Below are 144179 nucleotides of genomic sequence, written 5' to 3'. Positions count from 1 at the left end.
TTGTCTAGCCCTGAAGTCACATTGGAAATGGCATGAGTATGAGATATGGAATCTTCGACTTCTACATAAATCCTTTTTTCTTTCTTCAGAACTGATTCAAGATCATCTAAGTTGATTTGGATTTCAATCAACTTATCAAATGACACTCGAGAAAATTGATCATCTATCAACTGGTCAATCATAGTGAGGAATTCCTGTTTGACGGTCTCATTGGGTAAAACCTTATGTTCTGTATCAAATAACTGGCAAGATAATTCTGATATTACTGATGAAATATTTGTGATTGCATCAGTACATGATTTATTGTCATGATTCATATCCTTTACTAGCATTTTCATTAGCCCATCCTTGTGTGCCAATATTGATCAGGTTTGGATGTACTCTCCCCGAGTCAATACTATGTTGTTATCAACAAGAATGTCTACTCTATACTCTCTCATTTTATCCCAAATCCTAAATCTTTCTCAAGTTCTATTATTTCTTGGGAGAATAGAGAATATACATTCTGAACATGTCCTTGAACATTTTCAAACTCTGTAAAAAGATTGAATGCAGAATCAATGAGATGTGTCCCTTCTGATTTCAAGTGATCAATCCATTCTTCCATTACCTTACCCCTTGTACCCAATCGCTCCACCTTTTTGAATGCTTCTATGTCGATTGAATAAACTATGGGTTGAACCTCTTGCGATGATTACGTTATTTTATGAAGCCCATTTGTCAGTTGTTCACATTTATGCTTCAGTTTATTCTTCTAATCCCTTTCTTGATCAAATCTACGCATTAGACAATTGAAAGCAGTTTGAGAATCTTGCTTGATGCTCACATGTGTCTCTACACCAAGTTCTACAATCTGCATAGTATAATCTACGAGTTGAATATTCTCCTTGTCCTTATCTGAAGACGGCATCAAGACCTCGACGTATTTCCTTTTACTTACTGGGTCAACTAAGATTTTGGACACAATCTTGGGCTTCTTGGTGACTTTCTGCTTGATAGGATGCAGTTGATCAAAATCAAAATCATCTAGTGAGATTACCTTCTTCTTTCTTTTGGGCACCACAATATCCAACCATGGGGGAGAGCTAATGTTTTTGTTGGAGTTGTGGTATCAGTTTGTGCAGTTGCAGATACTTGTATTGTACCCTGACTTGAAGTTATAATAGTCTAGGACTAAAGTTGTATCAATAACAATAGGAACTTGAGAAGAAGATGTTGTTGTTATTGTGGTAGAAACCAATATAGGAGTCGTTGTAGTGATAATGGTAGAAACAAGTGGTGGAGCCTTTGCAGTAACAATTCCTGAAGGAAGCGTTACTGTCTGTTTCTCTTGAGACATTTGTGCCATTGCTTCTGAAAAGTCTAATATTGAAGATTCAATCATAGACATAGGTACATCATCAAAAATTGGAAGGCTAGATAAAGTTACAAATTCCTCATCATCTTCTTCAACATCTAAGCCCTCGTCATCTCATTCCTCATCCTCCTCAACTGAATCAGATTCAATAGAATGAATCGTTACCTGAGTTGAAGCAGGAAACTATGTTGTTGTAGAAACAGTGGTAACTAGCGGTGGAAGTGATTCTCCCGCATCTTGTATTTCTTCTTCCTATGGTATTTCACCTTCTTCTTGTCCTTTTCCTCATTCCTGCAATGTTGGTTCTTCAAAAACATCCTTTTGTGCAACTTGAGATGAGTATTCCCCCTTCTTTGGCCCCTTGATAGTGAATTTGTAGCTAGGTTTCTTTCCTTTGACCTAGGAGATGAAATTGGTGGTAGCTCTTGTGGATCAGGTATGTTTTTAGTCCTCATTTCTGATGTTTTTCCCACATAACCTTCATCATCCTGATCATCACCAGAGCTTGTGGGTAGCTGCTTCATCCTGATACCTTTCTTTTGTAGCAATGCCTTTGTGTTTTCCATGATAGGTGCAAACCTTGAAGAAATAGATTTACTTTCTTTCTTCGACCACTGGATAAGAGGGAGGGGAGTATTAGCAATATTATTATTAAAATAAATAGGATCCACAAGATCATCAGTTGTATCCTCCCAGGAGTCTGGAATTTTAGATAAATCAAAGTTCTCAATTTTCTCAAGTGTGAGGCGACTGAAATCAAGTCTCCTCACATCTTCATCATCTCTACAATCATCCCAAACATCTTCAAGCCTGTGTACATGCACATAATTTTGATGGATTTTATTTTTCATTCGACAAAAATCAAAATTGTTGTGAGCTTTGAATCTTCTCACTGTTACCCACTACATTTCCTCCTCCATGGTTTTGGCCTTTTGAGTAGTCATCATTTAATATTTTCCAACTAATCGAGAGGACTTGAGACCAATCTTGTGTGAAGAAGACTATCTCTCATGTACATACACTAATTGTCTACATAGCTCCATGACAACAATTTTGTCTAATGGATATCTTGGTAGCATAAAAGGTTCACCAGTAAAGCAACCCACCTAGATGTATGTAAATGTTGGAAACTGTAGGAAAACACACTTGTACTCACAAACTTTGTTATAAGCAGCATCAGAAAGCCTCTTTTTCTGCAAATCCTTGTCAAACAAACATTTCCATACTACAAAGAATGCATCATTAACTTTGTGGAAATGACTTCACCAATTGAAGATGGTCAATTGAGAATAGTAATCCCATATTGTAGTTAGTCTTCTATCACCTTTTGTAGACAGACTTGGAAATTGCCTCATAGAGGCAGCTGCATACATAAGATAAGAAGTCGTGTAGAATTTCAATGTGGTTTTGACTTCTTTCAACTGATCGCAAATCGCACCACTGATTTTCTCACACCAGTCAATCTTATCATTCCCTTTCCTAATTATGTTCATATACCAACACATCCATGGTTGAAAGAAGTGAGAATCCATAAGCCCTTTCACTCAAGACAACAAGGTGACCGTGTCATTATGTTCTTTGGTGAAATCACTTATGTGAAAAGATTTTGGCCACCGAGAAGTTTTAGATGTTCGAGAACTTGACAAGAAAACATTATTGATGGTTTTCTTACATTTATCTTCATTTTCCTCATACCATTTATGTGCCCTTGCCTGAGTAATATCCACCACTTCCTCTGTATAAGAAGCTTTGAAGACATTGTTAAAATACTCATTGTCAAGATGGATAACCACATTTCCATCTGCATCTTTAACATGTCTGGTTGCAGGATCAAATCGTTCTATTGCTGCTAATACAAAATTAGGGTCATGAGCAACTACTGGAAAGGGTGCATACTTATGCAATTCACTAGCTGGAAGGAGCCTCCCAAACCCTCTTAAGAAATTCCTCCATGTCCACATGTCCAATCTTTGTGTCCCAAATTTGGTCCACATTTAATTTGACTGAACTTTCAAGAAGCATATTCAAGTACTTGTCGTATTTGTACTTCTTTGCCAGAGGACTGGACTTCAACACCAAAAATCAGTGTTCATAGAGTTAGCATCATTAAAATCATGCCTTCATTGATCAAAATCAAAACTGGAAGGCAAAAATGCCTTAGGAACAAAAAAACTGAAAATGAGCAGTTTGGGTTTTAAAACCTGACCTGCACTTGAAAGAATAAAAGTTGCATATCGGGAAAAATAACCCGACATGTCAATGGTAAAAAATTCTCTGTAGGTCGGGTTTTAAAACCTGACCTGCACTTGGTGGAAGGTCCACCTGCATGTTGGGAAATAAATCCCGACATGCAACTCAAAAGAAGCAGACTTTTGGTAGATCAGGTTTTAAAACTCGACCTGTCCTATGGGGGTAGGTCAATTGAATACATCGGGGTTTAAACCCCAAATTTTTCAAAGGGATAAGTCTCTTGCATGTCGAGAAATAAAATGTGACATGCAAGTCACAATTAACACAAGACATGTCGGGTTTTAATTCCCAACATGCAAATTATGTCGATTAAATGGCAGGTCAAAAAATAAATCCCGACCTGCCACTGAGGTAGAACTCAATCAATTGGTAGGTTGTAATTTAGATCCCAACCTACCCAAAAGGGAAAATCAAAAGACAAGTCAAAGTTTAAATTTTGACTTGCCATTTGGGGAGAAAAAGGCTGCGCAGGGAAGACGAGTATTGGGGTTCAAATTCTGACCCCCTGCAAATAGAAAACTCTAAATGAAATGCAAGCAAATAAACCAAATGCAAAAACCAAAAGGAGAAAAACACGAAGAAAATAAAAACATACCTGAAGATTGATAAAAAAAAATGCACAAAAATCATCGATCAACAAGCTAAAAATGTGGAAAGTAACCAGGAACAGTGGCAAAAGGGTATGGAGGAAAAAGTGGAGAAGATGGAAGCTCAAATTAGAAATTTGGAGGAAGGAAAAAATGCAATGAAAAACCTTCTAGGTATGATTTCGGATATCCTTACCTCTGTGACTAAGAATTTAGAGGAAATTGCCAAGTTTATTGAAGGTTCCAGCACTTCCAAACCTGTTGTGGATCTAGACATCGATGAGGACACTACTGAGGTAGGAACCGTGGAAGGTGCTCCTGGTGGTGTGGCAAAAAGATCTAGGGCTAGCATGAAAAAGGTTGCTTTGGCCTCTTCTAAGGATATCCCTAAGCTAGGGGATAATATTAAAGACTTGCAAGCGATTAGCGGAAATTTGGCTAATGCCCTTAAAAACATTAAGTAATATGTCTTTTGTTTTCTTTATGTTTTAGCTGGATGTTGTTAGTGTTGCTGGTTTTGTTGGGATTTTTTGCTTGATATTGCCCAGAACTTTGCTGGTATTTTGCAGTATGTTTTTTCTTGCTTCTTAATGCTTTTATCTATTAAGTTTCTTTTGTAAAAGGGTTTCGGGATCCCTTCAAAACCTATTTTTTCCCATAATAAAAAACAAGCCAAAAATGAAAATCACGAGCCTCCTACACTTAACTGCTAAAACCCCACGTGTAAGAACTCAGAAAATATAAATCAACAACTAAAAATGAAAAATAAAAAACCTAAAACGCGTTTAATAAAGGACTAAAAGTAAAATTAATGCACATTGTGCGCCATGCAGGTCAGGAAAAATTTCTTGATTTGCAGGAAGAATGACTCGCAGGTTGGGGGAAAATCCCCGACCTACACTTAATACATGCAAAAACACATTTGCATGTCGAGGAAAAAACCTCAATATGCACACCAAAGACACCTATACATCAGAAAAAATAAAACCCGACGTGTAGGAACAAAAAGACGCACATCTTGGACTTTAAAGTCTGGCCTGCCTTATCAAATGACCCACCATGTAGGTTGGATTTAAAACGTGACCTGCCAATTGAAGGCAAAGGCCTATAGGTCGGGTTTTAAAATCAGACCTGCAAGGGAAAACTTAAAGAAAATAAATCTAACTCAAAAAACAAAAAGACAAAAGGCTAATAACACAAAAAAGAGGCACAACTTACGAGATAAATTGGCCATCCTTGGAGTACATGAGGTATGAAACATACAAGTTTCATAGGGTTGCCTCACGAATTCAGTTCAGCTGAAATCAGTGACAACAACTGGCTTCGACTGGGGAACAAACTTCACCACTTAAAGATTGTAGAATCCAGATTTCTAAGTACCTGTATCCATTGGGCTATAGAGTCAAGTGACAAAAGATGACACAAAAAGACATTATACAAAAATTTACATATGTACATGATCTTCATATAGCTCCTCATTGAGTAAAGAGCTTGAGATGTTCTCCACTATAAGGAAGTGAGAACGGAGTTCCATCAGCATATGCAAGAAAATAGCTATGCTCTCCACAAACTTGATGAATAATGAAGGGGCCTACCCATAAGGAATCAAATTTCCCGTGCATCCCTTTTGGTTCTCTCCTCTTGTCCCATAGAAAGACTTGATCACCTACAGTGAATTCACAAGATATTGACTTTTTGTCAAACAACACCTTCACTTGACTTTGATGTGCAGAAATATGATCCACCACCTCAGCCCTTACCTCTTCCAATTGAGAAAGAAACATAATCCTCTTATCAAGCAAACTTTGGTAGGTCTCATCTTCAATGGCCTTAGCAAGATTCAAAGCTGGAAGTTCCAATGTGATAGGAATTTCAACATTCATTCCATACAAAAGTTGGAAAGGGGATATGTCGATTTACCTCTTAGGCATGATACAATCCACCCAAAGGGCATCAAAAAGAGCTTTATGCCAAGTCCTTTGTTTTTCATCAGCAAGCTTCTTGATAATGGTAACCAAGTTCTTATTGCTTGATTCAGCTTGACCATTTCCTTGCAGATAATAGTCAGGTGAATGTGAAAGGGTAATACCATGATCAAAACAAAATTCAATGATCTCATAAGATGAAAAGAAAGAAGTATTATCAGTAATAATCTTACGAGGAACACCAAAACTTCAAACAATGTTCTCTTTCAAGAATTGACAAACCACTGTTGAAGTAGCTTGCTTTGTGGGAATTGCCTCTACCCATTTGGTGAAGTAATATGTTGCAATTAGTATATACATATGACCTGCACTTGAGGGATTCACTGGTCCAATAGAATCTAACCCCCATTGCTAAAAAGGCTCCTCAATTACTACAGGCTTGAGAGATAAAGCAGCCAGCTTGGGCTTACCGACAAATTGTTGACATTGTTCACATTTTTGAATCCAATTGTCTGCATCCTTAAACAAGGTTGGACAATAGTATCTTGCACACAAAATTTTATGTGTCATGGCAGAAGCTGAAAAATGTCCTCCACAAGCTAGATCATGAAATGCTTCAAGTAACCTAACTTGTTGTTGCTTATCAATGCAGCATAAGAAATTGCCATCTATGCCTTTCTTATATAAACCATTGTCCCAAAGGACAAATTTCACTGCTTTCAATTTCAAAGTACGCTTTTCATTGCATGACAAATGTGAAGGACACTCACCATATGTAAGGAAGTATGTTAAATCAGATTACCACTCATTAGTGGTGCTGACAAACAAAAATTTAGGAAGAGCTTCATTCATGCCTTCATTCTCGAGCACTACTTATTCGTCAAATTTATTATCAGCAATTAACAGACACAAACCCTTACCATGAACCAACTTAGTAGGCTTTATCTCCATGTCATATTCCTGAATTTTCGCAACCCAGTTGCCTCTTTTAGTTCCAAATTCATGTTGTGTTAGAATAGACTTGACAATAGTATTAGGAACAATAGCAATGACATGAGAGTTGAGAATATAGAACCTAAAATATTTTACCCCTTTTACTACAGCAAAGGCATGCTTCTCTATTGCAAAGAATTTCAGCTCATGATTTTTTCAGAGGATAACTCATAAAAGCGATAGGTGACCCAACACCTTCATTGTTCTTCTACATGAATATAGCTGAATAAGTATGATCTGATGTATAACTGTACATTATGAATTCTTTTGTATAATCCGAACATACCAAGATTGGAGCATGAGCAATAGCTTCCTTAATTTCATTAAAGGCTTTCTTACCCTCAGGACTCCATTTGAAAAGAGATTTTCCTTTCATCATGTCAACTATGTGATGAGTTTGTTTGACAAAGTCTGGAATGAACCTTTGCAAGAAGTTTACTTTACCAAAGAAGGAATGCACAACAGTTTTACTTGCAAACAAAGAAAGACTACAAATAGCTTTAACTCTTTCAACATCAATCTTGATACTTTTCTTAGACACAATGTGTCCAAGCAACTTTCCCTCTGTAAACCCAAAAACTGATTTCTTGGGATTGAGAGCTATCCCATGTTGTCGGTACTTCTCTATCACTTGTTGTAGATGATGAAAATGTTTTTAACCACAATGAACTTACCAAGGAAATCTCAGAAAGCCAAATCCATTGCACACTGAAAAGTTGCTCTTGCATTTATCAGCCTGAAAGGCATTATGCGGTACACAAAGGCGCCCCATGGGGTTGTAAAAGCAGTTTTATGTTAATCTTGCTCAGCAACCTCCACTTGGTTATATCTAGAGAAGTTGTCCAACATAGACAACATCTTGGACCCGGTAACAGTTTGAAGGACTTGATCCATGATAGGCAATAAATAGTTGTCCTTCAAAGAAGCTTGATTTAAATTTCGGAAATCAACACAAATCTGAATTTCTCCATTCTTCTTGTGCACTTGCACAATGTTAGCTATCCAAGTGAAATGATGAATAAGAAAAATGATTCTTACCTTTAACATGTTTTGAATTTTAGCAAAAATAGTGTGAGATATCTTTGGGTTATACTAGCTCTTTTTTTGTTTAAAGGGAGCAAAACCTAGCTTGAGGGGAATTTCATGACGAAGTTCTTCAAGATGAAAAAGACTTCAAATAATCATAGGAATATGCAAGAACATCAAACTATTGCTGCAATAAAGTGACAAACCTTTGCTTTTCTTCACTAGAACAACATTTCCCAATATTAATCACTTTTGGATTATCAGTTGTTCCTAACTTTACCTGCTCACATTCCATTATGTTGGTCATTGTCTTCTATTGCTTCTTGACATAACGATCATGTCTACCAATGAGCTTTTCAAGAGATACAAGACCCTTGGGAATCTTGTTTCCATTCAACTGCAAGAACTTTTCGTCAATTTGAGGATCAACTTCTTCTATCGCATCTCTTGAAGGAAATTGATTGCTTTCAAAGTAAAGATCATCAAAATTATCAACAGTTTGCAAAAAAATAACAACATGTTGATCATCATTAAACACTTGCCAATTTTCAGAATTATCAGGAACACTTGGCCAAAAAATCATCTCAATAGTATACTTGGGACTTGAAAAATCCTTATGTGGAATTAGAAAGGTAGCAAAAACTGCCAAGGAAACTGCTCTATTATTGAATTCTCTTGGAATAATAGATATATCAAAAGCATCAAAGGCTTCTATTGAATCCCACACAAGATTGTGATAGTGCTTCAACCTATCACTTCTTGTTTGGTAGATACTCCTAACTTGACACACTATCAACTCTGCATCCCCTTGAGCATTGCAATTTTTAATTCCTTTCTTTTGAGCAGCACTCATGCCCCAAAGGAGAGCTTCATACTCAAAAGTATTATTAGTGTTGTCAAACTGCAATTTGAAAGAAAATGGAAAAAAATTACCATCAAGAGACACCAACACAATACCTACCCCTGATCCGTTAGAAGAATAACTATTGTCAAATTCCAAGGTCCAAACATCATTAGGACCACTCACACTGATATTGTCAAAACTGAAAGGTTCCTCTTGTGGAGTTGAAGAACCTACAGACTCCGCAATGACACTTTCATTAGCATTTGAATTCTCTTCAAGTGAATCCACATCTTCTAGTTTAGATATAACTAGAAATTCATCATCAACATACAAGAAATAATTTCCCATACCAGATGACTCAAAAATAATTTGAGCTCATTGATCATCAGACTTCACAACTATGTATTGTGATTCTTTTCCAGGTAGTAACTTCTTAATTTCCCCTCTCATAGGAATACAATCCTCTGTCATATACATACTCAACTCACCTCCAACATCTCTACGAAAATTTCTTCCAAGAAGAATACCATATGAAGCTAGCACATCAGCTACCAACACTGTCATTTTGATTTTCTTCTTTGGGAATGCAGCAAATGCAAACTATGCATCCTTAATCTAGCCTATCACATTATCTGATGCACCAGAATCTATGACACAATTACTTAACTTGTGACCAATAATCAATAATGAAATATGGAATGGTTCAATTTTCTCCAAAGGGGCAGGAGAAGTCACTAAGTTATTTTGAGAAACTTTGGACTTTTGTGGAGGATTTGGGATATTATCTTTTTCTTTGACAAAATTAACTAATCGATCAAACTAATCTGGATTAGACCTCAAGTTCTAATTCAGACATTTGAACCTTTGTTTTCTTAGCATGATCTATTATGTCAAATTCTTGAAAAAATTTTATCAAAGATTGAGAAAGATTGTCACTTTGAGGATTTGAAATATTTGGTGCACTGGTCTTCGGTGCAACTGCTAAAAAATTTGCAGGAGTTAAGAAAGCACTTACATGTTTATCCTTCGCATTATCTTTTAAAGGATTTGAGGTGTCCTTCGGTGGATTTGGCAAAGGAGTTCCACACTTGGCAATGGTACCTGGCAAGCGTTGTGAATCCTTCACTCATATTGAATCATCACTCGTTGCATTCGCTTGCAATTGATTGTCTTGAGCTTGCGAAAGAGTGAATACTGCAAAGACATCTCCATCACGTCCTTCCTGCACCTGATCTTCTTCATACTGCATGTATCGAAATCTAGAGTTGCCAGCCAATTCTACCTCTTCATCTTGTGGCATATTGGCATCTTCTTCACCAAAAGGTGGGAGATCATTTTGTTCCACCTCATAATAACCAGTAGCCAAATTTTGAGGCAACGCTTCCAATGCAAGTCTCTCTGGAGTCGAAGGTAACTTATTTTGATTACGAGCAACATAATTTGAAGCATTGTTAGGGAATGTTCTCCTTGGAACATCTTAGTGTTATTTGTGAGGAATTGGTTATTACTGAGAGTGGGGGTGAATCAGTAATAACAGTAAACTTTAACAACCACCACAAACTTCTTTCAACTCATAAATAGTACTGGTAATAACTGAAATCATATTGTTGGTCAGATTTATCAAACTGCTCATTTAAGTGTTCATCAACATGCATGCAATAGAAAGTTATCAACTCAACACATAAGAAATCAATCAACACATGAACACCAGGATTTTCACGTGGAAACCCAAATGGGAAAAACCACGGTGGGAATTGGTACCAACAATATTTTTGCACTCTTTCAGAATGTACCTTGTTAGGAGCCTAGCCCGATTAGGAGCATACCCTATTAGGAGTCTCCCAATTAAGGGATTTACTCTGTTAGGAGTAACCTTGTGAAAGGATTTAGAACCCAAGCTAATGAGTCACTCGGTGAAGGGATTTATACAATCTGATCTGTCAAGACCTACTCGGTTAAGGGATTTTGATTCTGCTACAACTATTAGGGAACAATAGATGTATAATCTGAAAATAGAACTCTTTACTTGCTTGTATAGATCCTTTCCTGCTCCAATCTGCTTCTCTCTTATAGACACACACACACACACTGGTTTGGCCAAACACTCTTCTTTTGATCACCGACACATTAAATCATCACAAACTTACCCTGTAGACTTTACAACTTAGTTAGTTACAAAACCCTAAGATTTACATCATAGATCATCATAGACCTTTACAAGTCATTTCAAATCATCGTATGGATCATTAAAATCAATTATAGTCATTGAATGATTACCACACATCGATCTGATACACTTTCAAACCCTTAGCTCATTCTACTAAGCACTTCGCTCATTCCCACGAAATTCGCTCCTTGTACGTGCCAAAACAATATCTTATCACTTCACACAGATTCAACCACGTCATCACCATCTTACAAACATAATATAATACACCACCGAACTCAAAATCATTACCGGTTATAAGATTTGAATATCGGTTCTTAAACCCTACTAAAACCCTATATAAAATACATCAGTCAATCACAAACATGACTTCCGATAGCGAAAACATGATGTGGCTCCGGTCATAACCTCATTACAATGTTATCAACACATGCTCCAAACTACAACACCAAATTCTTCATCAGTCTCAAGATCCAATTACTTAAGCATAACATAGTTTCACATTTATCGGTTAAAGTCCTATTTTCCAGTTAACTGTCAAATCCATTCCATAGCTTTTCGATCAATCATTTATGACTTAGATAACATGATAGAACAATGTAACCATATTTTCTATCAATGACAACACAAACTAATAATCAATCAAGTCATCAAACAACATCTCAACTATATCATCACCAACAATCCTTATATCGGTTCATCAATATTGTCACATCATCAGTTATGTCAATATGCCAACACTCAGTATGGTGCATTCCCTTGCGCAAAAATTTGCTTCTTGATTACTAACAATTCATTTGCTAGCTTTTGAATCATAGGGTCAACAAAATTTGTTGAAGAAGATGAGGCATCAACAATTTGAATATTCCTAACCTTGTTAGGATCCTTTCTTATCTAACCAGCGAGGATAAGATCATCTTCAACTGATATGGCCATCTGTTGTGCAGCAGCCAAATCTGCAGGATTATTCATACGCAAGAGAAAACTTACTTATAGCAATTGAACATTAATAAAGAATCATTTTAAGTTTCTAGCAGTAGGTTGTGATGTCATCAAAATGCGTTATACAACTTATTGAACTTTGCCACAAATTCTTGCATAGGCTCGTGTGGTTCCTTCTTCATTTGAGTCAATTGTGCTAAAAGCGCATGATCATCTTTAGCAGGCTTAAAAGCTTGCCTCGAACCTCGTTCTGAGGCTAGCCCAATTTATAATACAATTATTTGGAAGATGATAAAAACCAATCAACAGCTACACCTTGCAAAGTTTCAATAAATAATCTCACAGAAACATCTTCATGTTCAACACCAAGAACACCACATGCAATATAAAAAGAAACGATGTGCTCATCAGGATGTTGAGCACCATCTCCCAAAAACTTAGGCAAATTCTTTCTTGTGCCTTTTGGAAGTTCATGTAAAGGTGTCGTTAGGCTTAAAGGGCCAAACGCAGTACCCCAAGGACCTGGGACAACCATACTTAATGGATTGTATGGGGGAATTTCAAAATGATTGACGGTTGGGATAACCGCAACTTGCAAACTTGACACCTCAATTGGTATAGGAGACCGCTATGCCGTAGAAGGAAAACTCCTTGTTTGCTACAAAGGAGATCTTGATTGAGGAGGAGTCACAAAATGAAAATTATGTTGCTGCAAAAACTCAAAGGTAGGATCAACAATTCTTGTTGCTCATTGTCCACGAGTGTAACTTTGATCAGCCAAATTAGTACTTTGAGAAAATCAACAATATAGATATTACAATGGAAAAACACACTGCAACCCAAAAGAGAAAATATTGGTTGCATGTCGCTCCCCAGCAAAGTCGCCAAAAAACTGTTGGGTGAATATTTTGTCACCAACGTACCAATGACAAAATATGTATTTTACACACAACTATGTCAAGACAAAGTCTTTCATCTCATCAAGGGGAGGTTCCCTGGAAGAATTTGGGTATTTCAACAACTTTGAAATTAAATTTGGGGGTCAGCTTAGGGCATGTAATTCTCTTTTTTTAAAATTAATGTATCTCCCTTCACTTGATGATATTTCTTACAACTAACAAAACTAACAACTAATAGAACTTCTTTACAATGATTTATAATATCTCAACAATCATGTAAGCTCAAAGTCTTACATGAGTGCAACTTACTTTATTCACCACAATTACAACTATAATCACAACTCGTAGCTCAAAGTCTCCAAGATGGGATTATTTTTCTTAAAAACTAAGAGCAACTAATAGCAATACAAATTTTACTATGTATCACTTAACTATCAGAAGATTTCCGAAATATGCAAATAGCACAAAGTCTACTTATCACAATTAGAAATCTCTCTTACTCACATAAACAATATCACCAATAAGTTTCAAGTATTTAGGAAATGATTATGAGAACTAGACATAAGAACAATTCAATCATAAACACAATCTTCGGCCCAACACAAAGTTTAGAAACTAGTGGATTACAATCTTTATTTCCTTGAATCAATCTTTACATCAAAAGCTCAAAGTCTTTGTTGACGCAAAAATTTGGCAGAGTCTTGCTTAAGATAATAAAAGATAAATATTTACAAATGAGGTCCTCCTTATATAGGAAAAGAAGTTAAGAAAAAGGTGTTCACAATTGACTAATTCAGCTGCACAGTCCCACTTGACTACAACTACTACATAAAATAAAAATGCAACTGCAAGAAAATTTGTAGTAACTAAGAATGCAACTACATGAAAAGATAGTGTTAATGCGGACACTTTATTCTTCATTTTTCCCCCTCATTGATTTTCTGGAATTCCTCAAACCTTGCCAGTGTAGCTTGCATTTTAGATTTGTCTAGCCTTGAAGTCGCATTGGAAATGGCATGAATACGAGATATGGAATCTCTGACTTCTACATAAATCCTTTTTGCTTTCTTCAAAACTAATACAAGATCCTCTAAGTTGATTTGTATTTCAATCAACTTATCAAATGACGCTAGAGAAAATTGATCATCTATCAACTGGTCGATCATGGTGAGGAATTCATGTTTGACAGTCTCATTGGGTAAAACCTTTTGTTCTGTATCAAATAATTGACAAGGAAATTTTGATATTCTTGATGAAATATTTGTGATTGCATCAGTACATGCTTTCTTGTCCTGATTCATATCCTTTACCAACACTTTCATTAGCTCATCCTTGTGTGCCAATATTGATCAGGTTTGGATGTACTTGCCCCAAGTCAATACTACGTTGTTATCAACAAGAATGTCTACTCTATACTATCTCATTTTATCCCAAATCATAAATCTTTCTCAAGTTCTATTGTTTCTTGGGATAATAGAGACTGTACATCTTGAACCTGTACTTGAGCATTTTCAAAATCTGTCAAAAGATTGAATGCATAATCCATGAGATGTATCCCTTCTGATTTCAAGCGATCGATCCATTCTTCCATTACCTTACCCCTTGTACCCAATCGCTCCACCTTTTTGAGTGCTTTTGTGTCGACTTAAGAAACTATGGGTTGAACCTCTTGTGATGATTGTGTTATTTTATGAAGCACACTTGTCAACTATTCACATTTTTGCTTCCATTCATTCCTCTCATCCCTTTCTTGATCAAATCTATGCATTAGAGAATTGAAATCAGTTTGAGAGTCTTGCTTGATTCTCTCATGTGTCTCTACACCAAATTCTACAATCTACATAGTATAATCTACAGGTTCAATATTGTCCTTGTCTTTATCTGAAGACGACATCAAGACCTCAACGTATTTCCTTTTACTTACTGGGTCAACTAAGATTCTGGACATAGTCTTGGGCTTCTTGGTGACTTTTTTCTTGACAAGACCCATTTGATCAAAATCAAAATCATCTAGTGAGATTGCATGCTTCTTTCTTTTGGGCACCACAATATCCAACCATGGGGGGAGAGTTGATTTTGTCGTTGGAGTTGTGGTATCAGTTTGTGCAGTTACAAATACTTGTATTGTATCCTGACTTGAAGTTACAGCAGCCTAGGACACTAGCACTAGTGAAATTGTATCAGCAACATTAGGAACTTGAGAAGAAGATGTTGCTATTGTGGAAGAAACCAGTAGAAGAGTCGTTGTAGTGATAATGGTAGAAACAAGTGGTAGAGCCTCCACAGTAAAAATGCCCGAAGGAAGTGTCATTGTTTATTTCTCTTAAGACATCTGTGCCATTTCTTCTGAAAAGTCTAAGATTGAAGATTCAATCATAGACATGGGTACATCATCAAAACTTGGAAGGCTAGACAAAGTTACAAATTCCTCATCATCTTCTTGAACATCTAATCCCTCATCATCTTGTTCCTCATCCTCCTCATCTGAATCAGATTCGACACAATGAATGGTTACTTGAGTTGAAGTAGGAACCTGTGTTGTTGTAGAAACTGTGGTAACTAGCGGTGGAAGTGATTCTCCCACATCTTGTATTTCTTCTTCCTGCAGTATTTCACCTTCTCCTTGTCCTTTTTCTAACTCCTACAATATTGGTTCTTCGAAAACATCCTTTTGTGTAGCTTGAGATGAGGATTCTCCCGTCTTTGGCCCCTTGATAGTGAATTTGTAGGTAGGTTTCTCTCCTTTTGACCTAGGAGATGAAATTGGTGGCAACTCATGTGGATCTTGTCTGTTTTTCGTCCTTATTTCTTATGTTTTTCCCATAGGAACTTCATCATCTTGATCATCACTAGAGCTTGTGGGAAGATGCTTCATCCTGATACCTTTCTTTTATAGCCATACATTTGTGTTTGCCATGATAGGTGCAAACCTTGTAGAAATAGATTTACTTTCTTTCTTTGACCACTGAATGAGAGAGAGAGAGGAGTATTAGCAATATTATTATTAAAATAAATAAGATCCACAAGATCATCAGTGATATCCTCCCAAGTTTCTCAAATTTTAACCAACACCAAGTTCTCAATCTGTTCAAGTTTGAGGTGACTAAAATCAAGTCACCTCACATCTTCATCATCTCTACAATCAACCCAAGCATCCTCAAGCCTATGTACATGCACATAATTTCGGTGGATTTTATTTTTCATTCCATAGAAATCAAAATTGATGAGGGCTTTAAATCTTCTCACTACTACCCACTACATTTCCTCCATGTTTTTGGCCTTTCGAGTAGTCATCACTGAATATCTGCCAACTAATTGACAGGACTTGAGACCAGTCTTGTATGAAGAAGATTGTCTCTCATGTACATAGACTAATTGTCTACATCGCTCCATGACAATAATTTTGTCTGATGGATATCTTGGTAGCATAAAAGGTTCACTAGTAAAGCAACCCACTTGGATGTATGTAAATATTGGAAACTATAGGAAAACAAACTCGTACTCACAAACTTTGTTATAAGCAACATCAAAAAGCCTTTTTTTTTTGCAAATCCTTGTCAAACAAATATTTCCATACTGCAAAGAATGCATCATTAACTCTACAGAAATGACTTCGCCTATTGAAGATAGTCAATTGAGAATAGTAATCCCATACTAGAGTTATTCTTCTATCACCTTTTGTAGACATACCTGGAAATTGCCTCATAGATGCGACTACATACACAAGATAAGAAGTCATGTAGAATTTCAATGTAGCTTTGACTTCTTTCAACTGATCGCAAATCACATCACTAATTTTCTCACCCCAGTCATTATTGTCATTTCCTTTCCTAATGATGTCCATATACCAGCACATCCATGGTTGAAAGAAATGAGAATCTGAAAGCCCTTTCACTCAAAACAGCAAGGTGACCCTGTCATTATATTCTTCGGTGAAATCACTTTTGTGAAAAGATTTTGGCCACCGGGAAGTTGTAGATGTTCAAGAACTTGACAAGAAAACATTATTGATGGTTTTCATACATTTATCTTCATTTTCCTCATACCATTTATGTGCCCTTTCCTGAGTAATATCCACCACTTCCTTTGTATAAGAACCTTTGAAGACACTATTAAAATACTCACTGTCAAGACGCATAACCATATTTCCATCTGCATCTTTTAACATGTATGGTGGTGAGATCAAATCGTTTTGCTACTGCCAATACAAAATCGAGGTCATGAGCAGCTACTGGAAAGGATGCGTACTTATGCAATTCACTAGCTATGAGGCGAGATAGTCTGGAAGGAGCCTCTTGAACCCTCTTGAGAAATTCTTCCATGTCCACATGTCCAATCTTTGTGTCCCAAATTTGGTTCACATTTGATTTGACTGAACTTTCAAGAAACATATTCAAGTACTTGGCGTACTTGTACTTCATTTTCTTTCCCGTGGATAATCTAGGGGAGGGCTCAGACATTTGCCAGAGGACTGCACTTCAACACCAAAAATTGGTGTTCATAGAGTTAGCATCATCAGAATCACGCCTTCATTGATCAGAATCAGAATTGGAAGGCAAAAATGCCTTAGGAACAAAAATAGTGAAAATGAGCGGGTCGGGTTTTAAAACCTGCTCTTGAAAGAAGCAAAACTGCATATCGAGAAAAATAACCTAACATGTCAATGGTAAAACATTCTTTGCAGGTTGGGTTTTAAAACCTGACCTTCCCTATGGGGGTAGGTCAATCGAGCACGTCGAGGTTTAAACCCCGACTTTCTCAATGAGATAAGTCTCCTGCATGTCGGGAAATAAAACTCGTTATGCAAGTCACAATTAGTACAAAGTATGTCGGGTTTTAATTCTCGACATGCAAATTATGTTGATTAAATGGCGGGTCGAAAAATAAATCCCGACCTGCCACTAAGGTAGAACTCAATCAACTGGAAGGTCAGGATTTAGATCCTGACCTCCCCTAAAGGGAAATCAAAAAGCAAGTTAGATTTTAAATTCTGACTTGCCATTTGGGGAGAAAAAGGTTGTGTAGGGAAGACAAGTGTCGAGGTTTTAATTCAAACCCCCTACAAACAGAAAACCCTAAATGAAACGCAAGCAAATAAACCAAATGCACAAAATGGAAGGAGAAAAACACAAAGAAAATAAAAAAAAATACCTGAAGATTGATGAAAAACGCACAGAAATCATCGATCAACAAGCTAAAAACGAAAAATCACGATCCTCCTACACTTAACTGCTAAAACTCTGCGCGTAAGAGCTCAGTAAAACAAATAAACAACTAAAAATGAAAAATAAAAAACCTAAAACACATTCAATAAAAGATTAAAAGTGTAATTAATGCACATTGCGCATCGTGAAGGTTGGGAAAATATTCCCAATCTGCAGGAAGAATGACCTGCAGGTCAGGGAAAAACCCTCGACCTGCACTTAATACATGCAAAAACAAAATTGCATGTTGGGGAAAAAACCTCGATATGCATGCCAAAGATACCTGTACGTCAGAAAATAAAACTCGACGTGTAGGAACCCAATGACCCACAAGTCAAACTTTAAAGTTCGACCTACCTTATCAAATGACCTACCCTGCAGGTCAGATTTTAAAACCCGATTTGCCAGTTGAAGGCAAAGGCCTGTAGGTTGGGTTTCAAAATCCGACCTGCAAGGAAAAACTTAAAGAAAATAAATCTAACTCAAAAAATAAAAAGAGAAAAGGCTAATAACACAAAAAAGAGGCACAACTTATGAGGTAAATTGGCCATCCTCGAAGTACATAAGGTACAAAATAGAAAAGTTTCGTAGGGTTGCCTCGCGAATTCAGTTCAGCTGAAATCAATGACAACAAATGCCAAAACCGACAAGGTACCAACTAATCCTAGAGTATGTGAAGGAACTCATGTCACCTCCAATCAACTTGTTGTTGGGATTAAATACACGTTCAAATCTGTGAGACCAAGTGAAGTCGATGTCTAGTACCTATAATCCTACACAACACCAAAGGCTCTACAACAACATGCATATTGCATATAACATAAAATGATCAGGAAAGTGAAAGAGAGTGTGCAACATCACACCTAGCTCAAAGATGAGTGGTATAATATTGTCTCTTCCATGAATACAATGACAATACAAACATGGCAACCATACCATCCCAATAATACCATCATATCCCATAGAGCATAAAGTAGGGTTATCATATAAAATGATCTCATCACGAGCAAATATAAATCTCCACAAGACATAATGAATGCTCACAAATATCCAACATATGTCAAATCAACATAAACGTCTTGAATGTATCATCATCCATATAAACCGTAATATCAACTGTCAATATGAAATGTCAAGCATCAACTATAAGCATCCAAAACATAAATATATCCATAATCATCCATCTAAAGCATTGTAAAAGAGTCTAAGATGAGTCCATAAAGTCTACCAATGCATAAAAGAAAGATGAATCAAGGAGGGGCACTACATGAAACCATTAAACGTTATTTAAAAAACCATGGGATAAAACCACCCAATAAAGTAGTACCCATCTTGTCTCCAATCAAGATGCCTTATGATGTGTCAAACCACATATCAACATGTGTACCTCCATTTTACAACTCATTTATATGTCCAACGCATTTGTATATTTCCTATTTTAGGAAACCCAACTTCCAAAGGCCATCTTTTGAATCTAGTGTCTAATTGACCAATTGTTTGAAACATCGAAAAGCTTTTGATGTCCTTTATCAAGCTATAATTGACTATGATGGTAACAAACACTTTTGAGCCATTTGAAAGCCTCTAAATCTCTCAAAATTGACTCTACAACTTTTGTTTGCAACTTTCAAAAATGGAAATTTTAATATCTTCAAACCTACACATGATCTTGCAACAAAAATTTATCAACATTCTTATCTAAACAAATTCAAAGCTTTGGGAAAAATCTTGGACCAATATGTGCTCAAATGAAAACTTACTAAAAATAGTAACCTTATTTATATGCAAGGTTGAGACACTATTTTTCTAACAATTATAGCCTATTCTACAGAGAACATTAGATATAATGATGTAACATACAATAAGTTTGTAAATTCAAGCTATAGTGTTCTTATTTGTAACATCATGAAAGATACCATCACACAAATATTAAATAATATTGGAGCACCATTCATTAGAATCCATGTTAAAACAATAAGAAATCTCACTAGAGATATTAGAATTAGTGGGTGAGGTAAGAGAAAGCATGATGAATTTATAGTCCATGGATGGATCTTTAAGGGATATAAGGGAAGTAGCACTTTCCATTGCATTTGCATGTCAATTATCTTTCTATGGGATAGGATCAATGGTGTAAGAAGCAAAGTTCTTTAATAGTGATAACACTAAGTCGTGATATTAATATAGTTTACTTAGTTTTGCTTGATAAGTTCGCATTACTTGTCTTATGATCAAGTGTAATCATAAAAGATACGCAAGTGTTGAATTTAAAAAAATAAAGCTACACACAAACTAGCTATAAGGGCTTCATACTCATGAATGTTTTTGGCACACAAGCAATTGAGACAATAGGATAGAGGAATTGGCTTTCCTAAAGAAGGTGCTAATATGACATCAACATTTGAGCTTGTTCGTCATCTAGAACCATCAAAGAACAAATACTATGTCTTGTCTACATCCAAAGGGAGAACAAGACCATCAAAAAATGTATCTTGATTAGGAAGAGTAAAATGTGAAGGAGCATCAATTAAGTGGTCAATTAAATCTTGGCCTTTAATTACTTTTTGAGAAACAAACTTAAGGTAAAATTCATTTAACAATATAAAACATTTAGCCTTGTGTCTAGAAGATGCTTCAACTAATCAAATTTTATGATAACATGTGTTTCATAATTAAGAAGGTAATGACTCAACTTATAAGTTACAAAAATAAGAGCAAGACATTGTTTCTCAATAGTAGTATATAAGACTTCATAATTGAGTAAAGTGTGACTTATGTAATACACAACACATTCTTTGCCATCTTCACCATGTTGTGCCAATAAGGGTGCAAGAGCATTAGATGAAGTAGTACTATAAAAGAGAAAAGGATAATTAGGAGTTGTAGGTTGTAAGATACGAGGATTGGTTAAGTAATGTTTTAAATCATCAAAATATTTTTGACAATCCACATTCCATTTAAAAACAATATAATTTATTAAGAAATTGGGTGAAAGGAAAGGTCTAATCTGTGGGTTGTGAAACAAATTGATGAATAACCTGAATCTTTTCTTATAAGCTATGAAGTTGAAAATTGTTTCTAGGAGGTGGCATGTTACTTATAGCATCAATATTCTTGTGTCTTTCAATATCATGATGCAAAACAATGATTCCTAATAGTTTTCCACTATCAACATAAAAAACACACTTTCTAGGATTCAAGTGCATGTTATATTTATGAGTGTGTTCAAATATTTTGCAAAGGATTTTGACATGATCATGGCACAAAATAGATTTGGCCAAGATATCATTGGCATTGTGCTCCAAAAATTTATGCATATAGTCGTGAAATATGAGAGTCATAACACGTCGATAAGTTGCACCAATATTATTTAATCTAAAAGGCATGACAACCCAACAAAACATTCCCTAAGGTGTTATAAAAGATGTTTTATATTGATCTTGAGGATTAATGAAGATTTGATTATATCCAGAACAAAACATCCATAAAGGATAATAGGGCATGACTAGTGGTGGAATCAACTATCATGTCAATGTTTAGAAGAGGAAAATCATCTTTTAAAGAGGCATTGTTAAGGTCTCTATAATAAATGCACGTTCTAATCTTATTGTCTAGTTTAACAACAATAATTATGTTTTAGATTCAAGGTGAACAATCAATATAAAGGATAAAGACAACTTCTACGAGCTTCTAAATCTCAACCTTAACTAGTAACACCATCTTGGGTTTCATCTTTTGAATCTTTTGTTTGACAAGCTTGGAATTCAGAAGCCACACAATGTTATGAGTAGTATATTGAGGATCAATAGCAGGCATATCCAAATAATTCCAAGCAAATAGTTCTAAAAAATCTTGTAAGAGAGAAGAATGATTACATTGTTCATCAACATCTAGACATTTTCCAATTCTAATCATTTTTTAGAGTGTTATTTGGGTTTGTCATGACATCTATGGTATCTCCTACAAAATTATTATTACGTTCATGAACATCAAACAGATGAAGAAGTTCTTGAATCATTTCCAATATATCATTTGGCAATTCAATGTCTTTCCCAAAGTATGCTTTGACATTTAAACAATAGGGGAATCCATGATTATGATATGATACTGAGGACTTGATTATCATATACTCCCATGAATTCAACTAAGGAATCATCTGTTGAAAATATGTTAAATGAAGGTATGCTAGAAGAAGAACTAACATCTGCTAAGTGAGGATTGATTACGAGAATAGACTTAGAATAATTAGATATCACATTCACATTGTTATATGGTTAATGGGATGCTTTGGTAGGCTTTGAAGGATTCTAAACAAGTCCTTACAAAGCTTCACACATGCAGTCTTTTAAAGTAACTTTAATTTGTTGTCCATCTTTTCCACAAACATTGCCTCTATATCCACTCTTAGATAAGATATGGAAACCAGGACCATATGTTAGACACAATGCACCACTAAGAGGGAGGTGAATCAGTGGTTCTATAACTTTTCCCTTTAGCTATCCCTATGAAAGTATACTAATTAACAGATCTAGCTGAATGCAGACTTACCAGTTAGTGAGGAGACTAAACACAAATGTACTCACACACAGGGACATCACATAACACCAGTATGTATGAGGAAAACCCAAGATGGGAAAAACCTTAGTGAGTAATGTTGTTGGAGTCTACTGCTCCAATCTAGCCTCACAATTGAAATATGTTATAGTGTTTAGGGCTACAACCCAAGGAGCTACAACCCCTGTTTATGGCACCAACTCAAGGAGCACCAACCCCTGCACCGAGCTACAAATCAGTGTTCATGAAGATAACTTCAAATACAAAATTAATACTAATCTTACAAGTGAATCTTGTAACCATCTCATATACCTCTTTCTACCGATGAGACACCTTCTCAGCTATACCAACTCATTCTTCTGTTGCTCTCACCTGCTGCTTCCTTTCCGGTAAACTCTACCAGTTCACCTCTCCTTTGTTTTGCTCTACTAGATTTCCTCCTCACTTCTCTTCTCTTTACTAGTACTAAACTCTATCAGTTCTATGTTTGCCTTCTCTGCAACTTCCTTCACTTTCTGCTCTACCGGTATGAACACTACCGGTTCTGCACTGCTACTAGTTGAACTCTTCAACCTGGTTCTCCCTCACACTGCTCTATTCTCACATGAAGAAGTAACACTTGATCACTTCACAATAATATCTTCCTTTCTTTGGCAGCACTACTCTCTCATTCAACAGCCTGCATCTCTGATTTTGGCATCCATATTAATAAACTAGTTTTCCCGCCAGAAACCAATTCAAACATTGGGCGGTTAGGGTTTCCTCATCAATCTCGAGGCAAACAAAATCCAATCAGATCTCTTGCTTAGGTCCAGGTGCCAAAAACTCCCTGATTTGTCTCTATCGCTTATACTTCCTCGAGCCACACCCTTCTGATTCAATCCCCAAATCATGGGATCCATATTAAATGCATATCTGTAGAGGCAACTATCTCTGCACGACACTCCACCGACCTTTGAATTCTTTCCACCTCATCTCTACGTGGCTTCCATGTCACTATCCTCCTCTTCTTGAACAACTATATCAGTATGGATTGGATCACTGACCAATTCCATTATCGGGTTCATCTAACGGTATAATAACCCTGCCAGATAAACCCTCAAACCGGTCTATCATTAGCCTTGCAATCTGCTTCTCTTCCGGTGGACTACTCAATCAGTCAACACTCTTGCTAACCTACCTTATGCACATCTTCATTAGATGGGGAGTCTTCTGCATCTACACCTTGTCCGTGTTACCAATAATCACTCTTGATGACACCATTCCATCAACCTTTTCGCAGACTCCATCTTCAATCAAGCCATTTTCCTCTATACGCGTCTACTCAACCTTGCATTCTTCCCGATCCGCTCGAACCATATCTCAACTGGTTTGTCAAAGTGACAAACTCATTACTCTTCATCTATACTGACATCTCAACATGCCTTCTCAGTCAGTCCAGTGCATATCCGTGAATTCATGCACTCGAGGCATTCCTTTGATTCACCGGTAGATCTGGTGTGAGCCTTCAAACACTGTCAGTCATTTTCTTCTCATGATGACTGCATCTTTATCCAGTGGGAGTCCAACTGTTCTGCAACCACACAGCATACCAATGACCTGTTCATCCTTCTCCTCCTGTGTTGATGAGATTTAGGTAACATTTTGCCTCTTCATCACAAACAACAACTCAAGCACCTTGCCCAATGTCAACACTTCACTTATCAATTGACATACTCTCCTTGTTGATGATACACTATACCGATACCGGTAACTTTACCAGTGCTTTGCAACACAAGGTGATATCAAAGATATCTCAACTTGTACTCCTCCATGACAGTGTTGCACATACATCTCTCATATCGGTAGTCATCCCATATCGGTTGACATCAATGACAACCCACTGCCAACAATCTCCCCCTTTGGCATTGATGTCAACACATGTAGTATTTGGCATACTACATAATCCTTCTCTCCCTGTCTCTAATCCATTGATTCTTAACATATGTAGTATGTTGTATACTACAGAATCCTTCTCCCCCTTTGACAACAATGGCAAAGGGCACTATCAGGGTATCATTCCTCCTTACATTTACCAGGCACTGACATAATTTTTCTCCCCCTTTTTCTTTACTGAATGTATCTCCTCCTTTGATACCATTTTTTACAAAATATTACATCTTCTCACGTCACAACACTTGAGATGGAGGAATCAACCATCAACTGACACCAATTGAGCATGAAAATTTTATACCATTTGTTAAAATTCTCAATTGCAGAGGGATGTGTCAATGAATACTACTCACCTGTTGGTCACATTGCATCACCTCCTGTTTGATCCCAAATTTCTTTAGAATAAAATGTGATTGTACTATGAATACAACCAACCAAATGACAAGCAGATACCCATAAACATGAAATTCTACTGGGTATACCTACTACAATTTCCATCTTCTGCAGTTTGGGCAGTCAATATCTTTACAAGTTCAAGCATGTCGACTCAACATCATAAGCACTTGAACTCCCCCAGAGTCATATATTTCAGGTCATCTCCAGTCAAGTCTAATACCAGGGCTCCAATATTCACCATATACCGGTTGAGTTGTGCAACTGTGATCGTCTGATAATATTCCAACTTCATTATTTCACCATAACCTATGACATGATCCTGAATTCATACAATGACATTACCATGCCATAAATTAAACCGGTTAGCCCAAAAATATGCATGCCTGCATGATTAACCACCAAACCAATCATATGTCATTCAGGTCATCACCAACACCACCTAAGACATAAACTCCCATTCCATGTTACCAGGGCTATTGCAATGATCTCCAAGCATATCGTCTTACATAACAAACAAGTGCATGTTAGCATTCATACCGGTAACATCCTACACATACCGGTCTCCTGTACCAATCTACTATCACTACCAGAGCACCTTCCTATGACTCCTAACCTTTGTGTCATTTTATGTCTGATTCCAATTGTTATCTCATCATACTTTGACATAGTAGGAGTGATCCAACATTCCTCAATAGGTGTGTAGTCAAGGCAGCCTCTACACACACTTATCTTCTCATTTTCTTCTTTCATACCGGTTACAGTTTGTTCTTCCACGTGTCCTTGTTTACTAAGGGAATGACTGATAAATTCAATGTGCTACTCCCCCTGAGGTCCTACATCTCCTCTAAGCCTTAGGAGATATCACCTGTGCATTGAATGCACAGTGTCAGTCCATGATCTTCTTCCTCCATACATACTTGGTCTTATTCTTCTTCCCATCTTCAGTCTTGGGAGCAGGTCTTTCCTTCTTCTATTGATGGGTCCTTTCATTTCAGATTCTGCATCACACACAAAAGAAGTGCTATAGTAGCACACAACATTCATCCCAACTTCATGATTAGGGAATCTCTTAACATACCAGTTTGACCATCTTCTCTTGGTCATGTTGTTGTGTCTAGCAGCTGAAACCAGTGGACCTCTTGCTCCTGCAGAGACATTTCTCCTTTGGTTCCATGTAGATCTTTGACTTCCATATACTCTGTATCCACCTTTCTGCAGAGCTTAGTTGTTATACCGGCCTCCATGTGACTGCAAGTTCCTCTTCTGCATTCAAACTCTCTATGCCCAAATCCATTGCAATAATAACATACAATATTTGCATTTGTAGGGACAACAAATGGATTCTTTCTAGCATAACCGGGAGAGGGGATATGCATGTATCTACTCCTAGATACATTTTTCTCATGTGCATGATGTCTATGAGATCCTAGATTATTCCTTCTAGATCTCTTTCTACTTTCTTCTGCCCTATGGCTATAAGGATTACATGCTCAACAATAACTGGCAAAGGATGGCATAAGAATTACAAATTTATTATGTTGTGCATGGGGAGATCTTACCGATTTAGCATCTCCACTTCTCCTTCCTTGAGAATAGATCCTTGGTTGTCCATTTTGGGTAGCTCTTCTATCTAGTCTCTTCTTCTCCCACCCTTGCTTTGCCCTGTGGGTGGTAGCATTTCTTTGTCCTTTGCCAGTAGGAGGTCTTTTTTGCTGACTTCTCATGTTACTGCTTCCGATGAGGCTGTCTTCTCCCATCTTCACTTTACCTTTGGGATCTACATTGTTCCTCCTTCTTGCAACACCGGTCTTCATTCTTGTCTGCAAGTCTTTGCCAGTTGTACTTAGGTCAACCTTCTTCTGGGGAGAATTTATAACTGTGAAGGTTTGTCCCTTGTTTTCTCCATTCGAGGAGACAAACAAAATGTCATTGTGGAGGGCATTCTTGTTGGTGGAGCATTCACCGACACCACTTCCTAAACCTTCAGTGTCCTTGGCATGCTTTTGCTTCTCCAACATCTTGTTCAAGGCATCACTGCTGCCATCAAACTAGATTCTTACCCTGAGCTCATCTTGACACTTCTTAAGGTCATTTCAGATAACCTCCATCTCTCAAAGTAGTTGTTGATATTCTTTATGTTTTACTTCTAGCTCAGAGGCTAGATCATTGCACCAACACTCCTTGGTGTCTTCCTCTTGAGTCTTCAGTTTTGAGATGCATTTCTCATATTCTTCGAGGCATTTTGTCAATCAGTTCTGCTCCACTATAGAAGCATTCTTGAATAGCTTGTATTCCTTTCTTACTCTACTGAGTTCTTCAAGTGCATTTACAAGCTCTCCTTCAAGATCAACTTCTGCTTCCTTTCTTCTTCACCTTCACTATCACTGCCAAACACATCTTGTCGGTAGAAGTGATTTGCACGATCATTCTCAAATGTGTGTCTCTCATCTTCTGATTCTTGAGCCATGAAGAGGTGGGTTCCTTCATCATAATTGTTGCAGCTGCTAGTAGATCTGCCTTCATCCTCTGTAGACATATAAGATGCATTTCTCATCTTATCATCACAAGTCGGTTTTGTAGTAGTGGGCTCATTTCCATAGAGCTACTTCAATCTATCCCATAAGATTTTTGTCAATCTGCATCTGTCCACCTGCAAGGGGACATCATTGGATAGCTCACTGAGTGTAGCCTTCATTGCTGCTTCATTGCACTGGTTTCTTCTTTCTGTATCTAAATTGGTGGGAGGAGTGACTTTACTAGGGCAGCCATTTACAACAGACATCCATACATCAAACCCTAGAGAGGATAGGTAGACTACCATTCTACAACTCCAAATGAAATAGTTTGAACCATCAAAAACTGGAGTAGAGATTGACACCAAACAAACCATTGTGTCCTTAAGCCAGAATCTACCCAAGTTAGAGAAAGCTCATCTGACTGGGAACCTAGGCTCTGATACCAATTGTTAGACACAATGCACCACTAAGAGGGGGGTGAATCAGTGATTCTCAAACTTTTCCCTTTACTATCCCTATGAAAGTAAACTAATTAATAGATTTAGCTGAATGCAGACTTACTAGTTAGTGAGGAGACTAAACATAAATGTATTCACACACAGGGACATCACATAACACTAGTATGTACGAGGAAAACCCAAGATGGGAAAAACCTCAATGAGTAATGTTGTTGGAGTCTACTGCTCCAATCCAGCCTCACAATTGAAATCGGGCACAATGTTTAGGGCTACAACCCTTATTTAGGGCACCAACCCTTGACTTATTTATGGGCTACAACGCCTGCACCGAGCTACAACTCAGTGTTCACAAAGATAACTTCAAATACAAAATTAATACTATTATTACAATTGAATCTTGTAACCATCTCGTATATGTCTTTCTATCAGTGAGACACCTTCTTAGCTATACTGGCTCATTCTTCTACTGCTCTCACTTGCTGCTTCCTTTCTAATAAACTCTACCAATTCACCTCTCCTCTGATCTTCTCTACTAGATCTCCTCCTCACTGCTCTGCTCTTTATCGATACTAAACTATATTGGTTCTATGTCTGCCTTCTCTGCAACTTCCTTCACTTTCTGCTCTGTCAGTATGAACACTACTGGTTCTGCACTGCTACCGGTTGAACACTTCAACTTGGTTCTCCCTCACACTGCTCTGTTCTCACATGCTGAAGTAACACTTGATCACTTTGCAACACTATATTCCTTTCTTTGGAAGCACTACTCTCTCATTCAACAGCCCACATCTCTGATTTTGCCTTCCATATTTATAAACTAGTTTTCCCACCAAAAACCAATTCAAACATTGGGCAGTTAGGGTTTGCTCATCAACCTCATATAAAACCAAATCTAATCACATCTTCTTGCTTAGATCCAGGTGCCAACAACTCCCTAATTTGTCTCTATCACTCATACTTCCTCGTGCAGCACTCTTTTGATCCGATCCCCAAATCACGGGATCCATATTAAATGCATACCTGTCGCGGCAACTATCTCTGCACAACACTCCACCGACCTCTGCATGCTTGCCACCTCATCTCTACGTGGCTTCCATGTCAGCATCCTCCTTTGCTTGAACAACTATGTCGGTATGGATTGGATCGCCGACCAATTCCATTACCGGGTTCATCTACCAGTATACTAACCCTGCCGGTTAAACCCTCAAACCGATCTGTCATCAACCTTGCACTCTTCTTGTCTTCCGGTGGACTACTCAATCAGTCAACACTCTTGCTAACCTACCTTATGTATATCTTCATCAAATGGGGAGTCTTCTGCATCTACACCTTGTCCATATTACTGATAATCGCTCTTGATGACACCATGTCATCAACCTTCTGCAAACTCCATCTTCAATCAAGCTATTTTCCTCTATCTGCATCTGCTCAACCTTGCATTCTTCTTGATCCGCTCGGACCATATCTCAATTGGTTTGTCAAAGTGACAAACTCATTACTCTTCATCTGTACCGACATCTCAACATGCCTTCTCAGTCAGTCTAGTGCATATCCTTGAATTCATGCACTCGAGGCATTCCTTTGATTCACCGGTAGATTCGGTGCAAGCCTTCAAACATTGTCAGTCATTTGCTTCTCATGATGATTGCATCTTTATCTGGTGGGAGTCCAGCTGTTCTGCAACCACACAACATACCGATGACCTGTTCATCCTTAACCTCTTGTGTTGATGGGATTTAGGTAACATTCTGCCTCTTCATCATAAACAACAACTCAAGCATCTTGCCCAATGTCAATACTTCACTTATCAGTTGACATACTCTCCTTACTAGTGATACACTGTACCGATACCGGTAACTTTACAGATGCTCTGAAACATAAGGTGATAACAAAGATATCTCAAACTATACTCCTCCATGACAGTGTTGCACATACATCTCTCATATTGGTAGTCATCCCATACTGGTTGACATCAATGTCAACCCAATGCCAACACCATAAAGATATGTCATTTCTGAGAGAGATGGTGGAGCTTCATATGTGTCAATGTCATATCAATAAGAATTAGAAGTCTTAGTTGAATTAGAAGCATCTACAAATCATTCTTAGGTTGCTTAGAAGAAGTTGAAACCTCTTTAGATGCTACCATATCTTCCTCTAAGAGTACCTCTTTGGGTGAAGGAGTATCTTCGGTAGGAGATGGTGTATCCATTTGGATTGGAGAAGGAATTAAATAATTTAAAGGGGATTAAGATCCTTATCACCTTCTAAGGTATACATCTTATTGTTGTAAATAAACTTAAGATTGTGATGAAAAGTAGAAGGGAAAAATTGCATAGCATGAATCCAAGGTCTACCTAGAAGAAGGTTATATGTGAGGGTATTAGGCATGACATGGATGGGCATGGGTAAATTGACAAGACCTACTTTAATAGGCAACATGATTGTACCTAATGACTTTCTACCAACATTATCAAAGCCATGAATAGGGAAAGATTCAGGTTGAATAAGAGATATATCTACTTTAATTTGATGTAAAGATTTTATGCTACACACATTAAGTTTTGATCCATTATCAACTAGAGTACATATTATCATACTACCATTCATAAGCACAATTATCATAAGAAGTTCATATTGGTTTTAAACTTCCAAAAAGGGTAACCCATGTTGGTAAAATGCAATATTTGACTTTGTTGCATGCATACACTCTAACAAGGCTACTACAACATTAGGTATCATAGAAGGTGGAGCCACTATCTTTTGTAAATCTTCTTGGAGCATCCCATGGTAGGTAGACAAATTTTGAATCAACTCCAACAGGGATATCTAAGCTTCAGTAGCTTGAAGTTGTACAATAAGATCATACCCCTTTCCAAGATGTTAGGTAAAACAAGGTGTTAGAAGAGGCATAGATTGATAAGTAGGAAGAGAAGAAGGAACAAATTGGACAACACTGGGTTGATTATTATTTCTTGTGTTGTGTGTGAGCAATTTCATGATAATTATGTTGTTGATTCATCTTATCTCTTTGGGTGATTTGTTTTGCAAAGTGTAAGATGGAGTAAGAAGATCTAGTTGGATTCTTACCACCTTTAACATCAAACACTAGTTTTTTTAGGTTGAGGGACATCAAGACGAAGATACACAACAATCTTAGGCTTCTTAGGTTCATCCTTATATATGGTCACATGTATCATGTTGATCAATCTTCGATAAAGAGTTAGTTTAGGAGGCGTAGAGGATAACTCAATATAGATGAAGTCATCAAGGGATTCATCCAACATATCAAAGTCATCACTACTAAACAAATAATCAAAGGCATGAAAATCTTGTAAAAAGAGATCCAACACGGTTGGATAACTTACTTTCTCCAAGATAGTGATTATTTTTTTATTTTTTAAAGTTCTTGTTTTCTAATCTAAGAAAATAAAAAACTGCTCTATCTAATGCAATCAAATGATTCAATCTAATGAAATAAAGCATTGAAGGCATGAATGTAATCTAAAAAACATAATGAAAGACATGAAAAATGCATGTAAAACAATTTTTATTTATTTTTGAAATAAAAAGGAAATGTAACACATCAAGTCCACCAAAATGTTAATGATGAAAGAGAAATGGACAACTATAGATAGTGATTCAATTAGAACCAAACCCTCTTTCATTAAACATTAGAACACAAACCACAAAGGGGGATATGCCTGACTAACTCTTACTCAAAGCGACTCAAGCAACCTAGGCTCTATTCCTTAATTGCGTAAAAGATCACTTGATTGATTTAGATGTGAGATAATTAGGTCCTAAATCATGCATGAATAAACATATAAACTGATAAAAATTTGACAGATACACAAATAGTAAGCTGCTAGTAAGTACAAAAATGGAACATTGTCACATAAGTGCACCTATAACATAAAGTAGAACTCAAAATTGTTTATTAGAGGGGGTAGGTGCCATAGTCCTAACAAGTGTCTAGGTGAAAATGAGTGTTAGATATGGTCTTGGAATCCTTCCAATTGTCTTCCCTTCAAATTTTAGGTCAAACAAGTAGGTCTATGGTACTAGGCACCCTTGACTGGGCCTTTTCTACTAAACATTTTCTACAAGTCTTTGTCTTAGTTTGCTTTGTGAATTAGGCTTGAAACCTATATTTGAACCTGCAAATACACAAACAAGGAGGCAAATGGTGTTGTGGTTATATAGGGGCTTGCCTTGATAAAGCCCTTGCTTTGGTGATTTCCATCTCCATGGATAACTAAATTGGATTTGAAACAATAATGTGTTCTCTGAACCTTAAGTGTGTCTTAGACTGTGATGAGAAAATAAGTACATAAATGTAAATAAGAGCCTTGCTCAAGTATATTAGAGTGAATCCTAGATGAAACAATCAAAGGTGATTCATATATCGACTCAAGAATAAAAGAATCAAATAAATAATCATTAATAAAGGATAAATATCATATTTGAAGCTACAATGCATAAATGTAAGAATGACATGAAATCATGTACCAAATCCTTAAGGATATTTATGATCTAATCATCAATCAATGATTCCCTATAATCTTTCAAAAATCCTAGAAGCTTCCATCATGATGAGAAATAGTTGATGAAGACGCGATGTTGTTGATTATTCCTCAAATTTGCAAACCTGTAGACTCACTTTTGGCCCTAATTTCGCATCACAAGGATATATAAAGTTGTATATCACAAATGAGGAAAGTGAATTGCTTATGTATGAGTTACAAGCTTTAATTTGATAAAAGACTGGCATTGAACAATCATATCTAAAAATCAAGACTAGATTTCACAATATTAATTGTAGACACCTAAAATTGTCCAGTCTAATTAAATAAATATTTTATTTATTTAATTATCTAAGCTTAATTCTTCTATTAATTAAATAAATCTTTATTTATTTAATTAATTCATTTATCTTCTTCTAGCCTTATTTCTCATTTAAATAAATACATTTATTTATTTAAATTATCCTTTTCCTAAATTAAATAAATATTTTTATTTATTTAATTATCCTACTTCTTCTATTTATTAAATAAATCTTTATTTATTTAATTAATTCATTAACCTTTTCCACCTATGACACATGTCATTCATCTCTTAATTCCTATACTACCTACCTCTTTCATTATTTTGGTATTTCTTTTACCTACCCTCTAACCTTAGCCGACCTCTCTTTTTACACCTCTCAATCTTATCCCTCCATTTCATATTGTGTCTTCTATTTAAGAAGATGCTTTCTTCATTGTCAAACCCTAATCACTCATGCTAATGATCTTTCATGCAACTTACTACACTACGATCCTACTTGCAACCACATTCCGTTCTTTGTTGAGCTCTTGTGCATATAAAATCTGAGAGCAAATATATCAAGCAAGATCAATGGAGATAGGAAGAATGGAGATCAAAACCCTATTGGGCATGTGATGGTATAATCTTTGTGATTTCATTTGATTTGCATTGTCTTAGGTAATCTTCATATGTTATGGTGGATCTTTGTTGATTGTTAGGCTAGGGTTTAGTGGTTGGATTCATTTAGCCTTTCAATATTGTTATTATTGTTATCCATTTTCACCATGAACATTTTGGCACGCCCGATGGGACTCTTGTCCCTTTGCATTTAACCTTTTTGTTGCAGATGTTGCATTTTTGAAGTTGCAGATCGGACATTTTTCGACGGCATTTTAGGTTTTTCCGCGTCTGAAAGCGTTCGGATCGCGTCTCTGATTTTCAGAAGCGTCTGCGGTGTCTGGAATCGCGTCTGCGTTTCTGCCAAATTTTATTTTGCAGGTTTCTGAAAGGGGCATCTGTGTTTCTGAACCGCGTCTGAGCTGTTTCTGCCCGCGTCTGTGTCCGAGAGAGGCGTCTGTGTATTTTGGCCGCGTCTGTGCATCACAGAACCGCGTCTGTGTCTGGTATAACATCGTCTATGTTTTACTGTTTTGAAATTTTAAATTTTTCTTTGGTTCAATTTTCAGATTTCGTACTTAGGGTTTCAGATCTGGTTTATTTTTGGACTAACCCTTGCAGATCTAACTAACCAAGTTTGTGCAGCTTGATTTGGAAGCAAAAACGTTTTTGTTGAAGGCCCCTTTTTCACAAAGTCTTTTTGGGTTTTTCTAAAATTTACCTAACTTGTCTGCTTGCAGGAAGGGGTGATCATTTGAAACAACCCAAACTACTAACAAATTTTGTTGCAGGGCCTTGGCTAGGGTTTTATAATTTTGTTGTGTGCCTTGTTTTCATAGACTAGCAAACACTTCCATTGGTGCACTAAAATTGAATCATTGTCTTTTGTGTCTTGAGCAATAGGCTCTTTTTTTGTTTAATCTTTAGAGGGCCTGTCTTCCCGTGTGGTCATTAGGACTACTAGTGAGAAGAGAACGACCCAAGTGGTAGCGAGGAAAACCCACCTCATCCGAACCACTATAATCAAATGTATTCATGGTGAAAACTATGAATAACGTGTGCTGATTAGTTCATACCGACACTATGTCTCCCCATAAACCCGTTTGATCAAATTTATTTGATCATTTGTAGGGTGTAACCCCTACCGGCTGGGAGCCTTCTGTATTTACAGAGCTGAAAGTGCCGCATGTATGGCCACACGAGCGGATGCCCTTACTAGCACCATTTTGTTTTAGAGGCCCAAATCCTTCTAGTTGTTGGGGCAAGAGGTCGGACCTCTGGTAGCGGCCCACACACATACGGTTCTTAGTAGAGATACAAAGTTCGCCATGGGGAGTTTTCATGGGGACTGATGCTTGGCTGACCCGAGAAGTGAGTGCCGAGGGTGGAGCCAATGAGGTCAAGCATCTAAGTATCCGCTCTGAATAGCGTAGCCTCGGGGGTAAAACCCCATGTGGGATCAACAACTATTGTCTTGGCCAGCCATAAGAATTGTGCTTGACTTATTTTAAACATTCAAAACATTCAAGACCAAACAACAAAACATTGTGTCTTTTGTGTTTTCAAGTGTATGCAAAACAATTTTACATCAAACAACACACTTTTCTTGGAGTCATTTTGGAGTCTAAACACTTGCAAACATTGAGTCCTCATCAACATCGTGTCCTCTTGTCACGAAAAACAGTCAAACAGTCGGATTTGGTCACAACAAAACAACTTCACAGATTGGCAAAATTGCACGAAATTTACAGAAACGCGTCTGTGTCTGTTTTAACCGCGTCTGTGTCATCTAAGCGCGTCTGTGAAGGGCAGAATAGCGTATGTGTTTTTAGAAGCGTCTGTGTCGAACAGAGACACGTTTGTGTCTGGGAATCGCGTCTGTGCAGTATATAGTCGCGTCTGTGTTAGAAATTGCAAGAAAAATTTCACAGTCCAGCAAACACAAGGAATCAGTTTCAGAATACTTGAGCTTCCTAGGTTGTTTCTTTAGGTTTCATCTAGCATTCAACCTGTCCTTGGGTCTCATACAGTCCATCATTGCTTCACATCTCATTTTACATTCACAATTGTCTAAACTTGAGTCAAAAGGTCACTTGCTTGTCCTCATCATACTTTGTCAACACACTACATACAACAACACTTTGCTAAGTGGTCCCTCATCAAGGTTTCTTACCTTTGGGTCTCATTTGGTCTTACTTAGAGTCAAGGTCAGCTTACCTCATCAAGAGAAACTATCCTCTCTTTGGAAGTCACACCTACTCTACTACATACATACTTGGTCTTACACTTTGGACATTGCAAGTACACCTCAAGATTCATTTACATTCCATTTTACTCTTGGTCTTCCATACTCTTTTCATTTTTCATCTAGTCTCTCACATCTTGGTCAATACCTAGTTCATGGTTGAAACCAGCCTTCAAAAATCTAGGAGAATAGCTAAAGAAGCTCAAGAATCCGCAAACATGAGTTCTTATGAGTATGACAATAATTTATTCTTCAATCCTGAGCACACTACATTACCTGACATGGAGGTTTATAGAAACAATCCAAATGTGGAAAACACAGACACTACAAACAAAAATGCTACACACAATGACAATGTGGACAACTTTTCAATACAATCAGCAGATATAGAAGAATCCATAATGAATCCTCATTTCAATAGATTGGTTGAAGAGATAATGAGGAGAGATCGACAATACTTCTTACACATGATGGCACAAAGTGGAGCTAAAATACCTCATGACTTTGACATGTCTCAACTTATGGAAAATCGACCCTCGCAACAAACTCAATCCAACATGGATCAAAGGAGACCCAATAGTGGGGGAAATAGAGGACCGAATATGATGCCTGAGTCACCATCAGTTTTGCTTCAAAAACCAGAAATCCCACATACACAAGCTCAAACATATGATACTTACCTTCGAAGACCATTATGGAAACCTTATGCAGATAGATATGCTCAATCACATGCTCCAACTATGGATCAATCAAAACAAGTGGATACTCAAAGGCATCCTCAAAATTTGGACATAAGGAAACCTCATGTCAAATTTGGGGGCAACACAATGGAAAATGAAATGCCTATTGAATATGGTATATATGCGCAAAATAGATATGGGGTTCCTCAAGATGAAGCTATGCCAAGTGCTCCCTATATGCCGCATCAATATAGACCTCCATATGGACATGTCTACGATCAGTATCATCCATACATGCAACAAGCTCCTCCTCAAATGGGTGTTTCAAACACGGGGTATGTTACAAGAAATAGATCTCCTCCCAAGAGCAATTTGGAACAACAAATAAGAGATTTACAAAAGAAAATGGAGGACATGAGTACACCAAAACCAACATACACTATGAGAGAGATATGTCCTTATCCATTTGATAAGAGCATCCCAATGCCTCCATTTCCTGCACACTTTGTGACACCAAAATTTGGTAAGTATAGAGGAAAAGGAGACCCCAAGGCACACATAAGACAATTTTTCACAGCTTGCATTGAGGTAGCGGCAGAAGAAACATATTTGATGAGGTTGTTCCCGCAAAGCTTAGGAGATCAAGCTATGGAATGGTTTTCTCAATTACCTCCCGGTATTAAGTCATGGGGCGACTTAGCAGAGGCATTCATTCAGCATTTCTCCTACAATATAGAAATAGATATCTCAGTCACTACTCTATGCAATACTAAGCAAAAAGAGGGAGAATCTTTTGCGTCATTTTTACAAAGATGGAGAAATCTAGCTAGCAGATGCTCTTGTGAAATCCCACAGAAACAAATGGTAGAAATGTTCACTCAAAACGTTAACAAGGATATTGGCTATGATCTCAGGAAAGCTTGTTTGTCCACATTCAAGGATGTTATTGAAAAGGGCCTAGCAATAGAAAAGGTCTTAATTGAACAAGGAGTCATTAAGATATTCAAGGAAAACAAAGATGACTTTAAAGGAAAAGACAAGCCAAGATTTTGGAATAAGAACAAAAATACAGTTAATGATGGTGTTGTTGATGCCAATACGGTGAGACCCAAATTCATCTTTTCTGGATTAAGTTCTACAAACAATCAAGTGAATACTCAAACAACTTCTAGACCACGAAGGAAGTACACTCCATTGGGAGAACCACTTGAATCAGTCTTCAAAAAGCTGGTGGCAAACAAAGTGATCACAGTTCCAGATTTTCCTCCATATGAACCAAAGGTCAAACCAAATTGGTGGAATGATGATGAGTATTGTGAATTTCATAAGAGCAAGGGTCATAAGACAGGAAATTGCCATCGACTGAAGAACATTGTGCAAGATCTCATTGATAGAGGTGTCATTGAGATTGAGGGACATTCATCTAATCAAGAACATGAGATGTTTAAGAAACCATTCCCAAAGCATGGCAAGGGAAAAGGTAAAGCCACAGATGATCAAGCCAACTATACTAGAGCACCTTACAACTATGACTCAACTATCAACCACATCTCGATGGACAATCATATCTCTACTATTACTATCAAGAACAAAAATCCTGAGAATCCTCCTCAAAGACCCAAGATTGTTCTAAGAGGTGTGGGATCTTCGTCCGAGTCTACCTCTGAATGTCATGTTACAACCCGTTGAGGCAAGATTACGTTCCCAGGTGCCTCCACTAAAAACACCGCTTCTTCATCAACCAAACCTGAGTATGACCTTGTAGAACAATTAGGAAAGACACCCGCGCTCATCTCCTTCCTTGAGCTCTTACGCATATCTCCTGCTCATAAGGCTATTCTTGACAAAATCTTGAGAGACACTGCCGTCCCTACTGATCTGAACGTGGACCAGTTTCAAGCCATGGTGGGATACCTTTCCATTCCACATTCCCTTACATTCACAGAAGCCGATGACACCTCCGTATGTCAGCCACATAATGCACCTTTACATGTTGAAGCCTTTATACACAAACATCGAATAAAGCGAGTCCTGATAGATGGAGGAGCAGGTCTAAACATTTGTACATTGAGCACCATTAAACAGTTGGGATATTCTGACAAAGCTGTGAATTCTACAAATCAAATCACCATCAAGGCCTATGATGATGAAGAGCGTTCATCCAAGGGCACAGTCACCCTACCTCTAAGAATTGGGCCAGTCACAAAGGATGTGGTTTGTCAAGTCCTAGATCTAGATCTCACTTATAATATATTGCTAGGACGTCCTTGGATTCATAAAATGAGGGCAGTCCCATCGACATATCATCAATGCATTAAGTTTCCTCATAATGGAGTCGAGGTAACAGTCAACGGTGATCCAAATCCGTTCATATATTGCAATAACCTAAGATCACATACTGAGACCATCATTCCCAGTAATTGTGAAGCTGTTCCTTCTTCGGCATACATTGACCCTGAGTCATTGAAACCTTCGACATCAAAACAAGGTGAACTTAAAGGCAAATTTCAAGACAAAGGCATGGGAGAATACACTCTAAATCAGACAATGTATTTACGACAAGTCGTGAGCTCTCCAAAATAATATGGAAGGCCACATCCTAACAAACAAATCTCCATCATGGCATTCAAATGGGATCCTACTACCTTTCAAAGATGGGGCGAACTGGAAGAGGAAAATTTATACAAAATGCTTTACAAAGACATTGAAGAGGACACACATGATCAGATTAATATACCCTGTGAGAACTATGGCAAAGGCTTCAAGATTCTACAAAGATTCGGGTATGATGGAAAAAGTCCTCTTGGGTTACGCAAAGAAGGCGTCATGGAACCCTTACAACCTGAATTAACTGTAAAAAGGGAACGCTCAAAGGGACTTGGTTTTCTGACTTCCAAGATCCACACTAAAAGGACAGGAGAGGCATCACAAACCAAAGTTGCCAAAGTTCAACAAGAAGATTACTATTCCACAGATTCCAACGAATGGGAATGGGGTTCAGACAAATCCTCCAGTGACTATGAGCTCACCGAGACATTCAGAGAGCCAGATGAACCCACAGAAGAAGAGGAATTTTACAAAAAAATCAGAGTTGGTCAAGAAACAACTCATAAGGATTTCCCACAGTCTTCATTTCAAGGTCTTAGGTCGAAATCACATAGGATGAGGACACCTGTCCCAGAATGCGCTAATGGTGACGACAATTTGGATTCACTCATGATTGAAACTGATGAGGAGAGTGCCATCGATGACCTCGACGATTGCCTCGATATACCCGAATATAACCACATCTTCACTCTTAGCCCTGCAAACTCCGAAAACATTAAAAGCCTTCCCCTTGTTCACCACCAACTCATTGACTGGGATTATGAAGGACCAGCACAATTTGACACATTCCAAAATGACGAAGCTATTATTGACTATCTTGGCATACGAGATGATCTTCCCCCTGGAGACCACAAAGCAGGATACACCATAGAACTCAACAACGTGGCATATTTCGGTGAGGGTGTCGGACCTTCCAGTCGCAAAAATGTGAAAATAAGAACAAAACAAGGGTCTTATGGCGAAAACCACACTGTGGCGCTATCTGACTCCAAAAAAGTAAAAAGAAAGGACGTATCTGAGGGCGAAAACCTCTCTGAGGCACCCAAAGATGGAAGGCTCGACATTCTCCCAGCATCATATGAGGAAAAATCATCCATGTTGGTAGAGGAGACTATCAAGACAAACATTGGTACAGAAGAGATTCCACACAACATATTCCTGGCTCAATCCTTGACAGAGTCCGAAAGATCAAAATTCATAAGCTTCTTCAAAGAACAACAAGTCAACTTTGCATGGTCATACGCTGATATGCCTGGACTAGATCCGGATTTGGTAATGCATCATTTGACAGTCAAACCGGGGGCAAAGCCAGTGAAACAGAAATTAAGGAAAATGCATCCACAAGTGGCATTACTAGTCAAAGCAGAGCTGGAGAAATTATTGGATGTTAGATTCATACGCCCAATTGATTATCCCGAATGGATCTCCAATTTAGTACCTGTCAGTAAACCAGATCGCAGCATCAGAATATGCACAGATTTCAGAGACATCAACAAAGCTTGTCCAAAAGATGACTTCCCATTACCAAATATCGACTTGATCGTTGATCTCACAACAGGTCATGAAATGTTATCTTTAATGGATGGGTTTTCTGGTTATAATCAAATCAGGATTGCACCCGAAGATCAACACAAAACATCATTCACTTGTCCATGGGGAACTTTCTGTTGGAATGTCATGCCCTTTGGGCTAAAAAATGCAGGTGCTACATATCAAAGAGCAATGACCACTATCTTTCATGATCTCATGCACATAACTGTGGAAGATTATGTTGATGATCTCTTGGGTAAATCAATAGATAGAGATAAACATTTGGACATACTTTCAGTCGTCTTTGATCGGTTGGAAAAATACAAGGTAAGATTAAACCCCAAGAAATGTGTCTTTGGAGTAACCTCCGGGAAGCTCCTAGGATTCATTGTGTCCAAAAGAGGAATCGAAGCCGATCCAACAAAAGTCAAGGCTATCTTGGACATGCCGCCACCCAGAAATATCAGTCAACTTCGATCCTTACAAGGGAGACTCCAGTCTATACGAAGATTCATAGCACAACTTGCAGATAAGTGTAATCCTTTCCAGCACCTGCTACATAAAAATATCAAGTTCAAATGGGATGATAACTGTCAACAAGCTTTTCAGACGCTCAAAGATTATCTTTTGAATCCGCCAGTTCTGATGCCACCAGTTCCAGATCAGCCTTTGCTACTATACATATCAGCTACTCCAACAGCACTGGGGGCACTCCTAGCACAACAAATTGCTGACGGCAAGGAAAAAGCAGTATACTATATCAGTCGCACATTGGTGGGATATGAGCTAAACTACACACCGATCGAACGTGCATGTCTCGCTGTGGTCTTTGCTTCGCAGAAATTACGACATTATATGCTCACTCACAAGACTAAGTTGATTGCAAGGATTGATCCACTAAAATATCTTCTCAACAAAGCTACACTTACTAGGCGACTGGCCAAATGGGTAATGATCCTGAGTGAGTTCGACATCGAGTATGTGGACAGAAAAGCAATAAAAGGACAAACAATCGCGGATCAATTAGCAGATGCTCCCATGATAGATGATGCTCCTCTAAATTCAGAATTTCCAGATGAATCCATTCTAACAATATCACATGCAAAGCCATGGCAATTATACTTTGATGGCTCATACACACAGCATGGGGCAGGAGCTGGTATTCTCTTTATAACTCCTCAAGGCGATTCTATACCAAAATCATACCGCTTATCATTTCCTTGCACTAACAATATAACGGAATATGAGGCATTAACAACTGGATTACGAATTGCAGTTCAGTGGAAGATCCAAGAACTTCGTGTTTTTGGGGATTCTCAACTTGTCATCCGTCAAGCAACTGATGATTACCAAACAAAAGATGAAAAATTAATGCCTTACAAGCAAATGGTGGATGATTTGAAATAGCACTTCACAAAGATAGATTTTGAGCAGATACCAAGAGAGCAGAATCGTGCTGCAGATGCCATGGCTACAATCGCTTCACTAATTGACCTGCCTCAAAATGAAACCTGCTATGAGTTCCTAGTAGACAACCTGCTGGTTCCTTCATATGAGATCACTCCTACTGAAATGATATGCGTTGTTGGTCCCTAATCCCAATTATATGGGTCCATATTCACATACCTTCGCGATAATATCTTACCTCCTGATCTATCAAACAACCAACGCCGCACTTTCATTCGCCAATCCTCTCGATATGTCATTCTAGCTGATATCCTATACCGACGAGGTCTAGATGGCACTCTTCTTAGATGTTTAGAAAGCGACAAAGCTCATATTGCGTTACGTGAAGTGCATGAAGGGATATGTGGTCCACATGCTAGTGGTCCTACCTTGGCCAAGAAACTCATCAGGACTGGATATTACTGGCCCAATATGGAAAAAGACTCATATCAGTTTGTCAAGAAATGTAAGCAATGTCAAATTCATGGAGACCTCATACATGCACCAGCACAAGAACTACAACCACTTGCGTCTCCTTGGCCCTTTTGTCAGTGGGGACTCGATCTCATAGGCAAGATTCACCCTCCTTCTTCCAATGGTCATAAATTCATTATCATAGCCACAGAGTATTTCACAAAATGGATTGAAGTCGTGCCTCTCACACAAGTCACTGGGAAACAAATTGCTACCTTCATTCTGAACTACATCATTTGCCGATATGGTATTCCCAATTCCATTATCACTGATAACGGGCGTCCCTTCAAAAATCAGGATGTTCGTGAACTCTGTGAGCGCTTCCATATCTCCCATCGTTTCTCCACACCATATTACCCCCAAGGTAATGGCCAAGCTGAGGCATCTAATAAAACAATTCTTAAAATCCTCAAAAAGACAGTCGACGACGCTGGCCGTAACTGGCATATCCAACTCAATCCTGCACTTTGGGCATACCGCACAAGTGTCCGCACACCTACAGGAGCTACACCCTACTCACTTGTCTACGACGCTGAAGCCATCTTGCCTATTGAGGTCAAGTTACCTTCTTTACGGGTCTCTTTGCGAAACATCATCAATGATGAAGATTACAGGGTCTCCCGCTTACAAGAACTAGAACTGTTGGATGAACGGAGACAAACTGCTTTTAATCATCTTAAGGCTTACCAACAGCGAATGAGTCGCAGCTACAATCACAAAGTCAAGCCTCGCACAGTTGAGGTAGGTGACTTAGTCCTCAGAGAAAACCCCAAGAATCAGCAAGACAGAGATAAGAAGGGCAAGTTCGAACCAAACTGGCTTGGTCCTTACATCATCACAGCGGTATATGGATCTGGGGCATATCAGCTCTCAACTACAGAAGGTGAACCTTTGGAGGATCCTATCAACAGCATGCACCTTCGCCGGTTCTACACATAGCTCATCAGAGTATCCTAATTCAAAAAATACAAAAAAATTATAAAACAAAAAAAATCGTTACTTGGTGAAAACCTGGCAAACAGGCGCCTTGTGACACAAAAAAATTGAAAAATCGAAAAAAGTAAAGAGAAATAATTTCGTCCAACGGTGAAAACCACTTCGGTGGCGCCCTGGGCAAGTACCATGGTGAAAACTGGGTCACCAGTGCCATGCGTAGAGACATTGCTCCTCCCTCCTTCAGGATTCTCTTCATCATTTCACTTTGCACACACTCACAACCTATTCATTCATAATAAACTTACCCATTTCCATCATGGCTTGTTATTGATCTACCCAAGACTGGTTAGCCATTCATAATAAACCTCCCTTTTCACCTCCCTTTCCATCCATAATAAATCAGACCCTATCTGTGGCTAAGGCAAAATCCTACGTCTAGTGATGGGTGAACTGAGAACATCACATGTTTTGAGGAGTACAGTTTCTTCCAGCTTCCTTCAGTCTATCCGCGCGCAATTCGCAATAAAGCAACATTTGCATCACAGAATCCGCAATAAAGCAACATTTGCATCACAGATCCGTAATAAAGCTTCATCTTCTCCGCAATAAAGTATCAGTTTCATGGATTCAGTCAATTTTAGATGAGACACAACAACAACAATGGGCTTCAACAAAATCAAATCTTTCAACAGACTCAGACAACATTATGGTTTAGTGTTAATCTATCCCTTTTGTGAAAGTGAACATTGTGACCACAATCAAACATGACTTATACAAGTGACAAGAGACACTAAACTTGAGGACTACAGTGGATGTTGGTGTCGAGTCTTGGTTTTCTTTTGATTTTATCTTTTAATGACATGTCTTTTAGCTTTTCCAGGATGTCTCTGACTAGAGATTCTATCTCCAGGATGTCTTTGACTAGAAAGGCGAGGATGGGGTATCGTCACCTATTTTGTTTGCTGTTTGTGGATTGTCTTTTAGTAATGCTATGACTTGTCCAAGGATATGAGGACACTGTGAGTCTAGTATGAACTGGGGCATTCCTTGTTTGTGACTGTCTTATCTCCATGCAAACGGGTATAATGACTTTCTGGGTCAAACATATGCCTCGATTGTCATAACCTACTTGCCATAATAAAGCTCAATGATGATAATGCACAAGAAGCTCTTTCACTTTCATATCTTCTATCTTTCATCCCCCTTTCTTGATTGACTTCCATCATCCTTCTCGAGTCCGCGTAGCCTGCTATCACATGACTGAGTATAATGACACACCAAAAACATTTGCATTTCATGTAGCTGCACCTACATTACCACATATAAGCATCTCATACATACATATAGATATCACAACTGCATCACATCCTGCACACAACACCTGTTAGCACAATTTACATCTGCATTATCATATTCATCTGCATTACTTACATTCACATTTGCATCATGCATACACATATAAAACAAAACAAAAATAATAAAAAAATATTGCATTGTGTCATATACATATTTGCATCCGTATCATAAGCATGCATTATAAGAACATCTCATCACATAGGTACACATGCATATAGCTGCCGCAAAAATGAATCATCTCTCATATATAATCAAATGTGTCATGATACAATGATGTCAAAAGAATCATATGGCTACAAAATCACCCGCAGGTGTCTACAATACAAAAAAATGGTACAAATACCGATACAAGGGAGCCCTCTATGGCTATGATGAACTCCCTCCCTCGGAGCCGCCTGGCCTCGACGGAATCTGAGCTCTAGACGGACCCGCTCCAGGATCACCCTGCCTGTCTGGTGGTCGTGGAGGACCCGCGACCCCTCACCACCTGGGCCTGTCCCTCCTGTCCACCCTCCCTCCGAGGTGCCACCCTCCTCTCCCCAACTACTCCCCTCCGCCTCCGTCGGCCTCTGCCTCCATCACCCCCACCGTCCTCATCATCATCTCCTCCTACCTCTCCCTCCAGTAGCTCCCCTGGATCTGTTAGTCGAGGGAATGGATGCTCTGCCCAGTAAACTGTATACTCTGCATCCATACCTGCATCCTCAATCTCCGGCCACATATCCCAGGGTAGGGGCATCATCTCTGCCAGCTGTGTGATGGCCTGATCATATGATAATAATGGCCCGAACTGCGCCTGATCCCTCACTGTGCGGGCATACATACCCGAGCCTCGTGGCATCCTCTGGATCCTGCCAAACTGTTTGCCAACCCTATCCACTAGCTGTCTCTCCAGTATGTAAGGCGTCCGCCCAATCAAATATATGCTCCTGAAGGTATAAGGCAGCTCCACTGCGTCATCCTCCCACTCCTCGCACCCCAGGTACGGCCTCCAGATGACTACATCAATGTCATCTATCACACACCTCCAGTGCTCTAACCTGCCAATCCGAGGCTGTGAAGTAATCATATCATAAAGATGTACAAAGCTCCGCCCCTGACCTCTGCCCCTGAAGTGTATCGGGCGTGTGATAGGCAGATGCTCGTATGCCCACACCTATAGCAGTGTCACTCCACAACCCAGTCCCACTGATCCATGGTAGACGAACTGGTGCAGCTCATAATACAGATGTGCCAAGACACATGGACCCCATGCATACCTGGTGTGCTCAGTCACCAATATCTCCAGTGCTCCTCCCTAGCCCACTGCAACCACTGATGGCTCCTCCGATCACAGCTGGCAAGGCTAACCCTGTCGCAGTCATGGTATCCCATGCCACGTGCCCTGCTCGCATATCTAGCCCGGGATCCTAGAACACCTGTCTCAAAGCCTCCCTGTCTCCGTCACGATCATATGGGATTAGCTCTCCATCGATCGGTATATGCAATATCCTGTAGACATCCTCGAGGGTCACTGTCATCTCCCCCATCAGCAAATGAAATGTGCATGTCTCGGAGTGCCATCTCTCCGCCAGCGCAGTCAGCAAACCCATGTTTGCCTGAAACTCAGGCACATATAATACATGTCTCAAGCCCATCTCCTTGATGGCAGCTCTGTCCTGAAATGATAACTTTGGTCGCAACCTTTGTGTGGACGGGAATCTCTCCCGTGACTCTAGCATAGGCAGATACTCCTGCAGTCAAGCAATCAAACATGTCAGTTATCGTGGCATTCACTGTTCATCACAAAATGCTACTTGCTATCTAAATGCATATGGTTATCTATCCTAGTGACACTCACTGTTCATCACAAAGTGTTGCTATCTATCCTAGTAGTGCTCCCTGTTCATCACAAAGTACTACGTGTGTGACATTCCCTATTCATCACAAAGTGTTACTCACATTTAGCACTCCCTGTTCATCACAAAGTGCTACTCATCCTTTGGGTACTCCCTGTTCATCACAAAGTACTCTATCTTGGTGCTCCCTATTCATCACAAAGTGCCTTGATCTATCCTAGTCTTCCTAGAGGACCTGCTTGAGTGTATCCTCTCAGCAGCTTATCCAATCGACAGCGTATGTTCATCATAGAACTGCCGATTTGACCTAGAAGACTAAAAACTTGCATTTTCTGACACAAACGCGCTTTAAACTCACAAACGCGCCTCTTGACTGCACAAGCGCACTTACACAACGCAAACGCGCTTGTTTGACATAAACGTGCCTAAATTACTCACAGACGCGACTTTGGAACATAAACGCCCCTACAGGACATAAACGCGCCCGCATCAAGCACAAACACGGTTCCAGACATAGACGTGCCTGACACCGACACAGACGCGCCTGGCGGACATTGACGCGCCTGGCACCGACACAGATGCGGTTGCACGTTTTTGCACTTTTTTTTGTGCCCTATTCCTAAGCGCATTTATTGCTAAACTACCATGCATTAATGACAAAATTGAAATTCGTCAAAGTACGAGGAGGTTTGGTGGTACTTACCGGCTCTCCTGCCTCTGCTGGCCTCTGAAATCGGCGAACGCGGTCGAATCTATGTACGAAAGCCATCGCTGCTGACTGCTGCTGCTCTTTTCTCGCTCTGCACTGTGATCTCGTGGAGGTGTAGATGACAATTAGGATGTCTTTTTCCCGTGGTCTATCTTATAGCCTACCCTAGCCCTCGCCTTCATTTCCCGAGTCAGTCTTCCTCATCCCGTGACTTTGTCACTTTATTCGGTCAGTCCATTCTAGCCTTTCTTTCTTATCGAGAGATTGTCTGCAATCTTTTCAGACATTTTCATCCAATCTCTCGAGGGGGCATATTATTCCCATCCTGGGGCAACTCTGTATCAGTTCATCTTATCTTCTTTGAAACAACGCGACAAGCTGCATTGTCTCAAAGAGGGGCAAAATGTAGACACCTAAAATTGTCCAGTCTAATTAAATAAATATTTTATTTATTTAATTATCTAAGCTTAATTCTTCTATTAATTAAATAAATCTTTATTTATTTAATTAATTAATTTATCTTCTTATAGCCTTATTTCTCATTTAAATAAATACATTTATTTATTTAAATTATCCTTTTCCTAAATTAAATAAATATTTTTATTTATTTAATTATCCTACTTCTTCTATTTATTAAATAAATCTTTATTTATTTAATTAATTCATTAACCTTTTCCACCTATGACACATGTCATTCATCTCTTAATTCCTATACTACCTACCTCTTTCATTATTTTGGTATTTCTTTTACCTACCCTCTAATCTTAGTCGACCTCTCTTTTTACACCTCTCAATCTTATCCCTCCATTTCATATTGTGTCTTCTATTTAAGAAGATGCTTTCTTCATTGTCAAACCCTAATCACTCATGCTAATGATCTTTCATGCAACTTACTACACTACGATCCTACTTGCAACCACATTCCGTTCTTTGTTGAGCTCTTGTGCATATAAAATCTGAGAGCAAATATATCAAGCAAGATCAATGGAGATAGGAAGAATGGAGATCAAAACCCTATTGGGCATGTGATGGTATAATCTTTGTGATTTCATTTGATTTGCATTGTCTTAGGTAATCTTCATATGTTATGGTGGATCTTTGTTGATTGTTAGGCTAGGGTTTAGTGGTTGGATTCATTTAGCCTTTCAATATTGTTATTATTGTTATCCATTTTCACCATACACATTAATAACAACACATTAATCCCCCAAAATTTTGGGAAATCTTGCCCAATCTATGGAGAAACGCTCTATAGTACCAACAAAATAGGCCTTGCTGTTATAGGAAGCAAGACATTAAGGCCCTGATATTGGATCTGGTCCTAATTTTTGGATTGACGATGATTAAATGTGGAATACGATGTGTTGAAATTTGAAATAGGACGAGACTCATTTCCTTGAGTTGAGGGTTAAATTCAAGGCTAGAAATGGTCCTAGAGGGATTAGGGGAGTGTAAAACCAAAGCAAGTGCTAAGGAGAGTGTAAAATTGGACTCATAACTAAAGAGTACAATTTATGACATTACATTAAATAACCTGAAAACTATGTCTTCTATGAGAAATTCAATTTAATTTTGGATGCAATATTTTTCCTTTATAGCCAAAACAAAAATAAACTTTAGGTTTGTTTAAATTATTTGCAAGTAAGTAAATAATTATCCTTGGGGATTTACCTACCTTCTTCATTTTGTTGCTTTAGTACTAAGTAACATAGTTGTGAAATAAAAAAGATAAGTTTCCAATTAAACATATGTAATGAGTTTGAAAATTAGTATTTTTTTAAATTGTTAGTTGTGTGTGTTATGTTCACATTAAAATATGGGCATGAAAACGTTAGCTATTAGTTACATGTGCTAGTTGTTAGGTAGTTTGGGTAGTTAGTGGGTTGAAAAGCTTTTTATTTAGCTGATTAAATGCAATAAAATGAAAGTGTTGAAGATAATAGTCGACTAACAGTGTGTTGGAACCTTTGACTATCCTTTGTGTCATAATTTCAATATGGTATTAGAGTAAGTTTCTCATACCTCTTTGTTCACCTTCCATTCAATTGTTCTTCTTTATTCAAATTAGTTTATGCAACGATGGTATAGTGAAGATCACATGCAACAACCATTGTTTTATCCATCCATTTTTCTTGTATTTTTTCAAAAAAATTGTAGTACATACTACATATTGTGAATGCTAAATTTGTACCTATTTGTAAACCCTAAACAACCCTACCACAAGTTTAGATCTACAAAACTATTCAATAAACAATCAATAGAGAGCTCCACCATGCATGCAAATAATATAAAATAAACCAAATATACCTTCACATACACAATAGGCTTGTTTCCATTGTTCTCCTAACCTCTAAGATCTTGTGAAAATAGTTATTTGCTCTCAGCCTTAAGCACCTGCACAAGAGGTAATGAAAGAATGGAGTGTGTTTGCTTGATGATGTAAAAGCTATGATGAAAATATGATTGTGATGATGCGTGATAAAAGGATTTTGGCATAATGTTGGTATCAAAATGATTGTGGATTCATGATAATGAAAGGGAAGAAGCCTCTTTTATATAAATCTCAAAGAGAATCAAGGGTTTAGATTAAGAGATTGAAAGATGAATGGTCGTGATGTGTGAGAGTGAATAAGATTAAGAGGTTAATTTGAAATGGAGGGATAAGATTGAGGAGTAGGTAATTTAGAGAGATGTGTTGTCATGTGGAGATAAGGAAAGGGAAAAGGTGGTTAAGAGGAATTTGACACTTGTCACATGCCTACGAATTTAGATTACGATCCATGTGAACAAGTTGGATAGCAATGATTAGAAAGAAAAAGGTAATGATTTAATTAAATAAAAGTATTTATTTAATTAATGGAGTAAAAAGAGTGGGGTTAGGATAATTAAATAAATAGTAAATATTTATTTAATTTTTAGAAAGAAAAGGCTAATGAATTAATTAAATAAATAAAAATAATTATTTAATTAATAGTGGAAAAAGATAATAAGTTAATTAATTAAATAAAAATATTTATTTAATTAATAGAGAAAATCAAGGCAAAATAATTAATTAAATAAATAATTATTTAAATAAGGACAATTTCAGGTGTCTACACATACAAATTTGTTGAAATTCATCATCCATCTACATTTAATTTCTATTTTATTCCATATTGCTCACTCCTTTAATTGTTTTCACTCCATTTTGTTAATTTGTGTTCATGCTTAAAATTAAAAAACGGTGGCGATAGGAGGATTACTAGTTTTTGAAATATTTATACAATGCCCAAAGCAGTTAGATGCATTATTGGTGAAAATTAACATCTAAGAAGATTTGGAGTTCTTTCATTGAAGGGGGGAAAATGTGAATCAAGTGGTGGATTTAGTGACAATCTAGAAAATAAGACAATGACCAACTGAAGCCAATTGTTAATACAATGACAGAGTAAAGTTTTTATATCAGCACTAAAGGTAATGTTCATAATTTTTAATTAGTGCATGATATAGAATATGATGTAATAAATAAATAAATATTAATGGATGTCATGGCCGCTTTGGTTCCAGGGATTGAAAACCTTTGATGTTGGAGAAAGAGGGATTGCCTACCAACCAATGTCCAAAGATTCCTCATGGAGGAGAGTAGATCAAATCAACACACAAACCGATGAAAAATTGGTGGGCTTGGCTTATTGGTATCCTCCTTTGCTCAATTATGTTAGAATGGAGGTTGAGTGGTAACGAATACAATTTCAATTTTTTTAGGCGAGAGGTGGATTTTAATTTTTTGATGAATAAAAATGACAACAATGTTCTATATCATGCCATTAAAAGGGTGAAGGCCACTAAGAGGATGTGGATGCACTGCCCATGGTACAATTGGTCTAGTTGGAAGAGAGGGTGGGGCCCTAGTTGCAGTGGGACTACTATTGTGGGGGTGAAGGTGACTGATTTGGCACAAATGCCCTATTGGTGGTAGTACAACAAGCCCAAGTGGGAAAAAAGTGGGGCCCTCATAACAGCGGACATGTGGCAGGAGGATGAAGGCTACAAATATGACATGGATGCCTTGCTCATGGTTCAATAGACCCAAGTGGAAGAAGAGGTGGGGCCCACATTACATCAAGATTGATCAAGGGGTTAAGGGGATGAGGTGGCCTATCTGTGCATGGTATGTTTGTGTGGCCAACTTGGAGGACCATTTTATTATGACAAGGTGTTAATATTTTTCATGTTGCCCTGCCAGTGATTTGACACAAAATAGCAAGAATAAGAGATTTTTAATGGAAGCTTCTCGTGGTGTGATCTTTAATGTTTGGAAAACCTTGTGAAATCTCATTATTGGTACTATGGATGAGGGTTGGAATTATCAATGTTTAATGCAAGTGCCAAGAAATTATTACCCTCCATTGGCATGCATTTAACCTTGTCTATCAAAGATAAAGACTTTAAGTTTTTTTACTGACTATTGTTAGACAATTTGGGAATGTTAGGGCTAAGTCTCTGGTTTGGGTTTCTTCCTGCTACAGTGTTATCCATGATAGTTTTGGCCATGGGTGGGGACATGGTAAGAATTGAGCCTAACACTCACTTGAAATTAAAAAACAATGTCATAGTATGGCATATCTACAAGGAAGGAGGAGTGGCACGATTCATTGAAAGCATAATTGAATATGATTAAAATATGTCTATCTAGTTCGACAGGTCGTGGGAAGATAGGAGGATTAAGGTGGGGGATGTTTCATTCAAGGTTAGCGGTCATAGCAAAAGCTACAAGTCTCTCCACCAAAGGAAGAAAATGAAATAAACAAAGTTGGGTGATGGATAGTGAAAGTCTCACCCAATTCTTTCACTTCATGGAGGGTTTGCTAGAGCCAACTTGTCGGACCCATGGACATAGGTTTGCCTTATGATAATGAAATTATTTACTTTGGAAGGTAGGTTTGAAGTTTACTACTATTATCACCTTCCTTTGCTTAATCATTTTTAGAATCATGAGTTGTTATCCTTGCCATTTTGTCTTGTTAAATTCTTTGAAAACTGATGCAGGAGCATCCCCGATTCATGGCAATCTTGCATCAACAAAAAATATTTCCTTTCTGTTTTGCTTTCTGTTTGCAATTTCAGCGTTTCTTTATGTGTTTCTTGGATTTGGCTCACCGAAACCTGTGGAGTTGGATTTTGCTTGAAGACTTTATCATCTTCCTTATTCCTAAACCACGAAGCATTTGGATCATTTTCCGGCAAGTTATCGCTACCGGTTTACGAGATAATTTTTTGTTACCGGTTGCTTGGACCTATTTGCATTGGTGATCTGTCAGATCCTTTCCGTAGCTTGCGGAGCCCTGGGCGTTGATTCCATTGTTCCTTGGCATGTGACCGACCTTCCCTTTGATTCTCACTTCGTCCTTTGGATTTTCCAGAGGATTTTCTTTGTCGGAGGCCGACCTTGTTAGTTTTTACACGTTAGGTCTTGTTCTTCGGGTTTTGATCCCTTTTGGGCCGACCGGATCCCCTTGGATCGTATAAATCATTGTAATAGAGCATTAGAATGTATCTAAGGAGTTAGACATAACATAGAAGCGAAAATATTAAGTTTGAGGTCTCGATTGTGACCCGTTCTATATTTTGAGCATATTTTAGCAGGCCTGTGAGCCGATTACTATAACCCGGTTGTTACCGGTTGGTTGTAATCAGTTTTCATGATATAATTTAATCTATTTTTGCATTGCCTCCATCATGTCCTTGTGTTTCTGTTGTGTTTACTCTTGCTTACCAATCTCGAATGATCTCTTTGAGGACCCTCCTAGCCAATGTTTGCATCAAAAAATCTAGTCATGATGTTGTTGAGATGGCCAAAAATCATGGTAGAAAACTCCCCCCTCCAGCAAGGGTTGATTTTCTACCTCTATAATTTTCACTTGGCCCTTTGCTTGCCTAAACAATTGATGGCCTCAAAATCCCCCCTAATCTAATTCGCCCCCAAATGTTGCTATCCTAGATTCCCCAGGCTCTAGTAAAAAGAAATGCTTGTGAATCCCTATTGCTGCCAAAGCCCTTCCTCGTCCCGACTCCCTTGTTACCCCAACCCATGATATGGTGGTAGAAGGTATTTGTGTCCTCAAATAGTTAGCTGCTACATCCTCTACAAATAAGAAAAGGAAACCCCAGGGACCTTCCCCTTTGGCTAAAAAATCTAAGGTTACCATCGAGGAGGAGCGATGCGAAGGACGAGGGGTGGTGAGGATGACAACAAGAGTTGGAGTACCAATTGGAGACACTCTATCAGATTGGTTGGGCATATGGTTGGAAAAACTGAAGGACAAAATTTGGTTGACTATGAGGAGGAATTGTAGGACAAGGACACTATAGATAACGAGGATGCTGCTAAAGAGGAGGAGAAGGCTGCGAAGGACACAAGGAAGGAGGAGAGTTTGACTAAGTCCACTAGTGACAATTCATTGCACATTGGAGGTGATAATAATGAGCCTTTAGACATGACCTTAGAGGCTATGCTAGAGGAAGAGGACATCCACCTAGGGAGGAGCCAGAGCAATTGTACTATTTGTAAGATTACCGTGGAGAACAGGGAGGCCTTGAAGAAGAAAGTGATGGATATAGTGCAACATATGGTTAGTGTCTCCAAGTTTAGCTTGAAGGTGATGCATAGCTCAACCACCTTTATGTGCCTAATGCAAAAGAAGGTTCTCGGTAAAGATGTTGAAAAAGAGGGAACTTATAAGGAACTCTTTAAGTTCATCATTGAAGATTGGAGCCATGTGCTCAAATAGCCACTGGTTGGTTGGGATTAGTTGTTTGTCTTTTATTATATTATTCTACTAAGACTTTTATTGTGTTTAGTTTTTTGTTAAAGACTTTAAGTTGTTTTTTGATATGCTGAAAGTATGCTATTTGTAAGTGTGCTATCAGTTGTTAATGCTGCCTATGACTGTTAGCGTAAAGGACCAACACCCTTGTTTTACTACTTTTAACATAAAATACATGTTAGTATTAATTTATTAGATGTTTATTAATTGTTAAATGATTTAGATATTTATTAAATTGAAAGACTTATAAAACCAACTGAATATAATGATAAAATATATTAAAAGAAAAAATTATATAATTGATATGTGGAACCTCTAACTTTCCTTTATATAACAACTTCAATAAATTTTATTCCTACCTATAACATCATTAATTTACTACTTGTTAAACACTCAATTACAATATATCCTTTAGGTGGCCAATATACAAAAATAATCAATCAATAATAGTCCTTTGTAAAAAGGCAAACATAGAAAATACTTTCTATATTAGCAACGGCAAGAAAGTCATTCGAAAGCAACTTTGCTGGCAAAATTTAATTATATCATATTCCCAACAGGCGGACCCCACCAAGCTATCCATCCTTTATTTTTTATTTAAATACTTAATAATTTCTTTTAAAGAAAATTTAAACAACTTCTGTTCAATTTGGAATGCTGGAAATGAGAAGGTGTACCTAGTGCGGGGAAGTTACCTATATACAACTTTAATTCCAACACACATTCCATTTAATTTTCCAATTATTCCTTTTCTATCATAATTGATAATGCAGTAGCCTAAATTTGACTATCGAAAATGAAAACTTAAATTATATAATTTAATTTTTTTAATGTATATTAATTTTTTAAAATATAATTTCTTTTACATTTTATATTAAATTATAGAGTTATTTAATTTTCTAAGGTAAAAAGTAGATTGATTTTTTTAGAAATTGAAATCCAAAGTTTGAAAATTGATTTGAAGAATATTTATTTGAAAATAGAAATCTAAAATTTGAAAAATATTTATTTTTTATATTTTTGATAGGCAAGGGTACAAAGTACGAATACATCAACTCACGAAGACGAGGGCCTTCACAAAATAGTTTTTGCTACAAAATAGTTTTTGCTACCTAATACGAACACGCATAAATACATTTTTAATTAATAAAAATAATTTTAAAAAATTATAATACATTTCAAAAATTTAAATTTTGATACTTAATGATAAAAAAATACCATTAAGATTATCCAATATACTGCATTTATTAAATTACACTCCAAAATTTAAATTTTGATACATAATAATAATTAAAAAACAGACCATTACCGTTATCCATTATACCTAATTTATTAAATTACAACCCTTTATTATCTTTTTTGAAAATTTCGATTGCATTCTACGGCAAAAATCACAAAATCGGCCATACGGCTATCAAATTTAGGCAGTGAATCGAAGCGGCAATTTCTTTCTTTCTGTCATTTTCTGTCATTTGCTGCCGTTAACGCGGGCACGCGTTGACGGCAATTTAATCCCTTGGTAAGCGTCCATTCTCATTCCTCTCCCATTTTCTGTGGATTTTGTTTCATCTGCTGATTAATTTTCTAATCGCAAGAGATTACTTGCATTCTGTTGAAGTTCGTGCGATTCGAACCAGGAACCTTTTTCCAGGTTAGTATCGTTGTCTTCGAGAGGGCCTTCAGGACCTTTGATCTTTTTTCTGTTAATTGACGTGAAGCTGGCTGTTTTGTCTACCATCGGAGGTTTTTTTGCCTTGTTGAATTGGATTGCCCAAGGATTTTTTTTGTCTTTCATCGTTTATTAATTGAAACAAAATCGGCCGTTTGCTTGGCATCACAAATTTCGTTATTCTGTCTTTGTAGGTATTCTTTGTATTTCATCTTCTATCAGTTGACGTGAAATTGGTCGTTTGTCTGCTCTTAGAGGCGTTTTTGCGCTGTTGTGGTGAGGTTTTTCCGTTGCCTAGGTAGACTCAGTCTTCTGTCTTCTGTTAATTGACGCGAAATTGGCCTTTTGTCTGCCATCAGAGGATTCTTTGCGCTGTTAATTGAAACGTTTTTCAATGTCAAGGTTTCCTTTGTCTTTCCTCTTGTATTAATTGAACGAAATTAGCCGTTTGTCTACCGTCGAGAGTTGTTTCATATTTATTTTATTTTTTGCATTGTTGAAGTGAATTACCTATGAATATCTAGGTATACTTTGTCTTTCATCTTCTGTTTGTTGACACGAAATTGTTCATTTGTTACAAACCTTCAGAGGTTTTGTATTTTGTCGATGCGAATTTTTCTTTAATACCTAGAATTTTTATTTGTTTTACATCTTCTTTCAATTTATGCAGAATTGGCTTGTTTGTATACCATCAGACGGTTTTTTTATACTCCTAAAGTGGATTCTCCTTATACATTGGTATACTGTAATTAGCGTGGCATGTTGAAGTGAATTCACATTTAATTTCTGGTGTAATCTATCTTGATCCTTAAGTTTTCATGGGTAGTGACAACATGGTCGTCGTCTGAAGCAAATCAATTTGTTGTAAAAAGATTTTAGTTAGAGAATTGTCAAATGTTCTAGTCTTTTAAATAGTTTGGGAGTAGATATTTTAGTGTCCATGGATGGAAGAGATTGTTTTATGGCTTCTATGATTTATTTTATCATTGGTCTGTTTAAGTTTTTAATCATCAGATTACATTCTTTGTGGTTGATTCTGTAATAAATTGTTAAATAAGTTTTAAATGGAGCCCCTATGGCTTTAACCTCCGACAAAATCCTTAAACGTGCTGAATTTATTTCTGAAACTATGAGCTTATGCAAAAAAACAATACTTCAAGAAAATGGCCGAATTGTATTGAAATTCTTGAAAGATTAAACTATTAAATATTATTCCTTATCTGTTTCAGTTTCTTAGAAGTTTGATTTTACAGTTTTGGGTTACTCTTTATCCCTTTTGGCATTAAAGAGGAAGGAATGCAATCATATTTGCCAGGAAACTCCATTATAGGAATGTAGGCCACGTACCTCTCCCCCTACCCACAATTTTCTGGTGATTACACTTACATATAAAATAGCCATCTCCTTATTTGTTTACTTGTGTATCCTAATTTGATTGGTGTCCCTGTCCTCATAACGGTATCAGTACCCTTGCATCTCCTGGTATCACCGTGGAACATATCTAATATTAGATGATTCGATAACCAAAATAAATAGCTATTAAGAGTTATTGAAGCTTTTCACATTGACCTTGCCCATTTATATGTGCATGGCATGCATGTATATGTAAAATAGCGTTGGGAGAAATAAGCCAGATGAATGAACATTTGAGAGTTCTTGCAAATATTTTTTTCCCAATATTAGATTTGAAGCTGTTTGCAACTATTAGGCTTATGTTCTGTTCACATAATGAAATTTCTGGGAATTTGCATAACACAGGTTGCTAGGTGTATAGAGGTTTTCGTAGATTGGGGTTTAATACTATAATGATATGATTTTCTGCATTAAAGATTTGTTTATATTTTTATAATAAATGTGGTAATCAGTATCATGATAATTCCTCTCTATATTATAGTGATACATCAACTAATTTACAGTTTTTGATACGCTTCACAAACATGTGTCTAATACAAGCAAAAATTGGACAGGAAAAGCAAAATGCGTCGGTGGCTTTGTTGTGCTTGTTCAGTCGATGATGCTCCTGAACAACCGGAGAATCAATACTTAAATGCAACAAAGCCCTTCCCAAATGGTAGGCTATTATATTGTGCATCTCTTTCAAAACCGAATTATCAGATAATGATTTTTTCTTATGATGTCATAAAGTGCTTTATGTATTCACAGTTGTGTAACAATCTTAAACTTTTTGTATATTTCCTTGCAGACAAGGATTGTATCTTTTAGTTTGTTTGGCTTGAAATTGTGACCTTTTTGCCCCATCAAAAAAATCTGAATAAGCCATGTAAAGGCTTATTTACATTTGAAATCATTTTCTTTTGGATTACAGTAAGCGAAAAACAGCCTAAATTTAAGCTCATAAATATCATATTCTGCCCCAATATGCACTACATTCTGAGAAGGGTTTGAACCATTTCACAGATATGCAAAAATGTTATTTACCAAATGTCAACATGTATTAGACCCAATATATTATGGTTTTAGTGTTAGTCTTGCCTAGCAAACTATATGGTTGACAGTTTGGAATTTTGGAGACTTTAGGTAAGGTGATGCAGATGACTATCCATATGTTGTTTCTCCCATATATTCAGTCTCGCTGTAAACAAAAATAAGTCGCAAACCTTGAATCTTCCTTTACATTGCAGCAAACAATTATAAACTCTGGATGGAGAAGTGACTTACATAAGGATGAAACACACGGGAAATTGAAGCAAGCTGTAAAGACCACTTCCAAATCAGATGCAGCAATATTACTGTCTGTAAACCTGAAATGTTTTTTCACTTTACAGTAATTCATTAAATTTAAAAAATGTCCATTATTCTGGTTTAGGTTGCAGATCCCCCAAAATCGCAGTACCTAGTGCTTCTTAAACTACTCTTAACAGGAAGTTAGGTCTAAGTAGTGATTTTAATTCCTTCTAAACTACTCTTGAAAAGACAAAAAAACTATTATTTTCGGAAATACACTGAGTGACATGATTATAAAATCTTCCTGAATATCTCAACAAAAGTAACAAAGAAAAGTCCATTCTGGCATGCTTAATGAGGAGGGTTTGTTTTCCCAAGTGGTCCTATAATTTTGTGTCATATGGTGGCATAGCAGGGCTTCATAGATCAAGATTAGCCTGGTATTAAACAATTTTGATCACTTGTATTTTGTGATTTTTTTGGAAAGAAAAAAGTAAAACCAAAAACTATATTTCTTCCCGTAAGTTATGTATCAATTTTTCTCTTGCCAAAACACAACAAAAAATAGTACAAAAGAAAGATACATATTTTCCAAAATATTTGCCAAAACACGAGCAAATGGTAATGGTAAATTCTTGATTTTTTTAATTTTTTGAAGACAGATGCTCCTATGACATATTCAATAGTTTCACTGCATCTGACATCATTTTGTGATCAATACTGTTAAAGCATCTTCATTCATTTGTTTCTTTCAAACATGATCAGATTTATCTGAAGTAAAATTCTAATTTTTTTTAGCTGTATTTCAAAACTGGCTTTAATAAATAGTTAAAATTGAATACATAAATTATACTTATCATCTAACACTGTTGAGCCCCGTAGTTGATATGGTAAGATGGGAGTGTAATCCTTATGTTTAAAACTGTTGGAACACACTGATATGCTGAGGGGGGGGGTGCGTGAATTAGTATATCATCAAATCTCAACCTTTATTACTTCTCAACCAATTATCACTTAACTGTTATGAACATTAACATAATCATCAAAAACTGCAAACAATGGATGCAACCACACAAAACAACACAACACCACATTTTACGTGAAAACCTTAGAAGGGAAAAACCACGGTGAGCAAGCTGCTTGGATCTACTGCCCAGATCCAGCCTCACAAAGAATCATGAACATTACAATCAGTCATGAAGGCACCAACCTTTAGGAGACTCCAATCCCCTTCACAATACATCATTTATTTGCACCAATCCAAAGGAGACTGCAATCCCCTCCTCTAAGCAACAACTCAATACAAGAGAGGCACCAACCTCATACAAACCAAGAGGCACCAACCTCAGAACTGATTACAACACATAATAGACATCCTCTGTCTGAGATAGGATTAGAAAGATATCAGAAAGAGCCTTTGTTATTCTGCTTTGTCATTTTGACATCCTCTGGTCCACTTACTGTTTTATACTGCATACACCACCTCTGCATCAAATGATAGATCATGATTTGCAGTCTGAATAATTGAGCAATCTCCTCTGTCACAGATAACCTTAGTTATATCTCTATAATTACACAAACAGAATATAATTGTTCTTCCTTAAATACATGTTTGAGCAATTGGATACACCCATTATGTTGTCTTGAAAGCATCTAAACCGTCACAACCATTCTTCCATGTCGGCCTGAGACAAGTTAGACCCATTGCTTCACAGTTGGCTTCAAAATATTGAAATTCGAATTAGCAGCTAGCCGTTGAGCATGTTTGAATGTTGGTCGTCGATCTCATCCCTTTGCGACAGGATGAAGGCTCATGATGTGAGGTCACAAATAAACCAAAATAGACTTCCCGTTCAGGTCCGCTAAGAACACGTGACATGATTAGGCAATTTTGTGGCTACAAGCCTTGGTCCCACCAACCTTTCTCCGAAAGCATGCTAGCCGTAAATCCTCTATCATTGATTTGATTAGTCACCATTTTACAGTACTGCAACAATGAGATAAGGATCCTACAAACAACCTTGTGGGTGTGCGGGCATTGTTCGATCCACTGACATAGGGATGATGGGTCGTCATTCTGTGATTTTGCCACTAAAGGAGAATGGTCCCACACAGCTCTTGCGAACCCGCAGAAGCTGTTCAATCTCCAAGATCTGCTCTCAACCGTTGATCAAGCCTGTTAAATGATTAACCCTTCAACATACGAAATATTAAAGTCTTCATTCATCCTGTCGAATTGGTAACTGCTAGGCAAAGGGGCCGATGAACAACACGATCATAAAGGCTTAAGTGATAACTTAAGCATCACTTAAGCAACCGGCAGTGGGCAATACCAAGTCAACAAACAGATATAAGCTAAATGCATGTGCCCACAATATTAAGCTAGGGTTTAAAAGATATGAAATATAGAAACCCTAATCTGACCAAAGAGATTAAGAATTTGATTCCAGGGCCAAAACTGTCAGAACCAACTGATCCAACCAAACGAAAATATTTGTGACAACATGTCCAACACCTCTATGCCAATCTTCTGCAAATGTGATGCAACTTTAATCCTCTGCAATAACTAAAACAAGTCATGCCAACTTTTGCAAGTTGCATGACAACAATTGCAACTGCTTTGCAAACAATCTCCCCCTATGATGAACATCATAACAATGATTGCTGACAATCTCCCTACAGCCCTGCAGACTTGACATCAATGACAACAACAATTGCCAACAAAAACTGTACTATTATAGCTTTGTAACATCTAGGGCTTGGGTGGGTTCTGCTGTTAAATGCAAAAGATATCTGAACATAAATAGCACAGGAGAATTTATGTTTATAAAATCATTGCTGGAGAAGTAAATATATCTCAAATTAAAAACCTGTAGAGCGCATGGTTTTCACACGCGTTTATACAGTAAACAAGGCATCCTCCTCTAAATGCACTTACTTTTGAAATGGATACCCAATGGGGTGGCTTGCAAGACAGGCTTTACAATGTCCTCAAAGGGAATTCACTAGAGTTCCAAGCAAAGGGGGATGTTTGGGCCACTTGGAAGGAATACTCCTCTCACAAGTGATGAACTTGGATCTTTTCTAACTCTTATTTGCATTTATGCATCTTATAATAGAGCATCAATGGTCTCTATCCATATCTCTTTTGTTCCAGAGAACAACAGTAATGTTATAGCCATGGAGACCAGGATATATGAGAGCTGAAGAGGCTTGGAGTACCATTTATTTGACTTTGTTAGAAAATAGTATACAACTAGAATCATGATCCATTAGACATGCAAAGTGCATTGGTGAGATGGTAGTCAACTCATTGATGAGGGAATTTTGTTACCTAATAGTAGTTCATCAAGTCATTTTCTGATTGGAAAATTCAATAAAAAAATCTCTACAAATAAGAAGCATGGTAAGATTATGATCATTTTTAGTGTTATAAAAAGTAAATGTTATTTTGTTTGCTGGTTAAGAATTTCATTTATTTATGTGTGGATGAAGTAGACTCTTGTGAATATAAAGAACATTAGCAAGTTCCAAATTGTTAATCCTAGATGATTTTTGCAACAATATGTGACCGTAAGCCTTATTACCGTAAGCCTTATTCATTTTAAAGTTGGAGTTATTTACATATTAATTTTTATTCACTTCCTATTGCAATAATGTATTCATTTTCTCTCATCAGTAACTTTGTGTGTTCATCCTTACATCTTATGCTTATTAGTGGGATGCAAGTAAACAAGAGGATATCCATTTGGAACCAACTATTGAAGCAAGGAGGTTGAATTTTTAGGAGAAGATTTGGTCTTGAATTAAGATGATATTTAATGATGATATAGATTCCCCTTATTTGTAATGATTTGCATTAAACCATTGGATTCATCTGTGAAAAATTATTATCCGTTTGCAACACTATAGAGGAGTAAATAGAGACCTAAAGTGGGTTGGAATATTCATTTTAGTGGAATGAAAGTTTGAAATTTCATAATAAACTTTGTCTTGAGTCTAATAGATGATCATAGAAGATAAATAAAGAAGTTGACAGTTTGGGAATGGGGATGTGGTGCTGCTTTTTACAGCGGAACCACTAAAAAGTTTGATAGTCTAATTGCCACACTTGAAGGTTTCCATCTCCAAGTGCTACAAGCTGCTATACACAGCCATCACATATTTGAGAATAAAATTATTTTTTGTTTTTAATATGATAGGTATCTTCTCTTTTCTCCCAACGCTTCTTATATTTCATGCTTTCCTTTTATCCATTCCTCAATTATGGCAATCCCAATCAGTTAAATTGACAAGTCTGAGATAACTAAATCTGATCCATTCCTTAGTCATAGACAATCTAGTTAAGTGACAAGTCTGACATTACTAAATCTGACCCAGATAACTGACAGGAATACTCACTCCAACTCAAATGCCTTATTCCATTAGTTAATCCACTCCTAACTAAAGTAATTACGATTTATCTATCTGCTATTTCTATGCTGCCAGTCACTTACTCAACACTATGGATTAGAGGAGTGGACCCCATGTTCTACTAATGTTAAAAGGGGACATTACATTATGCTCTAATATGATATACCTTGGAGCCTAAGTTACCGGTTCGGGTTCGGGTTCGAAGAACCCGGTATGCCGGTACGGCAAAATTTTGAAAAGGGGTTAGGTTCGTTTGGGTTCATTAGTACAAAAACATGTAAATTTTTTTTATATATATATATATTTTGATATTTGTGAAGCCTATAAGCATGAATTAAAATTTGCATGTCACATAGCATCATATAAACAACAAAACAAACATAAGCTTGTAATCATAGCATCATGATGATACCATAATAGCATCATATACATCAAGTTTGATATCAAAATGACAAAATATTCAAGTATCATTGTTTCAACTTTCAACAATATAAAGTTTAATCATCAAATGGATCATCTAATTCATCCTCCTCCTCATTGACATTGACATTAGATGCGCCAATTCCACTTGCACTTGCACTATAAGTTGGCTCGATTTTCGAGTCATCAAGTGTCAATGCAAGAAGCTGAGAAGCAGGAGCATCCAAATCAGTATGCTCTGGCTCTATATCCCACATCTTCGTTTCCCCTTGTGTGTAGTCACGTTGTTTGTATGAAAGAAGACGTAGGTTGGAATGCACATATACTAAATTCTCCGCTCTTTTTGATAGCAGCCTATTGCGCTTTACTGAGTGGATGAAAGAGTATGTGCTCCAATTTCTTTTTGAAGCAGATGAACTAGCAACCTATAAAGACAAAGTAAACAATTAAAGTTATACATTAATAATAATAAAATTACTAGCAACCTATGAAGACAAAGTAAACTATAAATAAACAAAAACTTGTAAATTAAAAATTTTAATTAATTAAACTTACTTGTGATAAAACTTTTATAGTGAGGGCTTGTAGGTTTAGGAAGCATGTGCCATGGAAGTACCACCAGCTATGAGCATCCTTCTTAGATCTATGATGAAGTGCATCAACACTTAGACCATTCCTATTTGCAAATTCTATGAACTCATTTGTAACAACATCTCGCAAATCATCATTAGGATATAGTCTAAGAAATGCTGCCTTGTACCCATTAGATACTTCTAGATCTCTCCATGGTGGAATCCTTTCTGGTTTATCAAGAAACTGTCTGCTAACCTATAGTACTTAGGTGTCAAGGCATAGGCAAGAAGATGCAAAGGAGTGGTCATCTTATTCCACCTTTCTACAATAATTGCTTCCAGTTCTTTGAAGAATTTCTCCTGGGGGTCATTCTCTTTTTCATTTATAGTGACCTTTATTTTTTCAAGCATTGAGTCAATGCCATCATAAATCTCACCTATGCAAAGCCTATCCATGTTTGTATAGTGAATCATGCTCATGATGGGCTCAGTGATACTTAGGAGATATGTAACAAGATCCCACCATTTCTCATTCAATATTCTCTTCCTAATTTTTTCTGCCCTCTCAGTGCTACTCTGCTTCCATACAATCCAATTGGTGCTGATCACCATATTGCATAGTGCCACTCTAACTTTCACAAGTCGTCTTAAGATGATTGTGTTTGATGCAAAACGGGTCTCAGCAACCTATAACACAAATTATTAATTAATGCCAAATGATTAAAAAATAAAGCCAAACTTTAAAGAAGAAGACACAATATAGCTTACACAATGATATTATGAACATTGAAAATTAAAAAAATCAGAAAATGTAAAATTAAATTACTATTTCACTTACCTTCAATAGCTCCAAATTTGAATAGGTTCTAAAAATCCCTTGAGACATGTGGTGGTTTGTGATGAACATCTGGATGTCCTCAGCCTCTGCATACACATCTCTGATCCATTTTATTTTTTGCCCAATCCTTTGTAGCATAAGATTGAGTGAATGTACCGCACAAGGTGTCCAAAAGATGTGATCATAGCGTTGCTCAACCAACAAACCAGCAGCTCTACAATTTTTTGCATTGTCCGTTATGACTTGGACAACATTGCGAGGTCCCACTGACTCAATGGCGGAGATGAGAATTTCTGCAATAAATTGGCCATCTTTTATTTGGCCCTCACAATCCACAGCTTTCAAAAACATTGCCCCTAAAGGGGACACCGCTATGACATTGATCAAGGGACGGTTTTGTAGCATCTCTCCACCAATCTGAAACAATTGTTACACCTGTCTCAACCCATGAATCCCTTATGGGTTTCAATGCATCTTCAACCCTCTTCACCTCTTTCTCCAATAATGTTCCATGTACCTTCTCATAACTAGGGCCCTTATACCCTCTTGGAGTCTCATTAACACTTTTTATCATTTGCTTCCAATATAGGGAGCGAACAACATTGAAAGACAACCCATTTGCATAAATGCTCCTTACTATATCTTCGTCAGCAATGTCTCTACTCTCATTTTGGAATGTGGTTTCTAAAGGTCCCTTTGTTCTTTTGCGTGTCAAGGGTGGTTCACTTTGAGGTTCATTTGTGACAAAGAAGGGGTGGTCTTCTACTACAATATTGGGAATAGAAGGGGCTTGCATTCCCCTTGTTTTCTTTGATGTGGTTTGGTTCAATCTACGGGCTTCTCTCTCTTCTGCCGCCTCATGCTCCCTAATATATTTCATCACTGTCTCATTTGGTATAGGTTTACCATCTTCTCTAGGGCATTTTTTGATGCCTCTTCCTTTTATTCCACACAAATGGCCTACCACCCGATAATATGAACTATTACGTTCAATACCACATCCTTGGCATCTCCAACAAAATTCCCCACCTCCTGGAAGTTGTTTTATAATGTCAACATACTTCCATAAGGGAGAATTTGGATCATTTCTTTGTTTGCAATTGTTTGTTCATTGCCAATGGAGGAAGATGTAGATGCCATTCTAGTTCCTATGGCAAGAAATAATATAAACATATTCAAAAACAAAAACTAAATAATGAAAAAAAATTCAAGTTTCATGTTTGACAATTTGTGAAACAAAAATAGTTGGGAAAAAATGTTAAACCTACCTCTTGCAGCCAATGGAAGCTTGAAAATGTATGGAAATGATGCTGCAACACTTGTTGAAGCTTCAAAAATCAGTCTTCAACTCCTCCTCTTTGATCTTGGAAGCCAAATTTTGTTCACCATTTCTTCAATCTGCTCTCATAAAATTTTGTTTGCAACACAAATGAGGTGAAATGAGTGAATATAATGTTTTAGAAGTCATTTTTAGGGTATAAGTTTCACTTTTTAGCAGACGGAATTAATTTTTTTTTTTGGCATATAATTTGCCTTTTTGGGCTGCCCGGTTTCGACCTGGGTCTGCCCGGGTTTGACCAGGGACGGACCACCTCTAGGTTTTTCGAACCCTGGTCGAACCCGGTTCGAACCAGACCTGAACCAGGAGCCCGTTCGAACCAGGACCAGTACTTGGAGCAATCAGTACAAGTGGTGTTTGTCTCTGCTAACTCTGCTCACCTCTTTGACCTGTGTCATCTGTTCTTCAATTGTGCTAAATTGCTCTTTTCTTTTTTTTATGTCCTCAAACTTTCCAATCTGGAATTTTATTGGTTCCTCATTCAAGCTAGTATGTGTTAACAACACAGCATTTGGAAAAATTGATGCTGGAAGATATCAACTTGTCAAATTCATCTTTACAAATCAGAAGTGTGATAATTATTCCTGTGGTTCATTAAAACTTTGCATGTTCCTATCACACATGTCTTCTTCCAGTTAGTATATCCTTTAATCATTTTAACATCATACTAGTAATTGGACCTCTGGGTTCAATGGGCATGCCGATAGTTTTTATAAAACTTGTGGAATTTTTTAGATATATTTTGTAGAGTTTTAATTCGTTTGAATTATTTTGTTGTTGTCAGCTATATGTTGTCTACGCTGGCCTCTGTGTGATTTCTTTTTTGCCTACTTGATCGTGCACATGAAATCTGTGGAATGCCTAGTTAATTTAGGAGTTAGACTCACTACTATTGCAATTATATTTTCTGCTATGCACCCCCAAGTATCAGGGATTGCGATGGGGATTGCAGGGGACGACGAGACATGTTTCTAGTATGGAGATACTGTTGGGCCATTTTTTAGGGGACGGCAGTGGACAGCTTTTAAAACATATGGGAATTTTTAAAAATATAGAGAAATTTTAAATATTCATATCATAACATTGATAAAGCATTCATCATAGACACTGTAGAGGCTTAATACATAACATTAGACTTGAATTGATATTTTACATGAGAATTGACAAACAAATTAACAAAGTTTAAATGGTTTCGTTGTCAATGTGCAAACATATTATATAAGAATTATTACAAATGCCCAAAGGCTCCAAGTTTCAACTATATAATGACAAAGGCATAGAAAACATATGGCTGTCCCTTATCAGCAGATGCGATTGGTAGGTCTGTATCAAAATTGGAGCTCGAGTTTGATTCATTGCCAGTATAAGGGGCTGTCTCAAGCAAAGGAACCCCAACCAATCCCTCCTATGTCTCCTCCTCATCAATATGTATAGCATCTTTGGGATCAACATCCCAACGTAAGGCTGGAGTTTGATGATACTTAGGAGTCTGTCGATCCTGTACTTGCAAAGCACTGTGTACAGCCACCAACTTCTTCAATTGTCTAGAAGTAAGGTTGTTACTCTTGACTGATTGGATGAAGCTATATGTGGACCAGTTCCTCTCTGCAACAGAGGAACTGGTAATCTGTGAAAGAATACAATTGACAAGTAACCTCAACTCCGGTGCATTCTTGTCATGCCACGTCCACCATCCAATAGGGTTGGTTTGAGCTAGTGTAGCTCTATCCAACCTTGCCTCTCATTTGTTGAGGGTTGGATCACAAACATTGATGAATGCAAAGCCATTGTGGAAATTAAAGTAGATTCCTGTTTAGTATACATTTTCCCAAGGGCTTTCTTGAAGTTTTCTTTCATCTCTTCATCACGAGATGGAGGCACTCCCAACTTTTGCCACATACCATTTGGGCATCACAATGTACATAAGATGCTCCTCATAAAATCCCAAAGTAGGGTCTCTACTATGAATTGCTTGCTTGATCTGCCCAGGCATGCTATCAAAGGTCTCAAAAATCTATCCAAAGGTTACAAGAGTGAATATCAGCATATCTAATTACTCACACAATAGGCTCAACAGAGGAGCAAACATATCTTCTAGTGCAAACAAGTTACACAAATTAAAATGTTAAAAAAGAATGGAAATATTTTACAAGTTAGAAACATTAATAAATTATTAAATTAACCTTTAAAGTTAAATAATAAAATCAACAATTTTCTTACCTCATTGTGGACCACTAGTCATCATCAAGGATTTTTTGTTTCACACTTCTTCCTTCCACCATTCTTGCCTCTTGCCTTCTGCGCTACTTTGCATTGAATACCATTAATTGTAAAGCCTCTATGACCTCAAGCATCCTCTCTAAATGAAGTAGTTGGCATATCTAGTGTCTATGGGCTTGGTAAATTCCTTTCTCAAAAATGTCCTGAACAAAGCAAGTGAAGTGTGATGGTTGCAATTGAACATCTGCACATCTTTAGCCTCTACTACCTTTGCCTTCACCCAATCTATCTTCCCAATGTCCTTTAAGGTATTGTTCAATGCATGAACACAACATGGGGTCCAAAATGTGTGCTTATAAGCACCCTCCACCATCAATCCAGCTAACTTAAATACATGGGCTGAATCAGTCACTACCTATCCAACATTAGAGGCGCCAACCTCTTCTATGGCATTTCTCAAAATTTGAAATTGGTAGTTTGAATCCTTCCTTTTCCCCCAACAATCAATAGCTCTAAGAAAATAAGAGCCAACTGTACATGTGACAATAATATTGATGAGTAGCCGATGTTTGATATCGGTCCACCCATCCATTATGATGGAGCATCTATCCCTTATCCAAATTTTTCTCATATCTTCCATTAACACTCTCATCTTGGAATACTCTATCAAGGAAGGTGGTGCATAGCCTTATGTTTTCCAGGTGGAACAAATGAACGTTTGGTAGCTATCACATCTTTGAACATTTATTTAAAATCTGGTGGACATGCTACATGCAATTGTTCGGCATGAGCATAAAAAAAATTAGCAATAGGGGAATCAGCCACGTTTCAGGGATGGGGGCAGGGGTACTAGGGCTAGGGACATGTCCTTGGGGAGCATTGATTTTCTGGTATCTACTCCCCTCTCTTGTTGTTTTTAAGCATGATGGTATGGTCTAATTAGAATAAAATATTGGTAGTCTAGATTGTATTATGATTTTCTACCATATATTCTTATGGCATCTGAATTGTTTTGTTGATGGATGCATGTGTGAATTGTCTTCTTCCTTTTATAAAGAAGATTAGTCAAGTTGTATAATAACCTATTACTGTTCTCTTCTCTTGGCATGTTTAAGCATGATGTTATGGTCTAATATCGGTAATATAGATAGTAATTTCTACCATATATTCTGATGGCATCTGGATTGTATTGTGGATGGATGCATTTGTGAATTGGCTTCGTCCTTTTACAAAGAGGATTAAGCAAAGGCTATCATAACCTATTCTAACTTCTGAGATCAAATTAGAAACCATTTAAGTAAATGTTATAAACAGTATTATGGTTCTACTGTAAGATTACTCTTGGACTATAAGGTACTAGGATAGAGTATGAGATAGATTTAGGGTCATTGTTAGTAGTTAAAATGTCTCTCATCTTACACAATTAATTTTAGTTTCTTTATAAAAGTACTATTTGTATAGAAGAGTATAAGACTCATCATGTGGAAACCATGAGATGATTATTTTTAGCATGGTGGCTTTCATAGTTTTTGTTTTGTGAGGGATGAATCTGAGTTTGTTTTTATATTAGTTATATTAATTTTATTACTTTAGTTTCTTGAACTCTTTTAGTTGCACGTTATGGTGATAATATGTGAAATCAAATTTATGTTATTAGTGTCTCGAGAATGCAGAACATTAGTAAGAACATCTTATATTCATTTGACTTTGAATGACTTTAAAATAAGCCAAGTGAAATTTAGTGAATATAATGGGGACTTCAAAGGGAATTAGTAGTGTTATGTTAGCTCTGTCATCTTGAGATTCAGTGATTTTATGCTTCAATTTTTTACTGTGGGACTCCATAATTAACCAGCTTTTGTTGTAAATGTGATTTTTTACAATGTGTAATATGGGTACATGATAAGGCTTTTTCTGCAAATGTAGTGTACAGTTAGAAACTTAGAACAATCGTCAGTCTGGTGAACAACAATTAAATGCTATGATTTGACAAGGGTATGCATGAGAGGTTTATGAGCACCAATGTATAGTTTAAGAGTAAACTGAACCCATAGTTTGTTTATATTTGTGCTTCCATGTGAACTATATAAAACATAGATGACTCAAAATGTCTTGTCAACAAAACAATCCTTATCTTCTTGGATCATCAAATGCAGAAGCTAACTTTGCTCCCTTCTTTTGTGATTTTTTTTTAACTTCTCCCTTGTATGTAATCATCTAACTGGAAAAAACAAACTTCTCATTATATTTATTCACTCTCTCTTTCCTTGAATTTGTAGGACAAGTCCACCCCATTATCTTAAGTGGCTTTAAGAACTCTTGTATGGAATAGCGTAAATGCAATCTAAGCCCTCAAGAAAGAATATGCTTCTCAGATTGTTCAGTTATCTGAGCTCTTTTCACAGATATTTCAGTTATCTGAGTTCCTGTCACTGACATTTCCATCTTACCCAATCATTTACTTTACCATATAGAGGCAGGACTGTACACATTAATTATTTAATAGTTATAACTTATAACCATCAAAATGGACCTTGTCCTTTACTTGTGATAGCCAGTCTGTAAAAAAGGAGTTTTTAACTTATAATAAATGAAAGTGCTTCCTTTGTGACAACTAATGTTCTTTTATTTTGAAAAACATCTGTTAGGATATGTACTAATTTCTACGTTATTCCAAATCTAGTATAAATAAAATAACGTGAATGTTCTCTATACGTCAACTCAAGTTGCCCTTTAGCTTAATCTACCATGAGTTGGAAGAAGCAGTCTATAGAAGTCACCCTGAGGTTGAACCTGGCCCAGTTGTACCACCAAAATTTTAAACCTTGATAGAGACATGATCATGAAACATACCATCATCCTCACGAATTCAACTACAAACCTTAAATGGGTGGCATTGTTTAATTACATTGCAAGATCTAAGATATGAAGCAATCCATTTAATCAAGACGTTGAAAAAGTTAAACAGAGGTGAAATACGATAAAACAACCATTGTAATTATAAACACTCAATTTTCAACTCCATTGTAAGAGAAACTTGACTGCCTTTGTATCATCAACAAGAGATCGAACAGAGGATCTGGTTTAATAATGCGTAGAAACAAAGCTAATTCATGAAAGATGCTTGTTTGTACTAAAGAGGCAAAGGGCATAGTTGAGCTTGCTCTGAATTTTTCTGGCATGCATCTTCCACATCAATTTGGCATAGTGTTGAAAACAAAATGTGTGTGATTTATTAGAGTGGCATCTTCGTTGGGTTGAGATCTGCATAGTGTTGGTATGGTAAGGAAGTATCCTGGAGAGATCCTCTGAGGGATCCTCTTCTATAATGGTCTCTAGACTAAGAAGGAGAGAACTCTTGTCGGGCCTTGCCATCTAGAATGCATATGACCATTGTTGTGGAATGAGTGGATATACCTGTACCTCTTACTCCCTGCTGCGCTTTCTTCTGTAATGTCCCCTACTAGGAGGCTGCCTGCTTCCCAAAGGCTGACATACATTACTATGCATTATTATGTTTTAATTCATATTACTAAACTAATGAATGAATTATTATTCGTAATACATTCAATATTTATTATATTTAGACCCATCTTAATTTCTTTCCTAACTCTAATGAGGGATGGAGATTTACCGTCATAGGGCACTGACACCAATCTACAAGGAGGCTCCCTCAAGGTTTCAGGACTCCGTCCCTACCCCATCTTGGGCTCACCATCACTTGTGAGGATTTACTCGCCCCTCCCTACACACACCAACCTATCCTCTCATAGGCATTAGCAAATGAATTAAAGTCTAGGCCATTAATATAATAGTCTTTCATGTACTATGAATGTATATAAAATTAAGTATGTCTGTCATACATATTGCAGTCTATATTAATATTACTATTAAATTTTGCACAAGAACATTATCAAGCTTCATATATTAAGCATACATATTAAGCACATCCCCATGCATACCACAAAGAACAAGGATGTTAGTGCCTGTAACTTAATAACATTTCTGATCTGATCTGATCGATGGGGACGATATTGGATGCTTTTGATTCCTTTCCTTTATATCTTTCCATGTGAGGGAGAGGTCACACCTCTTCATCACCTCTTCATCATGTATGCCCTTTGGCAAGAGACACACCCTTTCACCATTAGCATCCTTTGAAAGAGCACAACTCTTCATTATTTCTGCCCTTTGAAAGGGACACAACCTTTCACAATCAGATCTGCACTTTTGATTCCCCAAATTATACCCCCTTCAAATGAGTTCTCCTCTCCCTTTTATACCTCATATTTGGGGGAGTCACAACTTATCATTTCATGCCTTTTGACCATTCATTAACTTTAATCAAATTTTAATTATATTCTTCTATATTTTAATTTAATTTTAATTTTTATTCTTTTGTATTCTAATGTTATTATTATTTACTATTAAATTATATTTCAAAGTGGGGACATTACATCTTCTCAAGCTGAAACCTGCACTTACTTTTCACTTGCCTTCTGATTTGTTCTTCATTTCTTGAGCAAATACAGAGGGTGAAAGATGTTATGAAATGTATGGATAGGTGAAGAAGAGAAGAGTGAGCAACCTGGGTTATGTAGTTCGCACATACCATTAATAGTTTGGGATGAAAAGTAATAGGATACTTTTGATTTATGAAGACACTAATCATAGTAGAGACAGACTATGGGGAAGATGAACATGTGGAGATGATTTCAAATGTCATGCAATATAAAATAAAATATTAGATATAGAGAGAAGCACATTTTAGTTATCTGGAAGTAGCATTTATAGAGTTTTGTTATCAATAATAGAGTGGGATAGGAAAATTGTCAAGGCTCTGAAACTATTTGTTGTTTGAAAAAGGGAAGTCAAGTATAGGAATTAATATAAAAACGTTGTATTTCAAATATTTTCTTGCAGACATTTTTTGGCTGCCAAGCTGTTTTAGATTCTTGCCATCCAAACACCCTTGGAGCAACCTCTGCCCTTAGGATTAGCCACCTCTGGGAAGCAGAAAGATTTGCATACTTTAGAGGAACAATTGCAAATTATTAGAAACACAAATAATAAGATTATTTTAAATTGGTATCATAATTTATTCATTATTGCATAAAGGCATCAACAACAGGACATCAAGGATTCAAATTTTTATCTGAAGTTATTGCATAGGTGCTCCTTTGGTACTTGTGACCAAACAAATGCAATTTGGACCCATATTAGACATGTGCAAACAAACATTTTTTTCTCAAACACAACAAATTGAAAGTAGACTTCCCATTGATCTGCTTTCACATGGGCCACCCATGTTACGTCACTTTATAGAACCAATAATTTGTTTTCTTATTGAGTAGTAGCAATACATACCTTTGAGTAACCATTGGGCATGTCATGGACCAGACAGCCTGCTGGGCATTTATAGTAGCATACAAGTGACATAGGACCAACAGTAGCTTGCTTCCATCAGATATGAACTCCATGACATCGGGCCTCTCCTTTTTCATCCTGCTCCTAATCATTTTTGGTCTCTAAAGAGCCAGGCTTGATTTGCATCACCATAGTTGCAGCAGACCTTTCACCTCCTAAACCATTTTCTTGAACAACTTATTTATAGATCAAGGAATACTTCTCATACGTGGCATGTTTTCATTTAGTGCTGTGTGAAAGTAAATAAAGATAGCGCTGTCTATAGTTGACTTCATATAATAATGATATCTTCTGCTGCTTTGTTGACTTGAAAAAAGCTTTTGACACTGTACCTAGAAGCAAATAGTGGAGTAGATTGGAAGAAATGGGATTTCCAGAACAGTATAGGGCTGCTGTCCATAGGTTATATGACCAAGTTCGGGCCAAATTTCGAACCAAGCAAGGATTATCAAACTGTTTCGGAAGTGACATTGGGGTCAGGCAGGGTTGCCTATTATCTCTTACGTTGTTTGGGTTATACATTGACAAATTAGAGGAGTGGATAGACAAGTTTGGTGGTGGGGGGATTCACTTGATCAGCTTCAATATGCAAATGATTGTATTTTAATGGCAAAAACAGCACATGATTTGAGAGAATACTTGAAAGCTCTAGAATGGTTTTGCCAAGAGGTGGAGATGTAGGTGAACACTAGCAAAACTAAGGTCACGATCTTTACCTTAAAGAGAAAGAAGGTTCATAGAGAATTTGTTTTTGAAAGAATCGCCTTGCAAGTGGTTAATGATAATAAGTATCTTGGCCTTGATTTCCACAATAAATTTAGCAGGGAAACATGTAGAGCAAAAAGGACACAAGGGGGGGATGGAAAGCCTTATTACAAAATAGTTGCAGAAGAGCTGAACTATGGGACTGGAAAACTAAGAGAACTCTTTTTGTGCTACCAGTGATACTGATGGTGCTATATGTGTGTGAAGTCTGGGGTAGCAATACATCAGCAAGAAAGTGGAATAAAATTGAGAGATTACAAAAACATATAATCACAAATAGCCTCATTTGTTCCATATGAGATTGACTTTGTTGAGGCCTAGGCCTTTCCCGTAGAGGCATCGGCTATGATCTGGTGCTAAGTTGTGTAAGAAGATTAGAGAACATGGAGCTGCCTCGTTGGCCCAAAATGGCAGCAGAAGAAAAATGAAGGTAGAACATGTGGATGAATAAGTGGGATATTAGCATAAAAGAGTGTCCAAATCAAAGATGAAAAACTCTTAATCAGCAATAAATCTTTTGGCCCAAATTTTTTAAAAATCGGCACTCGGTCAAAAATTGATAATAAATTGGCAAATTTATCGAGCATTTAAAAATATATAATGTCTTAAAATATTCTTAAAAAATACACATATACACTAAATTTATAGAACATAATAATATATAACCTCTTAAGAAATTTTTTTACGTTGATGAGTTCCATGGATGAGTTATTAAATCTAAAGCACTAAATGCATGGATTTATGGGCATCAAATTATACTAATAAAATAACTATTATAACTTTAACCATGTAATTATATTTATATTAATAAAATAATAACTAATAAATATAAATAAAATTAATATATTACATAAATCATGATATTAACAAAATATGAAAACATGATATAACTTAATAATATAAAAACATAATATTAAAGAAATGATATAAAGCACCTAATAAAAACAAAACATCGGGCCAAGAAGGGTTATCGGAATGAAGCTTTAGAAAACTAATTTTTTTCAAATATATTTTAATTAAAAAACGGTGCGTTTTACAGCTACGTATTTTTGATGAATTTTAGCGAACTTTGGTTGGACTTTTGACATCCGTCGAATTTCGATGTACGCTTAAATAAAGAAGAGTTTTCTACTCTTGACCGTGCAACCTCCCGTCGGAACTCACCTTTTAGGGTTGCATTGAATAAAAAACGATATCGCTTTTTTAGATGTGATATTTTCTTATTAGCTCGTGATTTTTTCTCATCAAACATCGTGATTTTTTGGAAGATTAAATCGTTCGGAATATTTCCTCCCGATAAATCACGATTCTAACAATTTTTAGCCGATTTTTACATCTTTGGTCCAAATAACAATGGGGAAATAAAAAAATGTGTGCAAGGAAAATTCAAAGAAAGCATGTGGACAAGGCAGCTTAGAGGAAAGGAGAATACTATATCAAACATTTCAATCCTACATATGATCATACACAAAAGAACTACATAGGAGCAAAAATAAAATGGAAAGCAAAAATGTTAAATGCTTAGCTAAGAACTAGTTCACAAATAAAAGGTGTTGCTATTGTACTCTAGAAATGGTGGAGACGAAATGGCATTACATCACGGAGTGTTCAGCTTACAAGGATATTTGGATCGATTACATTGAGACTCTAAACGTGAACACCTTGAGTAATTTGTTTGAAGAATAAAGGATAACAAAGGTTGCAGATTTCTTGACCAAGATACATAGTAGAATATCCAAGATACAAAAGGAAAAAGAAATTAAGTAGGTGTATTGTTGTCAGACTTTTCATGCTTATCTTAGGCTGTTTGGGTTCATAGACGTTATTAAAAACATTCATTCATTCTAGGCATTGCCTTCCAAATAGTAATAATTAAACATAAAGATCATGGAAATGTAAGTCATAAACAATTTACCAAGGTGGTGATTTTCTGATCAATGCATAGATGCAGTATTAGTTGACATTGATTATAGCAATAAACGATAAGAATTAAACAATTCTTCCTACCAATATTTGCACCGACTCATAGGCAAGTTTACAATTAAAAATTTATCAAAGTTGCACAAATTTCTAAATATTATAGGTGAAGATACAATCCAAAGAGCTTGAAGTGCATTCCATAGAGGTCAGAGTGCATGTACACCATCTTAGACAAGAAATTTTGTGCAACTTACAAATATGCATATTATCCCACTTATGTTAGATAGCTCATAGGTAAGCTTATAAACATGGATATCATCCCCTTTATTCTCATTATATTGTTGAAAAAGTATGAAATCAAATAATTTTATTGACAAGTTGAAGTCTAATTCCTACGTGTCAAAATCATGTTTTTATTTTTTAATCAATTTAAAAAACATTTTATTTATTTATCTTATTTTCTTAATGTTGATAAAGTATAATATGTAGTTTCTAAATCAAAATTAATAAAAATATTATTTATTTCAAATATTATTAGATTGATTTTTTTAATTGCAAAATATATTTTAGACTTAAAAATATGAAATTTTTGTAATATAAAAATTGCATGTATGTGAAATATTAATTATATTTAGTATAATACTTTTGTATTGTCTCCAATTTATACAAAAAGTTGATTTTCCTATATTTAAAGTTTAAAACAAAATAGGACAAATTTTCCAATTTATTTTTTAGATGTTGTGAATAAGAAAACAATAAATTAAATTAGTAGTAAATGCAAAGTGAACAATTTTTTTTTGTTTTCTATAATTTAAGGTATTGTTTGAAAAAAATCAATGGCCAAGATCTATTTCATTGTAGTCATTTTAATTTGTACCATCGGTCTATATATTTGATCTAGTGTTCCTCACTAAAGGAATGCGTATTAGCATAAAAAATTCCAAAATAAATGCAAGAGTCAATTTTTTAATCTGGTCTTAAGATTCATAGTTTGAGCTAATTTTATATTTTATGTCTTCATGGAGCATCTATGGTATCTTCACCTTAACTGATCCTCTTCTTCTGTGGATAAACTGCTTAAACCATAACTCCTTGATATGGAGGATATTATGATTTATTCTATCATACGTGAATTCTACTTGTGGCAATACCAAATCCCATGGTTTAGATCCATCGCTAGGTAAACTCTGAAGTAAATTTAATTAACCTGTTAGCTGTTTACATTTTCAGATTGCTCACTGTTTGGGAGGGTAAAAAGATCCAAACTGCATTTTTCTGTTTGATTTAATTGATAATGTGAACCATAAATCACTCAACATTTATGACATCTTCGTAATCTAATTAATCATTATTGAAACAATATAGTAATGTGTAATGCAGGATTATTAATTATATATGGAACATTGGATAAACTGAACTATCTTACTTAAGTGAATGATAATGACTAAATAGAATATATGCCTGCCATTATGTTTGCCTGGACAAGTTCAAAATCCACGATAAGCCCTCTGGTGGTTTCTTAGAAATTAGTGATGCTGTGCACTACTCTAGAGTCCATTTAGCTCACTTTCCTTTGCAAACTGACAAATTCAACATGTTAAATGAACTCCGAGACATCTTCATTGTTCACTTGAGTTGTTTCACAATTTCCTTTGCTTTATCAGGAAAAGAACTCGGAGGTATTGATGATTTTTTGTTCAAAATTGCTGACCAAGAACTTCAGAATATCTTGATAATTTATCTTAGGTTGCACCCACATGGTATCTTTTGTTGAATAGAGTCATCTGTAACAGAGTTTTAAGATGTAATCAAAGAATAATTTCCCCTTGATGATGAATCATGTAGTCTGATATCAAACATTGATGTAATCAAATTCTATCTCAAGTTTTTTCCGGACTGTTTTTTCTATTTGTTATGTGACTGTGAAAGCCTTAAAATTTTAATCATTCTTATGAATTGTAAGCATATATGGAAAAGATGTTTAGGATGTTATTGTGCTTAATTATCTAGTCAAGGGTGATAAATTGACTTCATTAATATTCATGGTAAGGAAAGTAATTGCCCTTGATCTCACACGTTGAGTAATTGGAATATTACAAAGGAGTTTTTTTAAGAAAGACGATTAAAGCAATCTAAAAAGTTTTATCTGAAGCTAAATCTAAGTCTAAAAATAGTAGTAAAAAAATTCATTCTAACATTCAAATAAAGTGTTTTGTGTTTGTCAGAATGGCATAGGATGATTTTTTTGGAACTTTGATTTGTTTGAGACAATTTACATCAAGGAAGGTTTGAATTTTTGAACCTGCAAATAGTGTATCTTTTTTTTGTTTGGGGAAAAAGTATGAGTTAATTGTCCTCACTGTTGAAATCAAAATGAAGATTGGCAGACACAAATTTGAAAATATTTTCCTAGAACACAAAATGCTTACAACAACATGGAATCACTATTGAAGTTACAAATATCATGCTTTAAGGGATTCTTGTACTCCGATAATGGTCGTAGTAATCACTAATTAACATTTTATGTGAGTTTAACTTTGAGTGACTATTCATTGTGGTTGCTGAAAGAAAAATGGTAGAATAGGGCTGAATTTATTTCAAGCAACTTGACTCCACAAGTAGCAATGTTACACAGAAAGTTACTTCTCAAATGAATATGTATTGTGTAGCTTCAGTAATTGTATTTTGCATCTTCTTTTGATTTTGAAGATGGAAGTAATGAGAACAAAGTGATCGTATTTCATTTTCTTTATTGGAATTTGAGAAGGAAATGCGTTTATATGTTACTAGATAACAGATATTGTGAAATAAGAACCGGTTTTGTAGGCTATTATTTTCTAGTATGAATGAATGTGAATGAAATGTGATCGATGATAGGATAACACATATTTTCAATTGTATGGATTCAACTGAAGTCCATATAAGTTCCATCTATCTTGCTGATTTCGTGGCAGAAAAAAGAAAATCCAACAAAAATGTCCCAAGAAAACCTTGATCTCTTCACTCAATTTCTCTATGATCCATTGCATATCATCTAGCTGCATCTTGATATTTGCAAGCTACTTTTCCAGCATGTTCTTGATGTTGGAGAGAACTCTTCATGTAAAACAGTGAAGAATTGCTTCAAATTAGGGATCTAGACATTGAAGATTCACTTTGAATGAGAAGTCTACATGGTGAAGCAGGTATTAGTGGCTAGCTAACAAATGATGAAGACCTAAATATGTTTGCAATGGCAAATTAACTAAAGCTCAAAAAAATTTCATGGATAGCTTGTGGACTATAATAAGTTGGTCGATAAGGAAGAAACTGAAGATTCATGGGAGTGTGGCTTTGATGGCCTATAGACTTTTGGCTATTATATAGTCTACACTGTGGAGTTTTAGTTGAATCAATTTTCAAGTGTGGGGAACTTACAAACAGTGCAGACTAGATAAATGAAATCGCAACAACTCATTGAAGCTCAACATATGTGCCCAATTATTTATTTTCTTGTTTCTGCATATTATCTTCGATTATATAAAGCTAAGTCACAGGATACGGCGATTTTCATGGATGAGGTTCGAATTTAATCGAATTTCAAACTTCTCTAAAAAAAATCGAATTTAATCGAATTTCCTCTATAAAGCACTGCTATCCGCCTCTAAACACAACTCAGCTGGTCGTGGGTATTCTTTGTATATGCTTTGTATCTATTGGGTCATGGGTGTCTGCAACTGCTGGGTCGCCCTTGGATTTTCTCCAACAAGGGTCGCTATTCTGATAATTTATTAGAAGTATACATATATTTAAAAATAAACAAAATTATAGAAGGCGAATTTTATCCGAATTTTTTTTCGAATTTTTCCCTTGTCGAATTTCATCCGAATTTCATGGCTGTCGAATTCGAATTCGAACTTGAACCTTGTGACTTAGATATAAAGTTTGTTTTTAATTTACTCACATATTGAACTTGCCAGAGTAATGGAATCTGGAGGATATTAGTTAATACTTAATATACAAAGGTAAATTGACAATGAAGAGTTACAACTTATAAGTGCAAAATAAAGCTTAACGTGTATAAAATTTAATTTACAGGAGAATGGTTTGTTATTGTCTGTTTGTGGAATTTGTGGATATACCACTACAAATGTTCAGAGATATTTGAGTAGTGATGCATCTATGAACATAGAATACAGGATACTCCTTGGCACAAAGGTTTCTCTTGCATAAATGTAACTTTTTTGGGGTTTATTCCCCTAACAAAATCCTAAAACTCATTGAAGCTCAACATATGTGCCCAATTATTTATTTTCTTGTTTCTGCATATTATCTTTGATTATATAGAGTTTGTTTTTAATTTACTCACATATTGAACTTGCCAGAGTAATCGAATCTGGAGGATATTAGTTAATACGTAATATACAAAGGTAAATTGACATTGAAGGGTTGCAACTTATAAGTGAATAAAGCTTAACGTGTAAAACATTTAATTTACAGGAGAATGGTTTGTTATTGTCTGTTTGTGAAATTTGTGAATATATACCACTACAAATGTTCAGAGATATTTGAGTAGTGATGCATCTATGAACATAGAATAGAGGATACTCCCTGGCACAAAGGTTTCTCTTGCATAAATGTGTCATCTTTTGGGGTTTATTCCCCTAACATTATCCTAAAACTTCTTGACTAATTATATTCTTCACTGTTCATAATGATCTGTAACAGAGATTTTGATCTTGATATTGAATTTAATTGTAATCCGAGGAAAAATGTGGAATAAAATCCTTTGCAGACTAAGAATAATAATAATTTATTGTTTTCCTACAATTTTTATCCTTCCTTTTCACTATTCCTGTTTAAGCTTATGCTGAATTAAAAAAATTCTAGGCTTGTTTTGTAATTATTCTTCCTTTTTCCATCTTGTTTTCTGTTTGGCTTGAACTAAAAATGTTATGTTGTGTATTGCATCTCTTGTTATTGATATACTATATTCACTTGTTATGTTCTAGCTTTGTTATCACTCTTTTTAAAGGGGTATGTTTGTGTTACTAGTCTAATAGATTTACAAATTGATTTAATTTTCAAGCCTTATTTGTTATATATAATCCTATCATTTGTGTTAGTGTAGGTATTTTATTTTCCTTAGTTAGATATTATGTATTTTCCTACACATTTAGTTTAGATTGCTTAGTTGTAGTGAGTGGGTCAAACAAAGGTAGATGACATCTTTTCATGAATGTAACTCCTACCTTTTTTTGAGTAGTTGAGTTACTTTTTTCATTGTTTGATCCTGCTTACCCTCTCTTCTATATGAATAACCACTTCTTTAGCTTGTTATCCATTCATGCTATTGTGAGATCTTGTTGCTTCTTGAGCATTTGCATTTCTCTTGTGAAAACTAACTCTATTCAACAATTTTGATTTTGTGTCACTGTTCAGGTAATTTCAGTTTATTTTTTAATCTAACATGGTATCAAAGTTTATTGTACTAGTTTAGGTCATTTGGTTTTGAATTTGAGAGATTTAGGGGGGCTAATATTTTGCATGTAGATTTCCTCAAAATCCAGTGAATTCTTCTCTTGTATCTTTGGACTATGTTATCATTTTCTTTGTGACCAATCAGATTTGTGATCCTGTTTGGTTCCCTTGTGGATTTTGGCAGGGTGCAAGCAGAAGTGCTCAGACAAGCCTGGGCAAACCTAGGGAGGATCCAAATGAATCACAATGAATCTGTCAATTTTTGGACCCAATTTTTTGTTTTGTTTTACTTTCATTTTTTCACCTTTGATTTTGATTTGGTTGCCCTGAAATGAATCCCAACTTAAAGTGCTAACTACAGTATTTCAAATACTAAAACAAACTCATTTTAGCTCATTTGATTGCAAAAGACAAATACCATTTCAAAATGCTAAACTTTCATATTTTCTTGTCATTCAACAAAGTGAGTTAAAAATTGACCATTAAAGGCTCCACAACAGTTGTATTGCTTTTTCTACACGTGCAAGTTTCCATTAGTTGCCAAGAAGATCGTAGAAGTCTTTTTTATAAAAGAGTTAGTCATTATTTTTTTCCCTACATTTTTTATTTACAAAGATGAAACAAACTGTCTTGCTTCACTTTTTTTTCATTTTTTTACAAATGTATCACTATGTTTAAAATTGCAAGAGATTGATTTTATTTATCTATTATTTGTTTTTATTTGTTTTGAATATGTTCTTTATAAAATTTGTTACCATAGCAATTACAATATAAGCTAGTTCTAACTCCATAGGTTGACCTAAACTCAGAATAGATCCAAGTTCTCCTATTTGTAAACATGTTGATATGATGGTTCTAGGTGGCAAGGTTCATATTTGGATTAGCAAAGGGTGTGTTCTTAAGTATTGAAGTTCATAGAGTCAGATGAAAGTCCATTTATGTGGAATTCTCGGACTAGGCATCAAAGCTTGTCCTAAAAAGGATGGTGACCCCATGCCATTAAATCAAGTGATAGCATATATTAATGAGCAAGAGCAAGCAGATAAGTACTAGGCCGTAGAGAGAATCATCATTTAGTAAAGAAAACATCAAGAGAAATGAAGCCTTTTGTGCCTCTATTTGAGCTCAATGTTGTGATAGAGAACCACCCATTCTAGGCCACTCCTAAAGAACAACCCACTACAAATGGAAGACCCAGGGGACCTTTGGAAATAAAATTTTAAAATGAGAATACATTGCCAATCAAGCCACAACAATTTGTATTTTTGCAAATGGGTTGGCTTCATTTGCTAGGACTCATCTTTTCATCCACCTAAGCTACACTTAAGGGGGTGTTAGTGTAGGTTTTTAATTTTACTTACTGGATAGTTATGTATCTTCCTCTCACCTAGTTTTGGGTAGTTCAAGTTAATTTTCTCATTGGTTGATCTTGCATCCCCACTCTCCTATATACATATCCACTCTAGCTTGTCATTCAGCTATGCTATTGTGAGCACTCAGAATACTGTTTTGCTTCTTGAGCATTTGCATTTCTCTTATGAGATCAAACTCTAGTTTGTAATTCATTTATAGTATTGTAAGCACTCTTAATACCATATTGCTTCTTGAGTATTTGCATTTCACTTGTGATAACTAACCCTATATAGCTATTTGATTCCCTGTCATTGCTAGAATAGTTTTATCTGATCAAGTTTCTTGCACTAGGTTTTGGTTTGCTTCAGTTCATTTTTTAATCTAGCAATTTGTAATAAAATTGTATACCATCCAGTGAGTATAAGGCATTTGAAAGGCAAAATGCCTTAATAGTACAAAGTTACAAACTTAATTTATTACCCTATCAAATAATTTGTACATGCAAAAGTAAATTGTGAACCTGAATATGCAAGCAGTGTATGATTTATGGCTAACTAGTGGTTAGGATAATTCATTATGACTCTAGTACTTGATAGTTCGATAATAGCATACTCAACAGGTCATTCAGAATAACAAAATAACTTTGTTGTGTATCACATTCCAGGAAACCAGGGCAATTCTAAAGCATCCGAGGGAACAAAGAATGACACTCCACAGAAAATACCTCCTATTGAAGCACCTGCTCTATCTCTAGAAGAGTTAAAGGAAGCAACAGACAACTTTGGTCCAAAATCTTTGATTGGAGAAGGGTCCTATGGAAGAGTATACTATGCAACATTAAGCAATGGTTCAGCTGCAGCAATTAAGAAATTAGATGTCAGCAGTCAGCCAGAGGCAAACCCAGAATTTTTAGCACAGGTATCAAGGACAGTACTGTTAGAGTATACCATTTTTTTTTGACAATAATCATACTATTCACAATTTAGTATTTGTTTTGTTATGTGCCATGTGAAGAATTTGTTGATTTCTTTTTATATTCTTTTACTGATGGCTACTTTTCAGGTTTGGTTAACTGTATATCTAAAGTCCTATCGTAACTTTTCCAACATTTCTGCTTTATGTATATAGGTTTCAATGGTCTCAAGGTTGAAGCATGAGCACGTAGTCGAGTTGGTAGGATACTGTGTTGAGGGAAACATCCGTGTGCTAGCTTACGAATTTGCAACAATGGGCTCCTTACATGATATTTTACATGGTATGATTGTAGTAGATGAATTTGATTTTTATTTATGTTTCAGGCAAATTTTTTTTTATTGTTTTGATCATTCTTGTTTTTAAATTATACTTCTATTCACTTAAGGTTCCAATTTGTGTCAAATGTAGGACGGAAAGGGGTGCAAGGGGCCCAACCAGGTCCAGTTCTTGATTGGATGCAACGAGTGAAAATTGCTGTAGGTGCAGCAAAGGGTCTTGAATATCTTCATGAGAAAGCTCAACCTCATATTATTCATCGAGATATTAGATCTAGCAATGTTTTACTTTTTGATGACTTCAAAGCAAAAATTGCCGATTTCAATCTTTCTAATCAAGCCCCTGACATGGCTGCTCGCCTTCATTCAACAAGAGTGCTGGGAACGTTTGGCTATCATGCTCCTGAGTAATTTTCTTACTCAAATCTTAAAATAAGTTTTTGATAATTGTTTAGGTGAAATAATTCATGAAGATGTGATTTTTAAATATTCTTCAAGAATTTCAATAGCATTATAGTCAGCCAAGAACCTTTTTATTTTCAATGGCATGGACATAGACTGTTGAACAAAACAAGCAAATGCCCTCTTAACAATTTCCTCACTTCATTTAATCTTGGTCTTCTGGGAATGCTTAATGTTATAACAGAAACATGTTTTTGACAGGTTAGGAAACCAATATTCTATGGTGTTTCCCCAGTATAAATAAGAACTAGGTCAAGGATATTGTTCTTAACAATATCAAGTGTAGCTTGTAAGTGGTAAATGTGGAACCCATATCCCTATGCCCATTTTTTTGCTGTTTTGATCAGGGGTTTCTCACACCTGTGCAATATCAAAGAAAGCATGTTTGCTATTGTCTGAAAAAGGTATGTTTATGTACTAAACTACTAATATAACGAAATCTGTTGGTAGGACCTGATTGAACAATATTTTGTTCAGTAATACAATCTAATGTGAGAAATGAAATCCTGTACCCCTATGCTCTTTTTTTCTTTTCCTGTGCAACATTGGAAGTAAGCATGTTTGCCATTGGCTGTAAAAGATATTATTTTAATGTAATTAACTAGTAATATAATGAAACCTTCCTGCGATGACCTGATTCAACAATATTCCATTCAGTAGGAGCACAAGCTTATTTGAGAATGAAATATAATATGTGCTATGTAGGTATGAAATACTAAATACAGAATGTCCAGAATATTTAGATGACAGATATGTAAATAAGCAATGTGGTGATGATCTCATTCCTACTCACTGCAAAAATACATGGCATTTAGCATAGTGACCAAGTGTATCAATTGGCATCTCGTTTCCTTCCAAGTACAGCTTTAGGCCAACCAAAAATTTCTAAATTATATTATTATTATTATGGGCTCCACCCACACCCTAAGAAATCACTAAAATATGAGAAAGACTGCAAGAGTGAGAATATTAGGATAGTGTTGATGTGTATTTTGTACACAACCAAACACAGAATAAAATACCTAAAGGTACCTTATCCTCTCTTCAGCAAAGTTTCCCGACTGCTGAAGATATCGCCGAAGGATCAGTCGAGGCAACTCCAAGGTTCTTGTATGTAGGATCTCTACTCATGGATAAGCTCTATGCAGTACGATGTGATTTTGCTGGAATCACAAGGGGACTTACACTTGACGACTGAACGTCTGATTTGCTTTGAATATTACTAGAACATAGGATTTCACTAGTCTAGATTTTGAAAAAAAAAGGAAAAGGATGAGGGCGAGGAAAGGATCTAATTCTGATGCTAAGAATGTAGGAGCAATGAATAACCTTTGATGAAATTCTAACTAAGTCTTGCTTCGACATCCCAGGACCATCTCCACAAGGTTAGTGCAATCTTCGGAGGAAAACTTTATGATGTTCAGATCATCGCTACAAGCATAGACACCGTCAGGTTGATGCATATCAGTGAAGAAGCGACAATTGAAGTGAAGCTTAAACTGAATGATTCCAATTGACTACACAAGGCAAGTCTGCAATCAACAAACTGCTAGTAGTATGGATATACGAATTTCACCATCAATCAAACACATTTCTTCCACTCATCTAATAACATGAAATCAAATCTGAGAAGTATAGAGACCATGTAAATTGTTGAATCGACCCATAGATTTCACCATTTCTTCAATGAAGTTTTACAAGTCTTTTACAACAACATCTTGGCAACAATCTTTGCCTTCTCTTTCTATTCTACTCTAATTGCTATTCTATCAACTGACTATTCACTATTTCTAACTATTCACCTTCTAACTACTGACTAACTATTATTATCCTTTACAAATGAGGAGCCAGGGCTTATATAGCGCCCTTAATACAATTCGATGGCTCAGATCAATTTGAGATCAATGGCCAAGATTTAACAATGAAAACTCTAATTAGGGTTTGTTACAACAAACTCAATTCTAGCCAATGAAATAATTGCATTATTTGGACACATGTCTTCTCTGGAATATTCGACCAATGGATAACCGAGGTAGGTACATCGAAGTTTGTGCCATTTTTGAGGAGTCAGGTACATTGAATCTGGACACGCTAAGATGGACCAATCCAACTAGAGGAGTGATGACTGGGACGCCACCTTGTTTGACACTTGGTTGATGCTCAATTTGGTGATGTTGAGAAGCTAACTTTAATTAACTCTTCTGAAACTATCTGCTTCTCTAACGGACCCTTGCTTTAACCTCCTTTGTCTTTGATGTGCAGGATGGATGGTGTACTTTCCTTCAAATGTTGGTCCTTGATGATGCTGGACTGGAAGTGGTCGTCCTCGATCTGGTCTTCTTTCCTCTGCAAAGCAAACCAAAAGATGATTAAGGACATACAATAAATTCATTTCAACATAGCATTTTCTACCTTAAATCATCAACAAGAAGATGTTAAAATGAAGCTTGCTCAATACTCTCCCCAGGGACAGGCCTTATAAGAATTTCGCCTTGGATCCTCTAGAAGGGTCAAGAGCGAAATTTGCATTCCTGGCTCAAATTGTTCTCACTTTGCAACTGTACTTGCTTAGATACATGCCCAAGGACGCTCTTATTCTCAACCAACATCAATCTTGATGCAAATTTGGGGCAAAAGAGAGGCTTTTAAGAATTTCGCTCTGGACCCTCTGGAAGGGTCAGGAGTGAAATTCACCTTTTAGGACAAAATCTATCATTTTTCCACTCCAAAATACCTTCCAAGGCAAGCACACACTAGTTTTCCTCCCTCCAGAGCCCAGGGATCCACGCCTTGACCTCTATCATGAGCAATTTGAGTGAAATTGAGAATTTCGCTCTGGACCCTCTAGAAGGGTCAGGAGCGAAATTCCTGTTTTAGGCTTATTCCTCCATCTTCTTCACTTTCAATTTATCTTGCAAGGCTTAAATAACCTCCTTCCAGTCTTTTCATGCCTTAGGAATCAAAATCCTATCCTGACACAAAGGGGGAATAGTGATTTTGATGAATTTCGCTCTGGACCCTTTGGAAGGGTTAGGAGTGAAATTCTCATTTTGCTTGCCCATTCACACCCAATTTGACTTTCTTCACTTCATTTCCTCTGGATTCCCTCACATTGAATTCATTTCCCAGCTTGGCAACATTGGTTTGATCTTCACAAGGCCTAAAAGGTCAAATTCGCTCACAAACCTAGCCAGGGACAGGACCTATCCAGAATTTCGCTCTGGACCCTTTGGAAGGGTCAGGAGCGAAATTCACACTTTTTATGGTCAAACATCTTTCCAAGGTATTCTAAATAGTTTTTCTCACCCTAGTCCAGGCCTGACTTAGCACAAAGTTTGGAGAAAAGGATGGTTTTAGTGTTTTTCGCTCTGGACCCTTTGGAAGGGTTAGGAGCAAATTTCTTCCTCTAGCCCAAAATCATCATTTTTGGAGACCAAAATCCATTCAAGGGCAATCTCAAGGGCTTCTATCATCTTTGTCCAGGCCTGGCTTGGTCTAAATGCGAAAGGAATAGGTGGATTTTAGAATTTCGCTCTGGACCCTTTGGAAGGGTCAGGAGCGAAATTCTTGATTTGGCTCAATTCCTTCAATTTCAATGTTTCCTAGCAACTTGAAGTTACTCCTAAAGACTTCTTCCATCCCAATTCACTTTAGTTTGCAATTGTCTTGTCACAAATTTGGAAAAAAGGTGGATTTGGTGAAATTTCGCCCTAGACCCTCTAGAAGGGTCATGAGCGAATTTCTTAATTTAGGCTTATTCCTCCATCATTTCAAGTTGAATTCACCTCAAAAGGCTAGAAAACACTTCTCCTCTCACATCCAACCCAAGTTTGACTTGATTTTGCAAGGGATAATAGGTGGTTGAAGAATTTTTGCCCTGGACCCATTGGAAGGGTTAGGAGCGATTTTCACCATTTGGTTCAATCCCTTCAATCTTGATAATCATTGGCAATTTGGAGTCATTCCTAAGGCCTTCTTTAATCATGATCCACACTAGATTTGGCATGAAACTAAGGGAAAAGATAGGTTTTGCACAATTTCGCCCTGGACCCTCTGGAAGGGTGAGGAGCGAATTTCCCTTTCTAGCCCAAAATCATAATTTTTGGAGACAACAATCAATTCAAGGACAATCTCAAGGGCATCCCTCATCTTGGTCTAGGCATGGCTTGGTACAAATTTTGGAGAAAATGATGGGTTTTAGGATTTTCGCTTTGGACCCTCTAGAAGGGTTAGGAGCGAAAATCTTGTTTTAGGCTTATTCCTCCATCATTTCAACTTGAATCCACCTTAAAAGGCAAGAAAACACTTATCCTCACCCATCCAAGCTACAAAAAGCCAAGTTTGACTTGACTTTGCTAGGAAAATAAGGGATTTTAGGAATTTCGCTCTGGACCCTTTGGAAGGGTCAGGAGCGAATTTCCTATTTTGAGCTTGTTTTGACTACTCCGTTACCTCAATCCAATATTCAAAGGCAAGAACACATCAAAGTCCTTCTAACCATGCCATAAAACTCAAGAATTTGACCATCTCCAAGAAGAAAATATGAGTTTCCAAGAATTTCGCTCTAGACCCTTTGGAAGGGTCAGGAGCGAAATTCACCCTCTTGGCTAAAATCCTTCATTTTTCAATGCTTTCAAACATTTCCAAAGGCCAAACATGTCCATTCTTCCTTTCAAGATACCTTGCAAATCAAAATTTGGTCAAACAAGGAAGGGAATGAGGTCTAAGAAGATTTTCACTCTGGACCCTTTGGAAGGGTCAAGAGCGAAAATCATTTTTTAGGCTTGATTCTTCATTTCTCCAATTCCAAACCACCTCAAGAGGCAAAGACATGCTATCTCACTTCCATCCACGCCATAAAAAAAGGTGTTTCTAGGAATTTCGCTCTGGACCCTTTGGAAGGGTCAAGAGCGAAATTCACTATTTGGCTCAAAATCCTTCATTTTTCAATGCTTTCAAACATTTGCAATGGCAAAAGATGTCCATCCTTCCTTTCAAGATGCCTTTCAAATCAAAATTTGGTCAAACTAGGGAAGAAATGAGCCTTAGGAGGATTTTTGCTCTGGACCCTTTGGAAGGGTCAGGAGCGAAAATCTTAGTTTAGGCTTGATCACTCACTTTTCAAACTTCAAACCACCTCAAGAGGCAAACTTAGATCATTTTTCACCTAAGGAACAAGGATTGATGCCAAAATCAAGTAGCAAATGAGGTTTATAGTGAATTTCGCTCTGGACCCTTTGGAAGGGTCAGGAGCGAAATTCTCTTTTAGGCTAAAATCTTGATCTTCAAAATCATCCAACTCCCTCTCAAGGCAAGAACATACCAATTCATCTCCCATCATGTCAACGCCTAGCCAAAACAAGGAAGAAAACAAGAGATATAAGGATTTTTCGCTCTCGACCCTTTGGAAGGGTCAGGAGCGAAAATCATGTTTTGACCTTGATTCTTGATTTTTCAAATTCTAATCTTCCTTGGGAGGCAAACATAGACTACTTTCCTTTCATTTCCACCTTGGTCCTGACTTTGGCTAAAGGAAAAAATGAGTGTTTTCAAGAATTTCGCTCTGGACCCTTTGGAAGGGTTAGGAGCGAAATTCTCTTTCTTGGCTAAAATCTTCACCTCATCCACCTTTACTCACCTCCTAAGGCTTAGAACAAGTCAAAATACTTCCATACATGCCTTAAAAACTAGGAATTTGGTCTTGACAAGTGAGAAATTTAGGTGTATAAGGATTTTTGCTCTGGACCCTCTGGAAGGGTCAGGAGCGAAATTCCTAATCTTGGCCAAAATCCTTCACATTTTCACATCCCATCACCTCAAAACTAGAACGTTGGCCCAAACAAGGGAGAAAATGAGGTTTTCAAGAATTTCGCTCTGGACCCTTTGGAAGGGTCAGGAGCGAAATTCCTACTTTGGGCTAATTTCCATCATTTTGTCACCTCAAATCTCCTCTCAAAGGCAAATGTGCATCAAAACCTTCCCATCACGCCCCAGAAGTCAACAAACTTGGTCATATCAAAGAGCAAAGTGGAGAAAAATGAATTTCGCTCTGGACCCTTTGGAAGGGTTAGGAGCGAAAATCATCCTTGGGCTCAAATCTTGACTTCATTTTCACATTTCCTCATTCAAACAAGCATTTTTACCTTCATTCAAGCCCGTGAATGCGTTAGTTCTAGGTTTTGGTCAAAGTAGAATGTCTTATGGAGAATTTCGCTCTGGACCCTTTGGAAGGGTCAAGAGCGAAATTTGACATTTTGGTCTCTCTGTCAGGATCATTTTATGGAATATAACATATAAGTATAAGAAAGAAGAATTTCTTCTTTCTTATACTTTAAGTTATATTCCATCTATACTGTTAGGATGTTTGAGAGTGGTTTCGGACCTCTAGGAGTTATATTGCAAAATCTAGTTTTTGGAGGATTCTTCAGTTTTCAAGACTTAGTCGAATTTCAGGATTAGGACATTCCAGACAGCCAAATTTCAGGACATTTGAAGATCAGGATGATATTCCAGACTTCATCACTCACCGACTCGACCTAACTCAGACCTTCAAGGATGATACTCACTCACCAAGCAAGACACAATTAGCAACAAGAGCAAAACCAAGCCCTAAGGAAGACTTTCAAAGAAACCCTAATTCTGGGGCCCCAAAGACTCACCTCGGCTCAAGCAGAGCCTGCCATCCTAGTGATCCCCCTGGTGACACTCGAAAAGCAAAGGCTAACAGACAAAACTCTAAAACCTAGAAAGCAAAACCCCACAAAGCGAAAAAAGTAGGGGTCCTGTTGACGTGTATTTTGTACACAATCAAACACAGAATAAAATATCCAAGGGTACCTTATCCTCTCTTGAATAAAGCCTCTGATTGCTGAAGATATCGCGAAAAAGGATCAATTAGGATGACTCCAAGGTTCTTCGATGTAGGGTCTCTACGTGTGGATAAGCACCAGTGGTCGTTGTGAATGCTGTTTCATCAAGGGGGCCTTACGTTTCCGAATTGTAGGAACAGAATTTCCTAAAACTAACAAGTTCTCAAAAAGATCAAAAGGTGGGGTTTGCAAGAGATGGATTCTAATCTAATCCTAAGGATGACTCAATGTAGGCTAGACTTGGTAAGATTCTACCAATTTCAGTATTGCCAAGGAATAACAACTCTACTGAAATTGATGCGATCTTCTACGGTGACTAATGATTTCTTCAATTCATCAAGAATCATAGACACTACCATGAAGGTACATATCAATAGTTCAATAATGATTGAAGGTTTAAGCAATCCAAATGTCTCCAGTTGACCACACAAGGCGTCCTTCCAATTAGTAAGAAGCTAGTGGTTTGGAACGTGAATCTCACCAAAGATCAAGCCCAACACTTAGTCCTTCAAACTTAAATACTACTTCGACTGAGAATGATTCAAGAAAGTAAACAACCATGAAGATAGCCACACGAATTGCAATAAAACACCATAACTTCAATATTTTATTGATCTCAAAGCCAAAATAGACAACAATTGCTTGAAATTCTCTCTTCAATGCTCAATCTTGCTACAAAATAACTTTCTGACTATCCAAAAGCTCTAATCTTCTAACTTCTAACTATCTGACTATATCAAAATGAAAAGGAGTGAGGGTATATATAGCATCCTCAATTACAATGAACGACCTAGATCAAAAGAAGATCAATGGCTGAGATTTTGACACCTAAACCCTAATTAGGGTTTGTTACAAAAAGTCCCCTTTTTATTGAACAATATTAAATGCATAGCCAAATATTTAATTGGCACAAAAATCTAGGAAACATAGACCAATGATAATTAAGGTGCCACATCATCTACAACAACCTCTCTTCTAGAACCTTATTCCCTTTCCAATGCTCTTTCTTAGCATATGCAATGAATCTAGACACAATTCCTTCAATCTCAGCAATAGGAATCTCGGGAAGATTCCTCATTCGTTCCTCCAAGTGGATAACCTGATCAAAGGCCTTGAGAAGAGCCGCATCCCATCCAGGTTCGAGTTCTTTGATTTTCTCAATCAGGAGCATAGTAGCGAACATTTGATCCCTTTGCTCATCTGTGATAACATTCTCATCTTTGCAAAAGATGACCTTGACCTTTTCTTCCAACTCTTGAAGATCCACATTTGTCTCAACTTCAATCCTCTTGCCAAGAATAGTACATAACACCTCAAACACCTTGTCCTGAATTGGATGGATGACTTCTTCAACTTGATTGCATTTGGTGCTGATGTCTTCGAAAAGAACTTCCTTCATCTGGAGCAGAGTTGACCACTGGAGTAAATTATGAGCTCCTCCATCCATTATCTTTTCTTGTGCTAGGATCTTCCTTGGTGTTTGCTTGATTACTTGTAGAACAGGAATGATAACATCTCTAGTGTGGGCAAAGGCGGCTACTATTATCATTAGGTTGTGGATGATCTCAAGGACCTGGATAGCTCGATGGATTGTCTGCATCATTCTTGTTGCAAATTCAACTGCAACTGTGTGGGATTTGTCAATCCAAGAGCTCATAAGCTGAACCAAGCTCTTGACTCTTTCTGCCTCGCCAACTGATTCAAGGGGAAGTGCTTGTACAGGAGACACTGCTGGATCCTGACGTCCCAAACGCTGATTGAGATGGCTAAAGTAGCCTCTCCAAGCACCTCTCTCTCTCTCAAGCTTTCTATTCTTTTCCATTTCTTCCTTAAGCTTCTCTTTAGGTATTTCAAATGAATCGGTTGCCTCATCCAGTGCCTGCTCAGCGGTGAGTGGACCAAGCTCAAATGTTTCTACATCATATTCTTCTGCAAAGATCTCACCTTCATACTTGTCCACCGCTGGTGTAGCTATCTGCAACTTCCTGGATCCTGTCTCATCTCTGATCATCTTGGTCATCTTAGTGGCCTTCTTTTTCTCCGTTCCTTCCTGAGAATTTCGTACAAGGCTTTCTAAGTCAATCACATTATCTTCATCCTCGATCACAATCACCCTTGTTAGTCTCTCCTTCAACCAATCTGGAATGGCAGATCTTGTCTCTCTAACTTGTATCTCTTTAGGCAATGGTTCTTCTTCTCGGAGAGGAGATGTCACTTCATCATCATTCTTGTCTTCATGTAGCTCATTGACTTGGGGAGATTGACTTGATGAACGTTGAGATGCCTGCCCTTCTTCGTGTTTATCATTCTGTACCATTGATTCCATAGATTCCTCGACTTCAGGTACCCTCTTCTCTTGTCCTACAACTTGACTCGTCCTTTTTTCATGTCGAGAAGATGTACCGGATGAGCGATCTCGATTGGCCTCTTGCTTCTTCTTGGAGGGTTCCCTTTTCTCAGGTCTTTCTTTCCTCTTTGCGCCTCTAGGATGAGGATTGCCTTCACTTGCGCTTCTAGGGTGAGGATTGCCTTCACTTGCGCTTGCTCCTCCTTCTCCTGGCCTTTCCTCCAAAGTAAAAGTCATTGGTATGTTCTGTTCTCTCAACTTTTGATGTTGTACATCTACCCATCTGCGAGTACATGACAAAACTGGAGCCATCAAAGCTTTTAAGTCCAAAACCTCAGGCTCGTTCCAATCTATCCTCACTGCTTTGTCTTCTCGGTCATAAGATGATTGGAGATGTCTGCCACTGTCCTGAGCTTGATCGGCCACTCTGTAAACTTTGCATCTCCTGATGAAATCTAAAGGCAATCTGGAATGCATCTTTCTTTTTACTTCTACATCACTTGAGAGATTCATCCAAAAGTCCTCTACCTGACATTCATGCCTGTACTTTCTACCAACTGTCTCTTCTATATACCCATAAGGATCAAAATTCTCCCTCAAGGCAAAGAATGAAAATGAATATAAGGCCAACTCCCTTTCTGCATCATCCAAGGCTAGAGCATTAGGACATACCTCAACTGAATTCCCTAGTATGATAGGCACAGGAATTCCATTTCCATGCCTGTGTCTGAATGCCATCGCATAAGCCGCCAACTGCCTAGTCACCTCAAGTAGCACTATCCTGTCTGTCGGATATCTCGGCAACATATAGGGAGGTGAAGGACACCCATGAACTCTAATATATGTAAACTTTTGGAATTGGACGAACCAAGCACCATACCTCTTTACAAGCTCTTGTGCATCTTGAGATAGCCGATTGTGAATCCCGCCTTGCAATATCCTGGTGATGTTCATCGTGAAGGTATCATTGACTAACTTGTAGTCACTTCCAGGTGGATGATGCAAATGAACATAAGAGTCACAAACTCTGACTTCCCCGGGTCTTCTTCCGATCACTCCTCTGTGAGGTAGTCCTGCATATTCGAAACTCCTGATCAAGGCATATATGATGTACGAGCTCATGTGGAATGACTTGGTAGGCTTTAGTCTCCTTAACTGCACGTCCAAGCAATGGCTAATAATTCTAGCCCAATGAATTGTTCCTTTTCCTTGAACTATTACCTGGATGAAGTAGAACATCCACTTCTCAAAATATTAGGCTTGAGGAGCCCCTGTAACTCGATTGAGTAAAGTTATCAAATCTCTGTATTCCTCCTGGAAGTCGATCCTATGTGGTGTGTTGGGAATCTTGCTCAGGCGAGGACGACTTTTGAGTAACCAATTCTTATTGATGATGCTCAAGCAAGTGTCTGGGTCATCTTCATACATGGACTTGGCTCCTTCTAAGCTTTTGTAAATCATATCTTTATGTTCTGGAAGATGGAGAGCCTCACTTATAGCCTCTTCTGAAAGGTAAGCCAAACTGTTCCCTTCCTTGGACACGATTGATCTTGATTGTGGGTCATAATGGCGAGCACACTCGATCATCAGCTCATGGCACTGGATCGCTGGAGGGAAACCGGCCGCCTTGATGATGCCACTTTCATTTATTCTCTTTGCGACAGGTGATGGTTTTCCAATGTAAGGGACCTCTCGAAACTTCTTCACACTGAAGTTTCCCAAGTTGGTATCTCCAATGTTGCTCCACTTTGACACGATCTTGGTCTCCAATTCTTCATTCCTCTGATCTTCCTTCATGAGAGCTGGACGACTAGTGGATGTTCCTGCCTTTGGGGTCTCCATCTTGACACCTCCACTTGAGAATTAATTCTAAGAAATGATGCAAAAATAGGAGAATTTGTTGGGCGAAAGATAGATCGAAGTCCTCCCTTTAGCAAAATGTACTTCCTCTAGTCGTCACAAGCATCAATTCCACCACCTCTAGCCTCCAACAAAATTCGCTCCAACTAGACCAGTTTTCGCACTTCTTTCTTGCTCTTCCAAATCGCACTTGGAGTAATGAATGAATGATTGATTAAAATTGCTCAAAACACCCCTACTATATAGGTGCTTACCACTTCATTTTCCATAGGCCGACTTGGTAAAATAGAACTCAAAATAAACAAAAATTAATAAAAGAAGGCCGACTTGACAAAATATTAAAATGATACCTCAAGCGCTCTATCTTTTAATTTTAATTTAATAATAATTAATTTCAAATGCCTCAATTAATAAAAAAAATCGATTTTCTAAGTCTCAAATTAATTATTAAATACCCATGCACCTTTATTAAATGCCAATTTAATTAAAAATTTTAAAATATTTCGAAGTTTTTAGCGAACTTGGCATCTAATGCGATTTGGAGGATATTAACGCCCAAGCATGGTAAAAAATAACGAATGTCAATAACCTCGCTCTGGTCCCTTGGAGAGGGACAGGAGCGCTCTTGCATTTTAAACCTTGTATTCCTTGCTTTCATGTTCAAAACCTCATCCTTGGCGTCCAAAATGGCCTTGTTATTTGGAACTTTGAGTTTAATTCACTTGATCTTTAGAAGGAGTGTGCCTTAGGACATTTTCGCCCTGGTCCCTTGGTGAGGGACAGGAGCGATTTTCTACTTTTGTCCTTGATCTTTATCTTTTAAATTGCCAATTCATGTTGTGGGGTAAGCAATGATCCCCATTGTTCATTCTATGCATGCTTAACTCGTTTCCTCAAGGCAAAATAGGCTCTCCCAAGATTTTCGCCCTGGTCCTCCAGTGAAGGACAGGAGCGATTTTTGCATTTGAGCCTAGGATTGTCAATTTTTGGAAGCAATTCCTTGTTCACCATTTTTTAAAAAGGCATTTCTCATCTTGCACCACCTTGCCTTGACATGATTTTGGAGGGAAATTGTTGATTTTATAAAAATCGCCCTAGTCCTTTGGTGAAGGATAGGAGTGTTCTTTAATTCATTGTACAAACTCTTGATCACATCAACCTCCAATTACCTTCAAAGCATAAAACATCATTCCCCACTCCTTCTTGAGTCTTGGAAACAAAAAATAGCATTTCAAAATGTTAGGCAAATAGGCATATGTGGGGATTTCGCCCTGGTCCCTTGGTGAGGGACAGGAGCGCTTTAGCCAATTGTCATCGAAATTTGTGGTCCTTGCAACTCCATTCCACCCTGAAGCACTTTAAGTATCATTCCAAACTTGTACCTTAGCCTGGATTCGTCCCAATTTGGAGAAAAGAGATAGTCTTTTAGGTTTTTCGCCCTGGTCCCCTGGAGAGGGACAGGAGCGATTATTGTCTTTTGGGTTGATTCCCTCCTTTGTGGTCCACTCAAGTTATATTCAACGGACAAAACACACCTCCCTTGACCTCTTCAAATCGTAAAATCACTTTAATCTTGCAAGGATAATGCAAATTTTGAAATTCAAGCTCCGGTCCTTCAGTGAGGGACAGGAGCGAATTTTGCCCTCTAGGCCAAATCTTTTCACTTTTCATCTCGAAATTCCTTTGCTAGGGAAGATATCATCCTGTTACAAGCTATGAACAAGAGTTCAAGTCCGAGAAAGGTCTTAAAAGGTGTGTATAAAGAAAATCGCTTTGGTCCTTCAGGGAGGGACAGGAGCGAATTTATCTTTTTTAGACAAAAGCTCCATCATTTCATTGCCTTTAATTAAGCCTGGATGCTCTAACATGTGTAATTCATCTTTCACCATGCCCTTGACGTTTCAAATTGACCAATCAATGCCAAGAATGACTCAAATAAGCCTTTTCGCCTTGGTTCTTCAGGGAGGGACAGGAGCGAATTTATCTTAATCCTTCAAATTTCATCATTTTCAAACCTTCAAAATCCTTAAAATCATTAAGTCACGTCCAATTATCTCCCCTGGAGACCCTGCGCAAAACAATTTTAAAATAAGTCAGAGACAAATATGCACTAAATAACATTTTCGCCTTGGTCCCTGGGAGAGGGACAGGAGCGATTTCACCTTTCTAAGCTAAAATATCCACAATTTAGGTCTTCAATCATTTCACAAGGCATAATTAGGTCATCTTCAAGGCCAGGAATCAGTTATCTTGAAAAAGTGGCATGGTCCTCTGTTTCAGGCATCATCTTGCCTCCAAAATTTGATCAAAATTTACCTAGGCAAAAATGTACAATTTTATCTTCAAAATGCTAACACTTAGACAAAATTTGAATTTTCCCAAAAGAACCCTGACTAGACCTAACTTGAGACATATCCGACTTCGTGACAGACTCACCCTACTTCAAAAATCTCAATCTTCGGGAGGATGCGTAATAACTTTCAAAATTTGACTGGACTTGGCTTGAAAATATCCAAAAGAAACCCCTAAGGCTTAGCCCTAGCCCAGACAACTCACTCACTCAAAATCCTAGAAGCAGAGAGAAGAACGGGCAAAACAAAAGCAAAAAGAGGGGGTCCCCATTTTAATGGGGCGATGTGTGAAATGGTCACAACAGGTCCCCATTTGTAATGGGGCGATGTGTGAATACGTCACAACAGATAGGAAGAGTGAGAACAAGAGCAAAAGGAAGAGAAAGTGCAAGTCCTCATGGAACACTTGAAAACTCTCATCATTTAGATTAGTTAGTGTCGTGTGTGTGAAGTAGGATACTTGCAGCTGCAACACAAACACTCAATAGATCATTTCAAGCATGTTTAGCAAATTGAAATCAAATGAAAGATAAACCATGACAAAGCGACCTATCGCCTCCAAAGAAATGCGAGTGTGGATTTGCTCTCAGATCTAGATGAGCAATCCCAGTGACTTGACTACACCAAGACGGAGGATTTAAAATGATATGATGTGCAAGCTAGATGAATGCATGGTTAAGCTAGATTGATCCAAGAAGCTAATTATGCTAATGGTATGCATTGATTGAACTAGATGATGATGCCATTAAGCTAGATGAGATTGATTATGCTAGAATATGATCAAATTAAGTTAGATCCAAGATGCAATTGCCTATAATAACAATGCTTAAATGATATGAGATGGATATGCCTATGATAACAATGCTTGAAATGAGATGAGATGGGATCTTTTGTGCTCCAAAATGGGGGATATTTATAGGATTTCCAAGGCCATGGGTGAGGTGGCAGGAATCAACGGTTAATATTGAGTCTGAAGATATAAGGATCAAATTGGAGGAGGTTGGAGAAGAGGTTGGAGGGAGGGACACTTGTCATCTCTGTGGTGACAAGTGTCAAGGAGCCTTGCTCATAGAAGGGCAAGTGTCCAAGGGAGGAGACATGTGGCATAAGTGCCATGTGTCTCAAGGGGAGAATATCCAACCCATAGGAGGTTAGGATAAGGAGGTTAGGATGTGCAAGATAGGATAGGGTTAGGTTAAGGGGTGGTTAGGTTAGGTGGTTAGAAGTTAGGATGCATGTGGGAAATCTAAAAATTCAAATAATAGGAAAATGCTAATTAACTTTCAACAACTCATAAATTGATTTGTTTTAATTAATTAGGGGATTAGAAGAAATGAATTAAATGGGGGGAGGATTAATTAATCAAAGGGGACTATTGAAATGAACTTATTAAATAAATCCTTAGATTTATTAATAAGTAGGTGAATGGGGAATTTAATCAAATTGCTAAAGAATTCAATTAAATTGGGAAGGGGGATTAATTAAATAATTGCTTATTTAATTAATTATCTACAGACCATTTTTAGGTGCATACAGTTAGATCCTTAGATTCACTGTGTTAGTGTTTTGAAGAACGAAGTTTTGGATCTTAATAGTAAGGACTTAGTGTTGCAGAAAACATATTGATAAAATAGTGAAAATAGTGTGCGCCATGAAGGCTTGTGGGGCTTGATTTGGGCTTGAGAATGCACCAAGGGTGCTGTTCTCAAATTTTGCAAGAGGCACTGCAAGATCTATGCAATAGAGAAATTATATCACCCTAAACATTTATCAAACAAAAAAAATTATAGTATTTGAATTAGAAATTTCATAAATGCATCTAAGTTCTAGATATTGGGCTTGACAAATAGACATTACTGTTTTAAATTTGTAGACAATGATTGAAGCCCTAATGAAGATTGGGTTTGTCCATTTTGCTATGGCATTTAGAAACTTTTTGTCATTAATTTTATTTGTTATTGTTAACTTGATGATGACTCTAATTTTGAAACTGAACATAAACTGCAATCCAACATCTTACAATTGAATTTTCAAACTAAAAATATTGATGCAAAGAGTGTTTAGGAAAAAGACAATATGCCAACATAAATTTTAACCTACCATATCTAAAGCTTAGCAAATGTTAAGATGTGACCATTTACTGACCTAAACCTAAGTTATTAGCTCTTGTTTGGATCTAGGTTCAAGTTTGCGGATTTGGTTTGTTGATTTGGCAAAAAAATTTGGGTGCTTGGGTTCACCTATACAAAAATAAATGTACATATATAATATAATAATAAAATAAATTATAATAGAACCGGCCTCGAGACTAAAAAAGAAATGGCTTGGAAGAGGAAACCTGTGATTTTCAGAGAGAACCAGGATAACCCTAAGAAAATCTTTGAATCGATTCCCTGTGAAATTGAAATGTTAGAAATTGTTAACAGGGACATCGCAGCATATGAGCAGTTGGTTGTTATTGGCCGAATTATGGGGAAGAAATTGGGCCATGAGGAAATGAGGCGATGGATTAAGGCAAACTGGGATAATGCAACGGGAGATATGTTTTATGACAAAACAGTTTTTATAATTGAATTTGAGGAGGATAGTAGAAACAAGATTATGGAGAAGGGCCCCTGGCTTATGGAAGGAAATTATGTATATGTGCAGAAATGGGTCCCAAAATTGGACCCAACGGTTACCTGCCCTGGGGAAAAGCCGTTATGGCTTCGTTTGTACAACTTACCTTTTGAATTTTGGAGCGAAGGTGCTATCCGGCGGATTGGGAATTCTTTGGGACAGACTCTGCAAATCGACATGGGTGATGATGATAACATCATTTATCTCAGAATTCAAATTTTGAATATATGAAAACCCCGCACTCTATTCAATTGGTAACTTCAGCAGGGACTTGGGTACAAAACATTGACATTGAAGAAGAGAAGTTTTTCTGCCTGAGATGCAGAAGAAGGAACCATAATGAAGAAGATTGTAAGGTTCTGACCAAGAAAGAATGGTAGAAAAAGCTCGATCAAAGTCATGCCCTGGCTAACCAATTGGAAGTGTTGGAAGACAAAGTGTCGGAGGAGAGAAAGTCCCCTTTGCCAGTCCCTCGTGTTGGAAATAGGGGAAGGCAGTGGTGTTGGTCGGGGGAAGGAAAAAGAAGAGGAATTTGTTGATTCTCATAGAAAGGAAGTATCCCGGGATGATACATCCCCAGGGATTGCAATGGATTTGGGTGAAAACAACAACCAAATCCTTTCCCAAGAACAATCTGTGGCTGTGCCTCAGAAAACTCCAGTCGTCAGAACAAAAACTGGTAGAAAGACGAACAACAAGAAAAGAACAGACGAGGAAATGCTTCCTGATCAAGCTTTGATTAGAACTTATATGACAAGGTCCAAGGGAGGAGGCCCTTCCCTTGGGGGGCAATGGAAGTCCTTACCTGGAATGTTAGGGACATTTGTGCCCCTAACAAAAGGTGCATATGATTAAGCGCCAAATAAATAACATGATGACTGACATGATTTTGTTGCAGGAAACCAAACCAAACAAGATTGAGATGGAAAAGTTTGTAAAACGATTTATAGGGTGGTCTGGTTTTGCTAATGATGCAAATGGTGCATCGGGAGGTCTTTGTATAATGGGGAGGATAAGGTGTCAATTCAACTTTTAGAAATAAATCAGAATTGGATGAAAGCCATGGTAAAAAGGTATGTTTCTAATTTATAATTCATTCTATACAATGTCTATGGTCCAACGAAAACATGGGAGAAACTCCTCTTATGGCAATGTATCCAAAATGATACGCAAAACCATGATGATAAAATCATTTTAGGGGGGGATTTTAATGCAATTTTACTTGCTGATTACAAACAGGGAGGTTTTGGTAGAATGGGACAAGTTCAATCTGATTTTGCAGATTTTGTAAGAATTAATGTACTGATGGATACTGTTCCTGCAAACGGTAAATTTACATGGACAAATAGGCGGAAAGGCCACTCCAATATTGCAGAGCGTTTGGATCGTTTTCTTTTGTCAGATAACTGGAATGAGTTAGATGTTCACCCAAGTGCCATAATTAAACCATGTCCCATTTCTGATCATCTCCCTCTTGCACTTAACCTGATTGAGGATTCCCATCCAATCAGATCACAGTTTAAGTTCGAAAGTATGTGGATGAGATGGCCTGGATTGGTGGAGAGTATGAAGGAGTGGTGGGCAGATATTAACCAGTTCAGTGGCACGAAAATGTTTGTCTTTTCAAAGAAACTTCAAGCTTTAAAGGTGAAATTGACAGAATGGAATAAATCCACCTTCAGGAATATTTTTGTAGAAAAATAAGGATTGAAGAAGAATTGGAATCTCTCAGCGAACTTGTCATTCAAAAAGGGATGTCTGAGACAGAATTTCTGAAGGAAAAGAAATTTCTTAAAGATTATGACGAGATCTTGGCAAGAGAAGAATGCTATTGGCGATCAAAATCCAGGGATGTTTGGCTTAAAGGAGATCGCAACACAAAGTTCTTCCATAACTCCACAAAAGCTAGGAGGAATTGGAATAGAATCTCCCAAATCCAAAGTATGGATGGACATATCATGGTTGAGAATACAGATATTGAAAATGAGGGGATAAAATTTTTCAGTGATCTTTTGGGAGGTGAAGGATGTAGCAAGAGACTGGATTTTTGAAGGAAAAGAAATTTCTTAAAGATTATGATGAGATTTTGGCAAGAGAAGAATGCTATTGGCGATCAAAATCCGGATGGACATATCATGGTTGAGAATACAGATATTGAAAATGTGGGGATAAAATTTTTCAGTGATCTTTTGGGAGGTGAAGGCTGTGTAGCAAGAGACTAGATTGCAGCTTCATAAATGATACTCCACCTTTGCTGATGGAGGTTGACAACAGTTTCCTAATTGCTCCCGTTTCCCCCGAGGAGGTGAAAGAAGCTACCTTTCAATTGGGACCAGATAAAGAACCTGGGCCAGACAGGTACACAGCTATATTTTTCAGAAGTGCTGGGACTTTTTGACACAAGATATTCTTGGTGTGTTAAAGGAATCTAGGTGTAAAGGGGAAATATTGAAGGAACTGAACAACACAAACATCGCTTTGATTCCAAAAAAATAGGATATCAATACCTTTGCTGGTTTTCGTCCCATTTCTCTATGCAATCCAATATATAAGGTTATCTCTAAAGTCATGGCAAACAGGTTGAAGATTTTGCTTCCAAAATTGATTTCAAGAGAACAAAGTGGGTTTGTTCCAAGTAGGAACATTGCGAATGGAGTCATCATTGCTCATGAAGTGTTGCATTCAATCAAAACAGATAATCTAAAAGGTATGATTTTAAAACTTGATATTCGTAAAGCATATGATCATGTGCAATGGAGATTTTTGATGTTAATTATGAAAATGTTTGGTTTCTAAAAAAAATGGCTTGATTGGGTATGGGGATGCATTTCTTCTCCTCGATGCTCGATTTTGGTGAATAGAGCACCATGCGGCTTCTTCCAAGGTGCTAGGGGGCTCAGACGGGGATCCCGTCTTCCTTTCTGTTCATCCTTATAGCTGATCTCTTAGTCGTAAAATCAAAGCAGAAGCAGTAACAGGGGGATGGCAAGGTATTCAAGCCATTCCATCAATGGCTTCCTTCTCCCATCAGTTATTTGCTGCTGATCACAGAAGCAGTAAGAATTAAGCAGATTTTGGAGGATTACTGCTCTGTTTCCAGGCAGATTGTGAACAGAGATAAATCCAGTATTTTCTTTTTCAACACTGGGCAGCAGATGCAAAGGTGGATTGGAGCTACTTTCAGGTTCACCATTGAAAGATCCCGTCCACTTACTTGGGGGTCCCTTACTTTAGCGGAGCTATAAGAAATAAATTGTTGCTGGAGACTATAGAGAAAATGAGGAAGAAAACGGAGATGTGGAAGGGGAGATGGCTGACTTTTGCAGGGAAGATTACTATGATTAAATCTGTGCTTGCAGCGGTGCCTATCTGCCTATCTACTTATTATCGACCTTGGAAATCACCAAGGGATCAGCCAAAGAAATGACGAAACTGCAAATTTATTTTATGTGGGATGGTGTGAATGAACAATATCGAATCCCATTGGTAGCCTAGGATACAGTTAAAAAGGACAAGGAGGCAGGGGGGCATTGGGATTAGAGACTTGATGCTTCAAAATAAGGCTCTAGGAGCCAAGCTTGTGTGGAGGCTGTTTGAAGAACCTACAACGTTGTGGAGCTTAGTCCTTCGCAACAAATATATAGACAACCTCAACCCGGAGAGAATTTTAACCATTGCAGATCCACTGGTTGGTTCCGCTATATGGAACTTCATGCTGAAATGTCGTGATCTTATCACCGATCATATCTCTTGGAAGATTGGTGATGGTAGAAGTGCTTTATTTTGGTTGGACTCCTGGAACGGGTAACGGCTCTGACCGATTTACCCGAAGTGGTTGAGTTGAGATTAACAGCCACGTCTTTGTTTGGAGACAAAGTTAAAGATTATTTGGTGCGTGATCCTCAGGGAGATGGGATGGAATATAGATGGAGGGATCTCTGCAGGGTGGATGCAGAGGTCGGAAGAATAGTGATGGAAGAATTGAACAAAAGGCACATTGTCATTGGGAGAAGTACAAACAAGATCATCTGATATGCGGCTAAAATAGGCAAATATGCAGTCAAGTTGGGATATAAGCTGGAGACTCTGGTTCAAGAGCGTTGTGAGTGGCAACATCTATGTTGGAGTACTATTTTGCCCAAAGTGGGAGCTTTAACTTGGTTGGCTGTTCGGAAAAAGGCCTTGACAGGGGAAAAATTGATGAGGCTAGGTTTCTCGAGACCTTTTTGGTGCCCAATGTGTAAGGAACAAGAGGAAACTTTAGACCATTTATTTATCAATTGCCCATTCGCTCGTGAGGGTTGGATTTTCTTTTTGAACAAAATGAATTGGAAAGGAGCTTTGCCTAGCATGATTGATGGGTTATTTAAATGCTGGCCCACTGTGAACAAATCCTCAGTTCGGGGAGGATTGTGGTATGCCATCCTTGCCTCAATTGTCTGGCACTTATGGAGAGAAAGGAATGCATGTATCTTTAATGAGTCCTCACTACAGTCTGTCCTCAGTAAGATTGAGGTGGGTATTTGTGAGCACATAAATACAAAGGTGGCTGAGAGGAAGCATATTCATTCCACCTGGTGGGATCTTTAGGTATCAAAGTTGTGCCCACATCTAATTCCACCCAAGGAAACTTATGTTAATGATAGAGCAAGGGAAGAAGCTCACTGGACACTTCCACCAACAAGGCGTCTTAAATTCAACTTTGATGGAGCATCCAAAGGCAATCCTAGATCGTTGAGTGCTAGATTTATGATTAGAAACGAGAGAGGAGAATTGGTGTGGGGAGGGTCAGTCAAACTCCTGGATGGCACTAATAACAATGCTAAGTATGCGGCTCTGCTTGGCAGCTTGAGGCTATCTGCAGATTAGAACCTTCGATCAATTGATATTGAAGGTGATTCTCTCAATGTCATTTGGATGGTCATCTCCAATTCCGCTCCCAGTTGGAAATTGGAAATGTGGCTCGAGGGAATTCGTGAGTTGTTAATTGATATCGATTTTTCTATAAGGCACACATATGGGGAGGCTAATAGGGATGCAAATCTCCTTTCAAATTGTGCCATTGATCAGGAGGATTCGGTGGTCATTTCAAATATGGCCGAGAGATGGGAGGGCCTGTCCTTGATTGCTCTCGGTCCAGGCTCACGAGAGATTCCCGTCCAGTATGTATGAGTTCACTGGGACAGATGGCAAGTGAAGGACTTACTTGTAGAACGGGTTTCCTACGAAGGACGATTTGGAAATCTTTGTGATGGGATTGAAATCTCCCTTTCCTGGATTTGATGCGCCCGTGACTATCCATTCATATGGCTATTTAATCAAAGCCCGATAAACCATTGGTAGAAGCAGTTGGAAGACAATGGCGATGTTTTCGGGTTCGATGCAACATGTTTTGATTCCTCAATGCGGGTGTGACTGTGATTTGGGCTCTGTAGCGGAGCAACTAAAAGCATTTTTCGTGCAAGATGGGGACGTCAAAGAGGAGGTAGCCAATAAGATCATGGAGAGGAAGATGTTGTCAGGAGATCACACACATAATGGAGCCATTTTGGAGCAGTTTGTCTATGTTATAGCACACCACTGGGAGTTTCGATGCCTCGGTGAAAGTAGTTAAGAGAATGGTGGTTCCTAGCCTCCAAGATGTTGCAATAGAAGCTTCGAAGGATTTGGACTCTACAACAAACACTGGTTTGATTACAAATGCTTGATGCATTGAACCGTGTCTCAAATCCAGTACGATCTGACCTAGATATGGCGGCTTGGCCAACGGATCCAATAATATGGAGCTAAATCATGCATAATCTCTTTGCCCTTCTTCTATTTTCACAAAACCATACATAATTTCTTCGGCCTTCTTTAATTTTCACAAGAGCCAGACTTGGATTTGGCACAAACTCAGTAGGCTGATTTTGGACTTAGACTTGGTCATGGCACATGCTCAACAATTCAAAAAAAGGATATAGAGATTATTTTAAGGAAATGCCTATTTTTCTATGCATCCTTTCCTAAATCAACTTTAAAAACATTAAAAAACTAATCAATCAAAAGCTACTTTGATCACGTATACAGGTAGTCTATTTTGCTAAATCATGCACAATCTCTTTGGCCTTCTTCTATTTTCACAAAACCATACATAATTTCTTTGGCCTTCTTTAATTTTCATAGGAACTAGACTTGGATTTGGCATGAACTCAGTAGGCTGATTTTGGACTTAGACTCAGTCATGGCACATAAAAAAAACTAATCAATCAAAAGCTATTTTGATCACATATACAAGTAGTCTTTGAACAAGGATAAAAGTAGGTCTGAGCTAGAGGTTGCAAAATTTTGATATATATAATTACATTGAGAAGCATTCTATAGTGTCATCAAGGACTATCATGTCATAACTTTGTCAAAAAAATAAAAAAAAACTATTTAGAGCTGACATTTGTTTAAAAAATAAATCTAAAACTACAAAATATCTCTTAAATAAAAATAAAATAATTCTTAATTAAATTTAATAAAATAACTCTTCAATAAATAAAATAACTTTTACGCAAAAAAAAAGGTTCTTCAAATAAAAATAAACATTGTAAATGAAATAAAATAATTCTGTAAGTAAATAAAATAGTTTTGGACTAATATTCTACAATAATTTTTAGATAGATGCATTTAAGATATCTATACTAGTTATTCTCAAGTGTTTTTGATGTCAAAACTCCTAGATTATGATATCCATGGCATCTAAAAAGAAAAATCACATAGTTATGAACTACAATATGTTAATTTTAGTACTTTCAGATTAGATGAAAATCAGAAAATCAGAATTTGTTTCTAACTAGGTTAATTAGATTTATTGGTTTTCAGATTTAAGCATAGTAAGAAATGAATGCAAAAGAGACAAGACAAAGTTACCCTGGGAAAACCTCCTAGGAGGAAAAACCCAGCCAGAAAAGATCCTCAGATCTAATTATGGTTTTAGATTCAATTGACAATTACACACTTATCTGGAGTATAGAAGTTGCAGTCACAAGGAAGATGATATAGAAGACTACACAGCTAGTTTGTTGACAATGATCATGATTTACAGTCCTTCTAACTTGTCTTGCTGTGCATGCACCTTTCAACTAGTTCACAGTCCTTTGCTTGAGCCTTCAATGGAGATCCCTGTCTTTGATGATAACTTGTGATCACCAATTAGATCTGCTGCACACACATGGAGTTCACTGTGATCACCAATTAGATATGGAGCTCGCTGTGACCTAACTGATACTCTGCTGCCTATGAATGAAGTTCGCTGCCCAAGAAGGATATATATCGCATTTACTTGAAACTGCATTAATGATATTGTGAGGTATATGTCTTATTTATAGGAGAGCAGCCACTCCTAATCAAGTCAGCTTATGATGAATTAATAACCTTTAATTTATTTGCATCACTTTAACCAAAACCCTTTATTAGATAGGGTCGGCCCTATTCATGTAAGCATGTTATCTTGCACGTAGCGTGGTATTGAGGAGTAGTGTGGTGTTAAGGAGTGTGTGATATATAGGGCCTAGCCCTAAGAGTGGCATGTGGGATTAGAAGGGCCCAGCCCTAAGAGTAGCGTGTGAGAGGAGAAGGGCCCAGCCCTTGGCAGATTCCAATGTTGCCTCAAGGCAATTGGAATCTGCATTCTACCTAGTTACAATCAACACTCCCTCTTAACTAGGGAGAAAGATAATCTTACGACCTGGTTACAAGATTAGGGCCCAGCCCTAAGTAATACATGCAATGTTTAAATTGTAATTTGAACTTAGCTGTCAACTTCAAATATCCCTGAGAGAGGATCACAACAAGTAGCCACAAATAGTAGCCCATAGTATCCATCTTGTACTGCCTGTAGAGAGTGGATGCACACTTGCAAGTCATGAATACATACACAATTATTCATGCACATCATGGAGTCTTTCCATGCCATCAATCACGTATATCCATCATACATTGTCTTTACCTCAGTCTTCTCCCAAAGAAAAATGTAACATCATAATCTTCCATCTTGCACCCAAGCATAGAGTGGAGATACATAATCATTGCTCTCCATAAGCATGGAATGAAAACATAGTCCTCCATCTTGCACACAAGCAAAGAATGGAATAAACATAATCGAAATATTTTAGTCTTCCATCTTGCACACAAGCATAGAATGGAACTACATAACATAATATTTCAGCTCGCACACAAGCATAGACTGGATCCACCTTACATTGCCCGCAGAGGGTGGATAGGATCTTTTCTACCATCTTACATTGCCCGTAGAGGATGGTTAACAATTATACTTCTCCCTGAGAAGATTACAATACCATCTTACATTGCCCGCAGAGGATGGTTACCAATTACACTTCTCCTTGAGAAGATTACAATACCATCTTACATTGCCCGTAGAGGATGGTTGAACATTTACAATACCATGTTACATTGCCCGCAGAGGATGGTTACTAATTACACTTCTCCCTGAGAAGTTTACAATACCACCTTACATTGCCCGCAGAGGGTGGTTGATACAACACAATGTATCACAGAGGTTGAGACTCCCTCTCAACCAAGGCGGTGTTCTCCATAGCTCCAAGTTTATCTCAAGCTTCAAGAGACTTGGTGAGAACATCTGCAACACAAGATTGTCCTGCCATAAAACACTGAATTTTCAGGTATCACTATACAATTCTAATAATAAATCAAAACAGCATAACAAGAATTTTGAGAAACCACACTGCTTCTCTTGATGCAACACTTGTAACAATGTATTTAGCTACAGTAATACTTAATGCAACTGAGGACTGTCCTTGTAGGTCCAAGAGATCGTAGCGGGTGAATGCTTGAAGTATTTTCCTTGTCTGTAACACTTCTTGACCAATCTGAATCTAAGCAGCTTCAGCCCATAATCAAATGTGTCTTGCAAACATCAAAATATGCTTAGCTGAAGCACTCGCCAATCAACCTGCCTCTATTCAGATGAATCTGCAAGATCGTAGTTGGCTGCAGACATACTCAACTTCTTCAAGTTAGTTTCCATATAAGTTTATAATCCATAATTCTAACACAACAATAGAAAACTTGACTTAGAATAATTTCATTAGATCCTTGCCACACTTCGAACCTAGAAGTAATGCATTTTAGGTTTAGATCTTCTATCTCAATTCTGAGCTAATTTTTTCTTATATTAAATCATGAGACTATCTTTATGTCAAAGTTTGATCATCGGAATTAACATTTCAAATACTTTAAGGAACATGTTAGAATCTTTACAAAAACCCTCGGCTTATCAAATACTCTTTCATACCAAGAGTTTTATTGAAGGTCATAGGGCTCCCTCTTAATCCTCAATATCAGACTGATAGCCAAGCATCATAGATCATAATTATTCATAAACAAGGATGAGAAATGCCAACTTCACCTTTTATGAATTGGACCCATGGTGCAATTATGATCAGGACATATCCTCAAACTTCTTCTAATTGAGTGAGAAGATCCTTATGCCTTACTTCAAAGCTCCCTCTGAAGTCACATCAATCCAAGCTTATAGATTTCTGATGTCAGTAAGGCCTTGCTCCTCGACATACATCACCTACTATATGAGGTTATATAAAGATGACCTTGGGTGAGGATCACAACATTCATGATAAGTTAGATGCGTTCTTTTAACAAATAACCAATGATCCATAGAATGTTGAGACAATACTTATATGACACAAATTAAAAGAACCAGCCTGTAACACATAACCTTGAAAAAATTGTACATCACCATACTTCACACTTCATGATAGTAAATACTCAATTGAAAAGTCAGCTTTATGTAACTATTATAGAATCATTCAATTGATAGTCAAAAGCTCAATCAGATCATAGGTGAGGAAGTACTGATAGAATGTTTACAAGAAGTATACTTACCAATGAAGATACTAACCAAGCAATGATAGTGAGAGCCCATACTTCCATGAATCAATAGCAATTAGTAAGCTACAGTATATAATAAAATAATTCTGATAAAGGATTTCAGATCAACCTCTAGATATCCAACAGCAAATACAAGCATTGAACAATAAATTCTTAACTCACTTATTTATGGCATTAATGAATACTTCATTTACTCAATTAGCAGCGATACTTATGTAATTGGCTTATTTTCCCTTACACACATAGATAAAGGCACACACAAATTAAACGAAGTTCAAAATAGAGAGTTAATATTCAAGTTCGCAATGTCTTTACAAATATATGAAGTTCAACTTTTCCTCATTGGAACAATTAATCACTAGATATTTAATGTGGGCATACTTCCATATTTAATTTTAGTATTTAATTGATCAGGTCACAGATAGGCACGTACACAAAATTTCCCCTACTAGGTCTAGGTTTGCTTTAACCATAATTTAATCTATTTCAAAATACTTATGACTTCAATTAATTTATCAATTATTGACAAGTAAATTGTTCATTTACCATACTAGAGAACTAATTATATCATACTAGATGATTAATTTTATCATCCATAATTCTTAATGCAAGTGTCAACCTACGTTACTACTTTAGTTCTAAGGAAGAAGGGGATGGCTATGTTACCAAAGCGCTTAGAGACCAAGATACAATAGGCTCCCTCAAGGTTTACAATTCCAAGCCCTTACCCTATCTTGGGACCATACCCTCAAAGTTTACGGGACCATACCCTCAAAGTTTACGGGACGCTGATCCTTACCCTATCTTGGGAATCATCCTATTGATTGGATTTAGACTGCCCCTCTTTGGAAACAACTCCATTCTCAACTTTCTTAAATAATGACAGTAGTAACAAGTATTAGGCTATAAGTATACTAACTTGTCATGTATTATGAATATATATGAAATTAAGTATAATTGTCATACATATTGCAGTCCATATTAATATTATTATTAAATTCTGCATAAGATCATTATTAGGTATCATATATTAAGCATGCACTAAGCACATCCCCATGCATACCACCTAGAACAAAGATGTTACTACCTGTAACTTAAAAATAGTTATGATCTGATCCGATCCGAGGTGATATCACTGGATGCTTTGATTTCTTTCCTTTATGTCTCTCAATATGAGGGAGAGGTCACACCTCCTCATCATGTATGTTCTTTGGCAAGAGACACACCCTTTCACAATCAGATCTGCAACTCTTAATTAAATTAGATCTTAACCACTACAAAAAGTTGCAACCAAAAATAATAAGCCCTTAACAACAATCTTAATTAACCAAGCATCCTCTTATAATGTTCGGTTTAACAAGGACTAAAATAGAAGATTCATTTATTTAACATTTAATGTTTTCATTGTTATCAAAGTCATCTTATTGAGAGATCCTTATATTTACAAACATGTCACCAAAGAAGGAAAGGACAAGAGACTGAAATTACATGATTATATCTGATCACTGGTTAGTACGAACCTATCTCTGATATTTCCATCAAGCCTATCTTCAACTTCTAACCCCATTAACCTGACCTGTGAATGAGACAACAATCTGAAAATAAATGAGAACTAACTCTGAAAATTGAAAGTTGATCTAGCCTATACAAAGAAACGGGACTCGGACTCGGGACACGGCGTCAGACTCGGCTGGACTCGGGAAAGTGAAAAACTCAAGAAATTTAGAGATTTTTAAAGATTTAAAACTTGTTTCAGACACCCTTTATTGAATACACCTTAAAGACACAAAAACATCATTAAACTCGGCTCATTTGATTACATACACAAGTATACATCAATCACATAAGCATAAACGCAAATTGTAGCTGAAGAAAATAAGAAACATAGATATATAAATATTGTCAAATGTATACAATATTACAAAACTCATGGAATAAAAAATCCATGTCATCATATGATCATTATCAAATGTTTCATACAAATACCAAAGGTAAATAGTAAATACTAAATACAACTACAAGTGTACAAGCCTAGGCTGAGAGGGCCGTGCACCCTCTCGCCCTGGCCCCCTGCGAAGGCGTTTAAAGTAGGTCCTGGATGATTCAGCAGCCATAGTTGCTTCCCGTGACACCATGCCATGCTCACCAACATCAGGAACGACTGTGTCATGCTCACCAACATCAGGAACAACTGTGTCACTCTGAGTCTCAGTATTTCCTGTCTCTGCTCATGCTCTCTGCTCCTCCTCTGCCATGGCTACAGCCTCAACCTCTATATCTACCTGGTCGATCCAATCAATGTCATCATCACTAAATACAGCTGTAGGAGTCCCAGGAGCTGTCTGATTCTCATTGGCCCACTCTACTTCAAGATTAACCTCATCTAGAATGATAGGAGACATGTCAACTGTTGCATTCTTTCTCATTCTCAGGCGGAGGTTGTAGTGAACAAAGACGAGATCATTCATCTTCTCCACAGATAATCTATTGCGCCCCTTGGAGTGTATGTGCTCAAACATACTCCAATTGCGCTCACAACCTGATGCGCTGCATGGTTGGCTCAAGATACGAATGGCCAACTTCTGAACATTTGGTGTCTCTGGGCCAAAAAAGTTCCACCAATGATCTGAGTTTGAAATGAGAAAAATAAATAAAATCAGTCTCACTCATGAACTCATTTAACAAGTTACAATATAGTATTGAATAAAACTAAAATTAAGCCTAACAATTTATTTTTACCTGGCATCATAGTTGTCCTACCGTCTTTGGCGATAGGACGAGAGAAGGTTTCCCCTTGTGCATCTAAGAACATCTGTAGCTCTCGAAAAAGGTCTATCTGAGAAGTACCAGCAGGTCCCATCTTCTCCATGATTGCATATAGCCCATTAAGGACCTCCGCATCAGCCTTGAAAGAAGGGATAAAACGGAATGCCGGATTCAGATAATAGGCTGTCGCATGGATGGGCCTATGTAGCTGATGATGCCATCTCCTATCAATGATCTCCCAAATGGGACCATACTTGCTCTCATCTGCTCCATAGACGAATCTGATGGCCTCCTTCGCCCTATCCATGCCCTCATATATATAGCCCATTGCGGGCTTATCTCCATCCGCAACTCACAACAAAACCACCAAGGGCTTAACAAACTGCAAAATTGAAAATATTGTGTAATTTAGAAAAATGAGCAAATAAGAGAATACATATAATAAGTTATAAAACATGAAGCTAAATTGTAGAATTTATAAAAAAATTACCTTCACTATCTCATCACAAGGGACCCAAAAGCCTTGCTCATCAAAAATGCAGTCTGCCATCTCTATCCCTGCAGGGGTGGTAGCATAGGATGAGGAAGACCACTCCTCACCAACAATCATACGTCTCAAGGCAGGCTTAGACCTAAGCATGGACTGCAATGTGAGGAAGTTTGTGGCAAATCTTGTGATTCCTGGACAATGCAACTCCTTCTGCTCTGTGTATTGTCTCATAAGAGCCAACACCCATGAATGATTATATACAAATTTACAGACATTTCTTGCCCTTTCTACACATCTCTTGACCCATGGGACTTTTCCAATATCCTCCAACATGAGGTCAATGCAATGAGCAGCACATGGAGTCCAAACTATAGATGGGTGCCTCTCCATCAATAGTCTACCTGCAGCAACATAATTTGTTGCATTGTAAATTGTAATTAATGGAGGTACAAACTACAAGATAGTAATTAATTTGCAAACAAAATTAGTTTGTAATCAAAAGTTTACCCGCAGCAACATAATTTGCTGCATTGTCGGTCACCACCTGTACCACGTTCTCCTCACCCACATCTTCAATCACCTCCTCTATCTGCTCACATAGGTAGGTGGCATTCTTGCAATGGGCGGAGGCATCAATGGACTTGATGAAAACGGTGCCCCCTGAAATAAAAAAATAAAGCTAGGTCAATGATCATTCAATAAACCATTAGATAAAAAATAAAAAATTAAAGACTATATGAAACTAAAATTAATCAATCACCTGCGGAAGAAACAAGAAAATTAAGGAGAGTTCTATTTCTCCTATCCGTCCAACCATCAATCATGATGGTGCAACCTTTAGTGCTCCATATGTGGCGTTGTTCATCTAAATCCTTTTTCACATCATCCACCATTCGAGACAAAATGGGTCCCCTCAAATCACTCTCACTAGGGGCTTTGAACCCCGCCCCGCATATGGTAATGGCATCAACCATTTGTTGCCAATAAGGAGACCTGTCGCAAAGAAACTCAATGAGATAAGTTAAGTATAAAAATTAAAACAATCAAAGTTATCAAACATAAAAGTTAGTAAAACATTCACCTGGCTACAAAGAATGGAATACAATTGTAGCTCCAAAACCTGCCAATTGCCATTTTAGCAGCATCATGGACCTCCTTGTTCCAACCCATGCCCTCAAGCGACGGTTGGGACCCAGGAGTAGTGCGAGGCACAAAGAAGGAATCCAACCTAGATTTACGAATCCTAGGTCCAATGGTAACATTCTCACTACAACTACTAGTGGTAAGAGCATGAGAAGTGGCGGTGGCACTGCCACTTATAGAAGCAGAAGCAGAAACGGAAGCACCAGCAGTAGCAAACTGAGTGGGACGATATGGAGGTAAGGAAGAAGGGCCTCCAACACAACCTAACCGTGTCCCTCTTCCTAAAACTATCTCTCTCCCAATGGCCGCTCGATCCTCCTTTTGTTTCTTTTTTCTTTCAATCTCCTCAACCATTACATAACAATCACGTATGGCCTTAGAGACTGCTTTTAGGCATGGTTCGACATCATGTCCACACACACCAGCAATATGGTATTTCAGCCTATATATACCTCCATGGAATATTGTTTGCAAAACATACATTTTGTTTGCCCCTTTCTTTGCCCTGGAAAATCCTCATGATATTTCCAAGCAGGGTCCTTTCTCATGGGGGGTCTAGAAGCTGAAGTAGACATTTTAGGATAGTTTTGTGAAAGTTGAAGTTGAGGCAAATAATAAAGTGAAGTTTGTTGCAATAAAACATTACAAATACAAAATCAAATTAATACATACATTAAAAAAAACTAAAGTAGGGTTTGTAAATTTTTTTTAAAAAAATTGTAGGGTTTGTCAAACCCTACAATTTAAAAAAAATAAAATTTACAAACCCTACATACAACCCTACATAGTACAACTACATACTACATGCTACATACAAATTACAAACATACAAAAGATCTTGCATACAAGAAAATGTAAAACTTTCAAAATAAATGAATAGAAAATGGAATTTTTGCATATAAGAAACAAAATAATGTTAAAAAAAACAATCTTACCTCTTACAACAAGCTTGAAATGAGCTGCAAACTCTTCCTATCCAACTCTTGATGCACCAAATCGAAACACAATGCAGCTCCAATGTGACAAATTGAAGAAAACTTGAGCTTCCTCCTTGCTGGTTTTTCTTCTATGCACCCTTGTTTTTCTTCCCAACTCACTTTACTCTTCCTTTTTTTGCAAGTGAATGAAATGAAAGTCACTTTTAGGGCTAGAAGACAATTAAAATTAAAAAACGGATTTAAAAAAACTTTCCAAACTATTTTTTTTTTTGACTTTTTAGTTGTGCCAACGCCGGCCGAGTCCAGGGCTCGGGACTCGCCGAGTTTGGCGATTTTGGGCCAAAATCGCCAACTCGACGAATGTGGCGAGTTTACTCTCCAGACTTGGCCGAGTCCAAGTCCGAGCCCCTGGGACTCGTTTGGCCTGACTCGGACTCGGACTCGCCGAATTTGGGCGATTTTGGGCGAGTCCCGTTTCTCTGAGCCTATAGCTCTGATACCATGTTAGTTTTAGTACTTTCAGATTAGATGAAAATCAGAAAATCAGAAAATCAGAATTTGTTTCTAACTAGGTTAATTAGATTTATTGGTTTTCAGATTTAAGCATAGTAAGAAATGAATGCAAAAGAGACAAGACAAAGTTACCCTGGGAAAACCTCCTAGGAGGAAAAACCCAGCCAGAAAAGATCCTCAGATCTAATTATGGTTTTAGATTCAATTGACAATTACACACTTATCTGGAGTATAGAAGTTGCAGTCACAAGGAAGATGATATAGAAGACTACACAGCTAGTTTGTTGACAGTGATCATGATTTACAGTCCTTCTAACTTGTCTTGCTGTGCATGCTCCTTTCAACTAGTTCACAGTCCTTTGCTTGAGCCTTCAATGGAGATCCCTGTCTTTGATGATAACTTGTGATCACCAATTAGATCTGCTGCACACACATGGAGTTCACTGTGATCACCAATTAGATATGGAGCTCGCTGTGACCTAACTGATACTCTGCTGCCTATGAATGAAGTTCGCTGCCCAAGAAGGATATATATCGCATTTACTTGAAACTGCATTAATGATATTGTGAGAGGTATATGTCTTATTTATAGGAGAGCAACCACTCCTAATCAAGTCGGCTTATGATGAATTAATAACCTTTAATTTATTTGCATCACTTTAACCAAAACCCTTTATTAGATAAGGTCGGCCCTATTCATGTAAGCATGTTATCTTGCACGTAGCGTGGTATTGAGGAGTAGTGTGGTGTTAAGGAGTGTGTGATATATAGGGCCTAGCCCTAAGAGTGGCATGTGGGATTAGAAGGGCCCAGCCCTAAGAGTAGCGTGTGAGAGGAGAAGGGCCCAGCCCTTGGCGGATTCCAATGTTGCCTCAAGGCAATTGGAATCTGCATTCTACCTAGTTACAATCAACACAATAGAGAGGAGTCCGGAATATGTATCAATCAGCCCAACATGACTAGCCCCAAATCAGTAGCTTAATGGTGAGTCATGTGTTCATGTCCCAGATAGGTCCTTGATGCTACTATAGCTGTTATATATATGTGTGTCAACAACTTCTAAGAGATCTGCTTGTGCTCTCTCCTCCATTGCTACTACCTCATCCTCGAGTTCAACCTAAGCAACCTATGTGTGATTATTCATAGTGAACACATTATCCTGGGCCTTAATAATCCAATTTGATAGTAGGTCAACCTTCTATAATGCAATGGGAGATAAATTTGAGCCCAAGATTTGCTTATGATAAAGGCAAATGTTTGAGTGAGCGTATAAAAGGTCATTCAATTTTGCATCATAAATCCATTTTGCTTGCTGGAATGTATATGCATAAACATATCCCAATTGCACTTGCTTGCTGACTTAGTGTTTCATGGTTGGCTCAAGGAACATATAACAGTCCTTCAAAGATTTGACACCTTAACACAACACCTCTCCCACATGCATCTAAAAGTAGAAAACAAAATAGAAAGTAACTCAATCTTCTTGTTCAACATTAATGTAAGAGATGTAAAAGTATTACCTTGAGTAACTTTTATTTGGGTGCAATGTCATTTGATTTGCTTTATACGCGCGCACACACACACACATAACATAAAGAGGACCCTTTGTTCAATTTTGAAGATCTCAATTTTGGAGATGATCATCTCTCTAAGCTTAGAATTTGTTTCCATCTACTCTATGACTATGTAGAGCCTACTCTAAGCCTTATCATCGACCTCAAAATTTGAAAGAAATTAGAATTTTATGATTTGGGAAATAACCAGCTACATATAATGGCTTATGAAGTTGATGATGCCATCACTGATCAGTGATCTCCCGTTTAAGACAATATTTGCTATCAACCCCACCATTCTCTAATGTTCTTCTTGCCTTTGTCCATGTCCTCATATGCATAGCCCATTACAATCATTTCCCCATTAACAACATGAAGAGGCTAACTAATGGCTTTGTGAACTGTTAAAAAATAACATAAATAAGTTGTAGTAAAAAACAAAACATAAACAAATAAAAAAAGATCTATAAAACTAGTAAAATGGACAAGGAGGACAGAATAAGAACTTAAAAATCTATTTTGTTGAATCCAAAAGTGCTGCTCTTTGGACCCTACCGGCTATCGGGGCATTGTGGTGGCACCTTGATAAACACTGGTGAAGTACGAGTCTGAGAATGCGAGCAGGAAAATTGTCCCTTTGGTGGTAGGATCACATGGCCCCCAAACAGTCCATCATGACGCCTAGAAGTTGCTACTGCATCGATAATGGCATTTTGCAGAATGAGAGATCCTAACAAGATATGGGCAGGGTTCATTTGATTGACATCACAAATCACAACCTTATATGGCGAAGTCGTCCGGCAAAGGCAAAATAGGAAAGTGCGAGTGCCGTTTTGGGAGCTTTGTAGAGACAAATTTGGGCGATGGCATACTTTGGAAGGGTCAGTTGCGTGAATTGCGAAAACACACTGAATATGCAGTTGATAAACCTGTTTCGCACTGAAGATTATGTGTATGATTATGTTCGGGGGCTCGTGGGCATCACTCTAAATTTTGATAGACATTGGTGTGATGCTACGGTGTTGGAAGTCGTTCTCCTGTCTCTGGTGGATATCATCGACTCGGGGGAGCGCGTGGTTGAACTGCTTGCAGGGTTCATAAAACCATTTATTGTGGATAGCGTTGCCAACGCCATTCTGAGTATGGAGGAAGATGTCAAAGTGAGCATACTGAAAATATACTTCCAGTTTGAGAACTACTTACCCTCTGATTCGGAGGATGATGGCGAAGAAGTAGGCAATGAGGATGGGGAAGATCGTGAGGATTCTGCAGAGGATGTTGAATCTGTAGACAGTGACACCATTCGTGAGATGGCCCGCAGGGAAGTGTGGAAGGAAGAGTGCGAGAGATTGAAGATATTCGGTGAGAATGCCTGGGAGGTATTTAGGTGTGTTGTATTCAATGGAAATATGGAATCTTTTCGAAAGGTAATTGAGTCTGATGACTGGTGGCTTCCGGAGAACTCCACCCGCAATGTAATCAGCATTGGTGAATTCGCTGCTGTGATCTATCAAGCCATTGGGGGGCAGGGGTAATTTCAGGGTAGTGTCGGATGAGAATTTTGGGTCTATTTGGATAGTGTGGGATGATAATTTTGGATCTTTATGTAATTTTGGGTCTATTTGTATAGAAAATGCTAGGTGTGCATAGACGAGTAGGTCTCTCTTGTCCAAAACTATATGTAATTTTTCATAGTCTCAAGCAATATAGGGAGCTATCCCCATTAATGGTAGCACTTTTCTTATTAAAAAAAAAAAAAAAAGTGCTGCTCATTAAAGACTAATCAAATATGTAATTTTTCATAGTCTCAAGCAATATAGGGAGCTATCCCCATTAATGGTAGCACTTTTCTTAAAAAAAAAAATGCTGCTCATTAAAGACTAATCAGAAAATCAACTTTAGTAGTTGGTCCTCAAGTATGAAGATTGTGATCACTCCTCATTGACAAACTCATGGTTCAAAGCAAACCTTGGTTGAAGCAAAAATTGCAATTGTGATAAATTGCTTACACCAAAGCAAAGTAACTTCTATGTTGTGCGTTTCCTTATTATGTTAAGGACTCAAGCGTGGCTGTATATATATTTGTAGCTGTTGATGGATAGCTTCGGTCGGATCCTTTGAGCCGACTATACCATCAAATGTGTGAAGGGCCTTTTTGGCCTTACACATGTGTTCGATTTATATATATTTCTGATTTTTATATTGAAACCATTGGATCCGCCACCTTGGAAGACGTATAATTATAATGTAATCTTTCACTAACAAAAAGACGTGTTGGTTACGATATCTCCGATCACTAATGAAGAGGCATAATTGTTAATTAGAAGCCGACCCTTGAAGGATCATGTTGTTTGGCATCACCAATGCGTGGGTATATAGTTCTTGTTCCCTTTCACTTCCAAGGCAATCGAATAAACATTACAACAGTCCAACTTTTCTCTATCTTCAGCGATTCATATTAAGCAGATCGTGTTCCTTCTCTTGCAGATTGGAGTGCATACATTCTACAGCAGTTCACATCATTCACTCTGCAGTCCATTGATATTCGTCTACAGCAGTTGGTGAATTAACCAAGGAAGACCAAGTCTTACAGCAGATCGTAGATTCTCTATTGTGGATTGTTAACATTCCTTTATAGCTTCAAGAGTGAAGCCAATTCATTGTAAAGACATCTATTATATTGATAAATACAATAAGGAACATTATTGTTGGATTTTTCACCTTGAAGAGGAAGGTTTTCCCAGGATAATATCGGTGCATTTGTGTTTGATTTTTTGCCTATCTAATCTGATCATTAAAACTTGACATGGTATCAGAGCCATGGTGAAAGAAAGATCGTGATCAGATTCTCTACAACTTCTAAGCTTTCTCTCCTCTCTCTCTCTCCTTCGAGAAGTATTTACTAAGTCTCGAAAATGGTGAACAGTCTTAAAGTTGAAGATAGGCTTGAAGGCGCATCTAACTTCACCTCATGGAAGTATAGAGTGCTAACTACACTTGAAGAAAATGATCTTCAATTTGTGGAGGAAAAGAAAGATCATGAGGAGAAGCTTCAATTTAAGAAAAATGCCATCAAAGCAAAGAAGGTATTAATCGACTCCGTGTGGGATCACTTGGTGCCTCTCATCTCCAAGATGACAACTGTGAGAGATATGTTCAAGACCTTGGAAGACTTATATGAGATTAACAACGTAAGTAGGGCTCTTGCCTTGAGGCAACAACTTCACCAAGTAAAGATGGCAAAGGGAGATTCAATCATCACCTACTTCATGAAAAGTTCAAAATTGAGAGATCAACTAAGCGCAATTGGGGATCAAGTGATTGATAAAGACCTTGTCATGCTAGCCTTGAATGGTCTGCCTCATTCATGGGAGCCATTTATCCAAAGCATGTGTGGAAGATCCAAATTACCTAAGTTTGATCAACTCCGTGCGGATTGTGTTCAAGAAGAATCAAGATTGACAACTAGGGGAATTATCAAGAGCTCTCAAAATGAAGATACACATGTTCTTGCCACTCAATCTACCAAGAAACGTAAGAATTGGAAGAAGGGCAACTTCAAAAGGAATAGAGATCTGAAATTAGATTTCGCACCTGATTCTAGGAAGAAGAAAAAGATCTCTCTCGCATCCAGTGTTTTAGGTGTGACAAGTTTGGTCACTTTGCAAAGGATTGTTTGACAAGACCAAATCATCAAGGAGCAAACATCAATGAAGTCTCATCTCAGAAGGAGGTTGAAGATAACTCCAATGGTTTTCTTTTCATATCAGCATTATCAAGCAATGATCCTACATACAATGATACCTAGTTGATTGACAGTGGAGCCTCTAGACATATCACCGGCTATCGAGAGAACCTTTTTGATTTGGTGGAGGAGTCACATCTTCAAGTTATTATTGGGGATGATGCACGCTATTCTATAAGAGGATTTGTGCCACATCTCTAAACCTTGAATCTGGAGTTTCTCTACACCTAAGTGATGCGTTGTTCATGTTGGGGATCAAGAGAAACCTTGTGTCTATTTCAGCCTTGGAGGATAAGGGCTATCAAATTGCATTTTCTATAGGAAGAGTTCTTGCTTGGCCTAAGAACTCCAGCATCAAGACTGCTCGTGTGATCGGAAATCGACATGAGAGCTTGTATAAACTCTCTACTCTCCCTGTTTAAGCTCTTATTCACGATTCTTCCAGCTCCAGCGAACTTTGGAACAGAAGACTTGGACATCTCCACTTTAGGGCTCTTCCATCATTGGAGAAGATGGTAAAAGGTATTCCTAAACTTAATCATGTACATGATGGTACTTGTAAAGGTTGTGTTATGGGTAAAAATATTAAGAGTCCTTTTCATAGCAGTGAAAGTAGGTCTAAAGAAATTCTAGATCTTGTACATTCAGATTTATGTGGTCCAATGTCTATCCCATCCCTAAGTGGATGTTTGTATTATGTAACTTTCATAGATGACTGCTCTAGGAAGACTTGGGTTTATTTCTTAAGGTCTAAAGAGTCTGATGAAATCCTAGGTAGGTTTAAAGAGTTTAAAGCTCTAGTAGAAAACTTGTCTAGAAAGAAAATTAAAACTTTAAGGTCTGATAATGGAGGTGAGTACACCTCGGGTAGCTTTCGTGATTTTGTATTGAGGTAGGGATCAAGAGTGAGTTTTGTGTCCCTTACAACCCTCAACAAAATGGGGTTGCAGAAAGGAAGAACAAATCTATTGTTGAAGCTCCAAAAGCTATGATTCATGATCAAGACCTTCAGATTTTTCTATGTGCAGAAGCCTCTAGAACAACAGTGTATGTTCAGAACAAATGTCCTCACCGAATTTTGCAATACATGACCCTGGAAGAAGCTTTTTCAAGAATCAAGCCTGATATCAGTCATCTAAGAATCTTTGGTTGTCCTGTGTATGTTCGTATTCCCAAGGACAAGAGGACCAAGTTGGAACCTTCTGGCAAGAGAGGGATATTTGTGGGCTACAGTGAAACCTCCAAAGCCTACCGTATTTACATCCCTGGTCAGAAGCAAATAGAAGTAAGCAAGGATGTCACATTTGAGGAAGATGTTGCATTCAGGAAATCAAAGGGTTCATGCATGGAGATAGATGATGAGACTCCTCAAGACATGGATGTTGATCATGCTCTTGAGATTCAGAGGGAGTCTACAGAACCTGATATGAATGATTATACAAAACTTGAAGGATATTCTGGTTTTGATTGGGCAAGGAGTATTACTAATCGGAAGAGCACTTCTGGTTGTTGCTTCATCTTGGGATCTGCTATGATTTCCTGGTGTAGCAGGAAGCAGTCTTCAGTAGCTCTGAGCATTGTAGAGGCAGAATACATTGCAGCATGTGTGGCAACTCGCGAAGCAGTGTGGCTTCGTAAGCTCCTTGCAGGATTGTTTGGACAATCATTGGAGCCTACTACCATTCATTGTGATAACCAAAGCTATGTGAAGCTTTCAATCAATCCAGTGTTCCATGACAGAACAAAGCATGTTGAGATTTAGTACCACTATATCAGAGATATGGTATAGAGGAATGCTATTCAGTTGAGATACATTTGTATTGAGGAACAGAGGGTTGACATTCTCACCAAGCCTCTTGCCAAAGTGAAGTTTGTGCATTTTCGAGACAAGCTTGGGGTTGTGGAGAATGAAGCCCTTGCTTAGAGGGAGTCTCAGCATCAGTAATTACTTGATATGTATTTAATGCATTCTTCTCTATGAGAGAAGTTTGAGGTGCAAGCCCTTGTTATGCATTCTTCTCTGCAAGAGAAGTTTGAGGTATCAGCCCTTGTTATTCATTCTTCTCTGTGAGAGAAGTTTGAGGTATCAGCCCTTGTTATGCATTCTTCTCTGTGAGAGAAGTTTGAGGTTCCAGCCCTTGTTCCACCCTTCGCGAGTAGGTATGGTGGATGTCATGTGAGCAACTCCATGACTTTGCACTTGTGCGTATTCACCCTTTAGAAGTAGCCATGGTGAACGTCATATTGAGATGACCATATCACGTTGAGTGACTCCGTGATGAAGCACTTGTGTTCATTGACATTTCCATACATGGGAGTAGCCATGATGGATCCACCCTCTAGGAGTAGCCATGGTGGATGTCACTTTGTGATTTAGTTATCGAGAAGGATTCCTCCCTAGCTAAGAGGGAGTGTTGATGGATAGCTTCGGTCGGATCCTCTAAGCCGACTATACCATCAAATGTGTGAAGGGCCTTTTTGGCCTTACACATTTGATGTGTTCGATTTATATATATTTCTGATTTTTATATTGAAACCGTTGGATCCGCCACCTTGGAAGACGTGTAATTATAATGTAATCTTTCACTAACAAAAAGACGTGTTAGTTACGATATCTCCGATCACTAATGAAGAGGCATAATTGTTAATTAGAAGCTGACCCTTGAAGGATCGTGTTGTTTGGCATCACCAATGCGTGGGTATATAGTTCTTGTTCCCTTTCACTTCCAAGGCAATCGAATAAACATTACAGCAGTCCGACTTTTCTCTATCTTCAGCGATTCATATCAAGCAGATCGTGTTCCTTCTCTTGCAGATCGGAGTGCATACATTCTACAGCAGTTCGCATCATTCACTCTGCAGTCCATTGATATTCATCTACAGCAGTTGGTGAATTAACCAAGGAAGACCGAGTCTTACAGCAGATCGTAGATTCTCTATTGTGGATTGTTATCATTCCTATATAGCTTCAAGAGTGAAGCCAATTCATTGTAAAGACATCTATTATATTGATAAATACAATAAGGAACATTATTGCTGGGTTTTTCACCTTCAAGAGGAAGGTTTTCCTAGAATAATATCGGTGCATTTGTGTTTGATTTATTGCCTATCTAATCTGATCATTATAACTTAACAGTAGGGTCAATATCTATAGATATTGTGACCTGACTGACAATTGATTATATGCAAAAAAAATTGTCAAGCTCCTCCAAAAGAGTTTGGAAAAGGGATGGGTGCCTTTTCATGAGAAGTCTACTTGCAACTATATTTTTGCATTATCTATAATAATTTGTGTGACTTCCACCTCACCCACTCAAGCGTGACTTGTAAAATCTTGCAAATTAAATTTGTATTTTTCCCCTTCTCTATAGCATCAATGAATTTGAGGGAAATTGTACCACTTGAGGAAAAAACAAGGAAATTTAATAATGTATGGTTTCCCCTATAAATCCAACCATTAATCATGATGATGCAACCTTTCTTCCACCAAATCTCACACTGCTCTTCAATAATGGATCTTACTTCTGCTATCCGCATTCAAAATTGGGTGCCAAATATCTTCATCAATAGGGACTTTGAACCCTGCTCCAACAATAGTGAGATGGTTGCCTTTTCATGAGAAGTATACTCTCAATAACATTTTTTGCATTATCTATGATATGCATAACATCTGCCTCACCCACCTCAAGCGTGACTTTTTCTAAAATCCTGCAAACGAAATTTGTATTTTGCTCCTCTATATCGTCAATGAATTTGAGGGTAACTGTACCTCCCGAGGGAAAAACAAGGATTTCAATAACATATTTTTCTCCTATAAATGCAACCTTTTGACATGATGATCCAACCTTTCTTACACCATATTTCACACTTCTCATTAATAGTGGATCTCACCTCTGCTCTCTGCATTCAAAGTTGGGTACTGAAAATCTTCATCATTAGGGACTTTGAACCCTGCCCCAACAGTAGCAATAGCATCTGCTAAATTTAGTTTATAAGGATATCGAAACTAAAAACTTTAAAAAGTCACATTTTAAATTTTAAAAATTTAAAAACCACTCATAGTTAAAGTTCAAAATTAAAAAAAATCACATTTAAAACAAGAAAAGGAATTAATCACCTAGCCATATGAAATCGAATTGAACAATATAACCAAAAATGTCCAACTGCACTCCTTGCCATTTGATATTTGTCTCTATTCCAACCTATGCTCTCAAGCAATGGTTGGGAATTTGGAGAAATACATGGTATAATATATGAATCTAATTTTGATGTGCAAAGTCTAGGGCCAACAGTAGTGTTTGAATTGGAAAGAATGGAGGAATTGTATAAGTAAAATAGTCTCTTTGATCGATGGTTGTCATCTCTTCTTTTGTTCTCTTTTTAAGGTCCTTTTCTTCAAAGGACTCTAATTGTGTTTGGACCTCTCACACAACTTCAGGCAAGACTTGTGTGCACAAAGAAGTGTCTCAGCTAGGTATATGGGCAAGGTGAAGTTTTATTCAATTGATGGCTCCTCCTTGAATTTTGGTTTTGTAATAATTGCAAACCAATTCCCTTTTCTTGGCTCCTTGAGGGGCATGTTTCCAACATGTTTCTTTTTTTACTGGTGTCAACATTATGATAATTAGTAAATTGAAAGTAGGCTGCAAAAGAAAATAGGAAATATTTTTTAACATTCATATTTGCTGGTAAAGAGAAAGGGAGAAAGATAGAAAAATAATGGATTATGGAATAAGAAAAAAGAAGGGAAATTTGAAGAAAATAAGTTACCTTTTTTTTTAAATTTGTTTCTTGATCCATGAAATCATAATCGGAAGAGGACAATAAATGTAGCATGGAATGGTAAATGAAAAAAGAAGATAAAAAGGGATAAGTTAACTTTTTTTTTTCTTTGTTTCTTGATCGATTAAATCATAATCGGAAGAGGACAAGAAATGTAGCATGGAATGGCAAATGAAAAATGAAGACAAAAAGGACAAGCTTCAAAGAAGAACATTATTCAAATATGCTACTCCAAATCTGCAAATCGATCTATTTTGCTGCCCAAATCTATTGGTTGCATTTTGCTTAGACCTTGTTTTTGGTTCATTATGATCTCTTTCTTTTTGTTGTTACTTGTTGAGGGTCTATTAGCTGGATGAGTTGAATGGTGGGGACTCATTAATCCCAATGAGTCCATTGAGTCTGGCAGACTTGGAATCTTGTCAAAAACGCTAATGCTTGCAGATGAGTCTGCAGACCTTGTTTGGCCTCTCTCACCCCAGGACTCAGTGAGTCTGCTGGGTACCCAGCAAGTCCCATTACTATGGTTTTTATTTACTTTTTAAAAGAATTTATTCAACTCGTAATAGTCAAGCATGTAGTTAATGTCTCTCTACCTTCAGGGTAATTTAAAATTTTGATAGCTCTATATTCTTCAAGTTGATTACTTTCCTTCTAGTCTTTTTAAAGGTTTTAATATTCAACTTTTCTTGTTGAAATTGTCATGCCCAAAATTTAGGGCAAAACACAACCGACAAATTTTTTTTTTTGAGGCACTTATTCACATGCAACCTTAGCTTAAATAGTTATGACAACTTAACATGTGGTTCTAACAAATTATTAATTGATATTAAATACTAACATAACAATTTACGATAGTTCCTAAAATCAAGTGGGGCGAATAAAATTTATAAGGGAATATAAATTCATTCCAAAGTCTTTATCATTTCGCTTGTGAATATTAGGACATAAATTTAACCATTTCTCTTAACTAGACATTAACAAAATTTACTTGGTTCTATATTAATTACATATCAATTTTCCTCCATCCTGTAATTACGTTCCTCCTTTATACTTAATTTTATAAAGAAATTGGCTTCTATTAATTCAATACTAAAATCTATTTATTTGCGTTAATAATATCAAATGGAGCCGTTACAATTAAAGTGCCAATCATCAATGAGATGATTAATTTACCTAATAAAAGTTCCCTCTTGGGTTAATAGGGTTCACAAGGTTTAGTTCGCTTAGAGGGATTAATCTTTACGCCCCTACACTATCCTCTTATATTAATTATTTAATTACTTTATTTAATAATTTCATTTATTTATGAACATCCAATTAGATCTCCAAAATTAATTTACCAATTTCATCCAAATCTTTCATAAGATTGAACTCCAGAAACATTTAAAATTTATGCATCCTTTCAAAACATGCCCATTTGATTATTAAAAGCATATATAAGTTTATTAAAATATTTAGTCTAAAAATTTGCCCTATTCATCCATATTTTCAAATTCTATATATATATATATATAATAATATTTTTTTTTGTTTATTTCGTATTTACAAATCATGCATGCAAACCCTAACTTAAAATGTAAATCATAAAACACCCTATATATTCTTCAAAAAAAAACTCTTCTTTTCTCATGTTACCCTAGCCCTACCCGGGCTAGGGTTTTACTCTTAGTTTCTCGCATTGCAGGGCCGATCAAAATCAAAATCATGGAGGAGTGGCTGAATTTTATTTTATTTTAAAGGGGGAGAGGCAGTGGCGCAGGGGTTTTACCCGGCCGCCACTGTGTGCGCACACAGTGGTGGCGCGGGCGCCGCCCACTGTGTGCCCACACAGTGGTGGTCTGCGGGCCGTCCACTGTGTGTTCACACAGTGGCGGCGCGAACGCCGCTCACTGTGTGTTCACACAGTGTCGGCGTTGGCGCCGCCCACTGTGTGCACACACAGTGGGTTTCGGCCCTCCGCTCGAAACCCCATGTTTTAAAATTTATTTATTTTTTTATTATTATTTTTTTTATATATATATTTTTTTTAAAATAAGTTTTTATATATAAATAAAAAAAAATAAAAAAAAATAAATATATATATATATATATATATATATATATATATCTTTTACGTTATAAATACAAATATGGGTTAATTATGATTATAAATAAATATATATGTATATATATATACTTTCTATTTATATACATATATTCTAGATATAAACTTAAATAAACATATTTTGAATGCACTTAAATTATTTCTTTCTTTGCTAACCTTGTTGCTTTATTAAAAAATAGGCTAAATAATTTAGATTTATCTAAATATAGTTTTACTTTCTGCCAAAAATAGGGTAACTATCAAAATTAAATTCACTAAGAATAGTATAGATTTTATTTTCTGCAAAAAGATAAATAATAGAGTACGAAAATTTTAACAGCAACTACACACATATGTGATTATTAAACTAGATAGACTATTAAATTTCCAGACTTAAATTCTTGCAAATACATATGCGATTTTAATTTCTGCAACTTAATTTATCTAGAATTCTTTTAAACTTAGCCATGCAATAGGAATTAAATTGGAACTTTCATATTCGAAAACAGCATGCATGCGATCCTTAAATCATTTCTTTATTCCTTAATCTATTTCATATGCATAAAGGAGTAAAATAAATTTCATTTCTCTTTCCTAAATATTGTATAACCTACAATTATTAAAGTTAAGAAAATCTTTAGGAACTAAATCCAGATTCATTTCTTTAGTATAGCATAAAACAATATTTCATCTCTATAAGGTACATCAAATTACGAAATAACCTTCAATACTAATGGATCTCTCATTTCTATTCAATGAGGCTTTTACAAACATTTGATACATTTCTTTTCGAAAGATAGATACGACATAATTTTTCTATTACAATGTTGCAACTTAAAAACATAAACATTCCAATTCCCAAATCTTGTCTGAAACCCACAATCTCTACTTGTCCTTTTTCCTTTCTTCCAACAACCTGCAAATAAAACATAGGCTATGACCATGGAGTGCTCACCTCCCAGCCTAGGCTAACTAGTAGCCACCCCCGAGCTCGGAGAACCAAGCCCTAGACAGGCAACAAACATGCAAACACAAAAGACAAAAAAATACACAACTCAAACACAACCCCAACCCGGGCTACACTGCACCACACATTGGTGATGTCTTTTCAAGGGTGGTAGTGGACCAAGTACCCTGAGGAGACTGCAAGTATGGCCAAACAGATAGCCACCTCATGGCAAACTAAAGCATATAGCCACCTCATGGCAAACAAAATACATCAAGTATAACATAATCAGCCCTTTATTCCTTATGCCCCCCAAGGCATTCATGCCTTATTTCCCTCCTTATGACCTCCAATGCATAAACAAGCCATGCAGCAAGGGTCACACAAATTCCCTTGTGATCGCTCTCATAACAAGAGTCTCTCACTCGAGGGCTGTCACTTCTACCACCCACAAGATCCTCCTCTCTCCCAAGAGTAGGAGATCTTGATTACTCCCAAACACAAAACAAAGTATAAAACAAAATACCAAATAAATTTCCAAAAGGTCATGCACGGAAACAAATCTCTTTTTCACAAACATCACTTACAAACACATACAATAAGAAATCCATTATATGATGAATACGACCAACCTTAATCTGCCCAAAAGGTAGTCTAATTTTGTTGAGGATGAGCGGCCCAATTCCACGGTTCTTCTCTGTCTACCCTTAGCTAAAATTCTCAAAACCAATATTCTATCTTTTCTTTACAAAATTCTCTTGTCTCCAAAAATGGAGAGTGGGTGATTACCCTCAAATTTTCAAATTCTTGCTTAAGAAGCTCATTCTCTGAGTTCTCACAAGTTTCTAAAAACCAAAAAGGAAAGTGAGACAAAATGGAAAAAAAACTCTCATTCGAATAGAAAAGTTTTCAATTAGATCAAACTTCTAATTTCAATTTTCGCACAACTCAGAAAAGCCAATTTTTAAAGCGTCAAAAAGGTCACTTAAAAGTAGAAACTTGCCTAAAATTACCCCTAACCCCTAGGTATACCTTATGGGCTTTAGGAAACCCTATTAAACTACCCCTGGGTGTTCATTTAACCCATTTTAAACCCCTCTGAAGTTTATTTTCGGGTCAAACATATGTTGACCTCTCCAAAGATTCCTTTCCCAAGGTATTTATGACAACATGTTATATTATTTGAAAGAGCTATAGTCGAACACTTTCCCACCAAGAGACAAAAATAAAACATTTAAACTTAAATCCACACGTGTCAAGTGACACAAATAAAACACTTTTTACAAATTAAAACATGAAATCGTCTCTTGCGGTTTTTACACATTAAATTTAAATAACACTTAACACTCATGCAGCATATACTGTTACGAATAAAATACAACACAAACGGGATGTTGTCTCTCCAAATAGACAACCCCTGGCTTACGAACATACATAAGTCTAGGTTTGGTTCTCCGTAATTTTCCCATGGTCACATGGATAATTCCTGCGCAACTCAATTTACACATTAGTACTTCCAAATAATCTCATATAACATAAAACACATGAATAATAATGCACTACAAACACTCTGCATACAATATGCATTTATCAATCAGTACATCTTTCATCCAAATAAATCCACATAACAATTATCATCATTCACATAATTTTGATCCATACATTAAAACATGCATTCCTATTTCTATCCTCATAGTAAAGTCCTGCAAATCCAATAATGACATACCTCCTCTCAAGTTTATCCTATTCTAGGATCATCTAGAGTTCTATATCTATAAAGCATATAAATGAAACATCCACATTCATAAATGTCACCCATCACAAAATCATATAAGTTCTACATTCAGACATAGCTGACATACGTTAAATCAAGATTATCCAATCAATGGGTCTTTTAGGATTTCTACTTCATAACACATCAAAAGTACACCACTAGGTGCGATAACTCTATAACTTGGTTCAATTATTTTTCTCACAACCTATCTGCCTAACACAGTCCATTCTATTGAATTATAAGCATTTATTAATAGGTCAAACATGGTCAACTAAGTAAATCAAAGCTTGGTTTGGGGAAGGCCTTACAGAAATCAGCTTTTGACTTTAATGTCTAATGGTTATAATACTGTGCTTGGTCAGGTATGCAATGACAGGACAGCTGACTCAGAAGAGTGATGTATATAGCTTTGGGGTAGTTCTGCTTGAGCTTCTAACAGGTAGAAAGCCTGTTGACCACACAATGCCTCGGGGACAACAAAGTCTTGTTACTTGGGTAAGAATTGCAATTTTTGAGATTTTGATCTCTCATATAATACACCTCTGGAGTTCAATAAATAATTGATCATGTATTTGAGCTTGAGAGGGAGCATTGTTTAAGGAGAATTGAGATTTTTCATTTTACCTTTGAGAATACCGAATATTTGTTAGAAATTCTTTGTAAGCCTCTGATTTCTTGTATAGATTGTAGTATATTTCATGATCTAAAGTTGACCCATTTTTGCATCAGAGCTTTGCTCACGTAACATTTATTTATATGCTCTTTTGATTTTTGTTCTCTTTAGGCAACTCCAAGATTGAGTGAAGATAAAGTCAAGCAGTGTGTAGATCCAAAGCTGAAGGGAGAATATCCTTCCAAGTCTGTAGCCAAGGTGCAGATCCGTTCTACCATTTATGCCCTACTTTTTTTTAATAAGTTGCTTGGTCAAAGAGGAGCAAGAATGTGTCTGTTGAATGGATTGTGAAAATGCTAGGAGTTTTATTTTAATATTCTCTTTTTGGTTTTAACTTATTTCATTGTTGATTTATTGCAGTTAGCCGCTGTTGCAGCACTTTGTGTGCAGTATGAGGCAGATTTCCGTCCCAACATGAGTATAGTTGTAAAAGCTCTTCAGCCACTGCTCAATCCAAAGCCAGCAGCTCCTGCACCTGAAGCTTAGAATTGATGATCAGGCATGGTGCAGTCTAGTACAATTTCAGGTTGTGTTCAGCAAAGGTTTAGATTAATGTGATGGGATGTTATAGGGGCAGAGCCTTTGGAGATCACAGCTCAAAGTTTTAAGCAGCTATATTATTTGCAGTTCTCCAGCTTTTGTTCATGGGTTAGATTTTTTTCTGTATTCTTTTTAAATAGCTATTCTTTTGCCCCTTGTGAAGAATTTTCTACATGTACCGTAAACTTGATGTTCTTGAGCCAGTTCCAAGCAACAGATAGTTTGTCTGCTATATTTCCTAGAATCCTTGTGCTTCTTTATAGGTTCTGGGATTCCTTTTTTGATCCTGGTTGAGTTTGTGTTTGTAGTCTTGTTTTATAAGATATTTTTCCTATTTTCTTTACCTGTATAGGTCATGTATGTGGACATCTTGTTTGAGATTAGGGACTGCAATTATTATCATTATAATTTTGTGTAAGGCGATAACAGGAAGGGTAAATTATTCATAGGCATCAGAGATTCTTTGTGGGAGAAGTTAAAAATACTGAATATGCTTTATGGCCCTAACAAGGTAAATTGCCAGTCATTAATACACGTCTGTTTGCTTCGTTTGGAAGGGGTATGGATTGAATATAATCTTCTATGTTTTCAAATGCCTGCTCTGCTCTGACGAATCTTAACTGAAGTTTCAACAACATATTGAGTGCGATTAATGATCATATAATTACTTACCATGGAGAGATTTGATTCGTTTCTGCAAATTTTATTTTAGGTATGACAGCTAGAACCTATTTTTTGTTTCGACATGATATATGACTGTCTTTAAAAAGTTAGTCATTGAAGCTATTTGCTATTATTCCAACATGCATCTTCCTTGCTGTTTGCGTTTATTTGCTGAAAGCTTAGTATATTCTAATCAGTGCCTTCATGTCTGCTGAATATTCCAATAATATGTGATGATTTTCAAGTAATTTTGCTGTTTGCCTTAGGAATGATCATGAATTTTGAGATGAAGCTTTACATCATAACGTAAATTGTGACTCAACAAGTGATTAAACTGATTGAAAAATGTACAAAGTGATTGAAAGATAAATTGATTTTGTTTTATTAAATAGCAGTCCAATATTGTCTCTATGGGTACTTGGTATTATTAATTATCTATACTTTTATACACTCTAATGTACAACGTGATTTTGAAAGATAAATTGATACTCATATTTGTGCTACCTACTTAAATATCTAGTAAAATAATTTCAAGTACTTCTCTTCTTATTAGGTTCTATAAATTGATTTATTTTCAGATTAACAATTATTTAACATTCTTCATAATTGTACGTAGAACATGCTTAGAAATCTTAGACTAGAATGAAGAAGTATGTTAAGAACATATAGCCGAACAAAGTCTTACAATGATCGTTGGTAAGAAACAAATAATAAACATCTGATCATAGTTTTAATGGCTATATACTAGTTTTTCTTCCATTCACATGATGAAATGCTATCCAACAAGTTTCCAATGTGAGTGCGATTGCATTGTTAGAAAGGAAAGTGGGACACAGATCATTCTAAGCTTATGAATTCTTATGTGTTGGACAATAATAGGAAAATAACCATAGAATGTGTGGTGTAAAATATAACTATGTGGTACCATAACTAGAATATATGAAATAGAAATTATGCACAAATATACATCATAATCAACAATCTCTATATTTATATCAATCTCTTTCAGTATATAATCCTTGATACAAAGCTTTTGCATATAATTTTTTCTCTTATCTATTCGTGTTCTATTTCCTTCCTTGCATACATTCATATTTACTTTGTCTTATGATTCTTGACCTTGTGCTAGATGTTTCACCTGTGGCCTATGTTACTGAAAACAAGAAACATAAATCATGAAGACGTGTTTATATATATAAATAGATAGACACAATTTTATTATAAAATTTTATCCCACAAATAAAAGTGCGTGCAAGTTAAAGTTTGTGAAATATAAAACATAATAAAAATAAAGACCAAGAATATTATATACAAATTTTAAATAATTTAAAATGATTTTTCAGTTCAAGAATGAAAATATAAGTATCATAATTGTTTGTAATGATATTATATGTAATAATGAAAGATGTCATCAAAAGGTTGATGTTGGAGGAGTGCTTCTACTTGCGTCCCCTTTTTCCATTCCAATTGCAAATAAACTTTTTATCTACTGTTTATCTATATTAGATTCAAGTGTTTTTATTAGTATTCATCACTTCGATCATATGTTGAGCCACCATAGTTTCACATCCTATGAAGCTTTGATTTATAATTAGTGGAGGCTTGAGATAAAAGATGAAGATTTGAATGCATATACATGAGATCTTTTGCCTTTTTACTACCTAGTCCGATGCTTCATAGAATGGATCAAGGCATTCTCTCTCTAATTTCTAATTTCTTTCATAAACTTATTGATGTAAAATAAAAGTAAATAATAAAATAAATTGTTATTCAACTATCATATGACCAAATAGGGAAAAAATTACTTGCAATAATAGACAAATTGTGTTATCTCTTAGTAGTTGTGTTTTTGTTTCAAAATTCCCTCAAAATATTATGGGTTCAAAATTGAATTGTTCAAAAAGAACATCTCTATGAACACAATTATCTTCTCTATTGGTATATTTTGACATTTCCTTCTTGATTTTAGTAAGTTCCTCTCTATTTGGATAAACTCCATCCATATATAGGTTTGTCATTATGTGAAAATCTCATCATCTAACCATGGTTTTTTGTGAAATTGTTTTGGATTAAGTAGAAATCCAGCGTAATGAAGAGGGTTGTGAAGTGTCTTCTATCTTTTTAAATTATATTCCCAAACAATATCATGCGTCTCTTGATTAAATGATATTTGCCCAACATTAAATACATCTTGTAGCCTTTCCCTTATATAATCTAGTTTTTCAAACAAATCTCCCATTCATGGTTTATAATTGTCAATAAGACTAGAAACTTCAAGAATGGGACAAGGAAGTGTCAAAAGATTACTTTTTTATTATCAAATTAAAATTGATCCCTACCAATTAAGAGATTAGAAGTTTCATTACATGTGGTTGTTGCTACTTGATCTATCTTTCCCATTCAATGGACATCACCATTTGCTTTAATGATTGTTTTACTTTGACTATTTGATTAACCATGATAAAATTGGAAACAAATTGTATTTCTACACATCTAAGTAGTTGCAAAAAAGCATATTGTTTATTTGTAGTAGGTGACATAGAGTGATTTACGATAAAATCTTTTTTTTTAACATTTGCAACTATCTTACTAATCCAAGGAAGCTTATTGTGCAAATATTTAAGAAGCAAGTTAATGCAATGTACTACACATGATGTCCAAAAAATGTCTGGATATTAATCTTTGATCCTCCCTCCTATCCAAACATTGTTTGAAGCATTATTAGTTATAATTTGTACAACATTATTTATCTCCCTACTTGTTCAAATGCATCTTGGAAAAGACCTACCAAATATAATATGCATTTTTCACATGACTAGAAATATCATATGACATTATAAACGTTGTATTCTTAGGTGAAGAAACAAAAAATAATTAGTGGCCTATGTGCAATGTCAAACCAACCATTAGAAATTCTACAAAGCCTTTTATATGACCAACTATCATTATATGACCAACAATAGTGTGAATTTTTTAATAACATAGAGACACATCCTTTAGGTGCATTGTTAAACATCCTCATAGCCTCTTTCCATAAAAGAGACCTAGCTATGTTGAATGACATTCCACAACAGAAGGAAATTCTCCCAATAGCAACATCTACATTCTTTTTGTTAGTGGCATCAAACATTTTCCCAATTTGAGATTCATAAATAGAGGTAGAAGCACTTGAAAAGGGTGGCCTCCATGGTTGAGAATATTTTGATTGTCTCTAAAATAGATTTTAAAGGTTCTACAAAAGAAAACTCTTAGATCAAATCATATCTTTCCCCTTTAGGAATTTTATTGCAAACAGCTATTTGTTCTTTCTTTCCAACCTCTAACAAATGGTACCAAACTCATGCATGATGAATCATAGAAATGTCCTCATTTACTTTTTGTTAGCTTATACTTCCATGACATTTTTCATACTTTTAAGACACTATCTGAAACTTTCCTAGCTATCTTAAGTATCTGAGCATAATGGATGGTATGCATATCATGTTGATAAATGATGTGTGATTTTACAGAATGTTATAGATTTTGATGTTAATATTGTTGGTTAATGTTGATTAGATACTTTTGAATAAACCTATAGCAGAGCCAGTCAAAGGACGACCACCTACATCATGTCCAACCCTTGTAGTTGATGGAGGCATTGGTTGTGGAATGTGGGATGGTTCATGAATCCTGCTACCTTTTGTTGATATTGTTGATTAGGAATAAATGCAATCATGGGAATAAGGAGGAATTTGTGGAATGACAAAACATGGTTCATAAATAATTATGCCTCGTTCTTACACGTTTTCAGCCATAACTATTTGTTAATGATGCAATAGTTCGAAGAGAATTGTGACACTCGCCTTTGTTTAATTAGATGTTTATTGTTGTTTAGGGTAGAATAAGTCTTCTCCTTATGATCACGGGAGGATTAACATATGTTAGTAAGTTGTTTAGAGTTTTCAAATAATCCAATTCTCAAGATTATGTGTATATATGTTAGATCCTATCAAAGTTGATAGTTAGTCACTAATTAGTTGCTAGATTTTGTTAGCATTGTCTTTTTCAATCAACAAGTTTGTTATTTGTTTATGTATTCTCTTTGAATAGCAATGAAAGATGAATTTTCATCAATGAAGCTTTGAGTTGAGGATAAGATATTGATAATTGAGATTGTAGCCACTCAAGCAGGGCCACTTGAGGTACTATTAACTCTCTTAGTCATTTAGATTGTTGAACGTGTATAGCTTAGATTGTTGTTAATTAACAAAATAAATTGTCAACTTATTTGTTTTAGATTAATATGCTAACTATTAATGATAAGTTGTGTATAGACAAGTTGTAGCATAGTTAATTTTGATATGAGTATTATAAATTTTTAAGAAAAATATGTAGTTAAGATGTATGCTCAATGGCCCACATTGTGATAGAAACATGGCAACAATTATTCGTGATATGGTGATTCTTCTTAAAACACCTTAAGACCTCTATTGTCTTTTCTGGAGACCAAAGCAAAAAACATTTGAAATCCACCTATTCACCTATCTCATTTAGGTATATGAATAGTCAGTGACATACTAATCATATATGATGAAATTACTAAAATATTTTTGATGACTCTTTGAGTTTATATATTTAGTAGGATGATTGTTTTGTACTTAAAAGCATAAAAATTCACCTTCTTATAATAGGTGGATATCACCCTAATAAACTATCCAAGGAGCATACCTGATAAGGATAGCTCACTCGTTGCTTAATTCTTTTTTATGGATCATTACTATATGTATTAGCATGTCTACTTTTATTTTAAACAAGACAACAAATTATTCAGGCTTGTCCTCATGAAAATATATGTTAATCTCCTTGCTACTAATCATTGGACTATATTTTAAATTTATGAGGAATATTATATGATCTTTGGCAAATGACAAGTTCATAATATTATGCACAAGGGTGAAATACAAAAGTAGCTCTTGAAGAATCAATATGGCTTTGAAGATTTATGGAAGAGTTCAACTTGATACGTATAAAAGTACCATCGTACTTGAAGTTATTTTACACTTTCCAAAGAATATCATTTTTAAAGAGAGAAAAGCATGTTGAAGATCATGGGCACCTTAGTAAAGAGAAAGTATTTCATCATAAAATTTCTCTCCAGTTCCACCATAAAAGCACATTGAAGATCATGGGCACACGCTATATATTGGAATCTTAGCCATCACTTATTAAAACCTCTATGCAGTGATTAGCTTTTAGGTGATGCCATTTAGGGGGAATGTACATCACACCACCGAGTGGCTAAATCTTAGATGTAAGAACTAAAAGACATAATATAAGACCTTTAGGCATTATATGCTCCAAATTCAATTTAATGGTTGGCCATAAGGAGTTGCCATTGAGGGGGAGTGTGCATAACAATGTTACCTCTAGATGTAAGACCTCAAGATGGCATCTTAAGTCCTATAGGCATCTAGTTATCTTCTCTTTGTAAATCTTCTACTTGTAAACGCATTGTATTAAGCCCTACAAGAACATTGTATTGTCCTATGGGCATATTGCATTAAGTCCTACATGCACCTTGTATTAAGTCTTAAGATCATACATTTTTCATAGAATAATTAATTTTAATAAGAATAGTTACCTACAATAACTATTGTATTGATAGGTTTATTTTCAGGAAAATTATGCTTTCAAATTAGTTTGTTTCTTCAAAGTTGATTTCCTATACATAGTCAATAGAATAGCTTAGAGTCTTCTCAACCGCACATACACTGCCAGTATCATCCAAGAAGATACACTTCCCTAGTTGATAATTAAATGTAGCCCATCTAAGTTAATAAGTTACCTGATAATGGATCTATAGGTCCATTGAATTGAATGCATGACTATTTTGCATCAATTTATTACACTTAGTTGGAGTTAGTCATTTTTGGTGTCATCGTCGAGGATGATACTAAGTTATAGCATCTCTGAGTTTAGATTTCTTTATATGTTGTTTGTTCCATAAACTGGAAGCTTTTCATTTTCAACTATAGGATTACTAGAATTTTCAAGATAAACTTCAAACCATTCTCTAACAAAGTGTAGGAAGACAACCCCTAAGCTCAACTTCCATTGCATGCAATGATAGAGGGATGCCTTAGGAAGATTCCTTCCATCAACATAGAACTAAGAGGAGATATTTGAAACATTGATACAACAACAAACCTAATATTCTCTAAAGAGTCAACCGCAAGAGCATCAACATGAATAGAAAAATCAATATACATAATGGCTGAAGAATTAGAGGATCCTACTGAGCCAATGACTATTGAGTTTCCAATTACTAAGCAAGAGTTTGCAATTTCTTTGAAAAACATACCTCCTTTCGCTTTTCCTAATCACATAAGACTTTGATACATCTTGTCTAAATTGAATGTCTTTTGTTGGAGTTATGACTATACAATTGATGCTTATAGGCTAAACAAATTTCTAGCCACTTTGAAAGATGCTACCTTTCAATGATTCATGTGCTGGGTAAGAATGCAATCACAAGTCGAGACAAAAGATCTTTGCAACTCAGATGTAAAATGCTACGAGAAGTCATGTCTTCTTGACACTTTTTAAGATTTTTGTAACTATGAAAATTGCTAGGAAATACAATACAAAAGATCTTTGCCCATGGTTTTTTCCTAGTATATTTTTGCCAGGTTTTTCCACATAAATCTATGTTTATTATTTTTTTACTTTCTTTATGTTATTCTGCAATGTATATTTTCACAGCAATTGGTATCAGAGTGATATTTTTTATGTAGAAGTTGTATCTTTCAAGAAACAAACAATGGAAAATAACATTGTTACCAAATTTGAGGTGCAAAAGTTTGATGGCTCTGATTTTTCTCTACAGAAGATAAAGATTCAAGCTTTATTAGTGAAGGATGGATTTGCCATAGCTCTTCAAGGGATAGTGTCAAAACATGTAGCCATGACCCCAATAGATTAGAATGAAAATGATAGTGCATGGCTAGAGCAACAATTCAATTATTTGTAGCGGATTCATTTTTGTTCAATGTTACAGAGGAGAAAACTGCATGACTTGTGGAAAAGCTCACAAAGTTGTATGAGATGAAGTCATTGGCAAATAAAATTCTGTTACAAAGCCAATTCTATAATTTGAGGATGTGTGACAATTCATCAATCGCATATCATATGGATGATTTCAACACACTACTAAGAAAGTTAGCTTTAGTGGGAGTAAAAATTAAATAAGAAGATAAGGCAACAATATTATTATGCTCATTGCCAGAATCTTGGGATCAACTGGTTATGGCTCTTAGTAATTCAACACCGAGTGGGAAGCTAGTCTTTGAAGATGTGTTAGTTGCAGTAATCTCTAAAGATTTAAGGCATAAGACTTGTCAAGGATCTTCAAATGAATCCCTAATTGCAAGAGGTAGAACTTAGGAAAGAGGAGATATTGAGCATGAACAAACGAGGTCTAAATCCAAGGGCAAGAAAAGAGTAAAATATTGGAACTGTGGCGAAAATGGACACATGAAAAAGAATTGCAAACTATCAAAAGCAAGCAAAGAGAATCCTAGTTAGTAGGCATCTTAGGCGAACACGGTAGAAGTTGAAACACCAATGGAGGGAGGAGAGGTATTAACTACTAATTTGAGAGGCTCTTTACTTCATATTTGGATTTTTTATTCTAGTGCCTCCTTTCATATGACTCCACATAGAGACTAGTTTTTTACGTACCAATCTTGTGACGGAGGTATGGTTACATGAGAAATGATAACCCATGTGAAGCTATTGGTGAAGGTGAGGTAAGAATCAAGATGTTTGGTGGAGTAGTAAGAACTATTCAACATGTTCGACATGTACCAGGATTAAAGAAAAATATGTTGTCACTTGGAGTTTAAATCGATGAACAAGGTTACTGATTCAGTAGAGAAAACAACTATCTCAAGGTAACAAAGGGCGTGTTGGTTGTGCTAAATGAAGAAAAAGTGGGAAATCTCTATAGGTTGGTTGGAGAAACTAGCAATGAAGAGGTTGCAATGGTATTGATGCAAAATAGACTCAATATCAATGTGGCATCAACAACTAGGCCATATGAGTGAGTGTGGTCTCAAGATACTACTTGATAGAAATCTTCTTCCAAGTGTCAAATTTAGAGATTTAAATTTTTGTGGACATTGTCTGTTTGGAAAACAGAATAGACCGAGTTTTTCTAGAAGTACTACCAAAAACAAAGAAGTTTTAGATTTAATTCATTCAAATGCTTGGGAAGCTCCTATAACATCTATTGGAGGTTCATCATACTTTGTTTCATTTATAGATGTCTATTCTTGTATGGTGTGGATTTCCCTTCTCAAGAAGAAATCTAAAGTGTTTAGTTATTTTAAAAGGTTTAAAACTCTCGTAGAGAATTGAAAGGGTAAGACTATAAAATGTCTATGAACAAATAATGGAGGTCCTCTAGTGTTATCTTGATTTGATTGTAACCAAAAAATTCATCCATTAGAGATAGCATAGCATGTCCCGTTGTCAAATCTACAATGATGTCTAAAGCAAAGTCATCCTTGGGGCATGCTTTATTAAAATCTCGAAAGTCTGTGCAAAATCTGAAACTCTTGTGTGGTTTGGAAACAGGAACAATGTTGGAGATCCACTCAAGATAATCAATTGATCTTATAAAGCCTACATCTAACAACTTATTCAACTCTTCTTTGACTAAAAGTGCTATCTGCAGATCATGCATCTTCCTCAACTTTTATTTTATTGGTTTAGCTCCTCGAGCTCCTGATAAATGATGCATGATGAGCTCTGGATCAACACCTGGCATATCTACATAGGACCAAGAAAAATTAACTTGCCTTTCTTTAAAGAATTTGATGAACTTGTTCTTTTCATGCTTTGATAAAGATGCTAATAGGTGAATGATCTTCAAACTATCTTCTATTCCAATGTTTACAAGTTATGTTGGTTCAATTAAAACTGAAGACCTCTCCTAATGAATTGGGTTGGGAAGCGTGTCAATCCTTTCATCCTTTGGTGCCTTCACCAATGGACCTGTCCTTTATTTTATCTTTTTCATGATCGAATCTTGTCGTAGCACAGTTTTCACCATTAGATCTATATTTTATTGTTATATTTTTGTGAATGGAAGGCTTGGCACTCTCTCCAAAATAAGCCACATTATTGAGTTCTATGGTGAAATTTGCCTTAGACCCAGATGGTCAATAATAACATGAACATTGTGGAAGGTATCAAGTTCAGGTGTTGCTTGTTGTTCCCAATCCATAAGATAGGGATATACAAATGGAAGGGGGTCATTTGGTTGATTTAGATCAAGTGAGATAATGGTTAGAATGAAAAAATTATCTAGGTTTATGATGGAATATCTAAGGTCAAGATCAATACTCTCCCCATAATTATCTGTCATGTTAGGTATCCGACCTTCCTCATCGGATTCACTCTCGATACTCTGTGAATCTAACTCTATTGGTCTAGACCTCGAACTTTATCCCTCATGGTATGTATTGGTAGAATGATACAAGTGGACTTCATCCACATGTTTATCTTCATAATATACCTTAGAAAGCCCTTCCCATTCATGAGAATCTGTTTACCTTCCTTCTTGAAATTTATGGATTTGGTCGACTAGATTTGTAGTAGCCTTCTCTATGATATCTCATTTATAACCTAGTCCTTTAGTGTCACACACAAATGATAAAGAAGGTTGTATTGGTTTAGTAAGTCCCTTTCTTAGCCCTATGGGACTGTGGCCATCATATCCCATTCTCTGCATAATAGTGAAACCTTTTCCATATTACTTAGTTGGTAATTATGTTTTTGGTTCTTAGGACTTATGATAACTTATTTCATCTTTGTATAACCATTACCTGATGTCTTTCTCCTCAATCTCATTTGATAGATTTTCCCATTTGTTAAAAGGATCGTCAAGATGCTTTGCATGAATCAAAGACCATTGTTTAGACATAGATGGTTTGCCATAGGATTTGGGTGAAAGAGGTAGTTGGGAAACACAAAAGGATTGGTCAATGAAATATTCTCCAACACCTTTGTCTTTGAGCTTAAATTTCAATTTAGCAGATTTAGTGGTAGAGGGGAATGAATTTGTCTAACCATGGGGATTTAGATGATGAGGTTGCACGATTATTGGGTACAATAGTTTCTTGTATAGGTTTAATAGTGAACTGAAATATGTAAAGGGGTACTCCTATGGTACTCACAATATTCAAAATCATTCCACCATGAGGGTTTAACTTTGGGTTCATAATCTCTTGCCTCAGGAAGTATTATAAGATTGTTTGCAATGAGTTTCCTTAAAGAAAATTCAATAGGTTCTCCCAATGGCATGAATCTTTTGCGGGGAGCGATGGAGACTTTAAGTTTAGGTGCATTAATTTGTTTGATTGTTTGATGAAGTATTATTTTGTGGACTTGATAGATTTAAGATGGGTTGTGTTGGTTTCACATGTTGAGCATTTGCAACTTCATCATTTACAATGCTTTTATTTTTGGTCCAAAACCTGGATTTGTCATTATTGTTGTTTAAACTAGTAGCATCCTTATAGATTTTAATCTATCATGTGTGTTAGGGATTAGGAAGATCTAGAGCAAATACAAATGAACAATTATATGTAGATACAAACGCAAATGATGAAGAAAAATACATAACATAGATAACATAGAGATTTAACTTGGTTCACCCAAGATGG

At 36.8% G+C, this 144179-nt stretch overlaps 2 protein-coding genes across 6 annotated transcripts; one reads left to right on the top strand and one right to left on the bottom strand.

Annotated features, from left to right (window-relative positions):
- Positions 1–55476: 55476 nt before the first annotated feature.
- On the top strand, positions 55477–133363 carry LOC131069020 (PTI1-like tyrosine-protein kinase 1). Of its 5 annotated transcripts, none has more exons than XM_058004311.2 (9): positions 55499–55623; positions 55723–55755; positions 57741–57844; positions 83850–84103; positions 84314–84440; positions 84569–84842; positions 131957–132089; positions 132379–132465; positions 132628–133363. In XM_058004311.2, exons 3-9 carry the CDS (start codon positions 57751–57753, stop codon positions 132751–132753), a joined length of 1095 nt encoding a protein of 364 aa, XP_057860294.1. In that variant the 5' UTR covers positions 55499–55623; positions 55723–55755; positions 57741–57750; the 3' UTR covers positions 132754–133363. The 5 variants fall into 5 exon arrangements, with proteins under 5 accessions (XP_057860292.1, XP_057860294.1, XP_057860293.1 ...); XM_058004312.2 differs by lacking the exon at positions 55499–55623 and adding an exon at positions 55968–56049 and having other exon boundaries at positions 55637–55755; XM_058004309.2 differs by lacking the exon at positions 55723–55755 and having other exon boundaries at positions 55477–55623.
- On the bottom strand, positions 113205–115205 carry LOC131069021 (uncharacterized). Its single transcript, XM_058004313.2, has 4 exons — positions 114875–115205; positions 114622–114774; positions 114115–114515; positions 113205–114006 (listed from the first exon to the last, which is right to left on the bottom strand). The coding sequence occupies exons 1-4, from the start codon at positions 115086–115088 to the stop codon at positions 113977–113979; spliced, it is 798 nt and encodes a 265-aa protein (XP_057860296.1). The 5' UTR covers positions 115089–115205; the 3' UTR covers positions 113205–113976.
- Positions 133364–144179: the final 10816 nt, after the last annotated feature.

This window comes from Cryptomeria japonica, chromosome 4 (genome assembly GCF_030272615.1).
Source record: "Cryptomeria japonica chromosome 4, Sugi_1.0, whole genome shotgun sequence".
NCBI classification, from domain to species: Eukaryota; Viridiplantae; Streptophyta; class Pinopsida; order Cupressales; family Cupressaceae; genus Cryptomeria; species Cryptomeria japonica.
This window is presented reverse-complemented; position numbering and strand designations above follow the sequence as displayed.

What these genes read in the sequence shown, in the direction of transcription:
- LOC131069021 (XM_058004313.2), bottom strand. Translation starts at nt 115,088, where the DNA reads ATGGTTGATGCCATTACCATATGCGGGGCGGGGTTCAAAGCCCCTAGT. An exon ending in AGCAAATTATGTTGCTGCGG is followed by an intron (nt 114,516 to 114,621) that starts GTAAACTTTTGA and finishes ATGTTGCTGCAG; the next exon opens with GTAGACTATTGATGGAGAGG. An exon ending in CTTGTGATGAGATAGTGAAG is followed by an intron (nt 114,007 to 114,114) that starts GTAATTTTTTTA and finishes TCAATTTTGCAG; the next exon opens with TTTGTTAAGCCCTTGGTGGT.
- LOC131069020 (XM_058004308.1), top strand. An exon ending in AACAAAGTCTTGTTACTTGG is followed by an intron (nt 132,090 to 132,378) that starts GTAAGAATTGCA and finishes TGTTCTCTTTAG; the next exon opens with GCAACTCCAAGATTGAGTGA. An exon ending in CTTCCAAGTCTGTAGCCAAG is followed by an intron (nt 132,466 to 132,627) that starts GTGCAGATCCGT and finishes GATTTATTGCAG; the next exon opens with TTAGCCGCTGTTGCAGCACT.